The 144,179-nt window shown below is 49.0% G+C and overlaps 1 long non-coding RNA gene across 2 annotated transcripts; it reads right to left on the reverse strand.

Annotated features, from left to right (window-relative positions):
* Window positions 1-40,749: 40,749 nt before the first annotated feature.
* LOC147109613 (uncharacterized) lies at window positions 40,750-111,083 on the reverse strand. Of its 2 annotated transcripts, none has more exons than XR_015080321.1 (3): window positions 110,762-111,083; window positions 66,603-66,721; window positions 40,750-40,830 (listed from the first exon to the last, which is right to left on the reverse strand). It is a non-coding gene; the product is annotated as an uncharacterized LOC147109613 (long non-coding RNA). The 2 variants fall into 2 exon arrangements; XR_015080320.1 differs by lacking the exon at window positions 110,762-111,083 and adding an exon at window positions 103,179-103,242.
* Between the last annotated feature and the right edge of the window lie 33,096 nt (window positions 111,084-144,179).

Genomic DNA, 144,179 nt, shown 5'->3' on the forward strand with positions numbered 1-144,179 from the left:
TGTCAATACTGACACACTCCCAGTGACCCCCTGTAAATACTGACACACTCCCAGGGGCCCCCTGTAAATACTGACACACTCCCAGTGCCCCCCTGTAAATAATGACACATTCCCAGTGACCCCCTGCAAATAGTGACACACTCCCAGAGGCCCCTGTCAATACTGACACACTCCCAAGAACCCCCTGTAAATATTGACACACTCCCAGGAACCCCCTGTAAATATTGACACACTCCCAGGAACCCCCTGTAAATACTGACAGACTCCCAGGGACTTACTGTAAATACTGACAGACTCCCAGGGACCCCCTGTAAATACTGACAGACTCCCAGGGACTTACTGTAAATACTGACAGACTCCCAGGGACCCCCTGTAAATACTGACAGACTCCCAGGGACTTACTGTAAATACTGGCAAAATTGCAGAGACCCCTCCTGTTATTGATGCACACATGGGGACTCCCTGTACTAAGGGAGGTCTTAGAGTAGGTGGTGGCGGGGTTCATGGAGGGAATTTCGGAGAGAGCAGCCATACGGAAGGCACAGCCGCCAATGTTATGGCGAGGGGAACCAGGGAATCACAGCTGGCTGGAATCAGAGGATGGGAGAAATCCTGGAGGGGTGGGGGGAGGGTTGAAGGGCTGAAGCAGGTTACAGAGATAGGGAGGGGCAAGACCATGGAGGGATTTGAGGCATTGTGGGATCAGGAGCCAATGTCGGCCAGCTAGGACAGGGGTGATGGACGAGCGGGGTTTGATGTGGGATAGGATACGGGCAGCAGAGTTTTGGGCGAGTTGAAAGTTTACAAAGAATGGTGGATGGGATACTGGCCTGGAGTAATTGAGTCTGAAAGCTATGCACTCTTCACAAGAAGCACCTGGCCCTGTGTCCATGGGATGCTACTGACAATGCCTGATTGTATGTGCAGCAATGGCTCCTGGGCACGTGATCCTAAACTTCGCTCCCTATTGTTGTCTGTATTCTGCCTCTTTCGATTATTGATTGTTTGCTCTCAGAAGTCTACCATCAATGTGGTGAAATGATGTGACACCAGCCAGTCGAGCGTTATCCTACAAACAGCAGCGAGACAATCATGCTCTGGTCACAGGTCAAAGGTGAGAGAGGGAAAGGTCACAGTGAACAATGGTGGAGCATCCCGTTTGTGTGGTCCTGTTGCTGAGAGTGCCTCGGAGCAGCCAACCAGCACAAAAGTGCATGTCAGGACACAACTAATTACTACCAAGTAACTTTTGTAGAGGAAAAGAAAAATACCAGAAGGATCTCTTGTGAGGCCGTGTTTGGTGCTAAATCTTTTATGCAAATGAGGGGTTCTAATGGAGCGTGCGCTGTGCTTCCATTGTACTGCGTACGTCACGGTCTGGAGTGAACGTGGGAACTCCAGCTCTGTGCAGTCAGCAGAGGGAAGGTAACGCAGGGATTGTCTACTCAGCGCAGCTTGTGGATCATGGCTGGGTTAAGTCGAGCTTTGACTAACAGGCAGAACAAAGTAGCAGCCGCAAACAAAAGCAATTTATTTACCAACAATAAACGCAGTTCCTTTGCGCCTTCTGTTACCTGTGATACACACTGTATGTTGCTATTACACTTAACCCTGGCTACCTTAGTTGGAGGAGCACAGGTAGTTATGGTATAATGCAAGCCATCCTATCTGGTTCTCCCGTTGGACAGTTCCCCATTTCTCATTCTGGAATTCACTCTGAGGTGCAGCCTACATTCCAGGCCTCTGTGGCGTGTAGGACTGCCAACTCGGGTTGGAAGTATTCCTGGTGGTTTCATCAGATGACCTCCCACCTCCAACCGCCCCGCCCAGTCAAACAGTCTTTTATCCCATCGCCAATATTTTCATAACTAATGAACAAAAGTGTCCAAAGAGAATGAAAAAAACACAATTATTTTTAATGCCCCTAAGATTTTTCTCTTGGGTTACTCACAGCAGTGTTCTGAAACTAATCTTTAATTCCTGACGACTCCAGGACAATCCTGGTGGGTTGGCGCGGCCTACCTCCCAGGCTGTTGTGGCTTGGCCTACTTCCGAGGCCCGAGTTCTCTCACCACCAATATTGTGCGCTGCTGCCAGTTGTTATGGCACATGGAGAGACAGTGAAATGCTACTCTTGCAGCCAGCCCCCTATTGACAACCCCAATTACTGCAGCAACGTTTGCCCTGGAACAATGCCACATGCTCAGAGAGCCACAGTACTTATTTTGAGGTTCAGCACATAACTCTTGCTTCCTGATTCCAGTATGCAGAAATTTTCTTTCTGTGTCTCATAGTTTATGGACAGTCCGGGAAGTGTTTCAATAAATGTTTTTTGACAGGATGTACCAATATTCTTCTCACCTACTTCACCCCAGTCTGGCGGGGGGGGGGTGTGGGGGGGGGCACCATCTTGCTTCAGCCTCCATTTTTAATTTTTTGCTGATATGTCTCAACTTGGCAAAGACACTGTGCAAGTGAACCATACAAGGTAGTGTTACGTCCGTGAATAATTGAGACACGGACAGCAGGAGTGAACAAAATAAGGCCTAGAAATTCGGTTGTGGGTTCGCCAGGGCTTTAGCGCCGGAAATTTAGCGCCGGCGCTAAGTCCCCCTGCGCGCGCCAAAAATTCAGTAGCGCCGCGCCCAAACGGCTGCCGGCGCTACGAGAGGGTGTCAGCGCCTCGAAATGGGCGCTGAGTGCCGCATTGCGGCGCAATTCCGGCGCTGCGGCACCCGATGCGGTGCGGCAGGCTGGGGAAGTGCAGGCCTCCTCCTTCAGTTAAGGAGGAGCTGCCTGCACCCGCCCGCTGGCCGTTCAAATGGTCAGAAAAATGAGCCCGGCACCTCGGACAAGTGCCGGGCTTGCAGGCCAGACGCATCTGTTCCGCGGGGGGGGTTGGAGGAGTCCGGGGAGGGAGGTGCAGGCAGGCGGCTGGCGGGAAAGCGGCCGGCCGCCGCGCGACCTTAATGCGCCGGCGCTAACTCCTGCAAGACTCGGTTGCCAAAGTCTTAGTTGCGGCTGCCACGGGCGAGGCGGCCGCAACTCAATTTCGGCGCTGGGGCCCGTCACCACGGCAACCGGGACGCTGCGCACACCGATGACGTCATCGGTGCCGGCGCAGCGCAACCGGTGTAACGCTGACGGAAGGGCCCCACTGAATTTGCCAACTGGCCATAACTCCGGCGCTAGGCCCTCCAGCGCCCCAAATGGGGCGCTAAGCCTACTGAATTTCTAGGCCTAAGTCTTTACTGGTGGAAGTCAATAGTGAAACTAAAAACACAGAGGCTCACTATCGCCTTTTATACAGGGGTGGTCACTGCCGGTACTGCAGTCTGAGACCAGTTATTCTCTTAAAGGTACATACACAACAATTCCTCCCCTTTTAGATAAACAGTACATAACATTCATTTAACAACTAAATGATAACTAATTACAAAATCACAATTACTGTTGCTAGATACATTGGTTAAGTTTAAGCAATTATAAGTTCAGTCTTTGAGGAGGCTTCCTGATTCTGTCTGGATAACGCCTCTTTGGGGTATCAGGTTCTTCTGGCAATGTTGAGTCGGGATCAATGTTGTTGTTTGGTTCATCTGCTTCCAATATTACCGGTTCTGCGGTAGCTGCAATTGGAACGTCGATTTCATTACCAGGTGTATCAGATCGTGGTGTGGAGTTGACGTTTTCCAGTGACTCTAGAATCTGGTCAGCATGGCGTCTTACAATGCTCTCCCCAACGTCCACGGTATACATGAGAGGTCCTTGTCGTGTACAAATCGTTCCTGGCTGCCATTTCTCAGTGCGGTAGTCCCGGGCCAAAACTGGTTGACCTATCTTAAAACTCCTGGTCGGCCTTTCATTCATACTCTGAAACTGCCTGTTCTCCACATCTCTTCGGACGTTTGGCTTAACCAAATCCAAGCGGCATCGTAGTCTTCGATTGAAGAACATCATGGCTGGAGTTTGGTTGGTAACCGCATGTGTCGCATTCCGGTAGGCAAACAAGAAGTTGTCCACCTTGTGTTGTAGGGGTATATCTTCATTACACATTGCCTTGATAGCCTTCCTGAATGTTTGGACAAACCTCTCGGCCAATCCATTAGTGGCTGGATGATATGGGACAGATGTGTAATGCTTAACACTATTGTTCTTTAAGAACCTCCGGAACTCTTCAGACACAAACTGTGGTCCATTGTCAGAGCAAATCTGTTCAGGCAGCCCATTCCTGGCGAATATGGTTCGTAAAACTGTGATAGTTTTTTCCGTGGTGGTTGAGGACATTTTTATTACCTCTGGCCACTTTGAATGCGCATCCACCGCAATTAAAAACATCGAGTCCATGAAGGGACCAGCAAAATCAATGTGCACCCTTTGCCATGGAGATGAGGGCCACTCCCATGGATGCAGAGGAGATTGTGGTGGGGCGTTTTGGACCTTCTGGCATCCTGCACAGCTCTTGGTCATCTCTTCGATTTCTCTATCGATTCCCGGCCACCACACAAACGCTCTGGCTAAGCTCTTCATTTTTACCCCACCCAGATGACCCTCATGAAGCTCATTGAGCACTCTATCTGTCAACTTAGGTGGAATTACTACTCTGGATCCACACATCAAGGTTCCTCTGCACACTGACAGCTGTTCTCTTCTCGGCGAGAATGCTGGCAGCAGTGGTTCGCCATGTGCTGGCCATCCCTTCACCGTTAAATCATAGACCCGTGATAGTGTCGGGTCATTCCGTGTTTCCTTTTCTATGTTTGCATTCGTCACAGGGAGACATTCGACTATGGTCGACTGGAATAACTCCATTGGATCCACTGCAAGGTCTTCTTCTTCCACCGTCGGCAACGGTAGACGTGACAATCCATCAGCATTTCCATGCTGTTTAGTTCCTTTGTACTCGATGTCATATTGGTGTGCCCCTAGGAAAAGGGACCATCTCTGCAGCCGTTGTGCTGTCATTATCGGTACGCCCTTCTGAGGGTTGAAAATGGAGACAAGAGGTTGATGATCGGTTAGTAGAGTAAATTTTTGACCGTGCAGGTAGTGATTGAACTTCTTCACCCCCCACACTAGGCTGAGGGCCTCTCTGTCAATCTGGGCGTAGTTACGCTCGGCAGAAGTCAGCGAGCGTGACGCAAAAGCTATCGGCCTCTCTAAACCATCAAGGAATTTATGTGACAGTACCGCCCCAATGCCGTAGGGAGACGCATCACACGCCAGCCTGATTGGCAGTGCTGGGTTGTAGTGAGCCAATACTTCCCTTGAAGTGATTAAGTCCTTACTCTTCTGAAAAGCACGCTTACAATCATCGCTCCATTTCCATGCTACCCCCGTTCAGTGGGTGCAGAACTGTCGACAAATTCGGCAAAAACTTATGATAGTAATTCACCAATCCGAGGAATGACCTCAGTTGCGACACATTTTCAGGCACTGGGGCCTTAACAACCGCTTCAATTTTGTCAGGGGAATTATGTAACCCCTCTTCATCAATCACGTGGCCACAATACGATATCTGTTTCTTTAAAAATTCGCACTTGTGGCGGTTGGCTCGCAGCCCATGTTCCCGTAGTCTAGTGAGCACCTGTTCTAGGTTGTTAAGGTGTTCACTGTCATCTTCACCTGTTACAAGTATGTCGTCCAAGTAACACTGAGTCCCCGAAATCCCATGCAGAACTTGTTCCATCGCTCTTTGCCATATCGCCAGAGCCGATGCTACTCCGAATACCAATCGATGATACTGGTAAAGACCTTTGTGAGTGTTTATCGTGAGATACTTCCTGGAGGACTCCTCAACCTCCATCTGCAAATATGCTTGTGCTAGGTCAATTTTTGTAAAACGCTTCCCTCCAGACAGTGAGGCGAAGATGTCTTCTATCCTTGGAAGAGGATATTGTACTGTGTGATGGGCTGGGTTCACCGTCACCTTGAAATCCCCACAGATGCGAATCTTCCTTGGCTCCCCGGACTTATTGCTTAACGTTTTCTTCATGACAGGAACGATGGGTGTCGCCCACTCGCTCCAGTCGACCACAGACAACACGCCCGCCTTCTCCAGATTCTCCAGCTCTGCCTCGACGGCTGGGCGAATTGCATATGGTACCGGTCTTGCTTTGAAAAACTTGGGAACTGCATTCTCTTCTATTTTTATCGAGGCGGTTACGCCTTTAAGCGTGCCCAGTTCTTGTTGAAATACCTCTTTGGCGTTAGCTAAGATTGTTGACAATCGTCCAGGAGTGACATCTTCATCTTTTTTACCGTCCACCGTCATTGCATGAATGGAGTGCCAATCTAAGTTTATCTTCCTGATCCATTCCCGTCCCAATAACAGTGGTCCACCATTTGGCAGTATGTAGAGATACAATTTCCGTATTTTCTTGCCGTTGTATTCGACAGGCACCCTTATTTTTCCTCTGGGGTATACTTTTTGCCCCGTATACGTCGTCAAGACGATGGATGTCTCTCTCAAGGGTATGTGTGAAAATAGCCGCTCGTAGTCTCGTCGATTCATGACGGTTAGCGCTGATCCTGTATCCAATTCCATTTTAACTTGGGACCCTGCTATCGTGAGGGTGACCCAAATGGTTCGGTGATCCTCTTTTGCGATTACATTGTGAAGTTTGAGACAGCTTAGTCTCCTGTTCCCGGATTCACTATCGCTCATCTGGTCTTCGGAACTACTGTCCGTCATCTTTTGTACTTTCTTGTACGGTTCCTTAGTAGCCCTTTTGTTGTCGCTGATCTTCTTCCCAGACCTGCAAACTCGTGCAATGTGTCCCATCTTCCTGCATTGCCTGCATATTTTGTCTTTGGATCAGCAGTCCTTCTGGTCATGGTTAGTTCTGCCGCAGCGATAACATTTTGCAAATCCCCGTGTCATTTCGTGGGTGCCGTATTCCTGTGGTTTTTGTTGAATTTCTGCAGCTCCCCTGGCTGCTGCTTCATACGATACTGCCACGCTAAAAGCCTTATCTAGCGTCAGCTCTTTCTCTGAGAGTAACTTCTTCTGTGTTCCTTCACTCAGGAGTCCACAGACAAATTTGTCCCGTAGGGTATCTGCCAGTCCTGCTCCGAACTGGCAGTGCTTTGATAGCTTGCGTAGTTCCGTAAGATACTCAGCATTGCTCTCATCTTTGTGCTGAGTTCTCCTGTGGAATTTAAATCTTTCTGCTATCAACAGCAGTGCAGGGTTTAAGTGTTCCTGTAGGACAGCAACAATTTCGTTAAAACTCTTCGCCTTCGGTTTGGCTGGAGTAATCAGGTCCCGCAATAGGCCGTACGTTCTAGCGCCCATTAAGTTTAGCAATATCGATGCCTTTTTCCCCTCTGCTATTTCGTTTGCCTCGAAATATACCTCGACTCTTTCCACATACGTGGTCCAGTCCTCTACTGTATTATTAAAAGCAGTGATAGTCAGTCTTCGGCATCTTGCAAATCTAAAATGGCGCCTCCTGCGCTTTGCCTTCTTCCCCGATTTAACAAAATGGCGCCTCCCGTGCTTTGCCTTCTTCCCCGCTGTTGTTAGCGCTGCTTTCCACGGTTTCTTGCGCGTTTAATATTGATTCTTTTTCTTTTATTATTTTCCCGTCGTGGAGCGGACCCTCTGGGACACTTCCCTCCCTCTTCTTAGGTCCGAACGCTGCCTGGATTCGAAGCACCGGCCGCGCCCTGTGTGCTCCACCCTCTCTCGCTCTCTTTGCTTCCCGACTCGCTGCCCGGCCCCGTTGAAAAGCCACCCGATCGAGCTCTAGCCCGCCGCAGCCCAGGAAGGATCAGTGCACTACCTGCCACCAGCCTGATTAGCTGGGAAACCACAGACCGAGGAACCCAGCCTGGCTCTGGACAGTCTCTCCTGCAAGTTTTCAATCCGACGATTTGGAGGGCGGTTGCCCACGGTCGATGCCCGTTTCTCGAGTTTCTTTGGATTTTATTTATTTATTTATTTTTTTCTTCTGGCTTCGACCTTCAATAACGTCATCTGAGGTGCTGCCGAGTTGCAGGTAAGTTCGTTTCTTACTCGTCGCCAGTGTTACATCCGTGAATAATTGAGACACGGACAGCAGGAGTGAACAAAATAAGTCTTTACTGGTGGAAGTCAATAGTGAAACTAAAAACACAGAGGCTCACTAGCGCCTTTTATACAGGGGTGGTCACTGCCGGTACTGCAGTCTGAGACCAGTTATTCTCTTAAAGGTACATACACAACAGGTAGGGCCCAGGAGTGTCGGCCTATTTGTGCTGAATTTGCTGATCTCAGCCTTTAAGGTGGTACACTTAGCCTCAGCATCCCTGGGTTAGGAAAAATCACTTCAGCTAAGGGTTGCTGCTCTTGCTGCCTATCCAGTGACTCCTGGTAGAAAGTGTATACCGGGGCAGGCCCTGCTCTCTGGGACTGCCTCCCTAAACCCCTCTGCCTCCCTGCTTCACTCCCCACTGTCGAAAGCTCCTTAATACCCATCTTTTCACTCATCTCTCCAACCATCGGTTCAGCATCTGTTCCTTTTTATCTCCCCACCCTCCCCCCGCCCCACCCCGTAAAGTGCTTTGAACAATGTTTCTATGCTAAAGGTGCAATATAAAGACAACTTCTTGTTGTGTACACAGGTAAGGAGAGAATCAGGTTCAGCTGTAACGCCCATTCTTGTCAACCCAAAATAGCTACAGATGAGAGGGGCTACCTTAACTCATCCATCCAGAAGAAAAGGCCGATGTTTCCCTTGCACATCTCACTGTCCCTTGAATGATCTTAGGCAAGCTATTCAATCGCACACGAGTCTCACTGTCTGGGCTCACAGGTGACGAACAGTCACTTGGACAAAAGTCGCAGGTTCTGAACTGTTACGGGGCATCATGCATTCCAGTTGCTTCTTGATGAGGACGTGCCAGGAATCAAACTCTACAAGAAGGAGAAAGAGCAGGAGGAAGAGGAGGAGGAGGGTGAGGAGCAGAAGGAGGAGGAAGAAGAGGTAGAGGAGCAGGAGGAGGAAGAGAATGAGAAGGCGGAAGAAGAGGAGGAGGAGGAGAGGGAGGAGCAGGAGGTGGAAGAGCAGGAGGTGGAAGAGCAGGTGGAAGAGAATAAGGAGGAAGAAGAGGAGGAGGAGGAAGAGGTAGAGGAGCAGGAGAAGGAGGAAGAGGAGGAGGAAGAGGCCGAGGCAGAAGACGAGGAGGAGGAAGAGGCGGAGGAGGAAGAGAAGGAGGAAGAAGAGGAGGAGGAAGGAGGAGGAGATGGAGGAAGATAAAGGAGGCGGAGGAAGAGGAGCAGGAGGAGGAAGAGGAGGAGGAAGAGGAGGACGAGGTGGAGGAGGAGCAGGACGAGGAAGAGGAGGAGGAAGAGAAGGAGGAAGAGGAGGCAGAGAAGGAGGAATGGGAAGAGGAGGAGGAAGAGGAGGAGCAGAAAGAGGTGGAGGAAGAGGTGGAGGAGGAAGGAGGAGGGGAGGAGGAGGAGGAAGAGGAGAGCAGGAAGAGGTGGAGGAAGAGGTGGAGGAGGAGGAGGAGGAAGAGGAGAGCAGGAAGAGGTGGAGGAAGAGGAGAAGGAGGAGGGGAGGAGGAGGAGGTGGAGGAAGAGGAGGAGAGCAGGAAGAGGTGGAGGAAGAGGAGGAGGAGGAGGAGGAGGGGGAAGAGGAGGAGGAGGAAGAGGAGAGCAGGAAGAGCTGGAGGAAGAGGAAGAGGAGGAGGAAGGAGGAGGGGAGGTGGAGGAGGAGGAGGAAGAGGAGAGCAGGAAGAGGTGGAGGAAGAGGAGAGCAGGAAGAGGTGGAGGAAGAGGAAGGAGGAGGGGGAGGAGGAGGAAGAGGAGGAGGAAGAAGAGGAGCAGGAGTCGGTGCCCTTTAGGAGGAAGGATGAAAATTGAAGGGAAGTTTGAAATTTTTTGCCTGAAAAGGAACAAAGAGTTGGCCACTGTGTTTGTGAAGCACGGAGTTTGCGATGCTTAAAAAGCAAAAAAGCCTCTTGGATTAAAAATAAGGAAAGTACTCGGACTGTGGCTGGTTTGGCAATCGAGGTCAAAGAGTGTCTGTGTGGTTTCTGGGCCTGTGTGAATACCATTCTGTGATTCATTCCCACTTTGTTTTTGCCCATTAAACGAAGGGATTGTGAACTTTACAAAGCAAACATCTCACACCCAGTCCTCTACCGCAGCTCAGCTGGTACCTATTAAATGCCGCAAATGCGTTATTGGACTCCGTCAACCTTTTTGAGAACACTCTCTGCAGTTCCACAATTTAGCCTTCTCTCTTAGTCAAGCAAAGTCCAAATAAAGAGGCGTGATATCACCTCAGTACTGTGCTGACGTTACCATACCTTCCAATTTTCTCCCCATTACTACTGGGGGGGACATAGAAAAAGGAGAATGCCATTCAGCCCCTCGAGCCTGTTCTGCCATTCAATTAGATCATGGGTGATCTCTATCTTAACTCCATTTACCCGCCTTGGTTCCGTGACCCTTTATACCCTTTTCTAACAAAAATCTATCAACTCAAGTTTTATAAGTTTCAATTGACCCCCAGCCTCAACAGCTTTTTGAGGGAGAGAGTTCCAGATTTCCACTAGCCTTTGTGTGAAGAAGTGCTTCCTGACATCACCCCTGAATGACCTGGCTCTAATTTTAAGGTTGTGCCCCGTTGTTCTGAACTCCCCCACCAGAGGAAATAGTTTCTCTCTATCTACCCTATTAAATCCTTTCATCGTCTTAAAACACCTCAATTAGATCACCCCTGAATCTTCTACACTTAATTTTATGCCAACCTCTTGCTGGGTTATGGTTCAAAGGGCACAGGTCACCCTCCGATATCTTGCCCAAGTGGCCTTTCTTCACGGGTGATGCTGGACAGTGAGTGCCGGCAGGTTGTTCGACTGTGGAAGGGATCACAGCCGAGCCTGACCCTATCCTCGCCCGGCACACTTTCCAGCAGGGGTCTCAGTATTGGGGCGAGAGCCCAGGTTCAATCGCTGCCAGCACCTGTGGAGTGGATCGCCAGCGAGAATCACGCCTTCAGGAAAAGAGGGCAGAAAATTAAAGGAGGAAAAAAAATTCCCATCAAGGTCGTACAAAAATTCACTTGGTCATCTTACTCTGAAGAATCCCTCGCTTCAGAATCTCAGCTGTCTCAACAAAAACTTGCATTTATATAGCACCTTTCACGTAGTAAAACGTCCCAAGGCGCTTCACGTTATCAGACATAATTTGACACCGAGCCACATATTGAGACAGGTGACTAAAAGCTAGGTCAAAGAGGTGGGTTGTAAGGCTCATCTTAAAGGAGGAGAGAGAGAGAGAGAGAGAGAGTGAGTTTTAGGGAGGGAATTCCAGTGCTTAGGGCTTCGGCATCTAGTTTCAAGGAAGGATTGGGGCCCAGTGGATGAATAGTCCGACTGGAGTCAATTAAAGTCATTTGGAAGGATGTAAATGGCCTTTCTGGGCCATATTAGACCGTTCATTACACTAATTGGGATAATGGGCAATTTCAGTCCATTTGAAGCCTGTGAAGCAGAGGGCCCTGTAATCAGCCACTGAAGTAATGTGCCCCATATGGAAAGTTGCTTTCACACAACCCCCTCTTCACATGCTCCATGGATGCTGGAGCTCGAGAGCACTTTCTACCCTTTACATCAGGAAATGGTATAGAACATCTCAGCAGTATCCACACAACACACAATGACAGCTGACACCATCTGGACTGCAACCCTGCTTTAACCAAACTCCTAAATTGTGATTAACAAGCAACAGTCCGAAGTGGGCCTCTGTTCTCTTTACCTCTCCTTCATCCCACTCCTGAAAAGTTCTTCAACTATTTTGCTAACCATTTTCAAAGCTGGGAATTGGATAAATACTTGAAAAGGAAAACATTGCAGGGCTATGGGGAAAGAGTGGGGCAGTGGGACTAATTGGAGAGCTCTTTCAAAGAGCCAGCACAGGCACGATGGGCCGAATGGCCCCTTTCTATGCTGTATGATTCTATGACACACCTTTTTAAACTTTCACTGGTACTCCTGCATCTTAGACCCGGGACCTGCCTTGCTACAGCTGTAAGTTGCATCAAAGCTCTCTCTTATTTTTGTGCTCGCAGGAGGCCCTCAGTGCTGTATTACACTGCCAAGATTGTCAGCTTTCACATTGGTCTTGAATAGCTGGGGGATAAATTTAAATAAAGCTGCTGGAGTTTTTTTTGGAAGAATGGCAGCCCAGACCAGGCTTTATTTTGCTTAAACTGGCCCTTCCCGACTGCTGTTCCATCTTTCTGGGGCCATTCAACATACGACTCTGGAAGCAGCAATGGGTTTCGGTGCTACTGGGCGTGTGCGTACAGGTGAGAGCATTATGGACAGCCTGAGCATGTATGCATGCAGCAAGCTCCAGTGTTTACAGGAAGACCGGCTGCCCATTGGAAAGGCTAATGCGGGAGGGTACGGTAGCTTAGTGGTTATGTCACAGAACTACTAATCCAGAGAATGCAAGTTCAAATCCCACCATGGCGGTTTGAGAAATTGAATTCAGATTTAAAAAAACAAACCTAGAAATAAAAAGCTGGCATCAGTAAAAGTGAAGCAGTTGGATTGTTGTAAAAAAAAAACTTGTTCACTAAGGAAGGAAACCTACCGTCCTTACCCAGTCTGGCCTATATGTGACTCCAGTCCCACACCAACGTGTTTGACGCTTAACTGCCCTCTGAAGTGGTCAAGCAAGCCCCTCGGTTGTATCAAACCATTACCAGTGGTTCACCACCACCTACTCAGGACAATTAGGGATGGGCAATAAATGCTGGCCTTGCCAGCGATGCCCACATCCCCAAAATGATTACAAAAATATTAAGGCAGCTCATGTTCTCTTCAACCAATTAAAGATATTAAAGGACTTAAGCTTTTTATTTCTAGATCAAATTTTTAATCTGAATTCAATTGCTCAAACCGCCATAGTGGGATTTGAACCGACGTTCTCTGGATTACTAGTCCAGTAACATAACCGCAACGAAGCTCTGAGCCTGGGAGGCCGAGCTGACTGCAGCGCTCTCCCGCTGTGCTCCACAGTACAAAAGTGTCGACGTTTTTAGGAGCCGACTGGTGAAGACATGGCCCGTGAGCGAGCTTTTGAGGGTGGGGGGGGGGGGGGGGGGGAACCCAGTTTGGGTGAAGGTGGGGTACCCCTGGTGTTTAAGCTCTATTGGGTGATTGGCTCTCAGTGTTACATAGCATTCGACAATGGAGCAGGAGTGGAAGTGCCGAAGTCCCTCTCGCTGGGGAACAGGAGGCGGGGAAAGCACCTTCAAGGAAAAGCAGCGACGAGACGCCAATCAAATCATCATCGGGTGGGAAAGTTGGGGGAGCGGGGGAAAGCTCGAAGAGGCTGGACACTGGAGGGGGATTCTGTCAACCATTCCTTATCAGGGAGGTCGGGGGGGTCCTCTCAATTCCTTTTGATTTTATGGAATTTTTGTTCTTATTTCTGCGCTCAGGAATACAAAGTGACTTAGAGGTTTTCTTCTGATCCCTGTGCTCTGCTTTTTTTTCCGAACCCATTCTGCTGCTGTGAACTCTTTTGTTCCTGGGAAATCTTTTGGGAAACAGCATGCTGAAACCTGGCCAGCAATTGCCAGTTTCTTGATGTGGAGAAGAAATAAAGAAAGGTGCCTCGAGTTCTTCCCCTCCCCCCACTCCCCGTTCTCTTTCTAATCTCTGCTGCCTCTTGATGAGATGGTGAGGCCTTGCCAGCGACCATTGGGAGTTGTTCAGTGGCAGCGAGTTGTAAAACAAGGACGCGGAGAGAGTGAAAGAAAGGAGGGCAGATCAAAGGCCAACAACTGTTTTCAGTTTCGAAGTGCCGAGACTTTCCCATAGGCTCTCGTCTTCCTGCACCCTGCAGCTTTCTCTTCAGGCAGCCTGCTCCGAGTGGCTAACAGGGAGGTCATTGTTCCCGCTACTTCTGCAGCAGTATGATCCCAGTTCCACTGGTCCCCCACATTCTTCTACACTACTTTACAATGCAGAAAGCTGCATGTCATTCTTCACTGCTTTGACAGGGCTCAGCTTAGTCACAAGTAAGCCTCCCTCTCTCTATCACTTTAAAATTTTTTGGGTAGGCCCCTTTTCCCTTTCAGTCTGACTTCAAGCGGTCTCACAGTGACGGAGTGTCAGCAGATGGCCAGGTACTCCCGCGGCCATCAGAGATCCACGTCCGGTTCAAGCTGGACCCTGCCCCAGTCAGCGGTGGGGATCATTGATCTCCAGCCTCAGTTACAGATGCGGAGACAGCGAGACAAGTGGGCAAATGGAATGTTAGCCTTTATAACTCGAGGGCTCGAACATAAAGGGGAGGGAGTTTTACAACAGCTATACAAAGCCCTGGTTAGACCATATCTGGAGTACGGTGTACAGTTCTGGGCACTGCACCTTACAAAGGATAAATTGGCCTTAGAAGGGGTGCAGCGCAGATTCACCAGAACGTTACCAGGGCTCCATGGATTAAATTATTAGGAGAGATTAGGTATTCCCTGGAATTGATTAGGTTGAGGTTTTTAGGATTTTGAAAGGAATTGATAGGGTAGATAGAGAGAATTTTATTCTGCTGGTGGGGGGAGTCTAAGACAAGGGGACATAACCTTAAAATCAGAGCCAGACCATTCAACAACAACAACAACTTGTATTTCTATAGCGCCTTTAACATAGTAAAACGTCCCAAGGCGCTGCACAGGAGTATTTTAAGACAAAAAATTTGACACCGATCCACATAAGGATAAATTAGGGCAGGTGACCAAAAGCTTGGTCAAAGAGGTAAGTTTTAAGGAGCGTCTTAAAGGAGGAAAGAGAGGTAACGACATTTAGGCAGGGAATTCCAGGGATTCGGGCCTAGGCAACAGACGGCACGGCCACCAATGGTTGAGCGATTATAATCAGGGATGCTTAAGAGGGCAGAATTTGAGGAGCGCAGATATCTCGGGGGGGTGGGGGGGGTGGAGGGGGGGTTGTGGGGCTGTAGGAGATTACAGAGATAGGGAGCGGCGAGGTCATGGAGCGATTTGAAAGCAAGGATGAGAATTTTGAAATCGAGGTGCTGCTTAACCGGGAGCCAATGTAGGTCAGCAAGCACAGGGGTGATGGGCGAACGGGACTTGGTGCGAGTTAGGACACGGGCAGCCGAGTTCTGGATGAGCTCAGGTTTACGTTGGGTGGAATGTGGAGCGAAGTTAGGAAACGCTTCTTCACGCAAAGTGTGGTACAATTGTAAAACTTTCTCCCACAGAAAGCAGTTAGCTCAATTAATAATTTAAAATCTGAGGTTAATAGATTTTTGTTAGGCAAGGGTATTAAGGGATATGGAGCCCAGGCGGGCGGATGGAGTTAGGATACAAACCAACCATGATCTCACTGAATGGCGGAACAGACTTGAGGGGCTGAATGGCCTCCTCCTGTTCCCATGCTGTAAGAGCTGCGGACAGAGGTCACCTGTCTCCATGTGCCATTCCCACGGGCCCGTTTTGTATCTGGGAGAATGGGCGTAAGCCTGAGCTCTTGGGATAGCTTTGAGAATCAGATCTGAATGTCAGGGGTCCTGGTACTGGAGGGGTTAAGGTGTAACACGCCTATGTATAAGTCACTATTCTATTTAACATTTGCTGTTGACTGAAATTGCCTGTAACGAAAAACAACAACTTGCATTTATATAGCACCTTTAACGTAGTAAAATGTTTCAAATGCGCTTCACAGGAGCGTTATCAAATGAAATTCCACACCGAGCCACAAAGGAGACATTAGGACAAGTGATCAAAAGCTTGGTCAAAGAGGTAGGTTTTAAGAAGCGTCTGAAAGGAGGAGAGAGAGGCGGAAAGGTTTAGAGAGCGAATTCCACAGCTTAGGGCCGAGGCAACTGAAGGCACGGCCGCCACTGGTGGAGCGATTAAAATTGGGGACGCGCAAGAGGTCAGAATTGGAGGAGCGCAGACATCTCGTAGGATTGAAGGACTGGAAAAGGTTATAGAGATAGGGAGGGTGAGGCCATGGAGGGATTTGAAAACAAGGATGAGAATATTTAAATCGAGGCTTTGCCGGACCGGGAGCCAATGTAGGTCAGCGAACACAGGGGTGATGGGTGAATGGGACTTGGTGCGAGTTAGGATACGGGCAGCCGAGTTTTGGATGAGCTCAAATTTATGTAGGGTGGAAGATGGGAGGCTGGACAGGAGAGCGTTGCAATGGTACAGGCTAGAGGTAAGAAAGGCATGGATGAGGTTTTTAGCAGCAGATGAGCTGAGGCAAGAGCCACGGGTGCCAACTGGCTTCCAGAGCCTCACCCAAGTGGTTATTCTTCACTTGCAAGCCAAGGTAGTGAGTGTCAGTAAGCTATTCCACCATGGAGAATCTCAGCTAATGCTACAGTTGACCTCAGCACCCTGAACCAGGAAGGAGAGAGCAAGCTGCTGGGATTCACTAGGTAGTAAAGCGTTGTGTGTCTGGACAGTAGATGAGGACAGGATTCGGACTTGGCAGTTATGCCTCCGACAGTCGAATAGCCTACCGACACACATTAAGAGTGGCTGTTCGGGAGAGGTAAGGGTGGGAGGGAGGCAGGGGGTTGTGAAACTGTACCCCAATAAGAGTCGGTTCCTTCAGGAGAGGAGGGGTGAAAACTAGGGGAGTGTTGGGTGAGTACTAACCGTTGGGGCTGTGCAGCGTGAGTTTATGTTCCAAATGAGCTCGTCCCTTTTACGAGTTGTAGCAGTCATTATGCAGTTGGAAAGCTCATGATGTGAGTTCTGGTCTGGATTTTATGGTAATTTCCAGGTGATACCGGATACATTCATGACTCATTTGCCAGAAAATATTATTCTTGGCTAGAGGCTCCTGTGTAACCGGAGTTAATAGGAAGGGGACACTGGAATTTTATACCGGGGATCAAATATGAATTTACTCAGGGTCCATGAGCTGCCAAGTAGTATCCGCCTGTTTTACAAAACAGGAAATGATTGCCCAGTTTTATCCTTCAGATACCTGCCAAGTAAATGTTTTACTAAAATCTCCATGGTGTTCTGGGGGTACAACCCATAATATTGATACAAGGTGTCCACCGTGGCTCAGCGAGTAGCACTCACGCCTCAAAAGGTTGTGGATTCAAGTCCCACACCAGAGACTTGAACACACACAATCATAGAATGGTTACAGCACAGAAGGAGGCCATTCGACCCGTCGAGCCCGTGCTGGCTCTCTGCAAGAGCACTTCAGCTAGTCCCACTCCCCCAGGGCCCTTTCCCCCTGACGCGGGCTGACACTCCAGTACAGTACTTCAAAAGTGCGCCATTGTCTGTGAAGCGCTTTCGGATGTCCTTGGCACTGTTGTAATGTAGAAAACGTGGCAGCCAATTTACGCGCAGCAATATCCCACAAACAGCAATGTGATAATGACCAGATCATCTGTTCTTTTAGTGATGTTGGTTGAGTGATAAATATTGCCTAGGACACCGGGGCGAACTCCCCTGCTCTTCTTTGAAATAGTGCCATGGGATGTTTTGCGTCCACCCGAGAGAGCAGACGGGGCCTCGGATTAACGTTTCATCCGAAAGACGGCATGTTTGACAGTGCAGCACTCCCTCAGCACTGCACTGGAATGTCAGGCTAGATCATGCGCTCAAGACTTGAACCCACGACCTCTGACTCAGAGGTGAGAGTGCGACCCACTGAGCCACAGCCGATACCGTATCAGAGCAAGAGCTGGTGCCCACAGGGTGGAGCGAATACTGGAAGAAATTTGAGGGGTTTTGATAGAGTAAAGAAAGAGAAACTATGGCAGGAGGGTCGGTAACCAGAGGACACAGATTTCAAGTAATTGGCAAAAGAACCGGGGGGGAGGTGAGGAGGCATTTTTTTACGCAGCGAGTTATGATGATCTGGAATGCACTGCCTGAAAGGTGGTGGAAGCAGATTCAATCGTAACTTTAAGGTGAAAAATTCGTAAGGCTGCGGGAAAGTGGGACTAATTGGACAGCTCTTTCAAAGAGCCGGCGCAGGCACGATGGGCCAAATGGCCTCCTTCTGTGGCGTTTCATTCTAGGATTCTATGAAATGAAAAGGAAAACTGGCCTTACTTCAAGGTAACGAGTTAAAAGTTCGTTACTTTGTGGGGTAATTCATTTCTACAGGCTATTATTGTGCGAAGCTGCATTGGTTTATCACAGGTGACACATTGAGAGAGGCCGAATTCCTCTCATCAGCTCTAGCCCGCTCCTCGGTGATCCTGCGGCTAGATTTCCCCAGCTCTGACAGCCCGGTGTGGATGGCGGATTGCTGGCCTCGTCCCTGTCCATGGGCAGCTGTAATCCATCAGTGGGGAACACACACAGTCATCATTCAGGCGCTATACACACAGGCAACCAGCTAAGGATAGTGCTCACATCGAGGAGACATTAGACACAAAATGGGCCGTTTGTCCATAGTTTCAGAGGAGGAGGGGTGGTGGGGAGAAGATTACAGTATATTGAATATTAAAACATTAAAATACCCCCAAAGGCTTGTAGGAGTCGATGAGATTTACAGGGGAAGGGATGCGTTGCTAAGCGATGCTAATTTAAAGCAGGCTTGTGAAACAGTGAGTGTGTATTTAAGGCGACCTACCCAGATATTCATGTCATACTGAGAATCGGTGATGTGAATCGCTCCTTCTGTCCTGCACTGTAAGGCTATTCGGCTACTAGCAATACAAATTCCGATCCTTTAAAAACCTTGCTGTGGCCCAGATGAGCTTTCCAGAGTTCAGCTCAAGTTGACGGTATCTCAGGCTCTGCTTTCCACGGTCAAGCTGGGCTGGAATCTGTCCCATCAAGGTATGGTTCTCTCTGATCTCAAGCGCTTAAAGACAATAAACCACAGCTCTATTTGCCGATTTCTCCCCTCAAGGCCACGGCTCTTGCTGCAGTGCACTTCAAAAGTGCTGGCAGTGCCCCCTATCTGCGGCACCGAGAAGGTGCGTGGCAGCAGGGTATTCAATCGTGAGTGCCATCACAGCCTTCACTCCACGCTCACACATGCACAGGTCTGGTAGGAGTGACTGGGTAGTGATCACGAGTGCCCCGCCCCTGCTAACTGCTCACCCCCTGCCCAGTGTAGCGATGCGGAAGCCAGTTGAGATCACCTAGCTCAGCACAGAGCAGAAAGCAACAACTTTCTGAATGAGAACAGGCCAGACTTTTTCAGGCACGAGCTTCACAAAGTCAGCCAAAGATGTGCGGGTTAGGTTGATTGGCTATGATAAATTGACCCTTAGTGTTAGTGGGGTTACGGGGATAGGGTGGGATATGTGTTGGTGTTGGGGTTACGGTGATCGGGTGGGATATGTGTCGGTGCAGGCTCGATGGGCCGAAATGGCCTCTATCTGCACTGTGGGGTTTCTGTGATTCTGTGAATTCCCCCAGATAGTTTAATTGAAAAAGGCATCTCCTGAGATAGTCACACAGGCCATAAGGGGCACAGATTTGATATCAGATCAGAGCTGAGTTGGCTGATCCCAGCCAGGGCATCAGGAGAGGTTGAAAAATTGTGCTACTGGGTACAGCACGGGCTAGATTCCGAGTCAAATCCCAGCCCCAATGTGGGAAGAGCACCCTCTACTGTAGCAGTGTGACATTTCTGTTTCTCGCTCCAGCTACTCGAACAGGCGGAGTGAGATTGGTGGTTTGGTGCTAACTAGTGCTGGATTATGGGTGTTTTGTACACAAGGAACCGGGGATGAGAAAGCCCCAAATTAATCTCATGTTAGACTCTCACAGCAAGCAGAGAGAAAAATCTTTCATCTCTCAAGGGTTTGAGATCAGGTCTCAGGAGTGAAAAGACTCTGTCCCGACCCACTAGGTCTCGAACTGATCAACTCCCTTCACCATTTTAAAATACTCGCATGAACCCAGCAACTCACATCTTTTATTTTTCAATTTCAACGACTGAACTCTGTCTGCCCACCTTCTTGGTTCATTGTTCATTAGTTCATATTAAAGTGTCAGCGGTGGCTCAGTGGGTAGCACTCTTGCCTCTGAGTCAGAAGGTCATGGGTTCATAGTAACATAGAGTAACATAGAGATAGGAACAGGAGTAGGCCATTCGGCCCTTCGAGCCTGCTCCGCCATTCAATGAGATCATGGCTGATCCTCGTCTGAGATCATAGCTGATCTTACCAGTTCAGTACCCCGTCCCCGCCTTTTCTCCGTAACCCTTAATCCCCTTAGCCTTCAGAAATATATCCAATTCTCTCTTGAAAATATTTATTGAATTAGCCTTCACAGCCCTCTGTGGCAGGGAATTCCACAGGCTCACCACTCTTTGAGTGAAGAAATTCTTCCTCATCTCTGTTTTAAATGATTTGCCCGCTATTTTTAGACTGTGGCCCCTGGTTCTGTGCTCCCTGGCCATTGGAAACATTCTCTCTGAATTCAGCCTGTCCAGGCCTGCCATAATTTTATATGTTTCGATGAGATCCCCTCTCAATCTTCTAAACTCCAGTGAGTACAAGCCCAAACTATTTAATCTCTCTTCGTAGGTCATTCCCGCCATTCCAGGTATCAGCCTGGTGAATCGCCGTTGCACTCTTTCCATGGCAAGAACATCCTTCCGCAGATGGGGCGACCAAAACTGTACACAATACTCCAGATGCGGTCTCACCAGCACCTTGTACAGCTGTAGTAAGCTATCCCTATTCCTATACTCGAACCCCCTTGATATGAAGGCCAACATACCATTTGCCTTCTTAATCGCCTGTTGCACCTGCATGCTCTCCTTCAGTGACTGGTGCACAAGAACACCCAGGTCCCTCTGCACTTCCCCATCTCCCAATCTATTGCCATTTAGATAATAATCTACCCTCCTGTTTTTACCCCCAAAGTGGATAACCTCGCATTTATCCACATTATAGTGCATCTGCCACGTATCCGCCCATTCCCCCAACCTGTCCAAATCGCACTGTAGCCTCCTGACATCCTCATCAGAGCCCACCCCTCCTCCTAGTTTAGTGTCGTCAGCGAATTTGGAAATATTGCATCCAATTCCCTGATCCAGATCATTTATATATATTGTGAACAGCTGGGGTCCCAGGACAGATCCTTGCGGCACCCCGCTGGTCACTGCCTGCCACTCTGAAAACGAGCCGTTTATTCCAACTCTCTGTTTTCTATCCGCCAGCCAGTTCTCTATCCACGTTAATACTTTGCCCCCAATCCCATGAGCCTTAATTTTGCATGACAATCTTTTGTGTGGAACCTTATCGAAGGCTTTCTGGAAGTCAAGGTACACCACATCCACTGGCTCTCCCCCATCTATTTTACCAGTTACTTCCTCAAAAAATTCCAGCAGATTAGTCAAACACGATTTACCCTTTGTAAATCCATGTTGACTCTGTCCGATCCTTTCCCCATTTGTCAAGTGCTCCGCTATTTTATCCTTAATAATGGACTCTAGCATTTTGCCCACAACCGATGTAAGGCTTACTGGTCTATAATTCCCTGCTTTCTCTCTACCCCCCTTTTTAAATATTGGGGTAACATTAGCTACCCTCCAATCCACGGGTACTGTTCCCGAGTCAATGGAGTTCCGGAAGATGATCCTTAGAGCATCTGCTATCTCCAGGGCCACCTCCTTAAGTACCCTAGGATGTAGTTTATCAGGCCCCGGGGATTTGTCGGCCTTCAGTCCCCTCAACTTACCCAACACCATATCCCTAGAGATACTAATTTCTGTCAGCTCCTCCCTCTCATTAGTCCCTATGTTTGCCGATATTCCTGGGAGGTTATTTGTGTCCTCCTTTGTGAATACAGAACCAAAGTATGAGTTTAATTGGTCTGCCATTTCCTTATTCTCCATTATATATTCTCCCGAATCGGACTGCAGGGGACCGACTTGGGATTTTACCAGTCTTTTCCTCCTGATATACCGATAAAAGCTTTTGCAGTCTGTCTTTATTTTTGCTGCAAGTTTACTTTCGTATTCTATTTTCCCCTTCCTGATTAATCCCTTTGTCCTCTTCTGCTGTATCCTGTACTGCCCCCAATCTTCCGGTCTGGTGCTTTTTTTTGCCAGTTGATATGCCCTTTTTTTTGATTTTATGCTGTCCCTAATTTCCCTCGTTATCCACGGTTGAGTCACCTTTTTAGGTTTATGCCAAACCGGTATAAACATGTTCTGGAATTCTTCCATTCTATCAAGCCCCACTCCAGAGACTTGAGCTCAAAATCAAGGCTGGCGCTCCAGTGCAGTACTGAGGGAGTGCTGCACTGTCGGAAATGCCGTCTTTCGGATGAAGTGCCCTCTCAGGTGGATGCAAAAGGTCCCATGGCACTATTCGAAGAAGAGCAGCGAAGTTCTCCCCGGTGTCCTGATCAATATTTATCCCTCAATCAATGTCACTAAAACACATTACCTGGTCATTATCACACTGCTGTTTGTGGGAGCTTGCTGTGCGCAAATTGGCTGCTGCATTTCCTACATTACAAAAGTTTCAGCAGTGCCTGAGGTTGTGAAAGGCGCTATATAAATACAAGTTCTTGCTTTCTGACAATCAAGGCGCCCTGGTTGATTATTACCGCCCCTCCCGAACATTGCAGGGACATTGCAGCCACATCTGTGATCACCCAGGCCAGGAGCATCGGTCTTGGGACATCCCTGGCTTCCGTTATCTACCCCACGCTGCATTTACCTACTGAGTCATTGGATGAGGCCATGACTCTCATAGAAGTCTGTTCACTTGACAACGGTATCTGTGAATGGCTTTGGTCAGGATATTCTGAGAGGGATCGTCAATGCTACTCCAAGTCACTAAACAACTGAGCAGATAAATAACATTAAGAATAGTAACGCAATGTAGACTGGCGCCTAAAATAAGAACGAATCTCATTACAAAGAAGGGGAAATCCCTAAATAAAGAGCAACAGGAAGCATATTTGGGTGTGCAAATTAACCAGACATTGAAAGTGTTACCACATTGTGTGGTAGCAAGTGCCAAGGCAAATAATATTCAAAGGCTGTATAAACAGATCCATGAAAGCCCAAGGAGGTGACACTGGCACTCCATAAATCATTGGTGCAGCCATACACGAGTCGTTATGTGCACTCTTGCTTAGTGTAGGTAGAAAACCTGGTGCCCTCTGAACCCCAGCAAGCCACGACCCAGTGGTTCCAGAAGGCAGCCCACCACCACCTTCTCAGGGCAACTAGAGATGGGCAATAAATGCCGGCCTTGCCAGCGACAAGATACTGGAAAAGACTGACAGAGGTTGAACAAGGATGAAACCAGGTCTGAGAGCAAGAAAAAGAAAGACTTGCATTTCTATAGTGCCTTTAACAGCCTCAGGACGTCCCAAAGCGCTTTACAGCCAAGGAAGAACTTTTGATTGGGCTCAGCAGTGATGCAGTCCACAGCTGAACAGCCCGTCACTCTGAAGGGTAATGAGGTACTGGAAGGCGACCGGTTGCCGTGGAGCTACACCTCCTTAGTCAATGCTTTCGAGAGAAGTGGGGCGAAAATGGAAAACGAAGCTTAAAAAAAAACATTTTTTTGTTAACAGAATTCAAAGAAAATATATTGCTGGGCTGGGGGAGGGAGAAGGGGAGGAAGTGCAATATGCTTTGAACATAAGCTAGACTCTGAACTCACATTGGAATGTTTTCCACAAAGGCCGGTTTCGCACTGAAGGCCATGTAAGCAATTGAATTTATGCAGCAGATCGATGGATCTCCATTTACACAGCAGCTGAGAGAATAAAGCAGAGTCTCTCCCAAACATTTCCAGCTGAGCGCAATTACATAAACTCTCCAGCAGCTATTAAACCTCGCTGATAGCCAGTTCTAAAGCTCTTTAATTCCTGTTCTGTTTGCACTGACAATAGGGCTGTTTACTGAGACTGACTGGGGTCTACACTTCATCACAAGCTCAACTTAACTGTGCATCAAGCAAATAACAACCAACGTAACATTCTCACTCCAAGTTGGGTCCAAAGGGGTACGGCGTCTGCTCCCCTCACCCAGACTCCTCCCACCCTCACCCAGACTCCCACCCTCACCCAGACTCCTCCCACCCTCACCCAGACTCCACCCCCCTCACCCAGACTCCTCCCACCCTCACCCAGACTCCCGTCTCACCCAGACTCCCCCCCTCACCCAGACTCCCGCCTCACCCAGACTCCACCCCCCTCACCCAGACTCCTCCTCCCTCACCCAGACTCCTCCCACCCTCACCCAGACTCCCCCCTCACCCAGACTCCTCCCACCCTCACCCAGACTCCCCCCCCTCACCCAGACTCCTCCCACCCTCCCCCAGACTCCCCCTCACCCAGACTCCCCCCCTCACCCAGACTCCTCCCACCCTCACCCAGACTCCCCCCCCTCACCCAGACTCCTCCCACCCTCCCCCAGACTCCCCCTCACCCAGACTCCTCCCACCCTCACCCAGACTACCCCCCCACCCAGACTCCCCCCTACCCAGACTCCCCCCTCACCCAGACTCCTCCCACCCTCACCCAGACTACCCCCCCACCCAGACTCCCCCTACCCAGACTCCCCCCTCACCCAGACTCCTCCCACCCTCACCCAGACTACCCCCCCACCCAGACTCCCCCCTACCCAGACTCCCCCCCTCACCCAGACTCCTCCCACCCTCACCCAGACTCCTCCCACCCTCACCCAGACTCCCCCCCTCACCCAGACTCCTCCCACCCTCACCCAGACTCCCCCCCCTCACCCAGACTCCTCCCACCCTCACCCAGACTCCCCCCTCACCCAGACTCCTCCCACCCTCACCCAGACTCCCCCCCCTCACCCAGACTCCCCTCATCCAGACTGCCCCCCTCACCCAGACTCCTCCCACCCTCACCCAGACCCCCCCTCACTCAGACTCCCCCCCACCCAGACTCCTCCCACCCTCACCCAGCCCCCCCCACCCTCACCCAGACTCCTCCCACCCCCAGACTCCTCCCACCCTCACCCAGACTCCCCCCTCACCCAGACTCCCCCCCTCACCCAGACTCCTCCCACCCTCACCCAGACTCCTCCCACCCTCACCCAGATGACTCCCACCCTCACCCAGATGACTCCCACCCTCACCCAGACCCCCCCACCCTCACCCAGACTCCTCCCACCCTCACCCAGACTCCCCCCTCACCCAGACTCCTCCCACCCTCACCCAGACTCCTCCCACCCTCACCCAGACTACTCCCACACTCACCCAGACTCCCCCCCACCCTCACCCAGACTCCCCCCCTCACCCAGACTCCCCCACCGACCCAGACTCCCCCCCTCACCCAGACTCCACCCCTCACCCAGACTCCCCCCCCTCACCCAGACTCCCCCCCTCACCCAGACTCCCCCCCCTCACCCAGACTCCCCCCCCTCACCCAGACTCCCCCCTCACCCACACCCAGACTCCCCCCACCCGCCTCCACTCACATGGATGGGTGAGGAGAGGGTTATCGGGGCAGAGTGTGAAGAGGTAATTCGAGTGGAGATGAGCAGAGTGCTGAAATGTACAGAAAACCAACGAGGGTTCTGAAGGGCTAAAATAAATAAGTTTATCTTAAAAATAAACACACACAAAGATGAATTGTCAAAAAAAAGAATTGTGTGACTGGGGTTCAGTGCTGAGCAGGACGTATTGCAGTGGTTGTACAGTGCGGCAGAGTGAGCAGGGTTACTGGAGGACAGCCAGGTACAGCGCCTCAGTCCTAAATGCTCTCAGCCTGTGTGTACTTCACTCTGTCCAGTGATCAGCAGGGTCCCTAACTCCGAAAGGGATTGCTGCCCCCTTCTCACTCCACAATAAACGTCACCATTGTCTGCCTCGCTCATTCTGTGCTTCCTCTGTGCGCCTGCTCCTTGCGGCTGTGGAAAAGAACCCGTCCTCCCTCTCTCCCCCTCGCACGCTTCAGCCACCAATCCTGCTACACTTTCCCACCCAGCTCTCTGCTGGGGGCGATGCAGGGGGGAAAGAGGTCATGTGATGCCGCTACCCTGTCCTCCCTTCTCACGGCACCTGTGGCCTCCTCGATGGTCTTCCCCCAGGAGGTAGATGTGCTCTGGCCCCCGTGGTTTGGCATTCCCATGCTTTGTTGCCCCCAGCACCCTGGGATTAAATTGATCAATACAGCAATCGTGTGAGAGCCAAAGAGGCAACATGTGCCCGCCTTAAAGCGTGAATGCCCACACTCAGTTGTCAGCTAGGCCCTGACAGTGAATAGAAATACCTGCACAATGGTACAGGGCCCATTCTGAAGAGAAAGAGTAGAAGGAGAGAGAGAGAGAAAGAGAGCACTACAGGAAATGGAAGCATTTGAATCGAGGGCCTCGCGTCTACCTGCTTATCCTTAACCTCCTTGAACTATTGGAGGGGCTGAGAATTAGAAGCGCTTAAGGAACAAACAAAGGACTCATTACTTTGACTGCAGTTGAGGGACACTCCTACAAGTGCTGTTGATTAAAAGAGCTTGAGTGCAGGCCTCTGAATGGTCTCTATGGAAATCTAATTGGCAATTAGGTCAGCGAAGACAGGCCGAGGGCGATTTCCCTATGAAAGGGGGTCTCGTCTTACTGCCCTGCACCACCCCCAACCCAACCACCACCACAACCACCCCCCCCGCCTTGACCTTTTGTTCATGCATGGCTTTCTGTGATGTATTGTCACGCTCCTTCAGCACAGTGAGGGCAGGGATATAACAAGGAGGTCGGAGGGGGGGTGGGGGGGTGGCAGTAGCTGCTGCTCCCTGAGCTTCCCAACGCTGACTAATCTCCCTGTTGTCTGGCCTCTCAATGCAGAATGCACTCTTCCCCCTCTGTGGCATTTACTCTGTGCAAATCTCCGAGATCCAGGGACTGGGGGGAGGATCTTCAAGATACGGAGCGGTCTCGGCTTTGTGACTTAGCGCCAGACTCCCAGACCTGTTCTAAGGACAGATGCAGTTTGTGGGGGTGTGGCCCTATTCTGCCAGCTGTGGCTACCTTGGCGACCAGTGGTAGCCCCAGCATCTGGACGGCCTGCCTTCAACTGAAGCAAGATGAAACAACACAGAAAATGCATATGCGGAGGAGATGGGCATTGACATTTCAGGCGTGGACCCTTTATCGCAACTGACTGAAGTGATACCGGGCTGTTTCTGACCACCCGTATCAGGGGAATTACATACTTTCAGTTCCTCTCTCCCTATGTTTTGGGTAGGGAGAGCAAGTGAGCTACACTTGCCCTTCCGCCCTGAAGGTGCTGACTCCTCACTGGCCTGCAGTTTCGCTGATGCATTCCAGCAGCAGCCATTCTTCATGTATTCAGACCGTGAGTGATCTTATGCTATTCGACCATAGAGTGCATCAAGCCCACACTGCATCCTGATTCTGGCGCAATGTCCACACGGGCACTTCTCAGTAGCGGGAACCCTGGCTAATTCTTCTCCCCAACCTCCACCAGCACTGAAGCCAAGTGCAGCATCTCCAACTGCTGTCCCAGCAGAGATCGGCTAACTCAGTACATGGCGGGGATTGAAACCTGGCACTTTCCCAGTCTGTACGGCTCAGGACTGCACGAGGTGGTGCCTTAATCCACTGGGGCAGTTCTGAAAGCTTGGCTGGACTGACTCTGCTTCCTTTGTGCCAGTAAGGTGTCAGCAGTGGCTCAGTGGGTAGCTCTCTCGCCTCTGAGTCAGAAGGTTGTGGGTTCACATCCCACTCCAGAGGCTGGAGCACAAAATCCAGGCTGACACTCCAGTGCAGTACTTAGGGAGTGCTGCGCTGTCGGAGGAGCCGTCTTTCGGATCAGACGTTAACCCGAAGACCCGTCCGCCCTCTCAGGTGGATGTGAAAAATACCGTGGCACTATTTCGAAAAGCAGGGGCGTTCTCCCCGGTGACCTGTCCAATATTTATCCCTCAAACAACGACGTTTATATCGGGCCTTTAACGTAGTAAAACTTCCCAAGGCACTTCGCAGGAGCGTTATCAAATAGGAACGACTTAAAGGAGGAAAGAGAGGTAGAGAGGCGGAGAGGGATTTCCAGAGCTTAGGCCCTCGTCAGCTGAAGGCACAGCTGCCAATGGCGCAGCGATTAAAATCGGGGATGCGCAAGAGGTCAGTGTTATAAATCTCATCATTCAACAAGAAACTACTCACGAAATAACGCTGGATGGCCAGCTGGTGGCACCGTCCAAGGAGTATAAATACTCAGGCGTCGGCCCCAGCTTTCCAGGGACATTTTGTAAGACAAGGAACTAGTGAAGTACAACTAGACCTCCATGTTCTGAAACAAGTTGATTAAAGCCTTGCTTTATGCTCAAACCAAGTGCGTAGTGAGTTTTATTACGTCAGCCAGAATTGCAGAAGCGCAGATATCTCAAGGGGGGCGGGGGGGGGGGGGGTTGTGGGGCCGGAGGAGATTACAGAGATAGGGAGGGGGTGAGGCCATGGAGGGATTTGAAAAGAAGGATGAGAATTTTAAAATCGAGGCGCTTTGGGACGTCCTGAGGTCGTGAAAGGCGCTATATAAATGCAAGACTTCCTTTTACTTCGTCACTTGCTGAGTGCCTCTCACATTCTTGCAGTCACCTGAGCTGGAAGGATCAGATCAGATCAGGCGTTCTGATTTTGAGGTGGGTCTCACAACACTGCTGGAGTGGGAATGACAGGATCAGGAACAACATGGACCTTCAATGCAGATCCTGTGCGAGAAGGATGAGATGGTTGACAGGGACACATTGTGTGGGGACGATTTCAGACAGAAACGTACTATTGGGCGCGACAGACTGCAGTTTCAAAGGTCGGCGTTCTGTCCCTTTAAAAACAACCAATGCAGTGTTTCCTCTGCATGCTCCTTTTCCCTGCGAGTGCACTTGGCTGAATGGGGTAAAGGAAAGCCGCTAGCAATGGCTCTGTGACCAAAAGCAAGCTCCTGGCTTCTGTGCTCAGTGAAGCGTAAGAAGCAGAAGTCTCTCACGCCCAGGGTTATTCTGTCCCACCTTTCTCTCCTGTCACCCCTGCCGGCCTGCTCAATACACGGCACTGACAGGGGGTGTTCATCTGTGTCATTAAGCCTGTAAAATGGTTGGTTTGGCGCACAGTGATCAAAAAGGGCGTCCGCTAGCTGACGAAGCTCAGGAGCGCTCCTCACACTTTAAACTCTTCAGGAGAGGCCGTCTCGAATCAGATCTCAGCATTAACAGCAGCCTCTTTTGTTGCTGAACAGCGGCTGTATTTTAAACTGATCAGGGCTATTAAACCTCCTGTTTACAAAGACTGACCGTGCTCTAACGTTGGGGTACTGTGAGTGAATTTGGACCGGGGATCACTGAAAGGCCACAGCCAACAGCTGCTGCCTTTGTTTGCGAGGCAGAAAACAATAAGAGAGAGAGTGACCGCCACAACCACCCAAACAACAAGGCTCATAAATCGCAACAGCATCTTAACCCTTGTCATACCACATTCCATTGCCATCGGGACCAATTACTAGATAAAGGTCGAGGTGCATGTCTTAAACTAGGGTACAGCAGTCCTAATGGGGCTGTATTGAGTTTAAGGGCTGTAGTTGTGTGGAGGACTGTAGCCAAGCTGAAAACTGTAGTTGGGATGGATAAAGAAAGAAAGACTTGCATTTATACAGCGCTTTTCATGACCACCAGACATCCCAAAGTGCTTTACAGACAATGAAGTACATTTTGAAGAGTAGTGACTGTTGTGATGTAGGATAAGTAACTAATGTGAACAGTGTAGGTAGTGTGGATGACTGTAACTAATGGAAACATTCGCGGATGTGGAAGAGTGCAACTAATATGAAAACTGTAGCAAATATGTAAAAATGCTGTTGGTGTGGGGTACTGTGTAAATGGGAGACTGTAGTTAGTACAGGGTATTGTGGTAAATGGGAGACTGTAGTTAGTACAGGGTATTGCAGTAAATGGGAGACTGTAGTTAGTACGGGGTATTGTAGTAAATGGGAGACTGTAGTTAGTACAGGGTATTGTGGTAAATGGGAGACTGTAGTGAGTACAGGGTATTGTAGTAAATGGGAGACTGTAGTTAGTACAGGGTATTGTGGTAAATCAGGGACTGGTTACTACAAGCATTATTTTAAAGTGGTTTTGAAGTCAATGGAAATAACATTTTGGTTGGAAGAATGAGGAGAGGCAATATAAACTAAAGGGTACAATTCTAAAGGGGGTGCATGAACAGAGAGACCTGGGGGTATATGCGCACAAATCGCTGAAGGTGGCAGGGCAGTTTGAGAAAGCAGTTAAAAAAGCAAACAGGATTCTGGGCTTCATAAATAGAGGCATAGAGTACAAAAGCAAGGAAGTTATGATGAAACTTTATAAAACACTGGTTCGCCTCAACTGGAGTATTGTGTCCAATTCTGGGCACTGCACTTTAGGAAAGATGTGAAGGTCTTAGAGAGGGTGCAGAAAAGATTTCCGAGAATGATTCCATGGATGAGGGACTTCAGTTACGTGGATAGACTGGAGAAGCTGGGGTTGTTCTAATAGAGCAGAGAAAGTTGAGAGGAGATTTGATAGAGGTGTTCAAAATCATGAGGGGTCTAGACAGAGTAGATAAGAGAGAAACTGTTCCCATTGGTGGAAGGGTCAAGAACCAGAGGACACAGATTTAAGGCATAAGAACCAAAGGCGACATGAGGGGAAACTTTTTTCTGTAGCGAGTGGTTATGATCTGGAATGCACTGCCTGAAAGGGCGGTGGAGGCCGACTCAATTACGGCTTTCAAAAGGGAATTGGATAAGTACCTGAAGGAAAAAAAATTGCAGGGCTACGGGGAAAGGGCGGGGGAGTGAGACTAGCTGAAGTGCTCTTGCAGAGAGCCGGCACGGGCTCGACGGGCCGAATGGCCTCCTTCTGTGCTGTAACCATTCTATGATTCAATAACAATGGGGAGAGATGTGAATCGCGCTGCCGACTCGCTATTACCTGTTTTACACTATCGCACAAAGTCAAGGTCTATCCCTGTGTGCCACAGCACTGGAGACCAACTCGTTTTCTCCATTAAGCCTGCACCACTGCCTCAGCTGCAATGTTTCCCAGTGGTTTTCTCCCCAGAGTCTTGCTGGAGTAGAGTTCCACCACCACCAGCAGGATCCTATCAGTACAGTGCCCGAGTGACATCAGCAAGATGTTCGGCCATGGAGGCCATCACAGTCGAACCCAAGCACGTTCTCTCCTTAAGTCCATATGCACACGTTCCAGTGGGAGTGGGAGTGACTGGATGGTGATCAGGAGCATGAACAACAATAACAACTTATATTTATATAGCGCCTTTAACATAATAAAGCGTCCCAAGGTGCTTCACAGTAGTGTTATCAAAAAAATTTTTGACACCGAGCTATATAAGGAGATGTTAGGGCAGGTGACCAAAAGCTTGGTCGAAGAAGCAGGTTTTAAGGAGAGTCTTAAAGAGGAAAGTGCAGTGGAAAGGTGGAGAGATTTAGGGAGAGTTTAGGACCTAGGCAGCTGAAGGCACGCCCGCCAATGGTGGATCATTTAAAATCAGGGATGTTCAAAAGGCCAGAATAGGCGGAGCGCAGGGGCCTCGGGAGATTATAAGGCTGGAGGTGATTAGAGAGATGATGAGAGGCGAGGCCATGGAGGGATTTGAAAACACGGATGAGAATTTTAAAATTGAGGCATTGCTTAACTGGGAGCCAATGCAGGTCAGCGAGCACTACAACAACAACAACAACTTGCATTTATAAAGCACCTTTAACATAGTAGAATGTCCCAAGAGGACGCAGGAGTGATTATCAAAGAGTTTGACACAGAGCCACATAGGAAATATTAGGACAGGTGACCAAAAGCTTGGTCAAAGAGGTAGGTGTCATAAATCGCCACTTCTACAAGAAGTAACTCAGGAAGTACTACTGAACGGCCAGCTGAGGGCGCCGTCCGAGGAGTATAAATACTCGGGCGTGGGCCCACCTTGGGCAGAGACAATCTGGAAACAGGAAGCTAGTGACTACTAACTAGACCTCCATGTTTTGTTACAAGTCGATTAAAGCCTTGCTTTATGTACAACCAAGTGCGTAGTGAGTCTTTATTACGTCAGTAGGTTTGAAGCAGCATCTTAAGGGAGGAGAGAGAGATAGAGAGCAATGTTCCCGTTAAGCTGCACAGCGATCTGCAGCTCCCGCGCAGGCCACTCAACGGCGTTCTAATAGCAAAAACCGCGCATGCGCAGTAATTTGAATGGGCTCCGTGGCCCCTTTAAGGGACCATGCACCCAAAATAAAATTAGCGGGAACATTGGTAGATAGGCGGAGAGGTTTAGGGAGGGAATTCCAGACCTTAGGGCAAGAATGCACAAGAGGCCAGAATTGGAGGAGCGCAGAGATCTCGGAGAGTTGTGGGGTTGAAGAAGATTACAGAGATAGGGAGGGGTGAGGCCATGGAGGGATTTGAAAACAAGAATGAGAATTTTAAAATCGAGGTGTTGCTCAACCGGGAGCCAGCTACAGGGGTGATGTGTGAATGGGACTTGGTGCAACATAGGATAGGCGCAGCCGAGTTTTGGATGAGTTTAAGTATATGGAGGGTGGAAGATGGGAGGCCAGCCAGGAGTGCCTTGGAATAGTCAAGTCTGGAGGTAACAAAGGCTTGGATGTGGGTTTCAGCAGCAGATGAGCTGAAGCAGAGGCAGAGACGAGCGATGGTACGGAGGTGACAGTAGGTTGTCTTGGTAAAGGAATGGATATGTGGTCGGAGTCTCATCTCGGGGTCAAGTACGACACCAAGGTTGTGAACAGTGTGGTTCAGCCTCAGACAGATGTTAGGGTGAGGGATGGAGTCGGTGGCTAGCGAACGGAGTTTGTGGTGGGGACCAATGACAATGGCTTTCCAATATTCAAGGACTTTGGAGAGGAAAGGCAGGTTGGAGATGGGGTGGTAGTTTGTAAGGACAGAGGGGTCAAGGGTGGGTTTTTTGAAGAAAAGCAGGGGAGTTGTCCCCGGTGTTCTGGACAATATTTATCCCTCAATCAACATCACTGAAACAGATTATCTGGTCACTATCACATTCCTGTTTGTGGGAGCTTGCTGGGCACAAATTAGCCGCCGTGTTTCCTACATTAGAACAGTAACTACACTTCAAAAGTACTTTGTTGGCTGTAAAGCACTTTAGGACGTCCTGAGGTGTTATAGAAATGCAAGATCATCCTTTCTTTTTACTAAGAAAAACCCTAGACTGACGACGAGAGCTCTGAACATCCACGGTGACGAGGGGTAAATGGAGAAATGTTGGAAATCTGAAATAAAAACAGAAACATGCAGCAAATACAGAGCAGGTCAGTCAGGTTAATGTTCTGGGTGCAAACCCTTCAAGCTCTAACCAAAAGGTCTCGACTCAGAAGGTTGAAGGTTAACCTGCTGCGTCTTTTGAATCCAAAGCACTAAAGCCCTGTAAATGGCGGCTGAATGAAAGGCCGATCAGCTCCTGTTTCCTCACAGCATCCATCAAGGTGAGGAACAGAGAGTCGCTCATTATCCATTGTTTACCCCACATTTCAAATGAAAGGGAAATGCTCCAGTTTAAACGGAAAGAGCAATCAGAGAGGGATCTGCATCAAATCGCTCCCGATGGGCTGTTTACAGTTTATCTCGACAAAACTCTTTCAAACGAAAACAAAATAAAGGCGGGTGAAATCAGAAATGCTGCTCGCTTAACCAGCAGTTTGGGCTCTGCACTGACTGGGGTGGCTTTACTGTATGGTGCTGAGCTGCACACACACACACACACACACGCGAGAAGGCCCCAGGTTCAATCCCTCGTCAGTGCGGAGTTAGCTGATCTCAGCAGTAGCCCGCTACAGCTGGCCTCACTCTCCCTAAGCGAAGGGCCAGCACGTCAGCTAGGGGCTCCTGCTTCCCGCCTACTGACTCCTGCCAGAAAGTGGGAGCGGGTGGGCGTCGAAGTGAAGCCAGATTTGGGCGCAGCTGCAAATGCCCCACAAGGTAGAACGCCTGACCGACACTCATTTCTCTAAGCTCGCACGTGAAGACTAGAGTTGCCAACCCTCCAGGATTGTCCTGGAGTCTCCAGGAATTAAGGATAACTCTCCCGGACACTGCTGGGAGAAACCCGGGAGAAAAATCACAGGGGCATTAAAAAAGTTGTGTGTTTAATCTCATATTCTTTGAAGACTTTTATTTATTTAGTTATAAAAATATCGCAGATGCGAAAAAGAGGCTGTTCGACTGGGCGGGAGGTCCTGTGATGAAAGCTCCAGGAATACATCCAACCAGAGTTGGCAACCCTAGTGAACACTGGGCACTTGTGGGGAGGCCTGCTATCATCTATGGAACTGTGCGTCAGAAGAGTTATTGAGCCAGAATTTTCTGTGGCATGGCATCTAACGGGGTCTGTCATTAGTCCTTGAACGTTTAAGTTTTTCATTTTTTTGCGTGGCAAGTTGCTGAAAGTGCGAGCTGATAATGTCACAGCGAGGGAAACAGGGCATCTGGGACCTGAGTGAACAGAGCAAGCAACAGGGTATCTCCTTAACCAATCAGGTTGGAGGGTTGTGAAATTAACAGCACAAGGACTGAGGAGGAAGTGTAAGTTAAAGTGGGTGAATTCAATGTCAAATCAGGTACAGAAAGGGAAATGAGAGGGAAAGAAAGATTAGATTAAGAGAGGGAAAAAAAGAGACATGAAGGAAAAGTAATATTTTTTAATTGTCTATTTTTAATATCTCCAACAATTAATACCTGAAGGAATGAGACTCCACACTCATAATAGTTCATTTTCAGTGCCAGAGAAGTTGTTTGTGGCAGTAATTAAACACTTATCACATCATTAAAAGGGTACTTAGACTGAAATGGACAAGACTTAACTTTCTGTAGCAGGTTTAGTCCATATCTACCACACAAATACAGCAACTTCACTCCATTCAATGTATTTCAATGGCAAGATGGCCTTTTTGAGAAGCTAATGGCGAGCGATGCAACTTGGACAGTAACCTCTGGATATCCGCATTTAACCGCACACCTGCCCTTCGCCTGAAGTTGCTGTGCCATTTACGCACAAATAACAGCGAGCGCCATTATGCGAATTATGGCCCAATGCCTTTAGGAGTCGAGGGGAGGGAAAGAGCTGGTGCAACAGAGCATGCTGAATGTGGATAGTCCTGGCTGTCACCCACTGTAATCGCCGATACCATCCTTCGCTGGAGGGGCACAGATTGCTACCAGAATCGCCCCCAGCTGCACAAACCACAAAGAGTCAAAGAGAACAGTGCTGCAAAAATGTCAGGCCCAGGGAGTGTATGTTAAAACCTCCTAATAAAAAGAAAGGCTTTCATTGATATAACGCCTTTCAAGGCTTCAGGGGGACATCCCAAAGGACTTTACGGTCAATGAACCACTTTTGAAGTGTTGTCACTGTTGTAATGTAGGAAACACGGCAGCCAATATGCGCACAGCAAGCTCCCACAAACAGCTATATGATAATGACCAGATAATCTGTTTTTAAAGTGATGTTGGTTGAGGGATAAATATTGGCCAGGACACCGGGGAGAACTCCCCTGCTCTTCTTCGAAATAAACCTTACATTTCTTCCAAGTTCAGCGCTCTCGAACTCTATGGAGCTCCATTATCCCTACAGTTTGATGTCCGACACCAGGCTGAGCCCTGCAGTGCGGCCAGGGATCGCGGGAGCGGAGGCTGCCACGATTGGGGTTTCACAGCGTGCTGAGAAGCCCCATCTGTACTTCCTTCTAATCAAAAAAAGCATCTGTGAGAATCCTGTATCCCATGGAGCAAGACCTGTTCTTTCTTGCCCTACCTCCTTCATCGGGCTCTGATGGGCCGTGCAAATTCATTCATCTCTTTGCCAAGTCCCATTGCTGTTGCAGAGTGACAGCAAGGCATCTTTCCCACTGACACTGCCAGCTTTTGCTGTCATTTCCTGTGGTGAATTTGGCACACTGAATTCAGACTTGCCATGGCACAGTTCTGCTTACACGTTGCGTATTCCTTCTAACTTTTTCTCTTATTTTTAATGTCTTTCGGATGAGATGTTAATCTGAGGCCCCACCTGCTCTCTCAGGCAGACGTAAAAGATCCCATGGCACTATTTTGAAGAAGAGCAGGGGAGTTCTCCCCAGTGTCCTGGGCAATGTTTATCCCTCAACCAACATGACTGAAACAGATTATCTGCTCATTATCACATTGCTATTCGTGGGATCTTGCTGTGCGCAAATTGGCTGTTGCGTTTCCTATATTATCACAGGGACTACACTTCAAAAGTGCTTCGTTGGCTGTAAAGCACTTTGGGATGTCCTGAGGTCGTGAAAGGTGCTATAGAAATGCAAGTTCTTTCTTTACTCTACCTTTTGCTCCTTCTCTCCCTAAGGCAGGAGCTGTCACTGTCCACAGCAGCACTCTGGCACCTCACCTGAGTGTCCATTTACAGCTAAGCCCAATGTTGTCCTCAACTGAAGTTTACATGTACAGACTATCTAGCAGGGGTCACTGTCTGGTGATCAGGAGTGGGTTGATTTTTCAGTTTCCCAACCCAGAATTATGGAGGCAGAGGCCACCTTTGAGCAATCGAATCTGGGACCTTCCTGGTCAGGTTGGCTCAGTCCCATCCTGAGCACTGCATTGATCCACTCAACAATCGTGGGAGATGGGGGGCGCCGGCAGCCCTTTCCTTCCAACTTCAATTCAAATCACAATACTCTGTTCTGGTAGGGCTGGTTTCCCCCAATAAGATTCAGGTAAGGCCATCCCAGCCCAGCGAGCCTCGCATTCATAACCTGCTTGAATCTCAATGTTGAAACTTTTAACAACCACAACTTGCATTTATATAGCGTCTTTAATGTAGTAAAACGTCCCAAGGTGCTTCACATGAGTGTTATCGAACAACATTTGGCACCAAGCCACATAAGGAGACATTAGGACAGCTAACCAAACGCTTGATCAAAGAGGGAGGGTTTAAGGAGTGTCTTAAAGGCAGAGAAGTTCAGGGAGGGTATTCCGGAGTTTCGGGCCCGGTCATGGCCGCTAATGGTGGAGCAATGAAAATTGGAGATGCAGTCTGCTCACATACTGGCAACTGTTATTATATATGGCAACTGGTTGTATGTCTACTGTCACCTGCATACAGTGAATATTCCTGAATGTCCTACAGAAGCCACATTGCACCTGTGTAGCAGAGTGTCCGAGAAGGACTATCCACAAAAAGAACCAGTGGACAATTCCTTTTGTGTTACTGGTAGAAAAACTGTAAACGAGTTTCTGAACAGGGGGTTCTTCCAAATCTCCAGCAGAGGGCTGTAAAAGTATCGCCACGGTCAGATTCATAGTGACGGTCATGCTTAACCAACCTTATGAATTCTTTGAAGTAACAGAAAGGGTAGATATGGGTAATGCAGTAGATGTAATATATTTGGATTTCCAAAAAGCCTTTGATAGTAGACTCATGGCTAAAGTCAGAATGTGTGTAGTAGCAGAATGGATAGCAAGCTGGCTACAAAACAGAAAAGAGAGAGTCGGGGTTAAAGGTAGTTACTTGGATTGGTAAATGGTAGAAAGTGGTGCTCCACAAGGATCGGTGCTGGGACCATTGTTCACCATTTACATAAACAATTTGGACTCAGGAATTGAAAGTACAATTTCAAAATTTGCAGATGACACCAAATTGGAGGCTGCAGTTAATACAGAGGTGGACTGCGACAAAATTCAGTAAGCTATTAATAAGCTTGCACAATGGTTGTGTAATTGGCCAATAAACTTCAATGTAGGTAAGTGCGAGGCAATACATTTTGGTAGGAAGAATAAGGAGGCCACATAACCCTTGGAAAATAAGTGTCTAAATGGGGTAGAGGATCAGAGGGATCTGGGGGAACAGATATACAGATCACTAAAAGTAGCGACGCAGGCTAATAAAGCCATAAAAACGCAAACAAAGCACTGGGGTTCATTTCTAGAGGAATAGAATTGAAAAGCAGAGAAGTTATGTTAAACGTGTATAGAACCTTGGTTAGACCACACCAGAACTGAGAGGTTATACCTATCAGGAAACATTGAACAGGCTGGGGCTCTTTTCTCGAGAAAAGGGAAGACTGAGGGGTGACCTGAGGGCTTCAAGATTATAAAAGGGGTTGATAGGGTAGACATAGAGAAAATATTTCCACTTGTGGGTGAGACCAGCACTAGGGACCATAAATATAAGATAGTCACTAATAAATCCAATAGCGAATTCAGGAGAAACTTCCTTTACCCAGAGAGTGGTTGAATGTGGAACTCGTTACCACAGGGAGTGGTTGAGGCGAATAGTATAGATGCATTTAAGGGGAAGTGAGATAAGCACATGAGGGAGAAAGGAACAGAAGGATATCTTGATGGGGTTAGATAAAGTAGGGTGGGAGGAGGCTCCTGTGGTCCTGTTGGGTCAAATGGCCTGTTTCTGTGCTGTAAATACTTATAATTCGGCCTAAAAGATCCCACCAACGCCTCCTGCTATGATGCTGACGATACCAGATTTTAACGGGTCAGGAAAAAGGATATTTGAGCCTTCCGTAATAGGCCCAGAACAAGGAGCATTACATGGACACACACTCAAGGAGCCATTTTCTATTCACCCAGACTAATCTAAACCAACATTGTAATAAGCATAATCTAAAAAAATTCTGAATGGTCCATGGAACACTTACTAGTACTTGCCATAACACACAAACTAGTGTAACTACAATTACAAAAGTCTCTCATCATCTAGTAATTCCGCAAGTGTAACTGCAGTCCATATACGCTGAGTATATTACCCCTTTACTGCTGATAACATTGCCCTTGTACAGTATAAAATAAGGAGTATATTACCCATTACTGCTGATAACACTACCCTTGTACAGTATAGAATAAGGAGTATATTAGCCTTTACTGCTAATAACACTACCCTTGTACAGTATAGAATAAGGAGTATATTACCCTTTACTGCTGATAACACTGCCCCTGTACAGTATAGAATAAGTATATTACCCTTTACTGTATAACACTGCCCCTGTACAGTATAGAATAAGGAGTATATTTCCCTTTACTGCTGATAACATTGCCCCTGTACAGTATAGAATAAGGAGTATATTACCCTTTACTGCTGATAACACTGCCCCTGTAGTGTAGAATAATGAGTATATTACCCCTTTACTGCTGATAACACCGCCCCTGTACAGTATAGAATAAGGAGTATATTATCCTTTACTGCTGATAACACCGCCCCTGTACAGTATAGAATAAGGAGTATATTACCCCTTTACTGCTGAAAACGCTGCTCCTGTACAGTATAGAATAAGGAGTATATTACCCTTTACTGTGCTAACACTGCCTCTGTACAGTATAGAATAAGGAGTATATTACCCCTTTACGGCTGATAACACTGCCCCTGTACAGTATAGAATAAGGAGTATATTACCCCTTTACTGCTGAAAACACTGCTCCTGTACAGTATAGAATAAGGAGTATATTACCCTTTACTGCTGATAACACTGCCCCTGTACAGTATAGAATAAGGAGTATATTACCCTTTACTGCTGATAACACTGCCCCTGTGCAGTATAGAATAAGGAGTATATTACCCTTTACTGCTGATAACACTGCCGCTGTACAGTATAGAATAAGGAGTATATTACCCTTTACTGTGATAACACTGCCCCTGTACAGTATAGAATAAGGAGTATATTACCCCTTTACTGCTGAAAACACTGCTCCTGTACAGTATAGAATAAGGAGTATATTACCCTTTACTGTGATAACACTGCCTCTGTACAGTATAGAATAAGGAGTATATTACCCCTTTACGGCTGATAACACTGCCCCTGTACAGTATAGAATAAGGAGTATATTACCCTTTACTGCTGATAACACTGCCCCTGTACAGTACAGAATAAGGAGTATATTACCCCTTTACTGTGATAACACTGCCCCTGTACAGTATAGAATAAGGAGTATATTACCCTTTACTGCTGATAACACTGCCCCTGTACAGTATAGAATAAGGAGTACATTACTCCTTTACTGTGATAACACTGCCCCTGTACAGTATAGAATAAGGAGTATATTACCCCTTTACTGTGATAACACTGCCCCTGTACAGTATAGAATAAGGAGTATATTACCCCTTTACTGTGATAACACTGCCCCTGTACAGTATAGAATAAGGAGTATATTACCCCTTTACTGCTGATAACACTGCCCCTGTACAGTATAGAATAAGGAGTATATTACCCTTTACTGCTGATAACACTGCCCCTGTACAGTATAGAATAAGGAGTATATTACCCCTTTACTGCTGAAAACACTGCCCCTGTACAGTATAGAATAAGGAGTATATTACCCTTTATGCTGATAACACTGCCCCTGTACAGTATAGAATAAGGAGTATATTACCCTTTACTGCTGATAACACTGCCCCTGTACAGTATAGAATAAGGCGTATATTACCCCTTTACTGCTGATAACACTGTCCCTGTACAGTATAGAATAAGGAGTATATTACCCTTTACTGCTGATAACACTGCCCCTGTACAGTACAGAATAAGTATATTACCCTTTACTGCTGATAACACCGCCCCTGTACAGTATAGAATAAGGAGTATATTACCCTTTACTGCTGATAACACTGCCCCTGTACAGTACAGAATAAGGAGTATATTACCCTTTACTGCTGATAACACTGCCCAGATATTTTTACAATTAATTATGAAAGTATGCTTTTCCATTTCAAATCTCGTGCCTTTCTAGCTCAAGAGTTTTAAATTGTCAAAAGTTTCCTACCTTGAAGAACAAGACCTGAATTCTGGATGGTGAAAATAAACACAGCAAACGGAGCGAGCGGAGACTTTGCAATGATCATCTGCAACAAAACAGCGTAGAAGAGATACTGAGTTAGGGGTAACAGAGTGAGGAATCTTCAGCAACATGTATTTGCAGGAAGCATGTTTGCAATGGCTGCCTCTCGCACCATCTCTGCCTGCTTTCAAGCAATATTGAAAATTCTAATCCGCACTGTTCTGCAGCCCAGAGTAAATACAATATTGTCGACTGTCATCTAGCTGCCACGGAGAGTGTTGGGACTAACTGTCGAAGCAATCCCATCAGAATGCTTCAGAGGTTAGGGCCTGGATGGCTGAAAGCATTGGCACCAATCCACAGCACAGGGGTAGAATCAAACTCCCTCTACATTGCCCCATTATACACATCCCAGGCCAAGTATGGAAATAGGTTAGTAATGAAATAAAACTGCCTCTCCCAGGTGCAAAGTAAAGTTCATGCCATTCTGCACCTTAACCCAACCCCACAAGAGCATCACCTACTTCAGAATGTGACATGTTCACTTCTCACATCAGCCATCCTTCCGGTCTCAGTGAATTTACTAAATTGTGTGTTTCTTTGTCCTTGGCGACACATCTAGCCAGAGCATCTTCACCAAAGGCCCATCCACACACTGCACCTTTGGAACCTCCAAGGATCCATACTTGGTCCTTCGTCTTCCTCAACTACATGCTGCCCCTTGACGACATCATCCGTTAACGTGGGGCCAACTTCCACAAGAACGCCGACGACACCCAGCTCTACCTCTCGACCACTGTTCTCGACCCCTTCACTGCCTCTATGTCAACAGATCTCCACATTGCTCCAATTCTGGCTTCTTACGTATCCCCGATTTTCATTGCTCCACCATTGGCTGCTGTGCCTTCAGCTGCCTAAGCCCCAAGCTCTGGAATTCCCTCCCTAAACCTCTCTTCTTCTCTGCCTCTCTCTCCTCCTTTAAGATCCTTAAAACCTACCTAATATTTCCTACTTTACAACAGTGACTACACTTCAAAAGTACTTAATTGGCTGTAAAGCACTTTGGGACGTCCTGAGCATCGTGAAAGGCGCTATAGAAATGCTAGACTTTCTTTTCTTTTTAATATCTCCTCCTTTGGCTCGGTGAAGACTTTTGTCTGATTCCGCTCCTGTAAAGCACCTTGAGAAGTTTTATTACGTTAAACGTGCTATATAAATACAAGCTATTATTAAGTATGGATAATATTTGATAAAGTGCATCAACTGGATGCTAATAAACAATACCGACCAGCAAAGTTCCAGCTTTGATACCTGGTTCATGCTTGTGGCACAAGTGTGGAAAACAGATTTTTTTGCCCGTCAGGAATTTTTAAATTTATAATATTTCTGCCATGCTAGATTCAGCATATAAAGGGTTAATTGCTCAGGTTGCACACAATATCGTTTTCTTAACAGTAAACCAGCAGCACATAACTGGGTCTGGTTACAATAGTGACCTGAATTGTTAGTCATACTTATACTAGTTAGGCATTATGTACAATGTCAAACATCTCATTCTGTTGTCAGAAGGTGGCTCCTGGGACACCGAAGGGTCTAAGGTGCCATTCTATTCCATTCACACAAGGGTAGTAACTTTGCTTGACAGCTCTTTGGGCCAAACCCACATCTCCGAGGTACTGGGGGTCGAGGGCAATCTCTCTCTGAGTCACAGAGTCTCTGTTAATTTGGCAGAATGCAGGAAAAGACCATCTGTATCTTTAAAGTCAAAGGGTTAGGATAGAGAAAATTATCTTACAGGTCTTCAAGCCCATATTTAGAGAGATAATAAGTTGCTGTTTTGTCATTAACCAGAGTAGAGCAAAACATATTGATTGCTGTTAGTTCACGTGTTTTATTTAAATAAACCAGTTATTGGTCCGAAGTCTGTTTCTTGTCTCGGTCCAGTGTTTACTCAGTCCACATTCTGTAGAGCTAATTCAGGTGGTGACACGTGTTATATTTCAGTAGAGGGCGTAGAGTAAGGGCTCTCTGTTACAATCCCCGGGTTATGCTATTGTTTATCTCGGTATTGGGTGGTAAAGGTACACTCCGGATCGTAGGGGACACAAGGACCGCTTTTGTGAGTAACTGGTGACACTGAACCTGAGAGAATACTTCATGCAGACCTGAAAACTGTGACAGTGTCGCTAACAGATCTCAGCTGCGGTATGAGTTCTACAATTTACTTCCACATTCCTGGACTAGGAAAATGTTTTTTTTTTTAAATCAGCCCTGGGCTTCCTCCCCGATCACTATCCAGTGATGCCTATAGGAGTGTGTGTGTGTGTGTGTGTGTGTGTGTGTGTGAGAGAGAGAACGTGCATGGGAGAGGGAGAACAGGACTGTGCTTAGCTGATACCCTCAATATTGACATTCATTATCTAGGTCCACTTACATATAATGGGAAGGGCAGTAGAACTATAACCTCCACAAGTCACCACTTGCAGGAGGCAATTCAAAATAAAAGAAGGAATGATTTTGTGTGTTTCATTTCTTCTTTGATTGAGAGATTACCTATTTTTAACAAACAGTTTCTCCTCTAACCCATGTTGTGTGCTGTGGCTGAGAAGACACAGGCAAAGATCAGAAGCTGAGCTTGGATATTCTTGATGTGTATGGCTCAGTATTACACCAAGCAGTGCAGTTACATAAGAACATAAGAAATAGGAGCAGGAGTAGGCCAATCGGCCCGTCGAGCCTGCTCCACCATTCAATAAGATCATGGCTGATCTGATCCTAACCTCAATCTTCTATCACTGCGCATCCACCCGAACCCATGTGATCTCCCGGGAGAGGCGAAAAACCAGATAAAGTCCCAATGGCCAATTTGGGAGAAAAAAATCTGGGAAATTCCTCTCCGACCCATCTAGGCGATCGAAATTCTTCCAGGAGATCACTCTGTCCCTATATTTTCTACAGTACTTACCTTCTGTAAAGGCGATCTCCACCCCAGCCAGGAACAGGAATAAAACCATCTCCTGAAATCTAACACAGAATTAGAACACAGTAGGAGCAGAACCAGGCTACACGGCCCCTGGGCCCACTCCACTACCCACAGGGCTATGACCATTCCGAACCTAGACTCATGTCCAATTTCCTGCCCGCTCCCCGTAACCCTTAATTCCCTTTACTTCTAGGAAATTATCTATTTCTGTTTTAAATTTATTTAATGATGTAGCTTCCACAGCTTTCTGGGGCAGCAAATTCCACAAACCTACCACCCTCTGAGTGAAGAAGTTTCTCCTCATCTCAGTTTTGAAAGAGCAGCCCCTTATTTTAAGATTATGCCCCCTAGTTCTAGTTTCACCCATCATTGGGAACATCCTCACCGCATCCACCTGATCAAGCCCCTTCACAATCTTATATGTTTCAATAAGATCGCCTCTCATTCTTCTGAACTCCAATGAGTAGAGTCCCAATCTATTCAACCTCTCCTCATATGACCACCCCCTCATCCCCGGGATTAACCGAGTGAACCTTCTTTGTACTGACTCGAGAGCAAGTATGTCTTTTCTTAAGTATGGACACCAAAACTGTATGCAGTATTCCAGGTGTGGTCTCACCAATACCTTGTACAACTGCAGCAATACCTCCCTGTTTTTATATTCCATCCCCCTAGCAATAAAAGCCAACATTCCATTGGCCTTCTTGATCACTTGCTGCACCTGCATACTAACTTTTTGAGTTTCGTGCACCAGGACCCCCAGATCCCTTTGTACTACAGTACTTTCCAGTTTCTTGCCATTAAGATAATAACTTGCTCTATGATTTTTCCTGCCAAAGTGCATAACCTCACACTTTCCAGTATTGTATTCCATCTGCCAAATCTCTGCCCACTTACTTAGCCTGTCTATGTCCCTTTGCAGGTTTTTTATGTCCTCCTCACTCACTACTTTCCGTCCATCTTTGTATCATCTGCAAACTTTGATATGTTACACTCGGTCCCCTCCTCCAAATCGTTAATATAGATTGTAAAGAGTTGGGGACCCAGCACTGACCCCTGCGGAACACCACTAGTTACTGGTTGCCAATCTGAGAACTAACCATTTACTCACTAGCTTGTTTATTATACAATTGTTAAGTACTTTTTCCACATCTCTCCTGAAAAGACTGACTCATACGTTTCCATGTACATCGGTTTCCCCTCCCCCCGAACATAGGAGCAGGAGAAGGCCATTCAACTCCTCAAGCCTGCTCCGCCATTCAATCAGATCATAGCTGATTTGTACCTTAACTCCACCTATCCGCCTTGGTTCCCTAACTGGTAATACGCTTGCCTAACAAAAATCTCCGTTTTGACATTTTCAATTGAGCCCCAGCCTCAACAGCTTTTTGGGGGAGAGAGTTTCAGATTTCCACAACCCTTTGTGTGAAGAAGTGCTTCCTGACATCACCCCTGAACGGCCTGGCTCTAATTTTAAGGTTGTGCCCCCTTGTTCTGGACGCCCCTCACCAGAGGAAATAGTTTCTCTCTATCTCCCCTATCAAATCCTTCAATCATCTTAAACACCTCAATTTGATCACCCCTTAATCTTTTATACTCGAGGGAATAGAAGCCTACACCTCACCCAAATGGTCGTTGTTCATGTGTGAGCCTCACAGGTGACTGTCAGCAGGGTATTTGGCGAGCACCACAAGTAATCACCACCAACAGTGTGGGTTAACAAACTATTAAACCAGGACTGGGCAACACGGAACATAATCCTAATCCTACACTCAATGGCCAGATACACACACCCACGACAGTGATCGAGAGTGGGCACTTTGACTGATTTTGCCCTCTGTGACCCAGGGGTGCTGATAGATCACAAGCCTTCGGGTAACACACTTCCTTTGCCAACTGAGCCATGGGGGATGGGGGTGGGGGGGCACCCACCAGCTTCTTAATATTGCACTGTCATTCCGAATTCTAATCTAAATGTAGAGTAAATGTGGCTAAGATCACGGTGTTGATGAGACTTTGTTTTGTTCTTTCGCTCTTTCTCTCTCTAAATAAGGGGTTGAGTGCCGAGTGCTGCCCATCTGTCAGTGAGGCGCATTTCCAGGCCTTTTAGTGTTGTTTGTGGGGGAAGGTCATGGCGACAACCAGTTCCCACATATACAACAGAGGAAGGATTAACTGCTTGACTTGCTGTGCTTAAAATACACACATCGTTGCAGGTACAAAGCCATTTATACTTTAGATGGTAAAAAAAAACCTTGGAGAAAGTCTGTTTCCTTTGGGGTTTAACAGCTCCCATCGCATTAATAAGGTTAAGTCAGATTGCTGCGTCTCACAAGCTAGAGATGCCTTCTCATTAATGGGTGAGCACAGCAGGTAAGTACTAAACAGTGGAGAGATATCTTGACTCTCACTCTCAGTTCTCTGTTGTTCCAGTGAGCTTTTTCTTTTAGCCCCCATCCCCTTTCTCCTAAAGGTGTTGGCTCTTGCTGGGTTCTATTCTGCAAAGCTCTCTGATACTCAAAGTGGCAATTCGTCACGTGTAAGCCAAGACATTGAGTATCGGCACACTATTCAACTACAGAGACCTGTTCTCAATGAACAACTGTGTGTGTGTGCATGTGTGTGTACATATTATACACACTCTCTCTCCAGTACAGAACCTCTCTTTGGCAGCACCTCCCATACCCGCACACTCCGCCACTTAGAAGGGCGGCAGGTGCATGGAAACATCACCACCTCCAAGTCACACACCGTCCTGACTTGGACACATATCGCCATTCCTTTATCGTCACTGGGTCAAAATCCTGGAACTCCCTACCCAACAGCACTGTGGGAGTAGCACCTTAGCACATGGACTGCAGCGGTTCAAGGCGGCGGCTCACCACCACCTTCTCAAGGGCAACTAGGGATGGGCAATAAATGCTGGCCTTGCCAGCGATGTCCATATCACAAGAATTTTTTTTTTTTAAAGTAGCAGTCACTAGATAGTTATTGGGAGTGGGATCCCTGGCTGCATTTTTCTCATCTCTAGCCCAAGCCATGGAGGTCACTTGTGGCATCGCAAGTACTGCCATCCTTACTAACATCAGCTAGCTCAGCACAGTCAGGAGTCGAACCTGGGGCCTTCTGGGTCTGTACAGCTCAGCACTATACTGGGTGATGCATGAACCACTGGGTCATCAGTGGAGCTTCTATACAGTACATACTGAGCTTGTGGTGATAGTTTATTCCTTCATTAAAGCACCAGAACACTCCTGTGTTTCTCGCTTCACATAGAGGACCCACCAGTGCCAACTCTTCACCCTGGCCATCCTTTACTTGTTAGTGCTTTGTGTTCACTTTAAGTTAGCGATCCCCCACAGAAAAACAAGAAAACGAATCAGAAATCTTTTCCTCCCGTACAGTCCAGGATAATCTCTGCTCCAAGGCTGAGTTACCTGATCTTAGTTGGGGTACTACGGTTGACCTCAATGGCTCTGGGTTCCTGGGCACTATCAAGTGACTTCGCTGGCAAGTGTGTGGATTTTGGGCGAGGAAATGGTCAGGCCCAGTTATGGACCCCTTTCCACAGTCGGATAGCCTGCTAGCATTTATCGTCGGAGCTGAAGCGTGAGGAATGATCACTCGATCGATGCTCTGGAGGGGACCCATGCGCTGGAGGTCTGCCAGTGCCAGTTGGGGCTTTGGCTTGCAGCGTAATATCTGGAGCTGGGTGGGACAAATCCCAGCGTCCAGTGATAAGTCTACCCTGCCAGCCCCCAGCAGAGGATTGATTCGGTTCCAGACTTTGAGGCATCTCTGCCCTAAATAAACACCAGAAAAGAAAAAACTTGCATTGCTATAGCGCCTTTCACATCCTCATGATGTCCCATAGAAACATAGAAGATAGGAGCAGGAGTAGGCCATTCGGCCCCTCGAGCCTGCTCCGCCATTCAATGCGATCATGGCTGATCATCCAATTTCAGTACCCGGTACCTGCTTTCTCCCCATACCCCTTGATCACTTTAGCCCAAAGTGTTTACAACCAATTAAATACTTCTGAAGTGTAGTCACTGTTGTAATGTAGGAAACGCGGCAGCCAATTTACGCACAGCAAGGTCCCACAAACAGCAATGTGATAATGACCAAATAATCTGTTTTTTAGTGAGGGATAAATATTGGCTGGGACACCGGGGAGAACCTCCCTGCTCTTTGAATTGTACCATGGGATCTTTTACGTCCACCTGAGAAGGCAGGTAGGGCCTCGGTTTAACGTCTCATTTGAAAGATGTTAAAAGTAAGAGAAAAAGTTGGAAGGAATGCACAATATCTAAGCAGAACTGTGACATGGCGAGTCTGAATTCAGGATGTCAAACTTACTGCAGGGGGTGACACCCGAGAGGGCAGATGGGGCCACGAAAGTGCAGCACTCCCTCAGAACCGCACTGAAGTGTCCATCTGGATTATGTAAAAATTGCCTAATGAAAATAATGGTTTCAAAAAGCCCTTCCTTGAGATCATTTTTGCACTGAAATCTATCTCCCAGATAGCGACATGTGCAGGCACCTGAAAGAATTTGGAAGCACACAGTGTGCAGTTCCTATTAGTGCGTAACTATTAGGGTCAGTGCTTGGTATGAGTGACAAAGTGCAGAGCTACATACACAGGTTCAAGTCTGCTCAGAGATGTTATGCTTGGATTGGGATCTGTATGTGGTTGGAGTGAACCAGCCCTGAGACACAGGAATGCTACACTGAGATGAAGAATGCCTTTATCAGGACTGTCATTTCTGGAATGCTGTAGCGTTATCTCAAGCAACTAGCCAGCAACGCAGCTAAGAAGCTGGGCCAAGGTCCTGTTGGGACTCCTACTGATTCTAATTTAAAGAATGTCCATAGCGCCTTTCATGACCTCAGGACGTCCCAAAGCGCTTTACAGCCAATGAAGTACTTTTGAAGTGTAGTCACTCTTGTGATGTAGGAAACGCTGTGGCCAATTTGCGCACAGCAAGCTCCCACAAACAGCAATGTGATAATGACCAGATAATCTGGTTCAGTGATGTTGTTGACGAATAAATATTGGCCAGGACACTGTAGAAAACTCATCTGCTCTCCTTCGAAATCGTGCCAAGGGATCTTTTACATCCACCTGAGGCGGCAGACGGGGCCTCGATTTAACGTCTCATGCAAAAGATGGCACCTCCCACAGTGCAGCACTCCCTCCTTTTGAAGTGTAATCACTGTTGTACAGTAGGAAATGCGGCAGCAAATTTGTGCACAGCACGCTCCCACAAACAGCAATGTGATAATGACCAGATAATTTATATCAATGACTTGGATTCCGTAACTCAATGCAAACCACAAATTCACAGACAGTACTAAATTAGAGGGTAGGAGAGGGGAGGGTGGGGAGCAGTGTTCCCTATAAGCTGCGCGGCAATCCAGGGAGCCCACGCAGCCGGTTTGCTGGCTTTTCAATACAAAAACGGCGCATGCGCGGTATTTTGAATAGCCCTCAAAGGGGCCGCAGACAGCCAAACAGCACTGTTGCCTCACAGCGCCAGGGACCCGGGTTCGAATCCGGCCTCGGGCGACTGTCTGTGTGGAGTTTGCACATTCTCCCCGTGTTTGCGTGGGTTTCCTCCGGGTGCTCCGGTTTCCTCCCACAGTCCAAAGATGTGCGGGTTAGGTTGATTGGCTATGATAAATTGACCCTTAGTGTTAGGGGGATTAAATACGTGGGGTTACGGGGATAGGGTGGGATATGTGTTGGTGTAGGGGTTACGGGGATCGGGTGGGATATGTGTCGGTGCAGGCTCGACGGGCCGAAATGGCCTCTATCTGCACTGTGGGGTTTCTGTGATTTCTGTGAAAATTAGGAGGAACATTGGTGGGGAGCTCACTTAGAGGACGCAGGCAAGAGTCTACAGCCTGAGTTAGATCATTTCTGTAATTGGCCAGATGAAATTCAATGCAGATTAGTGCAAGGTACTGCACGTCAGAAGGGGAAAATGGAAGACGTACTTTATGAAGAAGCGAAGGGTGAAATCCAAAAATCTAGGGGTGACTCGCAGTGAATGCAGGACTGCTCGCATGCCTGTTCATAAACATCAGAGGAAATGACACACTGGGTGGATGGTTAAACATGTCAGTCACATCACTACTGTAAAGTAGTTTTGGGTTACTTTCACCAAACCTAAATAGTATTACAAAGTATTTACAGCAAAGAAACAGGCCATTTGACCGATTTAGTCTATGCCAGTGTTTATGCTCCACACGAGCCTCCTCCCACCACTCTACATCAAAGCCCATCAACATATCCTTCGATTCCTTTCTCCCTCATATGCTTATCTAGCTTCCCCTTAAATGCATCTATGCTATTCGCCTCAATGACTCCCTGTGGTAGCGAGTTCCACATATGAACCACTCTCTGGGTAAAGAAGTTTCTCCTGAATTCCCTATTGGATTTATTAGTAACTAGCTGGAGTGCCCGGCGGTGCCGAGGCTTTTTCGAGGGCATGTTGTTGTTGGAAGAGAGAGAGAGAACGCGCGACTGGGGGGGAAGAGAGAGCGCGACTGGGGGGAAGAGAGAGAGCGACTGGGGGGAAGAGAGACAGCGACTGGGGGGAAGGGGGGGAGGGGGAGGGAGGAGGGGGGAGGGGAGGGGAGAGGAGGAGGGGGAGGAAGGGGGAGGGGGACGGGGGAGGAAGGGGAGGGGGAGGGGGGGAGGAGGAAGGGGAGGAGGGGGAGGGGAGGGGGAGAGGGGGAGTCCCCGAGCCCCGCCCCCGATCTCCCGCCCCCCGATGTCCCGCCCCCGATCTCCCGATGTCCCGCCCCCCGATGTCCCGCCCCGCGATCTCCCGATGTGCCGCCCCCGATCTCCCGTCCCCCGATGTCCCGCCCCCCGATCTCCCGCCCCTGTGATCTCCCGATGTCCCCGCCCGAGCCGGCTTCAAGACCAGAGAGACGCCGCCGCGCAACCTACCGCGTGAGGCCCGGCCGGACTCAAGTCGCGCTCTGGGCAGAAGATGACGCGGACGCTAACTCCCGCCCCGCCTGCCTTTACTAAGATGGCGGCGGTGGCGACGCTCGGCTCAGGCCCGCCCCCTCCAGCCTTCACAAAGATGGCGGCGATCGCTGGCCTTTTGTCGATCGCAACGGGAGGCGCCTAGCTCGGGCGTGGCTGGTCAACAGACGCCCAGGCTTTGAGGCCTGGAAAAACGGTGAAAGGTAGGAAAATTATAGAGGTTAGACAAAAGATTTACAAATTAATTAACTTTTTTAAAAAACAATGGGCTGGATTTTGCTACGGGGGCGGGTTGGAGGTGGGAAACCCACATTCGGGCTTGTTGTCCCGCCTCCATGGAGATGTGGCCAACCCACTGGATTTTCCTCTGATTGACCTTGTTGAGCCCGCCCTGTGGGCTCAGCAGGCCAATTAAGGGCCACCCGGCAACAGGTGACGTCAGAGATTGACATTTCATCTGTCAAAAGCTTTTGGCACATGAAATATCAGTGTTTTACAGCTGTTTGAAGCACTGAAAAACTGCTAATTCAGCCTCAGTCCTTTCTCAGGATAACTTTAAAATCATTTTGCTGTAGAAACAAAGAAGCTGATTTTTTTTTAAAAATCGGAGCTTCTGTGGTTCTTGCAGCCGACTCCCGACACCGGAATGCAGGACTCCTGTAAAGGTAAGTAAAAGTAAGTTAAACTTATTTAAACACTTGCAAAACACTTACCTTTGCACTCCTGCACCCCTCACTCACCTGAACACTGGGCATCTCGACCCCTCCAAGACCTCAGACCCACGTCCCGCCTCGAAAACTTTTCGTGGTTTGGAGCTGTCGGGAAGCCCACAAACCTGCAATAAAAATCGCGAATAGGCAAAAAACTACCTGTTAACTACCTGTTAACAGGCAGTTTAATTGCCTTTAATCCCTTCCCGCCTCTGGGAGTCGGGTTCCAGCACTTGTCGGGAACCCGACTCCTATGAAATTGACATGGAGGCGGGTTGGAGGCGGGATGGGGTCGGGACCCCCGGATCTCCGATTTTTAATCGCCCGCACACCTCCAACCTGACTCCAGGGGCTTAGGAAAATCCAGCCCAATTTGTCTTTTAAAAGCAACTTTTTTTTTGCTGGAAATGTAGATTTGAAAAGAAACACGCAGAAAGCGGGAAAAAGAAAGGAAAAGTTTAGAATCAAGATGGCGGCGACTCACCTCGGTTCAGAACGATAAGGCCCGCCCACACACGCACCGATTGGTGGACCGTCAGGTCACCGAAGCGTAGGATTGGTCAATCGTCCCGTCACTCGACCGTAGGAGGGCCCGGCCGCACGCGCCAGGAACCCGCCGTACGATTGGTCGACCTCGACGTCACTCGATGCTAATGAGCGGATAATGAGCGGAATGTTGAACGGTTTTTGGATACCGCGGGCGCAATCTTTGTCCGGCCGAAACGTAAATACGCTTAGGACGGTTCTGGAATCGTCAGCTTTCTTTCGACGTAATGCACGTGTAGGTACGCTCTATAACTTTCGAGTTGATTCAAGACAGACAGAATGACAGACAGAAGTATCCTTTTATTCCTTTTATATATATAGATTATCTTACATTTATGGCCCCTAGTTCTGGTCTCCCCGAAACATCGTCTCTACGTCTACCCTATCAAATCCTTTCATAATCTTAAAGACCTCAATCAGGTCACCCCTAAGTCTTCTCCTTTCTAGAGAAAACAGCCCCAGCCTGTTCAATCTTTCCTGATATGTATAACCTCCCAGTTCTAGTGTCAGCTGTGGCTCAGTGGGTAGCACTCTCGCCTCTGAGTCAGAAGGTTGTGGGTCCCACTCCAGGGACTTGAGCACATAAAACCAGGCTGACACTCCAGTGAGTGCTGCACTGTCAGAGGTGCCGTCTTTCGGATGAGATGTTAAACCGAGGCCCCGTCTCCTTTCTCTCAGGTGGACGTAAAAGATCCCATGGCACTATTTCGAAGAAGAGCAGGGGATTTATCCCCGGTGTCCTGGCCAATATTTATCCCTCAATCCATATAACAAAAGCAGATTATCTGGTCATTATCACATTGCTGTTTGTGGGAGTTTGCTGTGCGCAAGTTGGCTGCTGCGTTTCCCTCATTACAACAGTGACTACATTTCAAATAGTACTTCATTAGCTGTAAAGCGCTTTGGGGCATCCGGTGGTCATGAAAGGCGCTATATAAATGCAAGTCTTTCTTTCCTCCTCGTAAATCTTTTTTGTACCTTCTCCAGTGCCCCTATATCTCTTTTATAATATGGAGATCAGAACTGTTCACAGTACTCCAAGTGTGGTCTAACCAAGGTTCTATACAAGTTTAACATCGCTTCTCTGCTTTTTAATTCTATCCCTCTAGAAATGAACCTCAGTGCATTGTTTGCTTTTTTTAATGGCTTTATTAACCTGCATTGCTACTTTTAGTGATTTGAGTATCTGTACCCCTAGATCCCTTTGCTCCTCTACCCTATTTAGACACTTATTTTCCAAGGAGTATGTGGCTTCCTTATTCTTCCTACCAAAATGTACCATCTCACACTTGTCTATATTGAAGTTCATTTGCCAATTGCACACCCATTCTGCAAGTTTATTAATGGCTTCCTGTATCTTGTTGCAGTCCTCCTCTGTATTAACTATACCCCCCAATTGGTGTTGTCTGCAAATTTTGAAATTGTAATTCCAATTCCCGAGTCCAAATCATTTATGTAAATGCTGAACAATAGTGGTCCCAGCACCGATCCATGTGTAACACTCCTTCCCACCTATTGTCAGCTTGATATCTACTCTGCTACTTGTCTCCTGACTCCATATGTTCTGACCTTAGTCATGAGTCTACTATGCGGTATTTTATCAAAGGTCTTTTGAAAATCCAAATATATTACATCTACTACATTACCCTGGTCTAGCCTTTCTGTTACTTCTTCAAAGAATTCAGTAACACTGGTCAAACATGACCTTCTCTTTTAAAATCTGTTTTTAGTTTCCAAATGATTTTCTAAAATGATTTTTTCAGAGGCTGGAGAAGATATCATTCATAAAAAAAATCCTGAAGACAAGATCACCCATATCTGGATGGAGAGTAAACTTAGCATCTGCAAATTCCATTGTTCTCTTAGCTGCAGATTAGGTCATGTGGCATTAAAGACAACTCCGTCAACCATAATCCGGGGATCACAAGGCCCCTTTCAAATGACGCAATCGAGGTGCTCTCGTGGTTGCATTAACCGCTTAGTGGGTTAAACCAGAATCAACAGACTGTGAGTTAGCCCATAACACCCATTGAACTTTCTTGTACGTTAAGAGGCCTAATAGCAGGGTGGGCCAGAGGCAACTGTACGAAGTAAAAACTGTATCCTTCTGATTGATGGCCTTAACTGGCCAGATTTATTTTCCTTGAGAATTGCTTTGGAAGCCTGGCATTACCACAAAATAAACGTGCCTTTACAGAGCCTGTGCTGGGGTGTGTGTCACTAGACAATCCCGACATCTATGGCCCAAAGCATGCTACAGTAACCCCAGTTCAACAAATGATGGTTAGCCTAGCATGTAAACCTTTGGGGGGAGAAATTCGGTATTGCCCCATTTGGGGCGCAATTATCGGCTGGGCGCAAAGTTTAGCACCTGGCGCTAATTATCGCCTCCGACTGCAACTTGGCTTCTATCGCCCCTGGAGGTGATTGGAGCGCTAAATCAGGCGCTACACACCTCTCTTAAGGCGCTAACTCCGAGGAGCAAGGCGCTACCTCAGAGCGCTGGCGAAGCTGATGTGATGTCAGTTAGCAATGGAACACAGATACACTGGAGCCGGCCAGTTCTCAAAGGGGAGGGTCGATCTTGCTCTCCATCCACACCCTGCTCATTGCAGTCTTGAATCTCGGCCTGGAGAGACAGGTACATCAATTCTGCTGGAAAGAACAATGAAGAGGCCCAGGGAAAGAGCTCAGAGTGCAGCCCCACAGTCTCTTCTAAATCGATGCAAGGAAGGTCAAATCAAAATGAACCTGCAAAGTGCTGCTCAGTACCCAAAGCTCCTTCACACAGCATTGGATCTCTCCAGAAGTCTCTCTCTCTCGCTCTCAGAATGCGTGGTGCAAAAATGTCGCCGACAAAAAAAGGCAGGAAGCGTCCGCCTTTAAATAGCGCTCCCCAAGCCCCTTCCTGACTGCATAAAGTTCCCTTCTACCAGTCGTTGCTAGCGGTAGGCGGAAAGGCAGGGGGGCGCCACTCAATATCCAGTCCGGGGCGTTGCACACTCGACTGAAGTCACGATCTGTGGGCCCTCTTAGGGCGCTAATGTGGGGCGCAAAGCAACCAAATTTCCCCCCCTTTCATTCAAAGCAACAACAACTTGCATTTATATAGCACCGTTAATATTGTAAAACGTCCCGAGGTGTTTCACAGAAACGTCAACAAACAAAATTTGACACCGAGCAACATAAGGACAGATGACCAAAAGCTTGGTCAAAGAGGTAGGTTTTAAGGAGCGTCTTCGAGGAGAGAGGGGTGGAGAGGCGGAGAAGTTTAGGGTGGGAATTCCAGAGCTTAGGGCTTAGACAGCTGAAGGCCAATGGTGGAGCGAAGGAAGTGAGGGCTGCACAAGAGGCCAGGATTGGAGAAGCGCCGGGATCTCAGTGGATTGTAGGGCTGGAGGAGGTTACAGAGATAGGGAGGGGCGAGGCCGTGGTCGGATTCGAACACAAGCATGAGAATTTTAAACAATGCTGTTTGAGGGAGAGGATGCATGATCACGTTCAATATGGATTTTTTCAATTACAGAATCCTGAGGTGCATCTGCTCTGTGTTGCCGGCGTGGACATGGAGACCAGACTCGAGCACTAGCTATTTCTGGTACTGCTCTGCCCATCAGTTTCACCCCCATGCTATGCAAAGATAATTGAACTGATCATCAGGAGTAAACTTGAAGTGTATTTGTATAATGTATATCAGAAACAGGTAATTTGGCCCAACTGGTGTTTACGCATCTATGCTATTCACCTCAACTACTCCAATGTGGTAGCGAGTTCCACATTCTAATCACTTTCTGGGTAAAGAAGCTTCTTCTGAATTCTTTATTGGATTTATTAGTGACTATCTTATATTTATGACCCTTTTGGTGCAGACTCGATGGGCCGAATGGCCTCCTTCTGTGCTGTACTATTCGACAGTTTTGGCTCTACGTCTTTCCGATCAAACCTCTTCATCATTTTAAAGACCTCTATTAGGTCACCCCACAGTCTTCTCTTTTCTAGAGAAAAGTGTGGTACACAGTACTCTGTATGGTACACGATACTCTAAGTGTAGTACACGGCACTCTGTGTAGTACGCTGTACTCTACGTGTAGTACACGGTACTCTAAGTGTGGTACACGGTACTCCAAGTGTGGTACACAGTACTCTAAGTGTGGTACACAGCAATGTTCCTCCTAAGGTGCGCGGCCATGCATCAATCGCAAGGTCCCATGCAGGCCGCTCACCAGTTGCTGCTGCTGGAAGAGATACCGCGCATGCGCGGCCTCACACCAAATTTAAAGGGCCCGCGCAGGAAAAAAAGAGAGGGAATATTGGTACACAGTACTACAAGTGTGGTACATACTCCTGGTTCTTTCCTACCCTTCAGCCAAAAACTCATCAAATCCCAGGGTTTATGTTGAATCCTCACAATTTTAGTTTGACTAATAGTCTTTGATCTGAGACTTTGTCAAATGCCTTTGGAACTTTAGGAATGGCATGTCATAGGGCTGTTGTGGGGTGGAGAGAGGGGAAGTACAGAGTGGGGTTCCCTAGGGCTCACTCGTTCTCATTTACATAAATGACCTTAATGCAAAGTGATCAAATATGCAACTGGGAGAAGGCAGTGGATGGAGCCAGAGGTTCTGAAATTAGAGTAAATTGGACAAAATAATGACATGGGCACATCAATAGTTGATGAAACTTCATGCAGACAACTGCAAAGTTCTACGTGACATACGCACTCCATAAGTGGTGTTGAGGCAGGGACCATTGCATTTTTAAAGGGAAGAATGAATAAATATTTGAAGAAGAGGAAGACAAGACCAGATTTCTGATTGGTCCCCTTGGAGGACAAGACACACCCAGCAGTTTATCTGGAATGTGTAATTTGATCCTGCCTGCTGGAGAGTAGTCAAGATCTCTGCAATGTGTAATTTGATCCAGTCGTTTTCACAGGCAGGCTCCAGAGCTCTCAGCGCTAACACTACTGCTTTCAGAGAACAGGCAGGGCGCACCCTCCCGGGTTAAGAGCACTCACGCTGCCGAGTTCAGATAGGAAGGGGTGAGGCTATGGAGGGATTTTAACATGAGGATGAGAAATTTAAAATCAAGGTGTTGGTGGTCAATGTTACCCCTAATTTTTTTTTGGGTGCGTTGTCCCTTTAACGGGCTGCGTGCCCATTTAAAATTTCGCGCATGCACTAAATCTCCCGTTCAAGAGCCGGTAAGCGGCCTCCGCGGGACCTCCAGACAGCTGCGTGGCCACGCAGCTTAGGGGAACATTGTTGGTGGCCCATGAGCCAATGTAGGTCAACAAGCACAGGGGTGATGGGTGAATGGGACTTGCTGCGTGTTAGGATATGTGCAGTAGAGTTTTGGATGAGCTCAAGTTCATTGAGGGTGGAAAATGGAAGGCTGGCCAGGAGAACATTGGAATGGTCCAGTCTGGCAAATAACACATAAATGTAGTCAGGCATGTTGGCAGGACCAACACAGAACCGGCTCTCATTTTTAAAAATGTATTTATTTATTGCCCATCCCTCGTTGCCCTTGAGAGGGTGGTCATGACCTGTCTTCTTGAATCGCTGCAGTCTCGGGGGAAGAAGACAAAGAACGTGGTGCAGGTGTAAAGGGACTGGGGGTGGAAGAACATGATCCAGGCCTAACAGAGGGCTGGAGAACGAGATTTATCTTCCCATCTGGATCGCGTTCTTGCTCTCTCCCCACTGTTCTCACCATGCTCCCCCACCAACAAGTTCCTGACCTTCTCTCCCCACCCCCCTCTCCAAGCTCCTCTCCCCCCTGCGACCGGATTGAGTGCGCATACACAGTACCAAACGAGAGTGCATGCGCAGGGGGACTCAAAACACTGTGGAAATAATCACAGTGAAGATGTTCCTTTCCCAAGTTTAAAATGGAGGGCCCGGGCCAGTCAATCCACAAGACTGAGCGGATTCTCGTTGATCGAGGATTAGTTGAAGACAAAAGGTTTCTTTGATGGAGACGGTGTGTTTAAGATGTTAATAGATGTATTATGACCAGTAATGTGTTTTACAACTGGTCTGACAGGTCAATCTGGCCTCTCTAAACAAAGCCCATTGTTTTATGACTTCCTGCGATTCAGGCAGCTATACATCAACTCTTCAGCTAATTGCCTTATTGTGAGTGGCCTGTAAGCCCGGCAAAGTTGGTTGTTAAGCAGAATCCTCGGAGAAACTGCTTTTTCCAAAAGGAGTTAAAGGAATAAAACCCAAGTGTCCAGAGGCTCAGCTCCAGTGCCGATATTGTATCGGGTGAATCGGACTCTGTAAGCAAGCTTACAAGAAACTGTCATTTCAAGAGTTTACAGGAACAGGAAGAGGCCATTCAGCCCCTCGAGACTGTTCCGCCAATCAATTAGATCATGGCTGTTCTGTATCTTAACACCAAATACCCACCTAGGTTCTGTAACCTTAAATACCCTTGTGTAACAAAAATCTATCAATCACAGTTTTGAAATTTTCAATTGATTCCCAGCTTCAACAACTTTTTCGGGGGAGAGTTCCGGATTTCCACCAGCCTTTGTGTGAAGAAGTGCTTCCTGACATCACCCCTGAACGGAGGGGCGGAGGACTGAAGGAGCAGGAATAACAAGGAGTCCTTTAAGCATTCTAATTGTACACACTGTAAATTACTACGTGGGTTATATGGCATCTCTCAATACTTCTGCTGGAACAAATCATCTAATTATAAATAAAAGCGATCGGTAGTTTTAGTCTGTATGAAATGGGTTTTGAGTTTGATATTTTCTGCTTTCCTGATTGACAGGAAATGTGATTAGAATCTTCTGTAAATTGCAGTATTGCTTCTACATAGATGGGGAGTGTCGACAGGCCATTCAACAGTGGGGTCATTACAGTTATGATCATTCTTGTCCTCAGCTGACATTCACATGAACCTGGATTTTGTGCTCCTTAACTCAGAGGCACGATGACCAATTGAAGCTAGCTCGCCAGAGACCAGAAATTGAACTTGCAGCCTTTTGATTTCCACGAGCTTTGACACAATTAGCAGTTCAAATATTAGTCTATAGTTATCGAGGCATCCCTTGACTCCCTTATCAATAGGGATGATGTTTGCTACTTTCCACTGAATGGGACATTGATTGACAGGGTCAGTTCAAACAAATGCGCCCAAAAAGCAGCTACATCTGCAAGAATGGACTTCCATCTAGGGTGGTTTAAGAAAGAAGGACAAAAGATTTCGCCTTTCACGACCTCAGGGCGTCCCAAAGCACTTTCGAATAAAGTACTTTTGAAGTGTAGTCACTGTTGTAATGTAGGAAAGTCAGCCAATTTGCGCACAGCAAGCTCCCACAAACAGCAATGTGATAATGAGCAGATAATCTATTTTAGTGATGTTGGTTGAGGGATAAATATCGCCAGGACACTGGAGAGAACTCCCCTGTTCTTTCTCCAATAGTGCCATGAGATCTTATACATCCACCCGAGTGGGCAGACGGGGCCTCGGTTTAACGTCTCATCTGAAAGACAGCACCACTGACAGTGCAGCACTCCCTCAGTACTGCACTGGAGTGTCAGCCTGGACTAGGTGTTCAAGTCTCTGGAGTGGGAGTTTATTTATTTTTTATTTACTAGGGACTCACCCATAAGACGATGTTGCTGCTACCAGCTTCTTCCAACTTTTGCTCTCACTTGTGCCTCATCAGAAGTGAGACCCATGCTGTTATGAAGCATTTTTATGTTGCCACCTTGTTCTGGGTCTACCTCGGAGGCCTCTTCTATCTTGGTGGTGAATATTTGGGCAGGGTCAGACCTCGGGCAGCGCATGAGGTGTCCACACAACAACAACTCGCATTTATACAGCGCCTTTGATATTTTAATATTTAATATTTTAATATAGTAAAATGTCCCAAGATGGAGTTGGTAACAATCAACCAACAGGGTAGAGGAGGCAAAAAACCTTGGAGTCATTTAAAAAAAAACTGGATGCCATATTGGGTGAACTGTAAGTTTTTTTCTGGATCATATCTAGTTGTGAACATCTTTAAGAACCCAAGCACTTAAGCAACAGCTGCTTTTCCTGGATCAAGATTGGGACGGAACTATTTTGCTTCCTAGAGTGTGGCTGATTATGTTCCGGCACTTTGTGGGAACTTTTGGCAGCTGACCTTGAACTTCGGGTGATTTTTCAGCTCAACAGCCTGCCCATATCCAGAGGTGAGATACAAGACTGTGTTGTTCTCTTGGGGAGGAAAGGCAGAGAAGAATAGGTATTTCAAAGTGTTCCACCTTCTGTTTTTGTTGGGGAGCTTTTACATTACAGTTTTACTGTGGGCATCAAGAGAGGGTAAGGATCTGGGCGAGATATCATGCACACTGTGGTTGAAGAGCCTGCCAAGACTCACTATTTATAAACAATGGGCACTTGGATGAGGGTTAACAGAAGAACCATACTACAGCAAGTGTCAAACACCTTTAGGACAAGAGGAAAGTTAAGAAGAAAAGAAAGAGGTACATGTGAGTGCGTTTGGATACAGGGACATGTAGGCGCAGGTTATATGTGTTACTATGGGTAGAGGCCCATGTGTATATAAAACTGGTGGATACATGTGTATGTACAGATGTGTCTATGTGCACAGGTAGATGGCCATACGTGTGTGAGTGTGTGTGTACACGCACGTAGAGAGACAGTGTCATACTTGTGACCTCTCCTCAGGTCTATTTTTAAAAATTCATTCTCGGGCTGTGGGCATCACTGGCGAGGCTGGCTCTGAGTAGGTGGTGGAGGGCCGTCTTCTTGAACCGCTGGTATCGGTTTGATACAACTGAGGGGCTTGCTGGGCAGTTCAGAGGGCAGTTAAGAGTCAACCAGGTCGGTGTGAGACTGGAGTCACCTATAGGCCAGATCGGGTAAGGACAACAGGTTTCCTTCCCTGAAGGACATCAGTGAACCAGTTGTTTTTTTTAAATTAAACAACAAATCGATAGCTTCACTTTTACTGATGCCACCTTTTGAGTTCCAGATTTAAAAAAAACTGAATTCAAATTCTCAAACTGCCATGGGGCGGTATTTGAACTCACGCTCTCTGGATTATTAGTCCAGTAACAGTAGCTGGTGTCCAGCAGCGAAGTGGCTATGCTGCAGGACTAGTAATCCAGTGGCCTGTCCCATACCAAATGTTCCCTTTCAGATGCCGTCAAACCTGCTGTTCATTTTCAGCAGGATCCGTTTTATTCCAGATTTGCAGCATTTGTGCTTTTTCTTTCCTGCGTCTCTGCGTGAGTTTCTGTTCCCTGGAGTTAAGTGATATCTTGGTATGGCTCAGACTACAGTTTGCATTCTTTAGCAGATTATAGTGCAACTTGCTCCTTGCCCGGGATCTTTCCCCAAGGGCACTGTGGTATAAAATTACATCGATTAGAATTCATTTCCAGTGGCATTGCTCACAGACAAAAACTTAAAAAACAAAACACTTTGCGGTACATTATATTGTCTGCGAATCAGAAAAAGCCCCAAGTATAAAATTACATCTATTAAATGCACTTACCAGCCATGTGGGCTAATTACTAAGCTCTGCTACACAAACACAGAGATCACAACCAGAGACCACTTTCTGTAATTGCAGTAAATCACTAAAGAGTACTCCCGAGTCAATTTTTCTTTTGGAAAATTTCCCTCTGCCCATCCTCTCCTTGGCTCTTTGTGTCATCCATGGTCAGTGGGTAGCACGCTCGCCTCAGAGTCAGGTGGTCTTGGGTTCAAGTCCCACTCCAGAGACTTGAGGACATAATCTCGGCTGTCACTCCAGTGCCGTGCTGAGGGAGCGCTGCACTGTCGAGGTCCCATCTTTTGGATGAGATGTTAAATCAAGAGCACGACTGGCCTCTCAGGTGAATGTAAAAGATCCCAAGGCCACTATTTCAAAGAAGAGCAGGGGAGTTCTCCTTGACGTCCTGGCCATTGTTAATCCCTCAACCAACATCACTAAAAACAGATTATCTGGTCATTATCTTATTGCTGTTTGTGGGAGCTTGCTGTGCACCAATTGGCTGCCGCGTTTCCCACATTACAACAGTGTCTACACTTCAAAAGTACTTCAGTGGCTGTAAAGCGCTTTGGGACGTCCTGAGGTCGTGAAAGGCGCTATTGAAATCCAAGTTCTTTCTTTCTTACTGGGGTATGGTTTCACCAGCCAGGGAGTCTTGACAGACGTTGGTCATTCTTCGTAAGTGAGCTCAGACAGGCTATTCCATAATAGAGGGCGTCACAGCACGTGCATTTTCCAGCAAGGTGTGATGCCTGGCTGATTTTTCCCATCCCTTTCCCAGTGGTGCTGAGGCCAATTGTGGCATCCCCAGCTGAGAACAGCAAAATAAACACAGACCGGGTATCAATCCTGGGGCCTTCTGTCCTTTATGGGTTTGACCTATTCTACAGTATCTTTGTCCAGTGGCTCGTCAAAACAGCTTGGGCAATTAATGCCAACTCCCCATGTCTGAGACCACATCCCATTCACATCCATTTCACATCCAGGATGCATTTGTTTGTGGTGAGTATTCAACAGGCTATAAAGTGCTTCAGTGAAGGTTAAGTGGGTAAATGCACTGCCTATTGAAATACATTATTGTGATCAAGAGAAAGAACAGTGTCTTGCTGAGATGTGCTAAGTTACTGGACCTTCTGGTCCGTGTGGCTTCACATGATGCCGGGCAGTGGCATCACCCACTGTTAAAGAGCTGTTAAGCAAAGGTGAAATAACTTCAAAAAGGAGAGCAGACAGTGCAAGCGGCTGTTGTCACTGGGTCTGTTAGTGTGGGCGTTACATGGGGCACTGTGCAAAGTGGCTTCAGAAATATTTCAAGGGCTGATAATTCGGTCCCCAAGTGTGGGTGTACAGACACCACACCATCCACACACCCTACTGTAACCAAAGTAACTTCCTCAGGACATTGCTACTAATTAATACGAAAGTCAGTGGAAAGCAACCAGCCAGGGTTAGAGAATGGAGCTACGAGGATGGACAAATAAGCTGTGGTTCTGATTCAACAACAACAACAACTTGCATTTAAATAGTGCCTTTAACTGAGTAAAACATCCCAAGGTGCTTCAGAGGAGCGTTATCAAACAAAATTTGACGCCGAGCCACATATGGAGATATGAGAACAAAAGCAAAATACTGTGGATGCTGGAAATCTGAAATAAAAACAGAAAGTGTTGGAAATACTCAGCAGGTCAGGCTGAGGAGAGAGAAACAGAGTCAACGTTTCAGGTCGATGACCTTTTGCCAGAACTGGAAGGAGTTAGAGATTCTGATGTGTAGGATTCGCAAAATTTCCACATTTCCCCAAGGTTATTAATAAAAGGGACCCTATGGACAATTTAAAAGGGGTACCCAAAGATGGCGTCCGCACCTCGTGACCAAAAGCCTGTAAGATTTTAAAAGCTTGGACTCTGCAGCTCAGAACAAGCAGCTTTGGGAAATCGAAACTTAAAATGCATTTCTGTGAAAAGGACTTTTGTGTTTGAAGGGCCAGACAGCTAAGCAAACATTTGAATATGCATTTTCGTCAAATTGGGACAGATCAACCCAGTTAGGCCTAAGCATGAGGCCATTAGCTTGTCCGCATAAATAATCGGAAACAGTTTAAGGAAGCCATCAAGGCTGGATAGGTCGATCAAAATGCATTAATGACAATACAGCCCGGACATCAGGCCATTAGGTGCGATAAACAGCCATCTAAAACCAGTTATTTTAGATTGGTACAATCATTTAACACAGCCCGCCAAAAGTGAAACAATGGACTGACCTGATTTGGCGCGCAGATAAGGGCCATCGAAAGGAGTATAACTGTAGGCCCTTAGTAGCAATCTTGCTCTCTGCTCGCGTGGGCTGCTGCCACCCGCACTCGTGCCCTGGCCTCGTGGCGGGTTCTCTTCTCGCTCCCGTATTGTGCAAACAACCAAGGACACCCATACCAATTGCGGGTGGGGGACGAGACCCGAATCCAAAGTCACCCAGGACACCCGGGCCACGAGAGAGGGCAGAGGAAACGAGGCGAGACGAAGAGTAAGGTAGACCCGACAAAGAGCAGAGAAGGGCAGCAGAAGACGCATTAATTAATACCGAGCGGCGAGTTATAAGTTGACGCTTGGGGAAGAAAATATCTGAGGACAGTGAGACTAAGTTGGCTAGTTGAACACTGTGAATGAACTGGCGTTAAACGCAGGTGTCCACGCCATAACGAATATGCTGGCGTTCTAAGAATGGGTAGGAAAATCTAAGCAGTGAAAACTGCCAATCGTCTCGCTGACGCAACGTTACCGCCGACGACCACCCGAGGGAGAAGAAGAGAACCCATCGCGACGAGACGATGACGGCAACTGAGGAGAAGAAAGGTGTGTCGCAGCAGCAGCTCCAGCACCGCGCCCTGAGACCACGTGGCGACGGAGTACCCCAAAGGACAGCAGCCCAGACCTCAAAACTCGCGATTGCTAAAACAACAGGTTTTGCTTTGGATTGGTGAGCATGAATTCCTGGCCCCTCATAGCTTAATCTAGTTAGGTATAGGGGTGGGATAAGGATAAGGGGATTGTTAAAGTAGTTGTTTTTCCCTCGATGTGCCATGTGTTCCCCATTCCCTGTATAAGTATATAAGTTATAGTGTTATATGCCTGTAATTGTTCTCTACCAGTAATTTTCTCATAAGACTTTGTTTTCATTTCTGTTTTAATAAAATCTTGGTTTTCTTACACCGAACCACCTGTTTACTCGAGTTTTTCTGTATTGCCGCCTGTACCTAAGTCTGGTGTCTAGAACCCTGGGGCGTGGGAGCGATTCGAACCGCTCGCAGGCAGTCAGGGGCATAACTGACTGGGCGCACGCGCCACCCGCCACCCCCTACAGATGAAAGGACATCGACCAATAAACAGATGCTGCCTGACCTGCTGAGTATTTCCAACATTTTCTGTTTTTATTTAAGGAGATATTAGGACCCGTGTTTCAAAGCTTGGTCAAAGAGGTAAGTTTTAAGGAGCATCTTAAAGGAGAGAGAGGTAGAGAGGCGGAGAGAACTACAGAGTTTAGGACCTGGACAGCTCAAGGCACGGCCGCCAATGGTGGAGCAAGGGAAGAGGGGTACGCGCAAGAGGCCAGAATTGGAGGAACACAGAGCTTGCGGGTTGTAGGAGGTTACAGAGATAGGGTCTCTGTGGACCTGGGACTCATTATACAGAAATATCCCTCGTGAGATTAAATCATTTGGGTAAAGACCAACATAGGGTAGGCTGTACTTGTTCTGCAGCTGGAAAAACGACTTCCATTCCTTTTTTTTTAAATCAGGTTTTCAATTGTTGTCATAAAAACAGAAAATGCTGGAAATACTCAGCATGTCAGGCGGCATCTGTGGAGAGAGAAACGTTTCCTGATGAAAGGTCATTGACCTGAAGCGTTCACTCTGTTTCTCTCTCCACAGATGCTGCCTGACCTGCTGAGCATTTCCAGCATTTTCGGTTTTTATTTCCGATTTCAAACATTCACAGTGATTTTGCTCATTTCTTTTGTTGTCATTTTCTGTGGCGAAAAAGTCTAAATTCTTCCCCAGGGGAGAACTGCCCTGCTCTTCTTCGAAATAGTGCCATGGGATCTTTTACGTCCACCTGAGAGAGAGCAGGCGGAGCCTCGGTTTAACGTCTCATCCGAAAGACGGCACCTCCGACAGTGCAGCACTCCCTCAGCACTGCACTGGAGTGTCAGCCGAGATGATGTGCTCAAGTCTCCGGGGCGGGACTGGAGCCCACAACGCAACTTTCTGACTCAGAGGCGAGAGGGCTACAAACTGAGCCACGGCTGACAAATGACATTTAAGGGGATAGGAGGTAAACACTGGAATAAAAATATTAAAGGATGCAGGGAAATGGGATATCACTGCAGCCAAGTTCTCTTAATTCAAAATCACTTCATTCTAATGGTCTGATGATTCAATTACATTTTTTTTTAATGAACGACTATGAAATACCAGGAGCAGACTAAAAAAATAAATAAAGATTTACATTTAAATAACACCTTCCATGACCTCTGACAGTGCAGTACTCTCTTAGTACTGCACTGGAGTGTCAGCCTGGATTCGGTGCTCAATTCTCTGGGGTAGGACTTGAACCCACGGCCTTGTGACTCAGAGGTGAGAGTGCTACCGCTGGAGCTAGCGCAGGCATGGTAGGCCAAGACTCTCCTTCTGCCCTGAAATTTATACAATTGTAGTTCTGAGATCAAGCATGTACAGTTTGTGTTATTATGGGATATAGCGCCTTTAAGAAAGGGCAGAGAAATGTTGCTCAGGGGCCCGTAACACTTACTTACACCTGATTAATGTGGTGTTGAGTCACAAAAAAAATCAGTGGATAAACAGGAACCCAGTCTGATTAAAAAGCAGCTAGCACATCCTTACAGCTTATCGCAATCTTTTCTCCGCTCTGACTCGTGGCAGCTCTCAGTGCTGTGCCCGCCTATCTCCCCCTGTGGTTGAGTTCTTGAACCCCGTGTGGCAACCCACAATGATAAGAAGCTTCGCTTCCTCCGCCTCCGCCCCAGCTCTCAGCCCCTGCGAACCTCACCTGCCTGCTGTGGTAGTCCAGATACTGCACGATGAGCCTGGTGTTGACGCTGTGGCTCCACGTGTTCCCCAGGGCTGCTGTCGCATAGCCCGTCTCCCCATCAGGGCTTACCCCGCAATCTGCAAACAAGGCCAAAGCACAGAAAGCAATTCAACAGAAGCTGAGCGAGCACACTTTCTTACTTATACATATTTTAATTCCATTATTTCTTCTTTTATTTTGTGTTGGAAGATTGAGACATTTTCCATATCAGGTACCCAGTGTCAACATCTATCACTTCCCTCGTCAGGTGTAGAATAGGTTAGATGCATAGTAAAGAAAATCTTGCATTTCTATAGCACCTTTCACAACCACAGGATGTCCCAAAGCACATTATAGCCAATGAAGAACTTTTGGAGTGTAGTCACTGTTGTAATGTAGGAAACGTGGCAGCCAATTTGCACACAGCAAGGTCCCACAAACAGCAATGTGATAATGACCAGATAATCTGTTTTTTTAGGCGTTGATTGGGGGATAAATATTGGCCAGGACTCCCCTGCTCTTCATCGAATAGTGCCATGCATTCTTTTACATTCAACCTGAGAGGGCAGACAAGGTCTTGGCTTAACATCTCAACTGAAAGACAGCACCTCTGACACTGCAGCACTCCCTCAGTACTGCACTGAATTGTCAGTATAGATTTCGTGCTCAAATCACTGTATTGGGGCTTGAACCTGTAGCCACCGAATCAAAGGCGAGAATGCTACCACTGAGCCACAGCTAATATAACGCTCCCTATACGCTGCCTCAGTGCAATTCAATATATCCTCCAGTTGCCCTTCATTCTATTCTTTGTAAACAAGATATAGACTGAGGTGCAGTGGGTTAGCACACTGCCCTTTCACCTCTGGGACTTGGGATAATGATCCAGTGCCGATGCATTGCATGGATGTCCTCTCTGTCAGGAGACTGTAACGGTCCGAACTGGAATCAGGCTAAATCCCATTCCGAGCCCATTCAAAACTGCCCTGCGTGTGACATAAATTGATAATCTCACTCATTAAGAAAAGTTTCAGCTTTTTTATGCAACATAATGCAGTCCTCCTACCTGAAAAAACACCCCATCTCCTGCCTGTACCTACACTGTGTGCCCCCCACCGCCTGTACCTACACTGTGTGGCCCCCCCACCTGTACCTACACTGTGCGCCCGCCCCACCCGCCTGTGCCTACACTGTGTGTCCCCCCACCGCCTGTACCTACACTGTGTGCCCCCCACCGCCTGTACCTACACTGTGTGGCCCCCCCACCTGTACCTACACTGTGCGCCCGCCCCACCCGCCTGTACCTACACTGTGTGTCCCCCCACCGCCTGTACCTACACTGTGCGCCCGCCCCCGCCTGTACCTACACTGTGCGCCCGCCCCACCCGCCTGTACCTACACTGTGTGCCCCCCACCGCCTGTACCTACACTGTGTGACCCCCACCGCCTGTACCTACACTGTGCGCCGGCCCCCGCCTGTACCTACACTGTGCGCCCGCCCCCACCCCCCGCCTGTACCTAACCCGTGCGTCCACCCAACTGTACTTAAACCGTGTGCCTCTGTCCTCCATGTACCTAACCCTTACGTCCCTCCCCCTGCCTATACTTACAGCGTGTGCCCCTCCCCACCCGTCCTGCCTGCACTCACACAGTTGGGAACGGTAGCGTAGTGGTAATGTCACTGGGCTATTAACCCAGAGGGCTGAACTAATGATCCAGAAACGCGAGTTCAAGTCCCACCACAGCAGCTGGGGAATTTAAATTCAGTTAATTAAATAAATCTGGAATAAAAAGCTAGTATCAGTAATAGTAACCATGAAACTATCGGATTGTCGTAAAAACCCATCTGGTTCACTAATGTCCTTTAGGGAAGGAAATCTGCCATCCTTACCCGGTCTGGCCTATATGTGACTCCAGACCCATAGCAATGTGGTTGACTCTTAACTGCCCTCTGAAATGGCCTAGCAAGCCACGCCGTAGTAACTAACTGCTACAGAACATCATAAGAATGAAACCGGACGGATCACCCGGCATTGACCTCGGCACCAGCTACGGACATGGCAACGGCACACCCAACCCAGTCAACCCTGCAAAGTCCCCCTCACCAAAATCTGGGGACTTGTGCCAAAATTGGGAGAGCTGTCTCACAGACTAGTCAAGCAACAGCTTGACATAGTCATACTCACAGAATCATACCTTTCAGCCAATGTCCCGAACTCCTCCATCACCATCCCTGGGTATGTCCTGTCTCACCGGGCTGGGGGCACAGTGGTATACAGTCGGGAAGGAGTGGCCCTGGGAGTCCTCAACATTGACTCCGGACCCCATGAAGTCTCATGGCTTCAGGTCAAGCACGGGCAAGGAAACCTACTGCTGATTACCACCTATTGCCCTCCCTCAGCTGATGAATCAGTACTCCTCCATGTTGAACACCACTTGGAAGAAGCACTGAGAGTAGCAAGGGCACAGAATGTACTCTGGGCGGGGGACTTCAATGTCCATCACCACTACTGAATGAGCTGGCCGAGTCCTGAAGGACATAACTGCCAGTCTGGGCGTGCGGCAGGTGATGAGAGAACCAACATGAGGGAAAAACCTACTTGACCTCGTCCTCACCAATCTACCTGTCACAGATGCATCTGTCCATGACATATTGGTAGCAGTGACCACCGCACAGTCATTGTGGAGACGAAGTCCCGTCTTCACACTGAGGACACCCTCCATCGTGTTGTGTGGCACTACCACCGTGCTAAATGGGATAGATTCAGAACAGATCTAGCAGCTCAAAACTAGGCATCCATGAGGCGCTGTGGGCCATCAGCAGCAGTAGAATTGTATTCCACCACAATCTGTAACCTCATGGCCCAGCATATCCCTCACTCTACCATTACGAACAAGCCAGGAGACCAATGCTGGTTCAATAAGGAATGTAGAAGAGTATGCCAGGAGCAGCACCAGGCATACCTAAAAATGAGGTGATAACCTGGGGAAGCTGCAACACAGAACTACATGCATGCTAAAAAGCGGTAGCAGCATGCTATAGACAGGGCTAAGCAATCCCACAATCAACGGATCAGATCAAAGCTCTGCAGTCCTGTCACATCCAGTCGTGAATGGTGGTGGACCATTAAACAACTAATGGGAGGAGGAGGCTCCATGAACATCCCCATCCTCAATGATGGTGGAGCCCAGCACGTGAGTGCAGAAGACAAGGCTGAAGCGTTTGCAACCATCTTCAGCCAGAAGAGCCAAGTGGATGATCCATATCGGCCTCCTCCCAAGGTCCCCACCACCGCAGAAGCCAGTCTTCAGCCAATTCAATTTACTCCACGTGATGTCAAGAAACGGCTGAGCGCACTGGATACAGCAAAGGCCATGGGCCCCGCAACATCCCGGCTATCGTGCTGAAGACTTGTACTCCAGAACTAGCTGCGCCTCTAGCCAAGCTGTTCCAGTACGGCTACAACACTGGCATCTATCCGACAATGTGGAAAACTGTCCAGGTATGTCCTATCCACAAAAAGCAGGACAAATCCAATCCGGCCAATTACCGCCCCATCAGTCTACTCTCAATCATCAGCAAAATGATGGAAGGTGTTATCGACAGTGCTATCAAGCGGCACTTACTCACCAAAAATCTGCTCACTGCTGCCCAGTTTGGGTTCCGCCAAGACCACTCAGCTCACGACCTCATTACAGCCTTGGTCCAAACAGGGACCAAAGGTGCTGAATTCCAGAGGTGAGGTGAGAGTGACTGCCCTTGACATCAAGGCAGCATTTGACCGAGTGTGGCATCAAGGAGCCCTAGTAAAACTGAAGTCAATGGGAATCGGGAGGAAAACGCTGGAGTCATACCTAGCACAATGGTTGTGGTGGTTGAAGGTCAATCATCACAGCCACACACCATTCACCCTCCTCCTGCCTGTACTGACACCATACACCCCTCCTCCTGCTTGCACTGACACCGTACACCCCTCTTCCTGCCTGTACTGACACCATACACCCCTCCTCCTGCTTGCACTGACACCGTACACCCCTCTTCCTGCCTGTACTGACACCATACACCCCTCCTCCTGCTTGTACTGACACCGTACACCCCTCCTCCTGCCTGTACTGACACCGTACACCCCCCTCCTGCCTGTACTGACACCGTACACCCCCTCCTTCTGCCTGTACTGACACCGTATACCCCTCCTTCTGCCTGTACTGACACTGTAAACCCCTCCTCCCGCCTGTACTGACACCGTACACCCCTCCTCCTGCCTGTACTGACACCGTACACCCCTCCTCCTGCCTGTACTGACACCGTACACCCCTCCTCCCGCCTGTACTGACACCGTACACCCCTCCTCCTGCCTGTACTGACACCGTACACCCCTCCTCCTGCCTGTACTGACACCGTACACCCCTCCTCCCGCCTGTACTGACACCGTACACCCCTCCTCCTGCCTGTACTGACACCGTACACCCCTCCTCCTGCCTGTACTGACACCGTACACCCCTCCTCCCGCCTGTACTGACACCGTACACCCCTCCTCCTGCCTGTACTGACACCGTACACCCCTCCTCCCGCCTGTACTGACACCGTACACCCCTCCTCCCGCCTGTACTGACACCGTACACCCCTCCTCCTGCTTGTACTGACACCGTACACCCCTCCTCCCGCCTGTACTGACACCGTACACCCCTCCTCCTGCCTGTACTGACACCGTACACCCCTCCTCCCGCCTGTACTGACACCGTACACCCCTCCTCCTGCCTGTACTGACACCGTACACCCCTCCTCCCGCCTATACTGACACCGTACACCCCTCCTCCTGCCTGTACTGACACCGTACACCCCTCCTCCTGCCTGTACTGACACCGTACACCCCTCCTCCCGCCTGTACTGACACCGTACACCCCTCCTCCTGCTTGTACTGACACCGTACACCCCTCCTCCCGCCTATACTGACACCGTACACCCCTCCTCCCGCCTGTACTGACACCGTACACCCCTCCTCCTGCCTGTACTTAACCTGTACACCCCTCCTCCCGTCTGGAAATACACCCAGTATTAATTATACCATATAGTCACCCTGCCTCGAAACACACCCGACAATCACCCTGCCTATAATTGCAATCTACACTCATTCTGCTACCACTAATTATACTGTGCGTGTAACCACACTGTACACTATTGTGCCTGTAACTAAAATATTGGTAGCACACTCGCCTCTGAGTCAGAAGGTTGTGAGTTCAAGTCCCACTCCAGGGACTTAAGCACATAAAGCTAGGCTGACACTCCAGTGCAGTGCTGAGGGAGTGCTGCACTGTCAGAGGTGCCGTCTTTCAGATGAGACGTTAAACCGAGGTCCCGTCTGCTCTCTCAGGTGGACGTAAAAGATCCCATGGCACTATTTCGAAGAAGAGCAGGGGAGTTATCCCCAGTGTCCTGGCCAATATTTCTCCCTCAACCAACCTAACAAAAAAACAGTGGTCATTATCACATTGCTGTTTCTAGGACCTTGCTGTGCACAAATTGGCTGCCGCGTTTCCCACATTACAACAGTGACTCCACTTCAAAAGTACTTCATTGGCTGTAAAGCGCTTTGAGACGTCCGGTGGTCATGAAAGGCGCTACATAAATGCAAGTCTTTCCTTCTTTCTAATTATATATTTAGATGGAATGACGTAGAACAGGCCATTCGACCCAACTGGTTTGTGCTCCACATGAGCCTCCTCCCACCCGACTTCATCTCACCCTATCAGCATCTCCTTCTATTCCCTTCTCTCTCATGTACTTATCTAGCTTCACCTTAAATGTATCTACGCTATCCGCCTCAAGTACTCCCTGTGGTAGCAAGTTCCAGTTCACCCAACTTTAGTGGTGGAGCAAAACAGATTCAACACACATGGACATTGGAGTTCACAGCCTTTATGCTGCCTTACCTGACTGACTGACTTCTAGGCTTCGATTTTAACTTCACGCCACCACCACGCGCCCCCTCCTTTGGCAGCGGGAATGGTGCGTGGCAAGGGCGTGGGCTAAAATTTCAAATACTCTACCTCCCGGCTCCAACCAGGCTGTTTAAATTATTACAAAACCAAATCAGGCCATCAACAAGGCTCCCGCAGAAGGCAGGTGGGGGCCTCGTTAACGTTCAAAAGTCGCGGCCCAACGACCATCGGTGCCAGGATTAGAATTACCTGACCGTCAGGAGGAGTCCCACACTGTCGGCTTCCCGGCAACAGATCCAAGGCGTGAGGCGCCGACTGACCAAGGTAAGTATTAAAGATCTGCTCCTTTTCGAACTCATTGTGGGCCAAGAGGGGCAGGAGAGCCCCCCCCAGACCCCTCATGGAGTCCTTGGGCCTTCCCTAGCCCCAGCCTTGCCACCCCCAATCTCCTGCAAAGCCCTCCTTCCACTGTCTGCTGGGGGCCGTTCCCACAGGCCCCCGACTACAGCCTTTTGCTGCTAAATTCCTACTCCCGGCCGCCGGCCAGGTAGTGAATGTAGCCAGGTGTCGGGCAGGGGTCAGTGACGATTTAGTTTCATGAGGCCCCGTCGGTAAGGTCAGCAGGGGGCCTCCACGTCCCTGACCTTGCCGGGTCTGTCGCCTGCTACCGGGCTCCACCGCACCCTCCCCGCCCTCTCGTTAAATGGAGACCCTAGTGTCTATGTTACTTATTAAAAAGCCCCCCAACCCGTCAAAGATTGGCAGATGTCAAAAGACTTCGTCAACACCAAGGTGCTATATGTCTTCTGAATGGCCAGGCATTGGGGCATTATTCATGATCTATGCAGAAGAACTGCCCTTCCCGCATTTGAATGACCTCTCGCCTGCCTGTGGATGGCCATCCCAGCTTGGGGCTGTCTGGGGAAACCCTCACAAAACACACATTAAGGCCGGGTCCTAATCATGAGAAAACTATGGCGAGATCCCAAACGGTGACCAACTCCCACACATGTGCTCGTGTGCCACTGTCCGGCCACCATGGGTGCATGGCGAGAGCTGTAGGAAGTTCCACGATTGCTGCCCGTGTGAATTTCCGGCAGGAAGTAGCCATCGGGTGCGGCCTGCTGCGCTGTGTCAGTGTTTCCGGATGACATAACAACTATTGAAACTTTCCGTTGGGTGCAGACTGAGCTTGTATCAAACACTTCCACTCGCGGATCATGCCATGGTCACCCTGCTCGGCCCAGTACTTTGTAACCTGCCCTCAGCCTACAGTAACCAGATCCTTACTACATTTAGCTCTGGTGTCTTCACCGAGTGCTTACACTACCAGCTTTCAAGCTCCTGCAGTTTCCAATAACTAACCTGACCCTGCTTCTACAATTGACTAAGAGAGAGCTATAATAATATTTCCACACAGGGTTATTGAGCACAGCGCTCTCTTTAGAATGTGGTCTAAACATCCTTTTCCTTCGACTGATCTCATTTGATTCTCCAATCAGCAGCAGTCGCAGCACAGACTACAGTCAGTTGCTGAGTGTGCTGCTCAGTGTAGAGGTGAGCCATGCAGGCCAGTTAAGATCCCAGCTTCAATTCCCAGGCCTGTGGTTCAGTCACGGGGCAGTAGGCTAATGCTGGCTCAATTCATCTGGGTTGAGAGTGGTAATACCACCTGGGAAATATCATTCCCGACTGCTGTCCTGCTGGGTCCATGTCGGGCGACGACATGGCAGTATCCGGCTCAACTGCGAATTCCTCCACAGTGAGGAGAGCCCGCCGGCACTCACTATCTAGGCTGCAGACATGATGATGGACCACCCAAGCAATGCACTGGAGTGCAGATGGTTCCTGTGGAACCAGAGCCCAGCATGAGTCAGTGCCTTCAGAGAGGCGAGGGCAAATTGCAGACAGGAACAAAAAAAATAAGATCGACGCAATCTTAGTCCAATATGTGCAAAGGATTATCAATAAACTGAAAATACCAGTTTTAAAGATATCAAGTTGGAAGGTTCTGTACTTCTCCCCAATCCCACTTTCATTTTATGTCCTCGCTCTGTACCTCTCTATTCCCAATTCAATTCTATGTCCTCGCTCTGTACCTCTCTATTCCCAATTCCATTCTATGTCCTCGCTCTGTACCTCTCTATTCCCAATTCAATTCTATGTCCTCGCTCTGTACCTCTCTATTCCCAATTCCATTCTATGTCCTTGGTCTGTACCTCGCTATTCCCACTTTCATTCTATGTCCTCGCTCTGTACCTCCCCAATCCCACTTTCATTCTATGCCCTCGCTCTGTACCTCTCTAATCCCACTTTCATTCTATGTCCTCGCTCTGTATCTCTCTATTCCCACTTTCATTCTGTGTCCTCGCTCTGTACCTCTCTATTCCCACTTTCATTCTATGTCCTCGCTCTGTACCTCTCTATTCCCACTTTCATTCTATGTCCTCGCTCTGTACCTCTCTATTCCCACTTTCATTCTATGTCCTCGCTCTGTACCTCTCTATTCCCACTTTCATTCTATGTCCTCGCTCTGTACCTCTCTATTCCCACTTTCATTCTATGTCCTCGCTCTGTACCTCTCTATTCCCACTTTCATTCTATGCCCTCGCTCTGTATCTCTCTATTCCCACTTTCATTCTGTGTCCTCGCTCTGTACCTCTCTATTCCCACTTTCATTCTATGTCCTCGCTCTGTACCTCTCTATTCCCACTTTCATTCTATGCCCTCGCTCTGTATCTCTCTATTCCCACTTTCATTCTGTGTCCTCGCTCTGTACCTCTCTATTCCCACTTTCATTCTATGTCCTCGCTCTGTACCTCTCTATTCCCACTTTCATTCTATGTCCTCGCTCTGGACCTCTCTATTCCCACTTTCATTCTATGTCCTCGCTCTGTACCTCTCTATTCCCACTTTCATTCTATGTCCTCGCTCTGTATCTCTCTATTCCCACTTTCATTCTATGTTCTCGCTCTGTACCTCTCTATTCCCACTTTCATTCTATGTCCTAGCTCTGTACCTCTCTATTCCCACTTTCATTCTATGTCCTCGCTCTGTACCTCTCTATTCCAACTTTCATTCTATGTCCTCGTTCTGTACCTCTCTATTCCAACTTTCATTCTATGTCCTAGCTCTGTACCTCTCTATTCCCACTTTCATGCTATGTCCTCGCTCTGTACCTCTCTATTCCAACTTTCATTCTCTGTCCTCGCTCTGTACCTCTCTATTCCCACTTTCATTCTGTGTCCTCGCTCTGTACCTCTCTATTCCCACTTTCATTCTATGTCCTCGCTCTGTACCTCTCTATTCCCACTTTCATTCTATGTCCTCGCTCTGTATCTCTCTATTCCCACTTTCATTCTATGTCCTCGCTCTGTACCTCTCTATTCCCACTTTCATTCTATGTCCTAGCTCTGTACCTCTCTATTCCCACTTTCATGCTATGTCCTCGCTCTGTATCTCTCTATTCTCACTTTCATTCTATGTCCTCGCTCTGTACCTCTCTATTCCAACTTTCATTCTCTGTCCTCGCTCTGTATCTCTCTATTCCCACTTTCATTCTATGTCCTCGCTCTGTACCTCTCTATTCTCACTTTCATTCTATGTCCTCGCTCTGTACCTCTCTATTCCCACTTTCATTTTATGTCCTCGCTCTGTACCTCTCTATTCCCACTTTCATTCTATGTCCTCGCTCTGTATCTCTCTATTCCCACTTTCATTCTATGTCCTCGCTCTGTACCTCTCTATTCCGACTTTCATTCTATGTCCTAGCTCTGTACCTCTCTATTCCCACATTCATTCTATGTCCTCGCTCTGTACCTCTCTATTCCCACTTTCATTCTATGTCCTAGCTCTGTACCTCTCTATTCCAACTTTCATTCTATGTCCTCGTTCTGTACCTCTCTATTCCAACTTTCATTCTATGTCCTAGCTCTGTACCTCTCTATTCCCACTTTCATGCTATGTCCTCGCTCTGTACCTCTCTATTCCAACTTTCATTCTCTGTCCTCGCTCTGTATCTCTCTATTCCCACTTTCATTCTATGTCCTAGCTCTGTACCTCTCTATTCCCACTTTCATTCTATGTCCTCGCTCTGTATCTCTCTATTCCCACTTTCATTCTATGTCCTCGCTCTGTACCTCTCTATTCCCACTTTCATGCTATGTCCTCGCTCTGTACCTCTCTATTCCAACTTTCATTCTCTGTCCTCGCTCTGTACCTCTCTATTCCCACTTTCATTCCATGTCCTCGCTCTGTACCTCTCTATTCCTACTTTAATTCTATGTCCTCGCTCTGTACGTCTCTATTCCCACTTTAATTCTATGTCCTCGCTCTGTACCTCTCTATTCCCACTTTCATTCTATGTCCTCGCTCTGTATCTCTCTATTCCCACTTTCATTCTATGTCCTAGCTCTGTACCTCTCTATTCCCACTTTCATTCTATGTCCTCGCTCTGTACCTCTCTATTCCCACTTTCATTCTATGTCCTCGCTCTGTACCTCTCTATTCCCACTTTCATTCTATGTCCTCGCTCTGTACCTCTCTATTCCCACTTTCATTCTATGTCCTCGCTCTGTACCTCTCTATTCCCACTTTCATTCTATGTCCTCGTTCTGTACCTCTCTATTCCAACTTTCATTCTATGTCCTCGCTCTGTACCTCTCTATTCCCACTTTCATTCTATGTCCTCGCTCTGTACCTCTCTATTCCCACTTTCATTCTATGTCCTCGCTCTGTACCTCTCTATTCCCACTTTCATTCTCTGTCCTCGCTCTGTACCTCTCTATTCCCACTTTCATTCTCTGTCCTCGCTCTGTACCTCTCTATTCCCACTTTCATTCTCTGTCCTCGCTCTGTACCTCTCTATTCCCACTTTCATTCTATGTCCTAGCTCTGTACCTCTCTATTCCCACTTTCATTCTATGTCCTCGCTCTGTACCTCTCTATTCCCACTTTCATTCTATGTCCTCGCTCTGTACCTCTCTATTCCCACTTTCATTCTGTGTCCTCGCTCTGTATCTCTCTATTCCCACTTTCATTCTATGTCCTCGCTCTGTACCTCTCTATTCCCACTTTCATTCTATGTCCTCGCTCTGTCCCTCTCTATTCCCACTTTCATTTTTTGTCCTCGCTCTGTATCTCTCTATTCCCACTTTCATCCTATGCCCTCGCTCTGTATCTCTCTATTCCCACTTTCATTCTGTGTCCTCGCTCTGTACCTCTCTATTCCCACATTCATTCTGTGTCCTTGCTCTGTACCTCTCTATTCCCTTTCATTCTATGCCCTCGCTCTGTATCTCTCTATTCCCACTTTCATTCTCTGTCCTCACTCTGTACCTCTCTATTTCCACTTTCATTCTATGTCCTCGCTCTGTACCTCTCTATTCCCTTTCATTCTATGTCCTCGCTCTGTACCTCTCTATTCCCACATTCATTCTGTGTCCTTGCTCTGTACCTCTCTATTCCCATTTTCATTCTGTGTCCTCGCTCTGTACCTCTCTATTCCCACTTTCATTCTATGTCCTCGCTCTGTACCTCTCTATTCCCATTTTCATTCTGTGTCCTCGCTCTGTACCTCTCTATTTCCACTTTCATTCTATGTCCTCGCTCTGTACCTCTCTATTCCCACTTTCATTCTATGTCCTCGCTCTGTACCTCTCTATTCCCACTTTCATTCTATGTCCTCGCTCTGTATCTCTCTATTCCCTTTCATTCTATGTCCTCGCTCTGTATCTCTCTCTTCCCTTTCATTCTATGTCCTCGCTCTGTATCTCTCTATTCCCTTTCATTCTATGTCCTCGCTCTGTACCTCTCTATTCCCACTTTCATTCTATGTCCTCGCTCTGTACCTCTCTATTCCCACTTTCATTCTATGTCCTCGCTCTGTATCTCTCTATTCCCTTTCATTCTATGTCCTCGCTCTGTACCTCTCTATTCACACTTTCATTCTATGTCCTCGCTCTGTATCTCTCTATTCCCACTTTCATTCTATGTCCTCACTCTGTATCTCTCCATTCCCACTTTCATTCTATGTCCTAGCTCTGTACCTCTCTATTCCCACTTTCATTCTCTGTCCTCGCTCTGTACCTCTCTATTCCCACTTTCATTCTATGTCCTCGCTCTGTATCTCTCTATTCCCACTTTCATTCTATGTCCTCACTCTGTATCTCTCTATTCCCACTTTCATTCTATGTCCTCGCTCTGTACCTCTCTATTCCCACTTTCATTCTCTGTCCTCGCTCTGTACCTCTCTATTCCCACTTTCATTCTCCGTCCTCGCTCTGTACCTCTCTATTCCCACTTTCATTCTATGCCCTCGCTCTGTACCTCTCTATTCCCACTTTCATTCTATGTCCTCGCTCTGTACCTCTCTATTCCCACTTTCATTCTATGTCCTCGCTCTGTACCTCTCTATTCCCACTTTCATTCTGTGTCCTCGCTCTGTACCTCTCTATTCCCACTTTCATTCTATGTCCTCGTTCTGTACCTCTCTATTCCAACTTTCATTCTATGTCCTCGCTCTGTACCTCTCTATTCCCACTTTCATTCTATGTCCTCGCTCTGTACCTCTCTATTCCCACTTTCATTCTATGTCCTCGCTCTGTACCTCTCTATTCCCACTTTCATTCTCTGTCCTCGCTCTGTACCTCTCTATTCCCACTTTCATTCTCTGTCCTCGCTCTGTACCTCTCTATTCCCACTTTCATTCTCTGTCCTCGCTCTGTACCTCTCTATTCCCACTTTCATTCTATGTCCTAGCTCTGTACCTCTCTATTCCCACTTTCATTCTATGTCCTCGCTCTGTACCTCTCTATTCCCACTTTCATTCTATGTCCTCGCTCTGTACCTCTCTATTCCCACTTTCATTCTGTGTCCTCGCTCTGTATCTCTCTATTCCCACTTTCATTCTATGTCCTCGCTCTGTACCTCTCTATTCCCACTTTCATTCTATGTCCTCGCTCTGTCCCTCTCTATTCCCACTTTCATTTTTTGTCCTCGCTCTGTATCTCTCTATTCCCACTTTCATCCTATGCCCTCGCTCTGTATCTCTCTATTCCCACTTTCATTCTGTGTCCTCGCTCTGTACCTCTCTATTCCCACATTCATTCTGTGTCCTTGCTCTGTACCTCTCTATTCCCTTTCATTCGATGCCCTCGCTCTGTATCTCTCTATTCCCACTTTCATTCTCTGTCCTCACTCTGTACCTCTCTATTTCCACTTTCATTCTATGTCCTCGCTCTGTACCTCTCTATTCCCTTTCATTCTATGTCCTCGCTCTGTACCTCTCTATTCCCACATTCATTCTGTGTCCTTGCTCTGTACCTCTCTATTCCCATTTTCATTCTGTGTCCTCGCTCTGTACCTCTCTATTCCCACTTTCATTCTATGTCCTCGCTCTGTACCTCTCTATTCCCATTTTCATTCTGTGTCCTCGCTCTGTACCTCTCTATTTCCACTTTCATTCTATGTCCTCGCTCTGTACCTCTCTATTCCCACTTTCATTCTATGTCCTCGCTCTGTACCTCTCTATTCCCACTTTCATTCTATGTCCTCGCTCTGTATCTCTCTATTCCCTTTCATTCTATGTCCTCGCTCTGTATCTCTCTCTTCCCTTTCATTCTATGTCCTCGCTCTGTATCTCTCTATTCCCTTTCATTCTATGTCCTCGCTCTGTACCTCTCTATTCCCACTTTCATTCTATGTCCTCGCTCTGTACCTCTCTATTCCCACTTTCATTCTATGTCCTCGCTCTGTATCTCTCTATTCCCTTTCATTCTATGTCCTCGCTCTGTACCTCTCTATTCACACTTTCATTCTATGTCCTCGCTCTGTATCTCTCTATTCCCACTTTCATTCTATGTCCTCACTCTGTATCTCTCCATTCCCACTTTCATTCTATGTCCTAGCTCTGTACCTCTCTATTCCCACTTTCATTCTCTGTCCTCGCTCTGTACCTCTCTATTCCCACTTTCATTCTATGTCCTCGCTCTGTATCTCTCTATTCCCACTTTCATTCTATGTCCTCACTCTGTATCTCTCTATTCCCACTTTCATTCTATGTCCTCGCTCTGTACCTCTCTATTCCCACTTTCATTCTCTGTCCTCGCTCTGTACCTCTCTATTCCCACTTTCATTCTATGTCCTCGCTCTGTACCTCTCTATTCCCACTTTCATTCTATGTCCTCGCTCTGTACCTCTCTATTCCCACTTTCATTCTATGTCCTCACTCTGTATCTCTCTATTCCCACTTTCATTCTATGTCCTCGCTCTGTACCTCTCTATTCCCACTTTCATTCTCTGTCCTTGCTCTGTACCTCTCTATTCCCACTTTCATTCTATGTCCTCACTCTGTACCTCTCTATTCCCACTTTCATTCTATGTCCTCGCTCTGTACCTCTCTATTCCCACTTTCATACTATGTCCTCGCTCTGTACCTCTCTATTCCCACTTTCATTCTATGTCCTCGCTCTGTATCTCTCTATTCCCACTTTCATTCTATGTCCTCGCTCTGTATCTCTCTATTCCCACTTTCATTCTATGTCCTCGCTCTGTACCTCTCTATTCCCACTTTCATTCTATGTCCTCGCTCTGTACCTCTCTATTCCCACTTTCATTCTATGTCCTCGCTCTGTACCTCTCTATTCCCACTTTCATTCTCCGTCCTCGCTCTGTACCTCTCTATTCCCACTTTCATTCTCCGTCCTCGCTCTGTACCTCTCTATTCCCACTTTCATTCTATGCCCTCGCTCTGTACCTCTCTATTCCCACTTTCATTCTATGTCCTCGCTCTGTACCTCTCTATTCCCACTTTCATTCTATGTCCTCGCTCTGTACCTCTCTATTCCCACTTTCATTCTGTGTCCTCGCTCTGTACCTCTCTATTCCCACTTTCATTCTATGTCCTCGCTCTGTATCTCTCTATTCCCACTTTCATTCTATGTCCTCGCTCTGTACCTCTCCATTCCCACTTTCATTCTCTGTCCTCACTCTGTACCTCTCTATTCCCACTTTCATTCTATGTCCTCGCTCTGTCCCTCTCTATTCCCACTTTCATTTTTTGTCCTCGCTCTGTATCTCTCTATTCCCACTTTCATCCTATGCCCTCGCTCTGTACCTCTCTATTCCCACTTTCATTCTCTGTCCTCACTCTGTACCTCTCTATTCCCACTTTCATTCTATGTCCTCGCTCTGTCCCTCTCTATTCCCACTTTCATTTTTTGTCCTCGCTCTGTATCTCTCTATTCTCACTTTCATTCTATGACCTCGCTCTGTATCACTCTATTCCCACTTTCATTCTATGTCCTAGCTCTGTACCTCTCTTTTCCCACTTTCATTCTGTGACCTCGCTCTGTATCTCTCTATTCCCACTTTCATTCTATGCCCTCGCTCTGTATCTCTCTATTCCCACTTTCATTCTATGTCCTCACTCTGTACCTCTCTATTCCCACTTTCATTCTGTGTCCTCGCTCTGTATCTCTGTATTTCCACTTTCATTCCATGTCCTCGCTCTGTACCTCTCTATTCCCTTTCCTTCTATGTCCTCGCTCTGTACCTCTTTATTCCCACTTTCATTCTATGTCCTCGCTCTGTACCTCTCTATTCCCACTTTCATTCTGTGTCCTCGCTCTGTACCTCTCTATTCCCACTTTCATTCTGTGTCCTCGCTCTGTACCTCTCTATTCCCACTTTCATTCTATGTCCTCGCTCTGTACCTCTCTATTCCCACTTTCATTCTCTGTACTTGCTCTGTCCCTCTCTATTCGTACTTTTATTCTCTGTCCTCGCTCTGTACCTCTCTATTCCCACTTTCATTCTATGTCCTAGCTCTGACCCTCTCTATTCCCACTTTCATTCTGTGTCCTAGCTCTGTACCTCTCTATTCCCACTTTCATTCTGTGTCCTAGCTCTGTACCTCTCTATTCCCACTTTCATTCTATGTCCTCGCTCTGTACCTCTCTATTCCCACTTTCATTCTGTGTCCTCGCTCTGTACCTCTCTATTCCCACTTTCATTCTGTGTCCTCGCTCTGTACCTCTCTATTCCCATTTTCATTCTATGTCCTCACTCTGTACCTCTCTATTCCCACTTTCATTCTATGTCCTCGCTCTGTACCTCTCTATTCCCACTTTCATTCTATGTCCTCGCTCTGTACCTCTCTATTCCCACTTTCATTCTGTGTCCTCGCTCTGTATCTCTCTATTCCCACTTTCATTCTATGTCCTAGCTCTGTACCTCTCTATTCCCACTTTCATTCTATGTCCTCGCTCTGTACCTCTCTATTCCCACTTTCATTCTATGTCCTCGCTCTGTACCTCTCTATTCCCACTTTCATTCTGTGTCCTAGCTCTGTATCTCTCCCAAATCCCACTTTCATTCTATGTCCTCGCTGAATGACAGGACATGTTATCACCAAAATGCTTGTCCACAGCAAGTTCTCAAGGGAAGCATCAAATAAGTGAATGTAGTTACCCAGAGGAAGGGTAGGAATAGACCTTTTAAGTACTCGGAAAGGTTTGCCCATCTCTATTCATATTTTGTACAAATTCTAAGCTGCAGAGCTCCATCATGCAAAATTTCTGTATTATATCCTTTTCAGGCTGACTTAAAAGATCCCACAGCACTATTCGAAGAGCAGCACGGGAGTACTTCTGGTGTCCTGGCTAATATTTATCCTTCAGCAAACACTTAAAAAACAGATAATCTGGTCACTTATTTCCATTGTTGTTTGTGGGAGCTTGCTGTGCACATATTGGCTGCTGCGTTTCCTACATTACAACAATGACTACACTTCACAAAAGTATGGTATTGGTTGTGAAGCACTTTGGGACATCCTGAGGTCATGAAAGGTGCTTTCTATTGCAAAAGATGGAGACTTAAACATAGTCCCAAACAGACAGCTTCCATATGTTTCCATCTAAACCACGTTATAAATCTCATCATTCATCAAGAAAGTACTTGTGAAATAACGCTGGACGGCCAGCTGGTGGCGCCGTCCAAGGAGTATAAATACGCGGGCGTCGGCCCCAGCTTGCTAGGGGCATTTTGTAAGACAAGGAACTAGTGAAATACAACTAGACCTCCATGTTCTGAAACAAATTGATTAAAGCCTTGCTTTATGCTCAAACCAAGTGCGTAGTGAGTTTTATTACGTCACCACACAAAGGCAAAGCAAACTCCGAATGGACACAGGTTGAACCACGACCCAAAGCCTGTGTATCTAGGCATTATACTGGACTGTACCTTGACTTTCAAGGAACATATTAACGAGACCTCGCTGAAAATGAAGACAAGCAACAACTTGATCACCAAACTAGCTGGTTCAGCCTGGGGAGCCAAGGCGCCAGACACTGAGGCTGGAATTTTGCTGGCGCTCAGAGTGCAGGTTTGGAGACGGGTCCGCTGTCAAAATTGCAAAGATTGACAGTGGGTAGGAAACCCGCTGTCAACCCGCCTCCACGTGAGTCTCCCAGGTGTCGGGTCTGTCAGCACAGAACTGACCTGACACCAAACGGCAGGGGAGACAATTCTGGTACTTAAATGGCTTGTTAAGAGCCAATTTAAGAGTTTTTTGAGGCTTACTTGTAATTGTACCTTCTCCCCCACTGGTTACCCGCTGTCCGGAGAACACACCAGCTCACCCTGGCGTGTTGAGAGTCTGGTCTGATGTTTGTGAAAAGATGACAGCTGCAGAAGTGGTGTCAAGGATGCCATGTTGCACAGTTTCAGAGCACAGAAAATGGTGGTTACTGCATTTTTAATACATATACAGATTCCTATCGCTTACAAGTTTTTAAATCCAACTGTATGTCCGGTGCTACCTCATTGGGAGAACTTCTCTCACCAGTGACAGATCGCTTCTGTCATCTCACTTGCAACTGCCATCTATTCCAGCAACATCGGAGCCAATGAAACAATCAGACCTTGGTCCTCCGAATCCTTCCACAATCATCCCCAACACCAACATCACCAACCTTCGCCGCCGTCACCTGATGCTGCACTGGACACAGGGCATCAGCCTCTGACAAAATTGCTGTCCGGGAGGCCAGCAATGGCATCACCATGGTCAGACTTTCTTCACTTGATGCTGTTAATCCTGGCTGCTACATGATACGCCAGGTTGACACCATCCCACACCAGCACCGTGAAGCATCCCTTTAATGTCCAAGCCATTCCATGCCCTCACATCACTATAGAAACATAGAAAAATAGGAGCAGGAGTAGGCTATTCGGCCCTTCGCGCCTGCTCCGCCATTCAGTATGATCATGACTGATCCTCTATCTCAATACCATATTCCCGCTCTCTCCCGATACCCCTTGATGCCTTGTGTCCAGAAATCTATCTATCTCCTTCTTAAATATATTCAGTGACTTGGCCTTCACAGCCTTCTATGGTAGAGAATTCCACAGGTTCACCACCCTCTGAGTGAAGAAATTTCTCCTCATCTCAGTCCTAAATGTCCTATCCCGTATCCTGAGACTGTGGCCCCTCGTTCTAGACCCCCCCAGCCAGGGGAAACATCCTCCCTGCATCCAGTCTGTCTAGCCCGGTCAGAATTTTATACGTTTCAATGAGATCCCCTCTCATTCTTCTAAACTCCAGTGAATACAGGCCAAGTCGACCCAATCTCTCCTCATACGACAGTCCTGCCATCCCAGGAATCAGTCTGGTGAACCTTCGCTGCACTCATTCTATGGCAAGTATATCCTGTGGTGTATGTGCCTTTAAGAGCAATTATGGTGTATGTGCCTTTAAGAGCCCCAGGTGTGCGTAATGCCGGTAATTGCCACTTGGCTATATAAGCCTGTGTATTGTGTATATCCTTTAGAAAACCCCCCCCAGACTTGCTTAGTAAATACCTATGAACCAACTCCTGTCTTCAGTGTCTTTATCTACACACGGACACTACAGTGGCGACGAAGTGGAAACGGACTTACCTGCAATTCGGCAGCACCTCAAGGACATCGATTCCTCCAGCGTCCAGAAGACTCAAGGAAGTAAGAGAAACTGTGGTTTCACCAGCTGGCCAAGCTGGTGACAGGTACTGCGCTAATCCTTCCTGGGCGTCAGGCTAGAGCTCCAGCGGCGGGCTCTACAGCTAAGACAGGCAGCGAAATCGGAGGCAAGCAATAACGGACTGGGAGGGTGCACTCGAGAGACGGCCGGCGCGGCAAGCAGGTCAGCGTTTAGACCTCCGTCGGGAACGAGTCTCCAACAGTGAATAAACGGAAACCACAGTAAAACAGCGTTGTTATCGGTAGCAGCGGCGGGAAAGCGCGGGAAGCGCCATATCGTTGCTACAGAGAAAAAAAAAAGCGCGGGAAGCGCCATATCTTTTCTGAAATGCCTAAATCTGGTAATATTGAGGCTTTTGATGGCGAAATAGAAGATTGGACCACATACGTGGAAAGAGTAGAGGTTTATTGCACTGCAAATGGAATAACAGATGAAAAAAAAGCTTCAGTACTTCTGAACTTAATGGGCGCGAAGACATACGGGCTGTTACGAAATTTAATCACTCCAGCCAAACCAAAGGACAAGACTTTTAAAGAAATTGTTGATACCCTGCAGGAGCATTTAAACCCAACACCGCTGCTGATAGCAGAACGATTCAAGTTCTTCAAGAGAAATCAACACAAGAATGAAAGTAACGCTGATTACCTAACCGAATTAAGAAAGCTATCAAAGTACTGCCAATTCGGAGCAGGACTATCGGATTATCTTCGAGACAAATTTGTTTGCGGTCTCTTAAGTGAAGGAACACAAAAAAGACTGCTTTCTGAAAAAGATTTAACATTGGACAAAGCTTTCAGTATGGCTGTATCATACGAAGCAGCAGCAAAAGGAGCTGCAGAGATACAACAAGAGACACAGGACTTCAGCACCCATAAAATGACACAGGAGTTCGGAAGATGTTATCGCTGCGGCAGATCCACCCATAACCAGAGGGACTGCTGGTTCAAGGGCAAAGCATGCAGGCAATGTGGTAAGATTGGACACATTGCACGGGTATGCCAATCTGGACAAAATAAATCCACTGACAGACAAGAAATCAATAAAGAAAAGTACAGGAAGGTACAAATGATGACGGACAATAGCGCCGAAGACCAGAATAGCGATAGCGACTCCGGAAACAAGAGACTAAGCTGTCTCAAATTACATAATGTACTTGCCAAAGAGGATTACCAAACCATTTGGGTTACCCTCACAATAGCAGGGTCCCCAGTTAAATTGGAGCTAGATACAGGATCAGCTCTAACCGTAATAAATCGACGAGATTACGAGAGGCTATTTTCGCATATACCTCTAAAAGACACATCCGTTATCTTAAAAACATATACGGGGCAGAAAGTCTACCCCAAAGGAAAAATAAGGGTGCCTGTGGTATACAACGGCAAAGAAATACAAAAGTTGTATTTATACATTCTACAAGATGGTGGTCCACCGTTGTTGGGACGTGAATGGATAAGGAAGATACGTTTAAACTGGCACTCCATTCAGGCACTGACGGTGACCAGTAAGGAAAAAAACAATGATGACATCATACCTGAACGATTAAAAGACATCTTGGCCAACGCCAAAGAAGTGTTTCAAGAGAAACTAGGAACCTTGAAAGGCATCACCGCCTCAATAAAAGTGGAAGATACAGCAATTCCTAAATTTTTTAAGGCAAGACCGGTGCCATACGCAATACGTCCAGCAGTCGAGGCAGAGCTGAAGAATTTGGAAAAGGCAGGCGTATTATCCAAAATAGATTGGAGCGAATGGGCAACACCCATCGTTCCAGTCATGAAAAAAACATTGAAAAATAACTCTGAGGAACAGGAAAAAATTCGCATCTGTGGGGACTTTAAGGTGACTGTAAACCCGGTCTTTCACACGGTACAGTATCCTCTTCCGAGGATAGAAGATATTTTCGCCTCACTATCCGGAGGGAAACGTTTCACAAAAATTGACTTGGCACAGGCATATCTGCAGATGGAGGTTGAGGAGACCTCTAAAAAGTATCTCACAATAAACACACACAAAGGCCTGTACCAGTACAATCGACTGGTTTTTGGAATAGCATCAGCTCCAGCTATCTGGCAAAGAGCTATGGAGCAAGTCCTGCAAGGGATTCCGGGGACTCAATGCTACCTAGACGACATCCTTATAACAGTAGAAAACGACAACGAGCACCTTGCCAATTTGGAGCACGTGCTCACTAGGCTGAAAGAACGGGGCCTACGAGCAAATCGCCCCAAGTGCGAATTTTTCCAAAATCAGATATCATATTGTGGCCACATAATTAATAAGGAAGGGTTACATAAGTCACCTGAAAAAATTGAAGCAGTTATAAAAGCCCCAGCACCTGAAAATGTTTCACAATTAAGGTCATTCCTGGGATTAATAAATTACTATCATAAATTTTTACCGAACTTATCAACTATTCTACACCCTCTTAATGATCTTCTACAGACAGGAGTGATTTGGAAATGGAACGAAGACTGTAAACGTGCCTTCCATAAATGTAAAGACTTAATCACATCCGAGAAAATTTTGGCTCATTACAACCCATCACTACCAATCAGACTGGCGTGCGATGCATCCCCTTACGGCATAGGAGCGGTATTGTCCCATAGATTCCCTGATGGCTCGGAACGGCCTATAGCTTTTGCGTCACGCTCATTGAACTCAGCTGAGCGTAACTATGCCCAGATAGACAGGGAAGCACTCAGCCTGGTATGGGGAGTGAAGAAATTCAACCATTACCTACACGGACAAAAATTTACCTTGCTGACTGACCATCAACCCCTCATCTCCATATTCAACCCTAAAAAAGGTGTCCCCATTATGACGGCACAAAGACTACAGAGGTGGTCCCTTTTTCTAGGGGCACACCAATACAACATTGAATACAAAGGGTCAAAACAGCATGGGAATGCTGACGGTTTATCACGCCTACCGTTGCCAACGATAGAAGAGGCACCTACAGTAGACCCAGTAGAGATATTCCACTCTACCATAGTGGAATGTCTACCGGTGACAAATTCTGCCATTGAAAGGGAGACAAGAAATGACCCTACTCTCTCACGGGTCTACGATTTAACAGTGAAGGGATGGCCAGCACATGGCGAACCACTGTTGCCAGCATTCTCGCAAAGAAGAGAACAGCTGTCAGTGTGCCGAGGAACCTTGATGTGTGGATCCAGAGTGGTGATTCCACCCAAACTCCAGGATAAAGTGCTAAAGGAGCTTCACGAGGGGCATCTGGGTGGAGTGAAAATGAAGAACCTAGCTAGGGCGTTTGTATGGTGGCCAGGTATCGATGGAGACATCGAAGACATGACCAAGAGCTGCCTAGGATGCCAGAAGGTCCAAAATGCTCCGCCACAGGCCCCTCTACATCCATGGGAGTGGCCCTCATCTCCCTGGCAAAGGGTGCACATCGACTTTGCTGGTCCATTTATGGACTCAATGTTCTTAATCGCAGTTGATGCACACTCCAAGTGGCCGGAGGTAATAAAGATGTCCTCCACCACCACGGAAAAAACCATCACAGTATTAAGGACCATATTTGCCAGGAATGGGCTGCCGGAGCAGATATGTTCTGATAATGGACCGCAATTTGTGTCCGAAGAATTCAGAAAGTTCTTAAAGAACAATGGGGTAAAGCACTACACGTCCGCCCCATACCATCCCGCCACCAATGGATTGGCTGAAAGGTTTGTCCAGACCTTCAAGAAGGCCATCAAGGCCATGGGTAATGAAGACATAAAACTTCAGCACAAGGTGGATAACTTCTTATCTGCATATAGGAATGCAACGCATATGGTTACTAACCAAACTCCCGCCATGATGTTCTACAATAGAAACCTAAGATGCCGGCTGGATTTGGTCAAGCCCAACATCCGAAGGGACGTGGAGAACCGGCAGTTTCAGGGCATGAATGAAAGGCCAACTAGGGCCTTCCAGATAGGCCAACCGGTTTTGGCCCGGGACTACCGTACCGAGAAATGGCAGCCTGGAACTATCTGCACACGATTAGGACCACTGATGTATACCGTGGACATCGGAGACAGCATAATAAGGCGCCACGCTGACCAAATCATCAAGTCATCCGAAAAGGGACAACCTACACCACCACCCTATACATCTAACGATGAAGTAGAGATACCCATATCTACCTCCGATCCGGTGATACTGGAGCCCGATGAACCCGACACTGGCCTTCAAGCCGAATCAGCCTTGCCAGAAGAACCTACTACACCACCAGAAACTACTACACCCCCGAGGCGTTATCCGGACCGAGTCAGGATGCCTCCTGAGAGACTAACTTATAATTAATTAATACAGCAATGTATATTATTTTGCATATAACATGTAATTAATAATTACTTAAAATATGATGTACTAGTTAGCTAGAAGGGGAGGAATTGTGGTGTATGTGCCTTTAAGAGCAATTATGGTGTATGTGCCTTTAAGAGCCCCAGGTGTGCGTAATGCCGGTAATTGCCACTTGGGCTATATAAGCCTGTGTATTGTGTATATCCTTTAGAAACCCCCCCCCCCCCAGACTTGCTTAGTAAATACCTATGAACCAACGCCTGTCTTCAGTGTCTTTATCTACACACGGACACTACATATCCTTTTTTAGGTAATGAGACCAAAACTGCACATAGTACTCAGGTGTGGTCTCACCAAGGCCTTGTATAACTGTAGTAAGACATCCTTGCTCCTGTACTCAAATCCTCTTGCAATGAAGGCCAACATACCATTTGCCTTCCTAACTGCTTGCTGCACCTGCATGTTTGCTTTCAGTGACTGGTGTACAAGGACACCCAGGTCCCTCTGTACATCAACATTTCCCAATCTATCACCATTTAAATAATACTCTGCCTTTCTGTTTTTCCTACCGAAGTGGATAACTTCACATTTATCCACGTTATACTGCATCTGCCATGTATTTGCCCACTCACTCAACGTGTCGAAATCGCCTTGAAGCCTCTTTGCATCCTCCTCACAACTCACAATCCCACCAAGCAAACTTGGAAATATTACATTTGGTTCCCTCATCCAAATCATTAATATATATTGTGAATAGCTAGGGCCCAAGCACTGATCCTTGCGGTACCCCACTAGTCACCGCCTGCCACCCCGAAGAAGACCCATTTATTTCTACTCTCTGTTTCCTGTCTCTTAACCAATTTTCAATCCATGCCAGTATATTACCCCCAATCCCATGTGCTTTAATTTTGCACACTAACCTCTTATGTGGGACTTTATCAAAGGCCTTCTGACAATCCAAAAACACCACATCCACTGGTTCTCCCTTATCTATTCTACCAATTACATCCTCAAAAAACTCCAGTAGGTTTGTCAAACACGATTTCCCTTCCATAAATCCATGTTGACTTTGTCTAATCCCACTGATATTTTTTTTTAAGTGTCCTGTTATCACGGGGCGGGGCGAGTTACGACTGAACAATCACTGGAACTCAGTAAGACACTTCTCAATGTGCGCTCAGATCTGTCCAATAAGGGGCACTTTTGAAAAAGCGATTTCACTATATGACAACACATTACCAGAAACTTCACATGGACATTGGCTGAACCTCTCAAGTGCCCACCCTTGTGTGTTGTTAGTTGGTATGCTTGCAGTAGAATGAGGGTGAGTGTGAGGGGTGGCCAGTGAGATGGGGAAGTGGTAAAGTAGATAGAGAGGGTTGGGTGGAGGTTCAAGGTGAGTTGGTGTCCTGGGGAGGTCTCTTCCGCCCATGGAAAGGAAGAGAACCTCCCTGCGTGCTGTGACTCCCTCCAGAAGCATATGGAGGGAGTCATTGGAGAGCCTGGGTGCAAGAGTTCACCTTTGTGCAGTGCTTGTCAGTGTTTTCAGCACCTCAATGCTGTCAAACACTGAAAAATCAACTGTCAAAATAAAATTGTGCATGGTCCCTTTAAGGAAACCGGCAGATGACGCATCATCAAATGACGTCATCAGACCCGCTTTCTGTTAATTGGCCAGAAAGCCCGGGCTTAACAAGGCCAATCAAGGGAAAATCACGTCTGCAGAGCAGAGGCAGCTGGGGGCGGGACTGGAATCCGGAAACCAGCTGACCCGCCCCCATCCCGACACTGCTGAGAAAATCGCGGCCTAAAAAACTCTGGGCATGCCTCATGTTATTCTGACCTACATTGGCTCCTGGTGCGGCAATGCCTCGATTTTAAAATTCACATCCTTGTTTTCAAATCTCTCCATGGCTTTGCCCCTCCCTATCTCTGTAACCTCCTCCAGCCCCACAACCCGTCGAGATCTCTGCGCTCCTCCAATTCTGGCCTCCCACGCATTCCCGATTTTCATTGCACCACCATTGGCGGCCGTGCCTTCAACTGCCTCGGTTGTAAGTTCTGGAATTCCCTCCCTAAACCTCTTCAGCTCTCTCTCCCCCTTCAAGATGCTCATTAAAACCTACCTCTTTGACTAAGCTTTTGGTCACCTGTCATATCTCCTTATGTGGCTTGGTGTCAAATTTTGTTTGGTAACGCTCCTGTGAAGCGTCTTGGGACGTTTTTCTATATTTCAGGCACTACATAAATGCAAGTTTCTGTCGTAGCAGTGTATTTCTCCCCACTGAGGCTATGCTCTTTACACGCAGGTCTAGTAGACACACAGCTGAATAAAACCATGCGTGTAATAACAAGTACTATGGGACCAACCAACCTGGCCTGGCTGATGGCCCTGTCCAACATCGCCCCTCCTGACATCAGGTGACAGGTTGCCTAGCAGAAACTGCCCTTTAAGGTGCAAGACCTGCCACATCTATCCTTGTTTAAAGATGCGTTTCATCCACTACCTTAACTCAAGCCACCAAGCTTGGACAAGTTGGCCAATGAAGGTAGACGTCACCTCCAGATGGCGGACGAGGTGGCAAGAACAAGGTTCAAACATAGCCAATGCATGTTTAGTGATAGATCCATCAGTTCAGCCCCATGGTTTTGACCTTCCACACCATCTGTGGGTAAAGCTCAATATATTCACATGTGGAATGACCAGATGCAAGTGATGATAATGCAGCTTTCATGACACTCCCCTTTGCTGCTGTGGCCAGGTAGATGATGTAGGCAACATAATTGCAGGCTACACCCATCGGCCTGGTTCCTAATGAGCTTGCACAAAGTCCTTCACCCTGCTATTGAATGGTATGGGGTTTTTATAGAGTAAACAGGGAGACACTGTTTCCACTGGCAGGAGGGTCAGTAAGCAAAATGCCCAGATTGAAGATAATTGGCAAAAAGAACGGTGGGGGAGGGGGCAGAGATGAGAAGAACTTTCTTCATGCCGTGAGCTATGATCTGGAATGCGCTGCCTGAAAGGGTGGTGGAAGCAGATACAATAGTAACTTTCAAAAGGGAATTGGAAAAATACTTGAAGGGGAAAAATATGTAAGGCTATGGGGAAAGAGTGGGAATAATTGGATAGCTTTCAAAGAGCCAGCACAAGCACAGTGGGCAGAATGGCCTCCTTCTGTGCTGTATGATTCTATGAAGTGCATGTGAGCATGAAGGATTCTATAATTCTAAGAGCTCAGTTGAAAGAATCAGAAGAGGACACTAGGATTTGGATTTGATATTTTTTGGAACAGTTTCAAGTATTATAGAATTCAAATGTTGTACTGCTGGTGACTTGCTCTCTTAGCTTCTGTGTAATCACATTGCTTGTAAATAAATTTGACTTTTTGTGCTAGCTGGAACACTCCAGTCCAGAAGTGTGGTGATTTCCACCGATCGGAATGGATATGAACGTGTGGTGGATAACCTGTGCAAACACTATTATCATGGTAATTGTAAATCCTGCAGCTTGCCATCCATTAGAACTTTTTGTTTAATAATCGCTGCGGTGAAGCGCCTTGGGACGTTTTACCATGTTAAAGGCGCTATATGAAGGCAAGTTGTTGCTGAAGGGGGGGAAATTCGTAGGGAAAATAGGGTAAATTTCAGCCTCGAGGTAAAGAAGCTCTGGGGGTATTATTTCTTTCCGCGGCCAAGTATGGATGACTGGAGATTTGGTACAGGGCAGATAATGGAAGAATACACACGCAGCAGCAAAGGAAAGTACTGGGGGGCAGAAAGTGACACTCTGGTAGAAAATAGAACGTGTCCAAGCATACCCATGGGGAAATGTGGGCTCACTACGTGCTGTGCTATTAAAAACGACACCGGACCAGAATAGTATTTTGGAAATAAAAAAAGCATTTGCAGGACGCTATGTTTGGACATCACTTTGAAGTGAATGAGGTCCTTTGGGCCCCTGTGGGTTCCTGTCCTGTGACTGTTTCCATTGAGATCACCAACCCAAGCAGGAAGTGGTGGGCCTAATTATAGAGAGTAGTTTACTGCTTCGACTCAAGTCTCAGTGAGCAGTGCAAACATATTGTCTGGGCCTAGGGGTGTAGAAATCACACACCACCTATACCACAGCACCATTTTAAACACGGGAGCTCTTTTCTCTCCAGTTTCTGTCCCCGATTTCCTCCCCGTCCCCACAATGCCCCACCTCTCAAAGGTTTGATGGGGTATCATTCAATGGGTGGAGGACATTTAGTGTTGGGAAACAACAACTTGCATTTCTATAACACCTTTAGTCTCGTAAAACGTCTCAAGGTGCTTCACAGGAGCATAATCAGACAAAAATCTATACCAAGCCAAAGGAGGAGATATTATTTATATAGCGCCTTTCACGATGCTCAGGACATGCCAAAGTGTTTTACAGCCAATGAAGTACTTTTGAAGTGTAGTCACTGTTGTAATGTAGGAAATATTAGGACAGGTGACCAAAAGCTTGGAAAAAGAGGCAGGTTTTAAGGAGCATCTTAAAGGAGGAAAGGGAGGTGGAGAGGTTTTGGGAAATCATTCCAGAGCTCAGGGCCTAGGCAGCTGAAGGCACGACTGCCAATTGTGGAGCAATGAAAATTGGGGCTGCTCAACAGGCCAGAATTGGATGAAATGCAGAGATCTGGCGACACAGAAGCAGTAAAGGGGTCGAGAGAGGTGGCGAAGAGGTAGAGCTGTGTGTCGTCAGCGAACATGACCCCACATCGGCAGATGATGTTGTCAAGGGGCAGCATGTAGTTGAGGAAGAGGAGGGGCCACAAATGGATCCTTGGAGGATTTCAAAGGTGACGGTGTGTGGATGGGAAGGGAGGCCTTTGGTGAAGATGCTCTGGCTAGATGTGTCTTCAAGGACAAAGCAGCACACAATTTAGTAAATTCACTGAGACCGGAAGGATGGCTGATGTGAGACGTGAACATGTCACATTCTGAAGTAGGTGATGCTCTTCGGAGGTTGGGTTAAGGTGCAGAATGGCATGAACTTTACTTTGTACCGAGCCCAGGCTGCAGCTGGCCTGGGAGAGGCAGTTCTATTTCATCACTAACCTATTGCCATACTTGGTTAGCTGTGGTTCAGTGGGTAGTATTCTCACCACTGAGTCAGAAGGTTGTGGGTTCAAGTCCCACTCCAGAGACTAGAGCACAAAAAAATCTGGGCTGACACTCTAGTGCAGTACTGAGGGAATTCTGCACTGTCGGAGGTGACGTCTTTCGGATGAGATGTTAAACCGAGGCCCCATCTGCCCTCTCAGGTGGACGTAAAAAATTCCATGGCACTATTTTGAAGAAGAGTAGGGGAGTTATCCCTGGTGTCCTGGCCAATATTTTACCCTCCATCAACATAAAAAAAAACAGATTTTGTGGGAGTTTGCTGTGCTCAATTTGGTTGCCACGTTTCCAACATTACAACAGTGACTACACTTCAAAAAGTACTAATTTGGCTGTAAAGCGCTTTAGGACGTCCCGAGGTCGCGAAAGGCGCTACAGAAATGCAAGTCCTGTTTTTTTTGGCCTGGTGTGTGTGTGTACAATGGGGCAATGTAGAGGGAGCTTCATTCTACCCCTGTGCTGTGCATTGGCGGACATGCCTTCAGTCATCTATCAAACAAAATCTGACACCGAGCCACATAAGGAGATATTAGGACAGGTGACCAAAGGCTTGGTCAAAGTGGTAGGTTTTAAGGAGCGTCTTAAAGGAGGAGAGAGGTAGAGAGGTGCAGATGTTTAGTGAGGGAATTCCAGAGCTTAGGGCCTAGGCAGCTATAGGCATGGCCGTCAATGGTGGAGCAATGAAAATCGGGGATGCGCAAGTGGCCAGAATTGGAGGAGCGCAGGGTTCTCGGAGGGTTGTAGGGCTGGAGGAGGTTATAGAGATAGGGAGGGGTGATGCCATGGAGGAATTTAAAAATAAGGATAAGAATTTTAAAATCGAGGCGTTGATACAGTCCGCACTGGGAACTATCTAATCAGTAACTAGGTAAATTTTAACGGGGAAAATACTAATGCACTAGGGGAGAGTCGATTCTATGTCGCCTCCGAACAGCGGGACCTTTCACTTAATCAGTCAAAATAACAGGGCAGCAGGTAAGGCTGATGGATCTGAAACGCTAGGTACTTTCTGAAAGGAGGGCACAGGCAGAAGCAGATTTAAAAGGGGAGCAGCTAAGAAATTAAGGGGGCAGTGGAGAGGAACGAAGGTGAAAGAGAACACACGGGTGAAGCAGATAAGAAAAGGGACCGCCCAAAATAAGTCAAATTAAATAATACCCGAGGGAAGTAAAAAGGGGATGCGGTGGGGGAGTGGGATACTGAGTGGGGTGTCTCGGAGCTTAGTCCGGGACCATTACTGTTTCTAATGTACACCAGGGACCCAGATCCAGAAACTCAGTGCAAAGTGGTCAAATTCGAAGGTGACACCAAACTAGGAGGGTCAGCGGAATTGGAAGAGTCAGCTCAGAATCCACAGAATGAGTTGGACAAATTACACAAGGGGACAGAACAATGGTGGATGGAATCGAATGCAGTCAAATGTGGAGTGCAATACATAGGAAGTAAAAATAGACAACACTCGTACTTCATGAGTGGAGCTCAGGAAGAAATTGAAAAGGCCTGGAAGTCTTAATAGACTCAACACTAAACTTTTACAACCAGAGCAGCAATCAGCAAAGCCAATCGGATGTTGACCACATGGTCGAAGCAGTAGGATACAATTAAGAGGAGGTTCTGATCAAACTGTACACTGCTCCAGTCAGACCACGCCTTCAACACTGTGGCCATTCTGGTCACCAGGAAACAGGAGAGACATTCAGGCAGGGCAGAGAAGAGCCATGAGGCACATCCCTAATGTCAGGGGTCAGAGTTAGAAAGAAAGACTGGAGAAACTTGGGATTTTCCAACTGGGAAGGAGGTGTCCCAAAAGTGGTCTCATAAAATTACATAGAATATACAGCACAGAAAAGGTCATTTGCCCAAACAGTCCATGCCGGCGTTTATGCTCCACTCGAGCCTCCTCCCTCATATGCTTGTCCAGCCTCCCCTTAAATGCATCCATACTATTCACCTCAACCACTCCCTGCGGTAGCGAATTCCACATTCTCACCACTCTCTGGGTAAAGAAGTTTCTTCTGAATTCCCTATTTGATTTCTTGGTGACTATCTTATATTGATGGCTTCTAGTTTTGCTCTTCCCCACAAGTGGAAACTCTCTCTGTGTCGACTCTATCAAAAACTTTCATAATTTTATAGATCTCTATTAGGTCACCCCTCAGCCTTCTCTTTTCAAGAGAAAAGAGACCCAACCTGTTCATCTTTTCCTGATAGTTATAACCTCGCATTTCTGGTATCATCCTTGTAAAAAGCCTCAAAACAGCCTTTGATCTTCCTCCTCTCCGGTTAGCAGCACGCTCAGTGCTGGAATGCAGCAACTCCACTCTCCAGGCTGAAGCAGGCCCCGAACTCGAGTCAGGCCCCCGATTTCCAACCCCCAGTTAGGCCTCAGCTCTATTTTACCAGGTAGACCCCAACCTCACCCTCCAGAAGCATCACCAAACCAAGCAATAACTTCACTGGGCACCACTTCCAAATCTATATATATAAAACGGTATGTCTCTCTGTCTGTCTTTCTGTCTCTCTCTTCTCTGTCGGCCTATACAATCAAACGGTCCCGACAGCAAGTTAGCGCCTACACGTGTGTTACATCAAAAGAAAGCTTACGATTCCAGAACGGTCGTAAGCGTATTTACATTTCGGTGAGACAAAAATTGTGCCCGCGGTATCCAAAAAACGTTCAAAATTCCGCTCATTATCTGCTCATTAGCATTGAGTGACGTCGAGGTCGACCAATCGTATGGTCGAGCGACCCGACAGTCGACCAATCGCTGCGTGGCGGGGGCGGGTTCCTGGCGCGTGCGGGCGGGCCCTCCTAGAGTCGAGTGACGGGACGATTGACCAATCCTACGCTTCGGTGACCTGACGGTCGACCAATCGGTGCATGTGTGGGCGGGCCTTATCGTTCTGAACCGAGGTGAGTCGCCGCCATCTTGATTCCAAACTTATCATTTCTTTTTCCCGCTTTCTGCGTCTTTAAAAAAAAAGTTGCTTTTAAAACACATAGGCCTAGAAATTCACTATGGCCCCGCCAGCTGGCTAGCGCCCAAAAGTTAGCGCTGGGCGCGGAGCCAGTTGCGACCGTCAGATATTCAGTTTTTGCGCCCCAAGTCGGAACCGGGCGCTATTCCAGGGTGTGCCCGCCCCCGCTTGGGGCGCTGGCTGAAACTGAATTTCAGCGCTCTAGGTGCCGCTGCGACACCCGATGCGGTGCGGCAGGCTGCGGTACTGCAGGCCTCCTCCTTCTCTTAAGGTGGAGGTGCCTGCAACGGGGAGATCGCCGCAGGATTGTGCCGGCAAATGAGCCCGGCACCACGGAGAAGTGCCGGGCTCGCGGAAAGCAGCCGGCAATGCCGCGGGGGGGGGGGGGGGTGGTGGAGGAGGCCGGGGAAGGAGGTGCGGGCATGCGGCCGCCGAAAAAGCGGCCGGCCGCACCTCCACCTTTATGCGCCTCACTAAGGCTGCAGTAAGGCCCTGGTCTCCGGATGTTAGTAGCGGCCGCCACGGAGGAGGCGGCGGCAACTGAATATGGGCGTCGGGCCGGAAACGGGGCACTGCGCACAACCGATGACGTCATCGGTGGCGGCGCAGCGCGACCGGCTACCGCCGCCATTACCGCCGAGCTCAATATCAGCGCAACCTCCTCTATTGGCGCAGAAGCCCTCTTTGGGCAGTAACTGGCCGCAAAGCTGGCAGCGCCTTACTGAATTTCTAGGCCATATTGTTTTTTAAAAAAGTTAATTACTTTCTAAATCTTTTATCTAATGTCATTAATTTTCCTACCTTTCCCCGTTTTTGCAGGTAGGCCTCGAAGCCTGGGTGTCTGTTGCTAGCCATGCTGGACCCTAGGCAATTGTTTTGTGGCAAGCTCCTCCCACCCCTCACCCCCCACCCTCCCCCCGCTGGGCCCGATTCCGAACCAGCGGTCAGCCATCTTGGTAAAGGCTGGCTGGGCTCACTGCAAGCTCCTCGCGCTCGCGCCGCATGGCGCACGCGCACCTCCACACAGAGCGCGGCCAGAGGGAAGCGAGCAGGTTAGCCGGGGGGGGGGGGGGGGGGGGGGGCGGGGCTCGGGAGGGGAGGGGGAGCGGAGAGGGTTACCCCGGCAACCGGGCTCGCCAGCCGCAATCGGCCGTCTCAAGCCGCTCAGGCCTAGGCCCGGTCCCGGAGATCGGGAGGCGAAGAGGGGAGGAGGGTTACCAAGGCAACCGGGCCCGGCCAGCCGCAATCAGCCGTCTCAAGCCGCCTCAGGCCCGGCCTCGGGAGGGCGGGGCTCGGGCTGACCGGGGCGCTGTGCTCGGCATGTCAGTGCGTGGGGCGGCACGGAGCTCAGCGGAGCCATCGCCGGCAGAGGGGAGAGGGTCTGCTGGCTCCCCCCTCCCTTTCTACCCCCCCCTCCTTCCCCCACCTCCCCCACCCTCCTCCTCTCCCCCCCTCCCTCCCCTCCCCCCTTCCTCCCCCTCCCCTCCCTTCCTCCCCCCTCCCCTTCCCTCCCCCTCCCCCTCTTCCTCCCCCTCCCCCTCCCGTCCCTCCCCCCCCTTCCTCCCACTCCCCCCTCCCTTCCCTCCCTCCTTCCTCCCACTCCCCCTCCCCTTCCCCCCCTCCCATCCCCCCTCCCCCCCTCCCATCCCCCCTCCCCTTTCCCCCCTCCCCCTCCCACCACCCCCCCTCCCCTCCCCCTCCCACCCCTCCCCCCTCCTCCTCCCCTCCCCCCTCCCCCTCTCCTCCCCTTCCCCCCCTCCCCCCCCTTTCCTTTCCCCCCCTTTCCCCTCCCCTCCCCCCTCCCCTCTTCCCCCCCACTCCCCTCTTCCCCCCCTTTCCCTCCCCCCTTTCCCCCCACCTCCCCTCCCTTTCCCTCCCCTCTTCCCCCCCACTCCCCTCCTCCCCTCTTCCCCCCTCCCCTCTTCCCCCCTCCCCTCTTCCCCCCCTTTCCCCCTCACTTTCCCCCACCTCCCCTCTTCCCCCCTTTCCCTCCCCCCTTTCCCCCCACCTCCCCCCCACTTTCCCCCACCTCCCCTCTTCCCCCCCCACTTTTCCCCCCCACCACCTTCCCCCCTTCCCCCCAGTCGCGCTCTCTCTTCCCCCCAGTCGCGCTCTCTCTTCCCCCCAGTCGCGCGCTCTCTTCCCCCCAGTCGCGCTCTCTCTTCCCCCCAGTCACGCTCTCTCTTCCCCCCAGTCGCTCTCTCTCTCTCTTCCAACAACAACATGCCCTCAAAAATCCCTCGGCACCGCCGGGCACTTCAGCTAGTATGGAATATTGGGATTGTGCCGACACAAACTCCACTGGTTTAAAGGAACTGTATCCTCTAGCGAGCTACTTGCACTGCATATCATTACAAAGCAGAAAGCCTTACAAAACAATTCCAGATAATAATTGCCATTTCCAACAGAATTCAGCACAACCAATGATGGAATAATGTTTAAATTCCCTGACATTCCCCAAAGAAACGTTCAGTCCACAAGCAGTTAATAAAGAATCAATCCTGGCAGACAGCTCAAAGCATAAGGGTAGTCTGCCCTCAGGCCTCCTCAACCAGTTGATGTTCAGCCTGTGCTGACTTGCCTGAACACCAATTCTATCCATTCCATTTAAAGTGCAGGCAAAGAGCCACACACATACACGCACGCACACAGAGGGCTTAATCGAGGAGATTGTTAAATGCTGTGTGTCAGGGTCTGATATACAACAGCGGCAACAGACCATCAACAGTCACATTTCATCTGAGAGGAAGGAGCACGCCAACCCACTGTGGTTCACCCTCTCCCTTAGAAGAGTTTGCTTTTCAGTCCGTTATTTGGTACATTTTCTGGCATTTTGGAGCTGACTAACTGTAATTCTTCCTTAAATAAAAACAGAAAATGCTGGAAATACTCAGCAGGTCAGGCAGCATCTGTGGAGAGAGGAACAGAGTGAACGTTTCAGGTTGATAACCTTTCATCTCAACCTGAAACGTTAACACTGACCTGACCTGCTGAGTATTACCAGCATTTTCTGTTTTTATTTCAGATTTCCAGCATCTGCAGTATTTTCCTTTTCTAGCCAAAATCATTTCCCATGGAAGGCAACAGATAAAGAAAGAATTGCATTTACATAGCGCCTTTCACGACCTCAGGGTGTCCCAAAGTGGTTTTCAGCCAATGAAGTACTTCTGAAGTGTCGGCACCTCCCTCACACACTGTTCCTTGCTCCTACTGCCAGTCCAGGGCATTGAACACAGCTGGAAACTGGACAGGAATTCCCGATCTCACAAAAACTTTTATGAGTGTTCCCACCTGCAGCATCAATCCCCTTGAGCAGATTGGGAGCAGCGCTGAGGGGCAAAGCAAGGCACAGTGCTATAGAGACATGGACGTTTACAGCACAGAAAGAGGCCATTCGGCCTCTCGTGTTTGTACCGACTCTTTGCTAGAGGAATCCAAAACAGCAATTAGATAATTGAGCAATTCATCTGTATTAGTGATGTTGATTGAGGGATAAAATGCTGGCCAGGATATCGGGAGAACTCCCCTGCTCTTTGAGTATATTACCCTTTACTGCTGGTAACACTGGCCCTGTACAGGAGTACATTACCACTTTACTCCTGATAACACATAGGTTAAAAAGCTGTTTCTTGTTGTGATGCTGGTGATATGAACAATTCAATGTGAACACCGTCCAGTGTGGACAGCAGTGACGGAATGTGCGAGTTCATTTCACAAAAAGAAACCATGCCTAAACTAGTGATTTACTGAAAACTGAGCTCTCAGTATTAGGGTAGTGTTATTGCTTTGCATTTTTGGCAGAGGCTTATTGATGAGCGATTCTGTGTCAAACACCCTACTGACATCTCTGTTCTGTTACAATGTGTTCCTGCCGCCCACTCTCCCGTTTCGCACCACTTCATCTCCCTCTCCCACTATCACTCTCTGTATTTGGACTCCGACATTGTCCTAACCCAGCTCAATGCTGAGCTTAGGAACAGTTTCTTCCCCCTGCTCCTCGGCACTCTGCAGCCCCAGGCCTGAGCAGTGACCTCTCGAACCTCACACCTCAGCTCAGGCTGTCTCCCTGCTTTTCCCTGCCACTGTCTCCCGTTCACGGTTCACTGCACTGCTTTCTGTTCTGGGGCTGGTTTTCTCTATCGAATGCCTTTCCACAGCCTGACTTTGTTTTTCGTTCCACACCTCCTGTCCTTCCAGCATTTTAAATCTGCTCTCAGGCTATAAAGCCCATTATCTTCCTCTTTGTGAAGTAGTCCAGCAACACCTCGATTTTAAAATTCTCATCCTCGTTTTCAAATCCCTCCATGGCCTCGCCCCGCCCTAGCTCTGTAACCTCCTCCAGCCCTACAACCCTCCGAGATCTCCGCGCTCCTCCAACTCTGGCCTCTTGTCCATCCCCCACTTTCATCACCCCACCATTGGTGGCCGTGCCTTCAGCTGCCGAAGCCCTAAACTCTGAAATTCCTTCCCTAAACCTCTCCGCCTCTTTCTTCTTCTTTAAGCCGCTCCTTAAAACCTACCTCTTTGTCCAAGCGCTCAACTGCTGTAAACATAGCATGGTATTTAAACAGTGTCACCTCTATTTTTTTAAATTTACTATGGTCAGTCCTCCTCTAAACTCTCCTCGCTACCTTAGGTGTCAGCCACAGCTCAGCGGGTAGCACTCTCGCTTTTGAATCAGAAGGTCGTGGGTTCAACTCCCACCCCAGCAACTTGGGCACAAAATCTAGGCTGACTGAGGGAGTGCTGCACCGTCAGAAGTGCTGTCTTTCGGATGAGACGTTAAAATCGAGGACCCATCTGCTCTCTCAGGTGAATGTAAAAGATCCCATGGGATTATTTCGAAGAGTGGGGGAGATCTCCCTGGTGTCCTGGGCAATATTTAATCCCTCAAACACCTAACAGAGATTATCTGGTCATTTATCTCATTGCTGTTTGTGGGACGGTGCTGTGCGCAATTTGGCTGCCGCGTTTCCTAGATTACAACAGTGACTACACTCCAAAAATGACTGTAAAGAGCTTTGGGACGTTCTGAGATTGTGAACAACGCTACATAAATGCTAGTTCGTTCTTTCTTACTTTAGATCTAGCTCTGTGTCCCAGCGCTTTGAAAGTTAAGTTTGATCAAGCAGTTTGTGAAATTTTAATAAAACGCTCACCTGCACACAGGAAGCTTTCAAAAATAACCTACTCCTCCTCAGTGTTTCAAAAAAGACTTCGAAAAACCCGACATGCATGAATCCCCCACCCCCCCTCGCCAAACGTCACTCTGGCTGACAATACACCCTCTGTCTCCTCTCTGCCCAAACATGCATATCGACCACAACTTTCTTTAGCTTGATGTGACCTTCACACTCAGCCCACATACTGGAATTCCCCCCCCTCCCCTATCGTAGAGCTGCACAAAGGCTCCCACTCAACACAACGTCAAATATATTCGGGCACTACCCACTCGACGATGCACTGGCCTTATTAGCCATTGCAAAATGAGGGCTGCCCCCGGATAGCTTAGCTGTCTAGGCCTATGAGAGGACAGACGGGTCCTCGATTTAATGTCTCATCCGAAAGAAGCCACCTCCGACAGTGCAGCACTTCAACCTGGAGTGGGACTGGAACCCATAGCCTTCAGACTCCGAGGCGAGAGTGCTACCCACTGAGCCACGGCTGACACTTATATAGCGCGAGTGTGGATGCCCCTCACTGCTGAGTTGGATGATCTCAGCCGGCGCAGTGGTAGCAGGCGCTACAATGAGGCTCGGCATCAATGCATGAGCTATGGCAGAGAGTGTTGGCAAGCTATTCCACACCTGAAGGGTAATGTTACTCCTTGCACGTAAACTTCCATGTGCAAGGAATAACCTACCAAGCAACTGCACTGCATTGCCCTCGGCATTCTGTACGGACTTCCTGGCGAAGATACAGAATGCTGGAGTACAGCTGTAGCAACTCTTGTGTTCCAGGATTAAAAGTGGAGATCTGGCTTAAGCACTGACATCAATGTGCTGCTGCTCAGAGAGTGGGGACAAAGGGAATGTTCTCCGATTGACGGATTGTGACAAGCGGTGTGACAGGGTAGGATAAAGAAAAAAAAGGAGGCGTATGACAAATACCGAGGGCTAAATACTCCAGAATCTTTGGAAGCGTACAGAAAGTGCAGGGGTGCAATTAAAAAGGGTATTAGGAAAGCAAAGAGAAAGCATGAAAAATTATTGGCAAGTAAAATCAAGGAAAACCCAAAGATGTTTTATAAATATATTAAGAGTAAGAGGATAACTAAAGAAAGGGTAGGGCCTATTAGAGATCATGAGGGTAATCTGTGTGTGGAGGCGGGAGACGTCGGTAGGGTTCTTAATGAATACTTTGCGTCTGTTTTCACAAAGGAGAGGGGCGAAGCAGTGTGAAATATTAGATGAAATAAACATAGTGAGAGGGGAAGTATTAAGGGGTCTAGCAGCTTTAAAAGAGGATAAATCCCCAGGCCCGGATGAAATGTATCCCAGGCTGTTAAGCGAAGCAAAAGAGGAAATAGCAGAGGCCCTGAACATCATTTTCCAATCCTCTCTGGCTTCAGGTGTGGTGTCGGAGGACTGGAGGACTGCAAATGTGATACCCTTGTTTAAAAAGGGAGAAAAGGATAGACCGAGTAATTACAGACCAGTCAACCTAACCTCGGTGGTGGGAAAATTATTGGAAGGAATTCTGAAGGACAGGATAAATCTTCATTTAGAAAGGCACGGATTAATCAAGGATAGTCAGCACGGAAGGTCGTGTCTGACAAACTTGATTGAACTTTTTGAGGAGGTAACAAGGAGGGCAGATGAGGGTAGTGCGTTTGATGTAGTGTATATGGACTTTAGCAAGGCTTTTTGATAAGGTTCCACATGGCAGGCTGGTCACGAAGTTAAAAGCCCATGGGATCCAGGGCAAAGTGTCAAGTTGGATTCAAAACTGGCTCGGAGACAGGAAGCAGAGGGTAATGGTTGATGGGTGTTTTTGTGACTGGAAGGCTGTTTCCAGTGGGGTTCCGCAGGGCTCAGTGCTAGGTCCCATGCTTTTTGTGGTATATATCAATGATCTAGACTTGAATATAGGGGATATGATTAAGAAGTTTGCAGATGATACTAAAATCGGCTGTGTGGTTGGTACTGAAGAAGGAGGCTAGAGACTGCAGGAAGATATCAATAAATTGGTCAGGTGAGCAGAACAGTGGCAACTGGAATTCAATCCGGAGAAGTGTGTGGTAATGCATTTGGGGAGGGCTAACAAGGAAAGGGAATACACATTAAATGGTAGGACACTGAGTAGTGTAGAGGAACAAAGGGTCCTTGGAGTGCATGTCCACAGATCCCTGAAGGTAGCAGGCCAAGTGGTTAAGAAGGCATACGGAATGCTTGCCTTTATTAGCCGTGGCATAGAATACAAGAACAGGAAGGGGTTATGCTTCAACTGTATAAAACACTAGTTAGGCCTCAGCTAGAGTACTGCGTGCAGTTCTGGTCACCACATTACAGGAAAGATGTGATTGCACTAGAGAGGGTACAGAGGAGATTTACAAGGATGTTGCCGGGGGTAGAGAAACTTAGCTATGAGGAAAGACTGGATAGGCTGGGTTTGTTTTCCTTGGAACAGAGGAGGTTGAGGAGAGATCTTATTGAGGTATATAAAATTATGAGGAGCCTAGATAAAGTCGATAGAAAGGGCCTATTTCCCTTAGCAGAGGGGTCAAAAACCAGGGGGCACACATTTAAAGTAATTGGTGGAAGGTTTAGAGGGGATTTGAGGGGAAATTTCTTCACCCGAGGATTGTGGTGGTCTGGAACTCGCAGCCTGAAAGGGTGGTAGAGGCAGGAACCCTAACCACATTTAAAAAGTACTTGGATGTGCACTTGGGTTGCTCTAACCTGCAGGGCTACAGGCCAGGAGCTGGGAAGTGGGATTAGGCTGGATAGCTCTTTGTTGACCGGCGCGGACACGATGGGCTGAAATGGCCTCCTTCCGTGCTGTAACTTTCTATTATTCTATGTGTTCCCCAGGGATCGGGACTGGGGCCTCAGCGTTTCACCATATGTATCAATGACTTGAATGAAGGAATAGAGAGTTGTACATCCAAGTCTGCAGATGATACTAAGTTAGGAGGAACAGTAAGTTGTCTAGATGGGAGCAGGAAGTTACAATGGGACATTGATAGATTAAGTGAGTGAGCAAAACTGTGGCAAATGGAGCTCATGTGGGGAAGTATGTGGTCATCCACTTTGGGTCAGAGAAAGACAAATCGGAATGTCTTCTTAATGGTGAGAAACTAGGAATGTGGAGGAGAAAAGGGAATTGGGATCCAGGTACACACATCACTTAAAGCCAGACCTCAGGTACAAAAACAAATGAAAAGGGCTAATGGAATATTGGCTTTGATCTCAAGGCGGTTGGAACACAAAAGTGAGGAAGTGATGGTTCAGTTGTACAGAGCCTTAGTCAGACCAATGTTCCCGTTGCGGCCACGCAGCTGCCCGAAGGTCCCGAGCAGGTCACTTGCCAGTTTCTCAATGCGCGGAAGTTTGAATGGGCTGCGCACCCAAAAAAAATTACAAAGAACATTGAGTCATACCCTATCTGGAGCACTGCATTCAGTTCTGGGCACCAAACCTCAGGAAGGATATATTGGCCTTGGTGGGGGTGCCGCGCAAATTTACCAAAATGATAACCGTGCTTAAAGAGCTAAATTATGAGGACAGGTTGCATAAACCTGGCTTGTATTCCCATGAGTTTAGAAAGTTGAGGGGTGATCTAATCAAAGTCTTTAAAATGCTAAAAGGATTCGATAGGGTAGATAGAGAGAAACTTTTTTCTCTGGTGGGGGAATCCAGAACAAGGCAGGATAATATTAAAATTAGAGCGAGGCCATTTAGACTTTGAAATTTGACTGAAATCGATAGATTTTTGATTGGTAAGGGTATCAATGGATATGAAGCACTGAAATCGATAGATTTTTGATCAGTAAGGGTATCAATGGATATGAATCAAAGGCAGATAAATGAAGTTGAGGTACAGATCAGCCATTATGTAATAGGGCTGAATGGCCTACTCCTCTATTCTTGTGTCTCTGCAATGTTGTCGAGGGTTGAATGTGTATACAATACATCATCCTCATCAATGCCACAGGTCTGTGTGGCTTTCTAAGGCAGTCCAGGAACAAGAGATGGGTTTTCTCTGAGCAGCTGAAATTTCAAATTCAAAAGTACAGCATCAAATCGCAATTAAAGAGAAAGGAGCAAAGCAAATGAAAGGAAAACAAGCCCATAAGCATGCACAAGGGAAAACGCGTCAACATTTTCTTGAGGTAATTTTCATTTAAAACAATGTATATTCAAGGGGCTTTTCATTAGCAAAACTTTAAACAACGGCAATTTTAAAGTGGAGTCTTAGGGGGAAAAATTGGGTTGCTTTGCGCCTCCCATTAGCACGTGGCGCTGTTGCATGTAGCGGCGCGATACTGAATGGTAGCACCCCAGGAGGGAAGGGGGTGCACTTCCAGTAGCGCCCCGCCTCCTGTTTGGGGCGCCACCACTCAATTTACGCGACCGAATTTTTCCCCTTTAATATTTTATTACTAGTAAATCTCCCATGGCATTGCTCAGAGAGTTGGAAGATCTCTTCTGGCATTGCTCATAGTGAGTTGGAAGCTCTCCAGTGGCATTGCTCATGGTGAGTTGGAAGATCTCCCCTGGCATTGCTCACGGGTGAGTTGGAAGATCTCCCTAACCCCACCTTAAAACCCACCTCTTTGACTAAACTTTTGGTCACCCCGCCTAATATCCCCTCCTTCTGTCGTTTACCCCTCTGTGAAGTGCCTTGGGCCTTTTTTCTACATTAACAACTTGAATTTATATAGCGCCTTTAATGCACTAACAATGTCCTCTTGGAGATCTCTGTGCTCCTCCAATTCTGGCCTGTTACACATCCCCCACTTCTCTCCCTCCACCACTGGCAGCCATGCCTTCAGCTGCCAAGGCCCTAAGCACTGGAATTCCCTCCCTGCACCTTTCCGCCTCTATAACTTTGTCTCCTCCTTTAAGACGCTCCTTAAAACTTACCTCTTTGACCAAGCACCGATCCTAATGTCTCCTTATGTGGCAAAATTCTGTCTGATTATGCTCCTGTGAAGCGCCTTGGGACATTTTACTACGTTAATGGCGCCATATACATGTAAGTTGTTGTTGGTGTAAATCATTCGAGCTTGGAGAGAGGTATCTCCTAACTCACAACCTCAAAGGACACTTGCTAGGTTTAAGCATGCCACCAATAGTTCAGTACACATACTCCAAGCCAAATAGAGCTGGGGACAAGACACCTAATTCTCAATACATCTTACAATCACCCACTGTGACCCAGGATCATCTGCACCCACCCTGATCCCTGATGTTGCCTCCTGCCTGCACTCCTCCATTGCCCCGTCTGGAGCAGTGCTGATGGTTAGTTTCAGGAGTCAAGAGCCAGCACAGGTCATTGGAGATTGCCCGGGAGACTTGGAAAATAGATCACAACACTCCAGATTCTTTTGCAGAGGAAGGTGTGCCAGAGAGATTACAAATTCCTCATGGAAACTTCAGAGGCCTTTATATTCCATCTTATTTCATAGGAGGGTTTCTTGTCCAAGGGTAACACTCGAATGGCCCGAGTGGAATAAATGGATCTAAGAAAGCAAAACAAACAGACACACAGACGTGCGAACACACTCTTACAGGCACTCATGCCAACACACACATACTAAACATAAGCGTGTACGCATGCACACATACATGCATGAATGCTCTGGCAGGCCCCACATACAGACGCACACGCGTGAATGCTATTAGACATAAACAAACGTTCTCACACACACACAGCCAAACACACACACACAAATGCACTCACAGGCCCCACATATAGCCACACACACGTGAATGTTATTACAGACATAGAGACACAGGCTCACACACACACTCAAGACATAGAAACACACGTGATGCTCTCTCACACACACATGAATGCTCTCACAGCCAACGTGCATCAAAACACAATCTAGAAGCAGCAAGCCTGTAACAACAGATGTTATTTCCCTAGCCAAGTATTCTGCTCTCTGGCAGCGACTGCAGGCAGCCAAGGAGCAACTTCTGTTCCCAGCAACTCACTGCGGACAGCTAGACGGGGATCTGCCGGAAAAATAAAGTGCAGAAAAGAAGGGCTGGCAGCCAGCTCTGGAATACCCTCCCTAAACCTCTCCGCCTCCCCACCTAACTGTCCTCCTTTAAGATGCTCCTTAAAATCTACTTCTTTCATCTGTCCTAATATCTCATGTGACTCGGTGTCAAATTTTGTTTGATAACGCTCCTGTGAAGCGCCTTGTGACGCTTTACTACGTTAAAGGCACGATATAAATACAAGTAGTTGTTGTTGCAAAAGGAGAAAGGCTGCGTTGTGTTTTTTCCCTTTTCAAGATGACCCATGTAGGCCAAGTCCATAAAATCTGCAGTTTTCAGCTGTATCCTGATAGATTTGAGTTCAGTAAACAACAAGCCCGCTCACCCCCCCCCCCACGCATATCTTCTGAGGACATTCTCAATATAAAAATCTCACTCAGTATCTTATGCTCAACCCAGACCATCTGCAAACCATCTAAAGACTCTTTGATGAGGCCTTTATCTCCCGTTACAAAAAGAGCGGAAATGATTTAATGCACATGGAAGTCGTAACTTAATTTTCCATTTGACAGCTAAGTCCTGCAGAGCCAAAATAATCTCCACCTAAATATAAGCCACATCTATGGTCCCCCCGGTGGCTCAGTAGTTAACTGTGGTGCCTGGGGTGGTACGAAGTCATGCCACCCTGGTTCCATTGCTGAGTGAGCTGATCTCGGGCAGGACATCAGCAGGGGCACTGCAGTGCAGTGGGTCTGGGGGTGGGGGCCGGGGTGGTGGAAGAGGAACCAGCGAGGGGTGTGTGGGCGAATGGCTCGCTATACCCACCAAGAACCAGCACCTTCAGGAGAGGGACATCACCAAAATAATTTGCACCTAAATACGACCCTCAATTTCCCCACCATGTGATGGGGAGCTGAGAAACAGACCAGCAAGGACCCAACTTCCATCCCCAGGCTGTGCCAACTTAGCCAATCTCAGTCAGGACAGCAGTAGAATTGGCTTTCGTGCCCTCCAGTGACTGTAGCTGGGAAGTGTGCATATGTGGGAGCTTGTGTATATATGTCGGGGGAGAGGAGAGGATTGGGCTGTTACACACGTAGAGGAGAGAAGGAAAGACAGACAAACATTTATATAACGCCTTTTATGACCTCAGGACGTCCCAAAGCGCTTTACAGCCAATGAAGTGTAGTCACTGTTGTAATGTAGGAAACACGACAGCCAATTTGCGCACAGCAAGATCCCACAAACAGCAATGTTTTTTGTGCTGTTGGTTGAGGGATAAATATTGGCCAGGACACCAGGGAGAACTCCCCTGCTCTTCTTCAAAATAGTGCCGTGGGATCTTTCACATCCACCTAGGATGAAAATGGGAAAAGAAAATTCCAACAGAAATAGTGGAGGTGGATGCCCGGGCCCAGAACCCAACGGCCCAGGGTCAGAAATTACCCTTATTATAGGGCGGGAGGGGTGAACAGAATTAATTAAATATGGGATTCAATGGAAATACAGCAAAATCACTGCACAGAAACAAGGGTTAACAATTAGCGAAGGAAATCTGCCGTACTTACCTGGTCTAGCCTATCTGGGACTCCAGGCCCAAAGCAATGTGGTTGACGGACCACCCGGCATCGACCTCGGCACCGACTTCGGACACAACAACGGCACACCCAGCCCAGCGTCCTCCTCACTACCATCTGGGGACTTGTGTCAAAATTGGGAGAGCTGTCACACAGACCAGTCAAGCAACATAGTCATACTCACAGTATCATATCTTTCAGCCAATGTCCCAGACTCCTCCATCACCTACTCTGGGTGGGGGACTTCAATGTCCATCACCAAGAGTGGCTCGGTAGCACCACTACTGACCGAGCTGGCCGAGTCCTGAAGGACATAGCTGCCAGACTGGGCCTGCAGCAAGTGGTGAGAGAACCAACACGAGGGAATAGCCTACTTTACCTCGTCCTCACCAATCTACAGATGTTGCAGATGCATCTGTCCATGACAGCATTGGTAGCAGTGAACACCGCACAGTCATTGTGGAGACGAAGTCCCGTCTTCACACTGAGGACACCCTCCATCGTGTTGTGTGGCACGACCACTGTGCTAAATGGGATAGATTCAGAACAGATCTAGCAGCTCAAAACTGGGCATCCATGAGGCACTGTGTGTCATCAGCAGCAGCAGAATTGTATTCCACCACAATCTGTAACCTCATGGCCAGGCATATCCCTCACTCCATTACCATCAAGCTAGGGGACCAACCCTGGTTCAATGAGGAGCGCAGAAGAACATGCCAGAAGCAGCACCAGGAGTACCTCAAAATGAGGTGCTAACCTGGGGAAACTGCAACACAGGACTACATGCATGCTAAACAGCGAAAGCAGCATGCTATAAACAGAGCTAAGTGATCCCACAATCAGATAAAAGCTCTGCAGTCCTGCCACATCCAGTCGTGAATGGTGGTGGACAATTAAACAAATAACGGGAGGAGGAGGCGCCATGAACATTCCCATCCTCAATGATGGCGGAGTTAAGCACGTGAGTGCAAAAGGAAAGGCTGATGCCTTTGCAATCATCTTCAGCCAGAAGTGCCGAGTGGATGATCCATATCGGCCTCCTCCAACGTCCCCACCATCGCAGGAGCCAGCCTTCAGCCAATTCGATTCATTCCACGTGATATCAAGAAACGGCTGAGCGCACTGGATACAGCAACGGCTATGGGCCCCGACAACATCCCGGCTATCATGCTGAAGACATGTGCTCCAGAACTAACTGCACCTCTAGCCAAGCTGTTCCAGTACAGCTACAACACTGGCATCTATCCGACAATGTGGAAAACTGCCCAGGTATGTCCTGTCCAGAAAAAGCAGGACAAATCCAATCCGGCCAATTACCGCCTCATCAGTCTACTCTCAATCAGTTTTACCACTTCCCTTAGAGCGCTAAAGGGACTAAGGGGGTGGTATCGGCAGAGTGCTGAGCAATGTTCGGGGCAGCTCTGCTGGTTTTACAGGCTCCTTCCCTCCCTTAAAGGGAAGGGCTAATGCTGTGTTGAATGAATCTTCAGGCTGTGTCTGTTGGGCGACGGCACCTGCGCAAGGTGCATAGCAGCCCCAAGCACTCTAAGAGAGTGCAGGGCTAAGCAATCGCGGGGCAAAAGAAAGCAGGTGGCACCAGAAAGGGGATATAAATAAATTTTGCCGTACCTGACCACCACTGCCTTTAAATAGCGTTCCTCAAGCAGCCAGCCGAGGTGACAACGCCTCTTGCAGCTGCCGTTGTTGACGCCCGGCGATGCTGCAGGGAGTGGGAGCGCATATCACTTCCAGGGCGCAAGAGAGCGAGGCGGCTAGAGCAAATCCACCAGGGAAGTTCGCGGGCGTCGGTGAATTTGCTGCTCCCGGTCGGTAGCCCCTTAGCGCCCCGTTACCGGTCGCCGCAGACGCTAATGGGAGACGCAAACCAGGGGAATTTCTCCCCCTTTAATCGCTTCACGCTGCATCAGTGCCGGTGGTGCCCGGCACCTTGGTCTCCTGCAGCCAGCAGCAACACCAAAGGATCTGCTAAGGAAGACCCAGTTCAACACTGGCCTGCTTGTCAAAATTTTGTGCACCTCAAGATGAGGGACGTTAGTGCTGGGAAGCAAAACTCTTCCCATTTCATATATTTTTTTAAAATCTTCATTCTTCGAATCTGGGCTTCACTTGCACGGCCAGCATTAATTGCCCATCTGTGGTGGGCCTACTTCTTGAACCGCTGCAGTCCGTGTGGTGAAGGTGCCCCCAAAGTGCTGTTAGGGAGGGAGTTACAGGATTGTGACCCAGCGACTATTCAGCCCCCAGTGTCAACAGCAAACACGCCCAGGTCAAGGATAGCACGGGTTAGATACAGAATAAAGCCCCCGGTACTCAGCCGCCACCTCACTCGATCATCCCCTAATACACCAGTAGAGGGATCCGAGAGGGTTGCAGGGCTGGAGGAGGTTACAGAGATCGGGAGGAGCGAGGCCATGGAGAGATGTGAACCCAAGGAGGAGAATTTTACAACTGTGGAGTTGCCAGACTGAGAGCTAATGTAGGTCAGCGCGCACAGGCGTGATGGGCAAATGGGGCGGTGCACGTTAGGATAGGCGCAGCAGAGTTTTGGATAAGCTCAAGTTTATGGAGGGTGGAAGATGGGAGGCTGGCCAGGAGAGCGTTGGAATAGTCGAGTCTGGAGGTGACAAAAGCATGGATGAGGGTTTGAGTGGATGTTGTGGTGGAGCTTGCTGTGCAATTTGTGCAGTGAAACACAGTGCATCTTGCAGGCTCGGATTGATTCGTTTGAATCTGACTCCCTCCCCTGCCCACTGTGCTGCACAAGCTTCTCTTACTCACTGTCCTTTATTGACAAGTGCTTTGCCTGGTTTTCCATGTTACTGTGTAATATCCGAGGTGTTTGCTACCACATGGAAGGCAGCAGGCCGAGACTGCCTGACAGAACCTGCACCACTGGCATTGCACAGCAGCCTGGCATCCTCAACGCAGCTTTTACGAGACCCCAGCAACCCTCTAACTGGGCTGTAAATTCTACTGATATGATCAGAGGACTTACTATCTGAGGATGGTCAGCACTGGCAACGCAGTTCAAGAGACCTTACAGGAAAGGGTGACAGTCACCACTCATCAAAGAATGTGTAGATATCTGGTTGGAGATTACAGAGACAGGTACAGGCTGGGACTGGAGATTACAGAGACAGGTACAGGCTGGGACTGGAGATTACAGAGACAGGTACAGGCTGGGACTGGAGATTACAGAGACAGGTACAGGTTGGGACTGGAGATTAGAGACAGGTACAGGCTGGGACTGGAGATTACCTAGACAGGTACAGTCTGGGAATGGAGATTACAGAGACAGGTACAGGCTGGGACTGGAGATTACAGAGACAGGTACAGGCTGGGACTGGAGATTACAGAGACAGGTACAGGCTGGGACTGGAGATTACAGAGACAGGTACAGGCTGGGACTGGAGATTACAGAGACAGGTACAGGCTGGGACTGGAGATTACAGAGACAGGTACAGGCTGAGACTGGAGATTACAGAGACAGGTACAGGCTGGGACTGGGGATTACAGAGACAGGTTCAGGCTGGGACTGGAGATTACAGAGACAGGTACAGGCTGGGACTGGAGATTAGAGAGACAGGTACAGGCTGGGACTGGAGATTACAGAGACAGGTACAGGCCGGGACTGGAGATTACAGAGACAGGTACAGGCTGGGACTGGAGATTACACAGACAGGTACAGGCTGGGACTGGAGATTACAGAGACAGGTACAGGCTGGGACTGGGGATTAGAGACAGGTACAGGCTGGGACTGGAGATTAGAGACAGGTACAGGCTGGGACTGGAGATTACAGACAGGTACAGGCTGGGACTGGAGATTACAGAGACAGGTACAGGCTGGGACTGGGGATTAGAGACAGGTACAGGTCGGGACTGGAGATTAGAGACAGGTACAGGCCGGGACTGGAGATTAGAGACAGGTACAGGCTGGGACTGGAGATTACAGAGACAGGTACAGGCCGGGACTGGAGATTACGGAGACAGGTACAGGCTGGGACTGGAGATTAGAGACAGGTACAGGCTGGGACTGGAGATTAGAGACAGGGACAGGCCGGGACTGGAGATTACAGAGACAGGTACAGGCTGGGACTGGAGATTACAGAGACAGGTACAGGCTGGGACTGGAGATTACAGAGACAGGTACAGGCTGGGACTGGAGATTACAGAGACAGGTACAGGCTGGGACTGGAGATTACAGAGACATGTACAGGCTGGGACTGGAGATTAGAGACAGGTACAGGCTGGGACTGGAGATTACAGAGACAGGTACAGGCTGGGACTGGAGATTAGAGACAGTTACAGGCTGGGACTGCAGATTACAGAGACAGGTACAGGCTGGGACTGGAGATTACAGAGACAGGTACAGGCTGGGACTGGAGATTACAGAGACAGGTACAGGCTGGGACTGGAGATTACAGAGACAGGTACAGGCTGAGACTGGAGATTACAGAGACAGGTACAGGCTGGGACTGGGGATTAGAGACAGGTACAGGCCGGGACTGGAGATTAGAGACAGGTACAGGCCGGGACAGGAGATTAGAGACAGGTACAGGCTGGGACTGGAGATTACAGAGACAGGTACAAACAGGGACTGGAGGTTACAGAGACAGGTACAGGCTGGGGCTGGAGATTAGAGACAGGTACAGGCTGGGACTGGAGATTACAGAGACAGGTACAGGCTGGGACTGGAGATTACAGAGACAGGTACAGGCTGGGACTGGAGATTACAGAGACAGGTACAGGCTGGGACTGGAGATTAGAGACAGGTACAGGCTGGGACTGGAGATTACACAGACAGGTACAGGCTGGGACTGGAGATGACAGAGACAGGTACAGGCTGGGACTGGGGATTAGAGACAGGTACAGGCCGGAACTGGAGATGAGAGACAGGTACAGGCCGGGACTGGAGATTAGAGACAGGTACAGGCTGGGACTGGAGATTACAGAGACAGGTACAGGCTGGGACTGGAGATTACAGAGACAGGTACAGGCTGGGAGTGGAGATTAGAGACAGGTACAGGCCGGGACTGGAGATTACGGAGACAGGTACAGGCTGGGACTGGAGATTAGAGACAGGTACAGGCTGGGACTGGAGATTACAGAGACAGGTACAGGCTGGGACTGGAGATTACAGAGACAGGTACAGGCTGGGACTGGGGATTAGAGACAGGTACAGGCCGGGACTGGAGATTAGAGACAGGTACAGGCCGGGACTGGAGATTAGAGACAGGTACAGGCTGGGACTGGAGATTACAGAGACAGGTACAGGCTGGGACTGGAGGTTAGAGACAGGTACAGGCTGGGACTGGAGATTACAGAGACAGGTACAGGCTGGGACTGGAGATCAGAGACAGGTACAGGCTGGGACTGGAGATTACAGAGACAGGTACAGGCTGAGACTGGAGATTACAGAGAGAGGTAGAGGCTGGGACTGGAGATTAGAGACAGGTACAGGCTGGGACTGGAGATTACAGAGACAGGTACAGGCTGGGACTGGATATTACAGAGACAGGTACAGGCTGGGACTGGAGATTACAGAGACAGGTACAGGCTGGGACTGGAGATTACACAGACAGGTACAGAGACAGGTACAGGCTGAGACTGGAGATTACAGAGACAGGTACAGGCTGGGACTGGAGATTAGAGACAGGTACAGGCTGGGACTGGAGATTACAGAGACAGGTACAGCCTCGGACTGGAGATTACAGAGACAGGTACAGGCTGGGACTGGAGATTACAGAGACAGGTACAGGCTGGGACTGGAGATTACAGAGACAGGTACAGGCTGGGACTGGAGATTACAGAGACAGGTCCAGGCTGGGACTGGAGGTTACAGAGACAGGTACAGGCTGAGACTGGAGATTAGAGACAGGTACAGGCTGGGAATGGAGAGCACAGAGACAGGTACAGGCTGGGACTGGAGATTAGAGACAGGTACAGGCTGGGACTGGAGATTAAAGAGACAGGTACAGGCTGGGACTGGAGATTAGAGACAGGTACAGGCTGGGACTGGAGATCACAGAGACAGGTACAGGCTGGGACTGGAGATTAGAGACAGGTACAGGCTGGGACTGGAGATTACAGAGACAGGTACAGGCTGAGACTGGAGATTACAGAGACAGGTACAGGCTGGGACTGGAGATTAGAGACAGGTACAGGCCGGGACTAGAGATTACAGAGACAGGTACAGGCTGGGACTGGAGATTACAGAGACAGGTACAGGCTGGGACTGGAGATTACATAGACAGGTACAGGCCGGGACTGGAGATTAGAGACAGGTACAGGCTGGGACTGGAGATGACAGAGACAGGTACAGGCCGGGACTGGAGATTAGAGACAGGTACAGGACAGGTACAGGCTGGGACTGGAGATTACAGAGACAGGTACAAACAGGGACTGGAGGTTACAGAGACAGGTACAGGCTGGGGCTGGAGATTAGAGACAGGTACAGGCTGGGACTGGAGATTACAGAGACAGGTAGAGGCTGGGACTGGAGATTACAGAGACAGGTACAGGCTGGGACTGGAGATTACAGAGACAGGTACAGGCTGGGACTGGAGATTAGAGACAGGTACAGGCTGGGACTGGAGATTACACAGACAGGTACAGGCTGGGACTGGAGATGACAGAGACAGGTACAGGCTGGGACTGGGGATTAGAGACAGGTACAGGCCGGAACTGGAGATGAGAGACAGGTACAGGCCGGGACTGGAGATTAGAGACAGGTACAGGCTGGGACTGGAGATTACAGAGACAGGTACAGGCTGGGACTGGAGATTACAGAGACAGGTACAGGCTGGGAGTGGAGATTAGAGACAGGTACAGGCCGGGACTGGAGATTACGGAGACAGGTACAGGCTGGGACTGGAGATTAGAGACAGGTACAGGCTGGGACTGGAGATTACAGAGACAGGTACAGGCTGGGACTGGAGATTACAGAGACAGGTACAGGCTGGGACTGGGGATTAGAGACAGGTACAGGCCGGGACTGGAGATTAGAGACAGGTACAGGCCGGGACTGGAGATTAGAGACAGGTACAGGCTGGGACTGGAGATTACAGAGACAGGTACAGGCTGGGACTGGAGGTTAGAGACAGGTACAGGCTGGGACTGGAGATTACAGAGACAGGTACAGGCTGGGACTGGAGATCAGAGACAGGTACAGGCTGGGACTGGAGATTACAGAGACAGGTACAGGCTGAGACTGGAGATTACAGAGAGAGGTAGAGGCTGGGACTGGAGATTAGAGACAGGTACAGGCTGGGACTGGAGATTACAGAGACAGGTACAGGCTGGGACTGGAGATTACAGAGACAGGTACAGGCTGGGACTGGAGATTACAGAGACAGGTACAGGCTGGGACTGGAGATTACACAGACAGGTACAGAGACAGGTACAGGCTGAGACTGGAGATTACAGAGACAGGTACAGGCTGGGACTGGAGATTAGAGACAGGTACAGGCTGGGACTGGAGATTACAGAGACAGGTACAGCCTCGGACTGGAGATTACAGAGACAGGTACAGGCTGGGACTGGAGATTACAGAGACAGGTACAGGCTGGGACTGGAGATTACAGAGACAGGTACAGGCTGGGACTGGAGATTACAGAGACAGGTCCAGGCTGGGACTGGAGGTTACAGAGACAGGTACAGGCTGAGACTGGAGATTAGAGACAGGTACAGGCTGGGAATGGAGAGCACAGAGACAGGTACAGGCTGGGACTGGAGATTAGAGACAGGTACAGGCTGGGACTGGAGATTAAAGAGACAGGTACAGGCTGGGACTGGAGATTAGAGACAGGTACAGGCTGGGACTGGAGATCACAGAGACAGGTACAGGCTGGGACTGGAGATTAGAGACAGGTACAGGCTGGGACTGGAGATTACAGAGACAGGTACAGGCTGAGACTGGAGATTACAGAGACAGGTACAGGCTGGGACTGGAGATTAGAGACAGGTACAGGCCGGGACTAGAGATTACAGAGACAGGTACAGGCTGGGACTGGAGATTACAGAGACAGGTACAGGCTGGGACTGGAGATTACATAGACAGGTACAGGCCGGGACTGGAGATTAGAGACAGGTACAGGCTGGGACTGGAGATGACAGAGACAGGTACAGGCCGGGACTGGAGATTAGAGACAGGTACAGGCTGGCACTGGAGATTACAGAGACAGGTACAGGCTGGGACTGGAGATTACAGAGACAGGTACAGGCTGGGACTGGAGATTACAGAGACAGGTACAGGCTGGGACTGGAGATTACAGAGACAGGCACAGGCTGGGACTGGAGATTACAGAGACAGGAACAGGCTGGGACTGGAGATTACAGAGACAGGTACAGGCTGGGACTGGAGATTACAGAGACAGGTACAGGCTGGGACTGGAGATTAGAGACAGGTACAGGCTGGGACTGGAGATTAGAGAAAAGTACAGGCTGGGACTGGAGATTAGAGACAGGTACAGGCTGGGACTGGAGATTAGAGACAGGTACAGGCCGGGACTGGAGATTACAGAGACAGGTACAGGCTGCGACTAGAGATTAGAGACATGTACAGGCTGGGACTGGAGATTACAGAGACAGGTACAGGCTGGGACTGGAGATTACAGAGACAGGTACAGGCTGGGACTGGAGATTAGAGACAGGTACAGGCCGGGACTAGAGATTACAGAGACAGGTACAGGCTGGGACTGGAGATTACAGAGACAGGTACAGGCTGGGACTGGAGATTACAGAGACAGGTACAGGCTGGGACTGGAGATTAGAGACAGGTACAGGCTGGGACTGGAGATGACAGAGACAGGTACAGGCTGGGACTGGAGATTACAGAGACAGGTACAGGCTGAGACTGGAGATTAGAGACAGGTACAGGCTGGGACTGGAGATTACAGAGACAGGTACAGGCTCGGACTGGAGATTACAGAGACAGGTACAGGCTGGGACTGGAGATTACAGGGACAGATACAGGCTGGGACTGGAGATTACAGAGACAGGTAAAGGCTGGGACTGGAGATTACAGAGACAGGTGCAGGCTGAGACTGGAGATTACAGAGACAGGCACAGGCTGGGACTGGAGATTAGAGACAGGTACAGGCTGGGACTGGAGATTACAGAGACAGGTACAGGCTGGGACTGGAGATTAGAGACAGGTACAGGCTGGGACTGGAGATTACAGAGACAGGTACAGGCTGAGACTGGAGATTACAGAGACAGGTACAGGCTGGGACTGGAGATTACAGAGACAGGTACAGGCTGGGACTGGAGATTACAGAGACAGGTACAGGCTGGGACTGGAGATTACAGAGACAGGTACAGGCTGGGACTGGAGATTACAGAGACAGGTACAGGCTGGGACTGGAGATTAGAGACAGGTACAGGCTGGGACTGGAGATTACAGAGACAGGTACAGCCTCGGACTGGAGATTACAGAGACAGGTACAGGCTGGGACTGGAGATTACAGAGACAGGTACAGGCTGGGACTGGAGATTACAGAGACAGGTACAGGCTGGGACTGGAGATTACAGAGACAGGTCCAGGCTGGGACTGGAGGTTACAGAGACAGGTACAGGCTGAGACTGGAGATTAGAGACAGGTACAGGCTGGGAATGGAGAGCACAGAGACAGGTACAGGCTGGGACTGGAGATTAGAGACAGGTACAGGCTGGGACTGGAGATTAAAGAGACAGGTACAGGCTGGGACTGGAGATTAGAGACAGGTACAGGCTGGGACTGGAGATCACAGAGACAGGTACAGGCTGGGACTGGAGATTAGAGACAGGTACAGGCTGGGACTGGAGATTACAGAGACAGGTACAGGCTGAGACTGGAGATTACAGAGACAGGTACAGGCTGGGACTGGAGATTAGAGACAGGTACAGGCCGGGACTAGAGATTACAGAGACAGGTACAGGCTGGGACTGGAGATTACAGAGACAGGTACAGGCTGGGACTGGAGATTACATAGACAGGTACAGGCCGGGACTGGAGATTAGAGACAGGTACAGGCTGGGACTGGAGATGACAGAGACAGGTACAGGCCGGGACTGGAGATTAGAGACAGGTACAGGCTGGCACTGGAGATTACAGAGACAGGTACAGGCTGGGACTGGAGATTACAGAGACAGGTACAGGCTGGGACTGGAGATTACAGAGACAGGTACAGGCTGGGACTGGAGATTACAGAGACAGGCACAGGCTGGGACTGGAGATTACAGAGACAGGAACAGGCTGGGACTGGAGATTACAGAGACAGGTACAGGCTGGGACTGGAGATTACAGAGACAGGTACAGGCTGGGACTGGAGATTAGAGACAGGTACAGGCTGGGACTGGAGATTAGAGAAAAGTACAGGCTGGGACTGGAGATTAGAGACAGGTACAGGCTGGGACTGGAGATTAGAGACAGGTACAGGCCGGGACTGGAGATTACAGAGACAGGTACAGGCTGCGACTAGAGATTAGAGACATGTACAGGCTGGGACTGGAGATTACAGAGACAGGTACAGGCTGGGACTGGAGATTACAGAGACAGGTACAGGCTGGGACTGGAGATTAGAGACAGGTACAGGCCGGGACTAGAGATTACAGAGACAGGTACAGGCTGGGACTGGAGATTACAGAGACAGGTACAGGCTGGGACTGGAGATTACAGAGACAGGTACAGGCTGGGACTGGAGATTAGAGACAGGTACAGGCTGGGACTGGAGATGACAGAGACAGGTACAGGCTGGGACTGGAGATTACAGAGACAGGTACAGGCTGAGACTGGAGATTAGAGACAGGTACAGGCTGGGACTGGAGATTACAGAGACAGGTACAGGCTCGGACTGGAGATTACAGAGACAGGTACAGGCTGGGACTGGAGATTACAGGGACAGATACAGGCTGGGACTGGAGATTACAGAGACAGGTAAAGGCTGGGACTGGAGATTACAGAGACAGGTGCAGGCTGAGACTGGAGATTACAGAGACAGGCACAGGCTGGGACTGGAGATTAGAGACAGGTACAGGCTGGGACTGGAGATTAGAGACAGGTACAGGCTGGGACTGGAGATTACAGAGACAGGTACAGGCTGAGACTGGAGATTACAGAGACAGGTACAGGCTGGGACTGGAGATTACAGAGACAGGTACAGGCTGGGACTGGAGATTAGAGTCAGGTACAGGCTGGGAGTGGAGATTAGAGACAGGTACAGGCTGGGACTGGAGATTACAGAGACAGGTACAGGCTGGGACTGGAGATTAGAGAGAGGTACAGGCTGGGGCTGGAGATTACAGAGACAGGTACAGGCTGGGACTGGAGATTAGAGACAGGTACAGGCTGGGACTGGAGATTACAGAGACAGGTGCAGGCTGGGACTGGAGATTAGAGACAGGTACAGGCTGGGACTGGAGATTAGAGACAGGTACAGGCTGGGACTGGAGGTTACAGAGACAGGTACAGGCTGGGACTGGAGATTACAGAGACAGGGACAGGATGGGACTGGAGATTACAGAGACAGGTACAGGCTGGGACTGGAGATTACAGAGACAGGTACAGGCTGGGACTGGAGATTACAGAGATAGGTACAGGCTCGGACTGGAGATTACAGAGACAGGTACAGGCCGGGACTAGAGATTACAGAGGCAGGTACAGGCTGGGACTGGAGATTACAGAGACAGGTACAGGCTGGGACTGGAGATTACAGAGACAGGTACAGGCTGGGACTGGAGATTACAGAGACAGGTACAGGCTGGGACTGGAGATTAGAGACAGGTACAGGCTGGGACTGGAGATAACAGAGACAGGTACAGGCTGGGACTGGAGATTAGAGACAGGTACAGGCTGGGACTGGAGATGACAGAGACAGGTGCAGGCTGGGACTGGAGATTAGAGACAGGTACAGGCTGGGACTGGAGATTACAGAGACAGGTGCAGGCTCGGACTGCAGATTACAGAGACAGGTACAGGCTGGGATTGGAGATTACAGAGACAGGGACAGGCTGGGACTGGAGATTAGAGACAGGTACAGGCTGGGACTGGAGATTACAGAGACAGGTACAGGCTGGGACTGGAGGTTAGAGACAGGTACAGGCTGGGACTGGAGGTTAGAGACAGGTACAGGCTCGGACTGCAGATTACAGAGACAGGTACAGGCTGGGACTGGAGATTACAGGGACAGGTACAGGCTGGGACTGGAGATTACAGAGACAGGTACAGGCTGGGACTGGAGATTACAGAGACAGGTACAGGCTGAGACTGGAGATTACAGAGACCGGTACAGGCTGGGATTGGAGATTACAGAGACAGGGACAGGCTGGGACTGGAGATTAGAGACAGGTACAGGCTGGGACTGGAGATTACAGAGACAGGCACAGGCTGGGACTGGAGGTTAGAGACAGGTACAGGCCGGGACTAGAGATTACAGAGACAGGTACAGGCTGGGACTGGAGATTACAGAGACAGGTACAGGCTGGGACTGGAGATTACAGAGACAGGTACAGGCTGGGACTGGAGATTAGAGACAGGTACAGGCTGGGACTGGAGATTAGAGACAGGTACAGGCTGGGACTGTGTGGTAAACCACTGTTGTTAGTATTGTTGTTCACTGTTAGTACTGTTGTTCACTCTTGCATATTGTTGTACTTGTCTGTGCATGCCTCAGCTGACTCCGCCCCTGGCTCCACCCTCATGGCTGGGTATAAAGGTCGCTGCTCAGAAGCCTCCGGCCCTTTTGGATACCAGGCAACCACAAGAGGCATGCTCTGTTCTTTGGTAATAAAAGCCTGTTTATTACTTTCTCAATCTCCAGTCTTTTGTAGCAATTGATAGTGCATCAATTTTATTACCAAAGTTAAATGTTGGCTGCGGATGCTGATCAACCGATGGCGCAAAACGCTGAGCAGCAGGCGCTGCTGCGAGCCCTCAGACCAACATGCCTGGACCTAGACCCCCAAGAAGCGGGTTCGTCGACTAAATTCGCACAATGGCTGCGTTGCTTTGAGGCGTATCTGGAAGCCTCGACCGTGACTCTTGATGAAAATAAACTGAAAATCCTGGCCTCGAAGGTGAGCCACCAAGTCTATACTTTAATCCAAGATGCGACGACCTACGCGGCGGCTATCGACCTACTGAAAGGGCAGTATGCACGCCCGGTTAACACGGTCTATGCCAGGCACCTTTTAAGATCTCGCAGACAGCAGCCCGGGGAATCGGTGGAAGCCTTCCTACGGGCACTGCGGGTACTCGGACGCGGCTGCGACTGCAAGGAAGTATCGGCCGCGGCACATGCGGAGGGACTGATACGAGACGCTTTCGTTGCGGGTCTAAGGTCCGACTACTCCCGGCAGAGGCTGCTGGAGAAGGGTGAAATAGACCTGACAAAGGCAGTGTCCCTCGCGCTCTCGCTCGACGCGGCCCACAGAAATATGGACGCTTTTTCCCCTCATCGCCCCGCGCCGTGGACGCCGCAATCTTGGGCCATGGGACCGCCACCTCCGACTGCTGCAGCGATGTCCAAGGCACAAAAATGCTATTTTTGTGGCCAAGCTAAACACCCTAGAGCACGCTGTCCCGCGAAGAATGCTACCTGCTCCGGCTGCGGGAAGAAAGGTCACTACGTTAGCGCCTGCAAAGGGAAGACCGCTAACGCCAGCAGCGCTGCGTGCGAACCGTGGGCGCAGCCATCTTGTCCGCCATCTTGGGCTCCCCCAGCCGCGTGGGGATTGGGACCGTGGGCGCCGCCATTTTGTCCGCCATCTTGGACGCCTCCGACTTCAACCACGGGGGACCCGGACTCAACCACCGCCTCATCTGACGACCACATCGACTCGCTCGACCATACGCTGGCCTCCGTGACGCTGGACCAATCTCTCCCTCATCAACTGTCCAGGTCCATGATGGATATTACGGTAAACGGCCGCGCCACTACCTGCCTTTTTGACAGCGGGAGCACGGAGAGCTTTATCCACCCCGACACGGTGCGCAGTTACTCTCTCCCGGTCCTGCCGACGCGCCATCGGATCTCTTTGGCTTCCAAAGCCCAGTCAGCGGACGTCGGTGGCTACTGTGTAGTGACCCTTTCAGTAAGGGGCACAGAATACAAAAATTTTAAACTTCTGGTCCTGCCCCATCTCTGCGCTGCCGTTCTACTGGGGTTGGATTTTCAGTGCCACCTTAAGAGTGTCACATTAGCGTATGACGGACCCCTCCCCCCACTCACAGTCTGCAGCCAGCAGCTTTTAAATCGCCCGCCGTGCACCATTTGCAGCCTCTCCACCCTTAAAGTCCCCCCCCCCTCCTTGTTCGCTAACCTCACCCGCGACTGTAAGCCCATCGCTACCAAAAGCAGGCGTTACAGTGTTGGGGATAGGAGCTTCATTAAATCTGAGGTAGCGAGACTCCTGAAGGAAGGGATTATTGAAAGTAGCACCAGCCCATGGCGAGCACAAGTGGTGGTAGTGAAGACTGGCGAAAAACAGCGCCTAGTTATTGACTACAGCCAGACGATCAATCGCTACACCCAACTAGATGCATACCCACTCCCCCGCATATCTGACATGGTCAATCAGATAGCACAATACCGGGTGTTCTCGACGATTGATCTGAAGTCGGCATACCACCAGCTCCCCATCAGGGCTGAGGACCGCCAGTACACAGCTTTTGAAGCTGACGGTCGGCTCTATCACTTTCTCAGAGTTCCCTTCGGCGTCACCAACGGAGTTTCTGTCTTCCAACGGGAGATGGACCGGATGGTTGACCAGAACGCGCTCCAGGCCACTTTCCCATATCTAGACAACGTCACCATCTGCGGCCACGACCAGCAGGACCACGACGTTAATCTAGAGAAATTCCTCCGGACGGCCCAGCGGCTGAATCTCACATACAACAAAGACAAATGTATGTTTCGTACTACGCGCCTTGCTATTCTTGGCTGCGTAGTGGAGAACGGAGTCATCGGCCCAGACCCCGATAGAATGCGCCCCCTTATGGAGCTCCCCCTCCCCCACTGCCAGAAAGCACTGAAGAGATGCCTGGGGTTTTTCTCTTACTATGCTCAGTGGGTGCCCAACTATGCGGATAAAGCCCGACCCCTCATCAAGTCCGCCTCCTTCCCCCTGACAGCAGAGGCCTGTGCAGCCTTCACTCTCATAAAAGGAGACATTGCGAAGGCCACAATGCACGCTGTGGATGAGTCCCTTCCTTTTCAAGTGGAGAGCGACGCATCCGACTTTGCCCTAGCTGCAACCCTTAACCAGGCGGGGAGACCCGTGGCCTTTTTCTCAAGGACCCTCCAGGGCCCCGAGATTCGACACTCCTCTGTCGAAAAGGAGGCCCAGGCCATTGTGGAAGCCGTGCGACATTGGCGGCATTACCTGGCCGGAAAACGATTTACCCTGCTCACTGACCAGCGTTCAGTGGCTTTTATGTTTCATAATAAGCAGCGGGGCAAAATCAAGAATGACAAGATCTTAAGGTGGAGAATCGAACTCTCCACCTACAATTACGATATCTTGTACCGGCCCGGGAAACTCAATGAGCCCCCAGATGCCCTATCACGTGGTACGTGCGCCAACGCGCAGGTTGATAGGCTACAGACCCTCCACAATGACCTCTGCCACCCGGGGGTCACCAGGTTCTTCCATTTTATCAAATCCCGTAACCTGCCCTACTCCATCGAGGAGGTCAGGACCATGACCAGGAACTGCCAGATCTGTGCCGAGTGCAAGCCGCATTTTTATAGGCCAGACAGAGCGAGCCTGATCAAAGCCACGCGCCCCTTCGAGCGGCTGAGCATCGATTTTAAAGGGCCCCTCCCCTCCTCTGACCGCAATGTGTACTTCCTCAATATAATTGATGAGTACTCCCGTTTCCCGTTTGCCATCCCTTGCTCGGACATGACCAGTACCACGGTCATTAAATGTCTGAATGACCTCTTCGCCTTGTTCGGTTTCCCTAGCTATATCCATAGCGACAGGGGCTCATCTTTTATGAGCGACGAACTTCGGCAGTACCTGCTCGCGAGAGGCATTGCTACAAGCAGGACCACCAGCTACAACCCCCGGGGTAACGGCCAGGTGGAAAGGGAGAATGCGACAGTCTGGAAGGCAGTCCTTTTAAACTTAAAATCTAAGGGCCTTCCGACCTCCCGCTGGCAGGAGGTCCTCCCTGCGGCGCTCCATTCCATTCGGTCGCTGCTCTGTACACCCACCAATGCCACTCCTCACGAGAGAATGTTCTCCTTCCCCAGGAAGTCCACGTCGGGGATTTCGCTACCAACATGGCTGACTTCTCCAGGTCCCGTCCTACTGCGGAAGCACGTGAGGACCCATAAGGCGGACCCCCTGGTCGAGAGGGTGAGCCTCCTCCACGCCAACCCGCAGTATGCTTACGTGGTGTACCCGGACGGGCGGGAGGACACAGTCTCCATTCGAGACCTCGCACCTGCAGGTGCTCCTGAAACACCCTCTTCGCCACCCACCGCTACTCCTGCCTACCCCCAGGACACAGTCCCCGCACGAGACCTCGCACCTTCGGGTGCCTCTGAGAGACCACCATCGCTACCTCCCATTACCCATGCTCTGACCCCTGTAGACGGCATGCAGCAGCCCCAGGGTCCGCCACCTGCTACACCTCCTCTGAACGAGACACCGGGTTCACCGTTGGATGCTGCACCATCACCGCCGCTGCTGCGACGCTCAGGACGGCTTACAAGGCCTCCTGATAGACTTCAGTACACGAATTTTTAGTGCACTTCACCCCGCCGGACTCAATTCTAAACAAGGGGTGAATGTGGTAAACCACTGTTGTTAGTATTATTGTTCACTGTTAGTACTGTTGTTCACTCTTGCATATTGTTGTACTTGTCTGTGCATGCCTCAGCTGACTCCGCCCCTGGCTCCACCCTCATGGCTGGGTATAAAGGTCGCTGCTCAGAAGCCTCCGGCCCTTTTGGATACCAGGCAACCACAAGAGGCATGCTCTGTTCTTTGGTAATAAAAGCCTGTTTATTACTTTCTCAATCTCCAGTCTTTTGTAGCAATTGATAGTGCATCAGACTGGAGATAACAGAGACAGGTACAGGCTGGGACTGGAGATTAGAGACAGGTACAGGCTGGGACTGGAGATTACAGAGACAGGTACAGGCTGGGATTGGAGATTACAGAGACAGGTACAGGCTGGGACTGGAGATTAGAGACAGGTACAGGCTGGGACTGGAGATTACAGAGACAGGTACAGGCTGGGACTGGAGGTTAGAGACAGGTACAGGCTGGGACTGGAAATTACAGAGACAGGTACAGGCTGGGACTGGAGATTACAGAGACAGGTACAGGCTGGGACTGGAGATTACAGAGACAGGTACAGGCTGGGACTGGAGATTAGAGACAGGTACAGGCTGGGACTGGAGATTAGAGAAAAGTACAGGCTGGGACTGGAGATTAGAGACAGGTACAGGCTGGGACTACAGATTACAGAGACAGGTACAGGCTGGGACTGGAGATTAGAGACAGGTACAGGCTGGGACTGGAGATTACAGAGACAGGTACAGGCTGGGACTGGAGATTACAGAGACAGGTACAGGCTGGGACTGGAGATTACAGACAGGTACAGGCTGGGACAGGAGATTACAGACAGGTGCAGGCTGGGACTGGAGATTACAGAGACAGGTACAGGCTGGGACTGGAGATTAGAGACAGGTACAGGCTGGGACTGGAGATTAGAGACAGGTACAGGCTGGGACTGGAGGTTACAGAGACAGGTACAGGCTGGGACTGGAGATTACAGAGACAGGTACAGGATGGGACTGGAGATTACAGAGACAGGTACAGGCTGGGACTGGAGATTACAGAGACAGGTACAGGCTGGGACTGGAGATTACAGAGACAGGTACAGGCTCGGACTGGAGATTACAGAGACAGGTACAGGCCGGGACGAGAGATTACAGAGGCAGGTACAGGCTGGGACTGGAGATTACAGAGACAGGTACAGGCTGGGACTGGAGATTACAGAGACAGGTACAGGCTGGGACTGGAGATTACAGAGACAGGTACAGGCTGGGACTGGAGATTAGAGACAGGTACAGGCTGGGACTGGAGATAACAGAGACAGGTACAGGCTGGGACTGGAGATTAGAGACAGGTACAGGCTGGGCCTGGAGATGACAGAGACAGGTACAGGCTGGGACTGGAGATTAGAGACAGGTACAGGCTGGGACTGGAGATTACAGAGACAGGTACAGGCTCGGACTGCAGATTACAGAGACAGGTACAGGCTGGGACTGGAGATTACAGAGACAGGTACAGGCTGGGACTGGAGATTACAGAGACAGGTACAGGCTGAGACTGGAGATTACAGAGACCGGTACAGGCTGGGATTGGAGATTACAGAGACAGGGACAGGCTGGGACTGGAGATTAGAGACAGGTACAGGCTGGGACTGGAGATTACAGAGACAGGTACAGGCTGGGACTGGAGGTTAGAGACAGGTACAGGCTGGGACTGGAGATTACAGAGACAGGTACAGGCTGGGACTGGAGATTACAGAGACAGGTACAGGCTGGGACTGGAGATTACAGAGACAGGTACAGGCTGGGACTGGAGATGAGATACAGGTACAGGCTGGGACTGGAGATTAGAGACAGTTACAGGCTGGGACTGGAGATTAGAGACAGGTACAGGCTGGGACTGGAGATTAGGGACAGGTACAGGCCGGGACTGGAGATTAGAGACAGGTACAGGCTGGGACTGGAGATTAGAGAAAAGTACAGGCTGGGACTGGAGATTAGAGACAGGTACAGGCTGGGACTGGAGATTAGATACAGGTACAGGCCGGGACTGGAGATTACAGAGACAGGTACAGGCTGGGACTGGAGATTAGAGACAGGTACAGGCTGCGACTGGAGATTACAGAGACAGGTCCAGGCTGGGACTGGAGATTACAGAGACAGGTACAGGCTGGGACTGGAGATTAGAGACAGGTACAGGCTGGGACTAGAGATTACAGAGACAGGTACAGGCTGGGACTGGAGATTAGAGACAGGTACAGGCTGGGGCTGGAGATTAGAGACAGGTACAGGCTGGGACTGGAGATTACAGAGACAGGTACAGGCTGGGACTGGAGATTACAGAGACAGGTACAGGCTGGGACTGGAGATTACAGAGAGAGGTACAGGCTGGGACTGGAGATTACATAGACAGGTACAGGCCGGGACTCGAGATTAGAGACAGGTACAGGCTGGGACTGGAGATTAGAGACAGGTACAGGCTGGGACTGGAGATTACAGAGACAGGTACAGGCTGGGACTGGAGATTACAGGGACAGGTACAGGCAGGGGCTGGAGATTACAGAGACAGGTACAGGATGGGACTGGAGATTACAGAGACAGGTACAGGCTGGGACTTTAGAGACAGGTACAGGCTGGGACTGGAGATTACAGAGACAGGTACAGGCTGGGACTCGAGATTAGAGACAGGTACAGGCTGGGACTGGAGATTACAGAGACAGGTACAGGCTGGGACTGGAGATTAGAGACAGGTAGAGGCTGGGACTGGAGATTACAGAGACAGGTACAGGCTGAGACTGGAGATTACAGAGACAGGTACAGGCTGGGACTGGAGGTTACAGAGACAGGTACAGGCTGGGACTGGAGATTAGAGTCAGGTACAGGCTGGGACTGGAGATTAGAGACAGGTACAGGCTGGGACTGGAGATTACAGAGAGAGGTACAGGCTGGGACTGGAGATTCGAGACAAGTACAGGCTGGGGCTGGAGATTACAGAGACAGGTACAGGCTGGGACTGGAGATTAGAGACAGGTACAGGCTGGGACTGGAGATTACAGAGACAGGTACAGGCTGGGACAGGAGATTACAGAGACAGGTACAGGCTGGAACTGGAGATTACAGAGACAGGTACAGGCTGGGACTGGAGATTACAGAGACAGGTACAGGCTGGGACTGGAGATTAGAGAGAGGTACAGGCTGGGACTAGAGATTACAGAGACAGGTACAGGCTGGGACTGGAGATTAGAGACAGGTACAGGCTGGGACTGGAGATGACAGAGACAGGTACAGGCTGGGACTGGAGATTAGAGTCAGGTACAGGCTGGGACTGGAGATTAGAGACAGGTACAGGCTGGGACTGGAGATTACAGAGACAGGTACAGGCTGGGACTGGAGATTAGAGACAGGTACAGGCTGCGGCTGGAGATTACAGAGACAGGTGCAGGCTGGGACTGGAGATTAGAGACAGGTACAGGCTGGGACTGGAGATTACAGAGTCAGGTACAGGCTGGGACAGGAGATTACAGAGACAGGTACAGGCTGGGACTGGAGATTACAGAGACAGGTACAGGCTGGGACTGGAGATTACAGAGACAGGTACAGGCTGGGACTGGAGATTAGAGACAGGTACAGGCTGGGACTGGAGATTACAGAGACAGGTACAGGCTGGGACTGGAGATTAGAGACGGGTACAGGCTGGGAGTAGAGATTACAGAGACAGGTACAGGCTGGGACTGGAGATTAGAGACAGGTCCAGGCTGGGACTGGAGATTACAGAGACAGGTGCAGGCTGGGACTGGAGATTAGAGAGAGGTACAGGCTGGGACTGGAGATTAGAGACAGGTACAGGCTGGGACTGGAGATTACAAAGACAGGTACAGGCTGAGACTGGAGATTAGAGACAGGTACAGGCTGGGCCTGGAGATTAGAGAGAGGTACAGGCTGGGACTGGAGATTACAGAGACAGGTACAGGGCGGGATTGGAGATTAGAGACAGGTCGAGGCTGGGACTGGAGATGACAGAGACAGGTACAGGCTGGGACTGGAGATTCGAGACAGGTACAGGCTGGGACTGGAGATTAGAGACAGGTACAGGCTGGGACTGGAGATTACAGAGACAGGTACAGGGCGGGATTGGAGATTAGAGACAGGTACAGGCTGGGACTGGAGATGACAGAGACAGGTACCGGTTGGGACTGGAGATTAGAGACAGGTACAGGCTGGGACTGGAGATTACAGAGACAGGTACAGGCTGGGACTGGAGATTAGAGACAGGTACAGGCTGGGACTGGAGATTACAGAGACAGGTACAGGCCAGGACTGGAGATTACAGAGACAGGTACAGGCTGGGACTGGAGATTCGAGACAGGTACAGGCTGGGACTGGACATTAGAGACAGGTACAGGCTGGGACTGGAGATTAGAGACAGGTACAGGCTGGGACTGGAGATTAGAGACATGTACAGGCTGGGACTGGAGATTACAGAGACAGGTACAGGCTGGGACTGGAGATTACAGAGACAGTCACAGGCCGGGACTGGAGGTTAGAGACAGGTACAGGCTGAGACTGGAGATTACAGAGACAGGTACAGGCTGGGACTGGAGATTAGAGACAGGTACAGGCTGGGACTGGAGATTAGAGACATGTACAGGCTGGGACTGGAGATTACAGAGACAGGTGCAGGCTGGGACTGGAGATTACAGAGACAGGTACAGGCTGGGACTGGAGATTACAGAGACAGTCACAGGCCGGGACTGGAGGTTAGAGACAGGTACAGGCTGAGACTGGAGATTACAGAGACAGGTACAGGCTGGGACTGGAGATTAGAGACAGGTACAGGCTGGGACTGGAGATTACAGAGAAAGGTGCAGGCTGGGACTGGAGATTAGAGACAGGTACAGGCTGAGACTGGAGACTACAGAGACAGGTACAGGCTGGGACTGGAGATTACAGAGACAGGTGCAGGCTGGGACTGGAGATTAGAGACAGGTACAGGCTGGGACTAGAGATTACAGAGACAGGTAGAGGCTGGGACTGGAGATTAGAGACAGGTCCAGGCTGGGAGTGGAGATTACAGAGACAGGTACAGGCTGGGACTGGAGATTAGAGACAGGTACAGGCTGGGACTGGAGATTATGGAGACAGGTACAGGCTGGGACTGGAGATTAGAGACAGGTACAGGCTGGGACTGGAGATTAGAGACAGGTACAGGCTGGGACTGGAGATTACAAAGACAGGTACAGGCTGAGACTGGAGATTAGAGACAGGTACAGGCTGGGACTGGAGATTAGAGAGAGGTACAGGCCGGGACTGGAGATGACAGAGACAGGTACAGGCTGGGACTGGAGATTAGAGACAGGTACAGGCTGGGACTGGAGATTAGAGACAGGTACAGGCTGGGACTGGAGATTACAGAGACAGGTACAGGGCGGGATTGGAGATTAGAGACAGGTACAGGCTGGGACTGGAGATGACAGAGACAGGTACCGGTTGGGACTGGAGATTCGAGACAGGTACAGGCTGGGACTGGAGATTACAGAGACAGGTACAGGCTGGGACTGGAGATTAGAGACAGGTACAGGCTGGGACTGGACATTAGAGACAGGTACAGGCTGGGACTGGACATTAGAGACAGGTACAGGCTGGGACTGGAGATTAGAGACAGGTACAGGCTGGGACTGGAGATTAGAGACATGTACAGGCTGGGACTGGAGATTACAGAGACAGGTACAGGCTGGGACTGGAGATTACAGAGACAGGTACAGGCTGGGACTGGAGATTACAGAGACAGGTACAGGCTGGGACTGGAGATTACAGAGACAGTCACAGGCCGGGACTGGAGATTAGAGACAGGTACAGGCTGGGACTGGAGATTAGAGACAGGTACAGGCTGGGACTGGAGATTAGAGACAGGTACAGGCTGAGACTGGAGATTACAGAGACAGGTACAGGCTGGGACTGGAGATTAGAGACAGGTACAGGCTGGGACTGGAGATTACAGAGACAGGTGCAGGCTGGGACTGGAGATTAGAGACAGGTACAGGCTGGGACTGGAGATTAGAGACAGGTACAGGCTGGGACTGGAGATTAGAGACAGGTACAGGCTGGGACTGGAGATTATGGAGACAGGTACAGGCTGGGACTGGAGATTACAGAGACAGGTACAGGCTGGGACTGGAGATTAGAGACAGGTACAGGCTGCGGCTGGAGATTACAGAGACAGGTGCAGGCTGGGACTGGAGATTAGAGACAGGTACAGGCTGGGACTGGAGATTACAGAGTCAGGTACAGGCTGGGACAGGAGATTACAGAGACAGGTACAGGCTGGGACTGGAGATTACAGAGACAGGTACAGGCTGGGACTGGAGATTACAGAGACAGGTACAGGCTGGGACTGGAGATTAGAGACAGGTACAGGCTGGGACTGGAGATTACAGAGACAGGTACAGGCTGGGACTGGAGATTAGAGACAGGTACAGGCTGGGACTGGAGATTAGAGACAGGTACAGGCTGGGACTGGAGATTATGGAGACAGGTACAGGCTGGGACTGGAGATTACAGAGACAGGTACAGGCTGGGACAGGAGATTACAGAGACAGGTACAGGCTGGAACTGGAGATTACAGAGACAGGTACAGGCTGGGACTGGAGATTACAGAGACAGGTACAGGCTGGGACTGGAGATTAGAGAGAGGTACAGGCTGGGACTAGAGATTACAGAGACAGGTACAGGCTGGGACTGGAGATTAGAGACAGGTACAGGCTGGGACTGGAGATGACAGAGACAGGTACAGGCTGGGACTGGAGATTAGAGTCAGGTACAGGCTGGGACTGGAGATTAGAGACAGGTACAGGCTGGGACTGGAGATTACAGAGACAGGTACAGGCTGGGACTGGAGATTAGAGACAGGTACAGGCTGCGGCTGGAGATTACAGAGACAGGTGCAGGCTGGGACTGGAGATTAGAGACAGGTACAGGCTGGGACTGGAGATTACAGAGTCAGGTACAGGCTGGGACTGGAGATTACAGAGACAGGTACAGGCTGGGACTGGAGATTACAGAGACAGGTACAGGCTGGGACTGGAGATTAGAGACAGGTACAGGCTGGGACTGGAGATTACAGAGACAGGTACAGGCTGGGACTGGAGATTAGAGACGGGTACAGGCTGGGAGTAGAGATTACAGAGACAGGTACAGGCTGGGACTGGAGATTAGAGACAGGTCCAGGCTGGGACTGGAGATTACAGAGACAGGTGCAGGCTGGGACTGGAGATTAGAGAGAGGTACAGGCTGGGACTGGAGATTAGAGACAGGTACAGGCTGGGACTGGAGATTACAAAGACAGGTACAGGCTGAGACTGGAGATTAGAGACAGGTACAGGCTGGGCCTGGAGATTAGAGAGAGGTACAGGCTGGGACTGGAGATTACAGAGACAGGTACAGGGCGGGATTGGAGATTAGAGACAGGTCGAGGCTGGGACTGGAGATGACAGAGACAGGTACAGGCTGGGACTGGAGATTCGAGACAGGTACAGGCTGGGATTGGAGATTAGAGACAGGTACAGGCTGGGACTGGAGATGACAGAGACAGGTACCGGTTGGGACTGGAGATTAGAGACAGGTACAGGCTGGGACTGGAGATTACAGAGACAGGTACAGGCTGGGACTGGAGATTAGAGACAGGTACAGGCTGGGACTGGAGATTACAGAGACAGGTACAGGCCAGGACTGGAGATTACAGAGACAGGTACAGGCTGGGACTGGAGATTCGAGACAGGTACAGGCTGGGACTGGACATTAGAGACAGGTACAGGCTGGGACTGGAGATTAGAGACAGGTACAGGCTGGGACTGGAGATTAGAGACATGTACAGGCTGGGACTGGAGATTACAGAGACAGGTACAGGCTGGGACTGGAGATTACAGAGACAGTCACAGGCCGGGACTGGAGGTTAGAGACAGGTACAGGCTGAGACTGGAGATTACAGAGACAGGTACAGGCTGGGACTGGAGATTAGAGACAGGTACAGGCTGGGACTGGAGATTAGAGACATGTACAGGCTGGGACTGGAGATTACAGAGACAGGTGCAGGCTGGGACTGGAGATTACAGAGACAGGTACAGGCTGGGACTGGAGATTACAGAGACAGTCACAGGCCGGGACTGGAGGTTAGAGACAGGTACAGGCTGAGACTGGAGATTACAGAGACAGGTACAGGCTGGGACTGGAGATTAGAGACAGGTACAGGCTGGGACTGGAGATTACAGAGAAAGGTGCAGGCTGGGACTGGAGATTAGAGACAGGTACAGGCTGAGACTGGAGACTACAGAGACAGGTACAGGCTGGGACTGGAGATTACAGAGACAGGTGCAGGCTGGGACTGGAGATTAGAGACAGGTACAGGCTGGGACTAGAGATTACAGAGACAGGTAGAGGCTGGGACTGGAGATTAGAGACAGGTCCAGGCTGGGAGTGGAGATTACAGAGACAGGTACAGGCTGGGACTGGAGATTAGAGACAGGTACAGGCTGGGACTGGAGATTATGGAGACAGGTACAGGCTGGGACTGGAGATTAGAGACAGGTACAGGCTGGGACTGGAGATTAGAGACAGGTACAGGCTGGGACTGGAGATTACAAAGACAGGTACAGGCTGAGACTGGAGATTAGAGACAGGTACAGGCTGGGACTGGAGATTAGAGAGAGGTACAGGCCGGGACTGGAGATGACAGAGACAGGTACAGGCTGGGACTGGAGATTAGAGACAGGTACAGGCTGGGACTGGAGATTAGAGACAGGTACAGGCTGGGACTGGAGATTACAGAGACAGGTACAGGGCGGGATTGGAGATTAGAGACAGGTACAGGCTGGGACTGGAGATGACAGAGACAGGTACCGGTTGGGACTGGAGATTCGAGACAGGTACAGGCTGGGACTGGAGATTACAGAGACAGGTACAGGCTGGGACTGGAGATTAGAGACAGGTACAGGCTGGGACTGGACATTAGAGACAGGTACAGGCTGGGACTGGACATTAGAGACAGGTACAGGCTGGGACTGGAGATTAGAGACAGGTACAGGCTGGGACTGGAGATTAGAGACATGTACAGGCTGGGACTGGAGATTACAGAGACAGGTACAGGCTGGGACTGGAGATTACAGAGACAGGTACAGGCTGGGACTGGAGATTACAGAGACAGGTACAGGCTGGGACTGGAGATTACAGAGACAGTCACAGGCCGGGACTGGAGATTAGAGACAGGTACAGGCTGGGACTGGAGATTAGAGACAGGTACAGGCTGAGACTGGAGATTACAGAGACAGGTACAGGCTGGGACTGGAGATTAGAGACAGGTACAGGCTGGGACTGGAGATTACAGAGACAGGTGCAGGCTGGGACTGGAGATTAGAGACAGGTACAGGCTGGGACTGGAGATTAGAGACAGGTACAGGCTGGGACTGGAGATTAGAGACAGGTACAGGCTGGGACTGGAGATTATGGAGACAGGTACAGGCTGGGACTGGAGATTAGAGACAGGTACAGGCTGGGACTGGAGATTAGAGACAGGTACAGGCTGGGACTGGAGATTACAAAGACAGGTACAGGCTGAGACTGGAGATTAGAGACAGGTACAGGCTGGGACTGGAGATTAGAGAGAGGTACAGGCCGGGACTGGAGATGACAGAGACAGGTACAGGCTGGGACTGGAGATTAAAGACAGGTACAGGCTGGGACTGGAGATTAGAGACAGGTACAGGCTGGGACTGGAGATTACAGAGACAGGTACAGGGCGGGATTGGAGATTAGAGACAGGTACAGGCTGGGACTGGAGATGACAGAGACAGGTACCGGTTGGGACTGGAGATTCGAGACAGGTACAGGCTGGGACTGGAGATTACAGAGACAGGTACAGGCTGGGACTGGAGATTAGAGACAGGTACAGGCTGGGACTGGACATTAGAGACAGGTACAGGCTGGGACTGGACATTAGAGACAGGTACAGGCTGGGACTGGAGATTAGAGACAGGTACAGGCTGGGACTGGAGATTAGAGACATGTACAGGCTGGGACTGGAGATTACAGAGACAGGTACAGGCTGGGACTGGAGATTACAGAGACAGGTACAGGCTGGGACTGGAGATTACAGAGACAGTCACAGGCCGGGACTGGAGATTAGAGACAGGTACAGGCTGGGACTGGAGATTAGAGACAGGTACAGGCTGAGACTGGAGATTACAGAGACAGGTACAGGCTGGGACTGGAGATTAGAGACAGGTACAGGCTGGGACTGGAGATTACAGAGACAGGTGCAGGCTGGGACTGGAGATTAGAGACAGGTACAGGCTGAGACTGGAGACTACAGAGACAGGTACAGGCTGGGACAGGAGATTACAGAGACAGGTACAGGCTGGGGCTGGAGATTTTCGAGACAGGTACAGGCTGGGACTGGAGATTACAGAGACAGGTACAGGCTGGGACTGGAGATTAGAGAGAGGTACAGGCTGGGACTGGAGATTAGAGACTGGTACAGGCTGGGACTGGAGATTACAGAGACAGGTACAGGCTGGGACTGGAGATTAGAGAGACAGTTACAGGTTGGGACTGGAGATTACAGAGACAGGTACAGGCTGGGACTGGAGATTACAGAGACAGGTACAGGCTGGGACTGGAGATTACAGAGACAGGTACAGGCTGGGACTGGAGATTACAGAGACAGGTAGAGGCTGGGACTGGAGATTACAGAGACAGGTACAGGCTGAGACTGGAGATTACAGTGACAGGTACAGGCTGGGACTGGAGATTACAGAGACAGGTACAGGCTGGGACTGGAGATTACAGAGACAGGTACAGGCTGGGACTGGAGATTACAGAGACAGGTAGAGGCTGGGACTGGAGATTAGAGACAGGTACAGGCTGGGACTGGAGATTACAGAGACAGGTACAGGCTGGGACTGGAGATTACAGAGACAGGTACAGGCTGGGACTGGAGATTAGAGACAGGTACAGGCTGGGACTGGAGATTACAGAGACAGGTACAGGCCGGGACTGGAGATTACAGAGACAGGTACAGGCCGGGACTGGAGATTACAGAGACAGGTACAGGCTGGGACTGGAGATTACAGAGACAGGTACAGGCTGGGACTGGAGATTACAGAGACAGGTACAGGCTGGGACTGGAGATTACAGAGACAGGTACAGGCTGGGACTGGAGATTAGAGACAGGTACAGGCTGGGACTGGAGATTACATCTGCCTTTTGATGGGACGAGGGGCTGTCTGAGATACCCAGAGTGATCGGACAGGGGGGTGTCTAAAGTATCTTAGTTATCAAGGTAGGCTAAAAGAGTTGGGACTCTATACCTTAGAGAAGCATAGACTTAGCGGCGATCTGATTGAGGTTTATAAGATAATGAAGGGAATTGCTTGTGTTCCAGCTGACAGTTTATTTCAATTGAACAGGACAGGGAGGACCAGGGGGTTACAAATTAATTTGTATAAGGCTAGATCTAGGTTAGATGTCGGGAGATGGATCTTTTCCTAGAGAATAGTGGACCTCTGGAACAGGCTGCCGTCTTGTGTGGTGGACCTGGACTCGCTTGATTCGTACAACGAGAGCTGGATTTGTTTCTGGGTGGGGCGGAGATCACCTCTTACAGAAGAGAGGTAGTGCAGGGAATTCAGGGCCAGAATGATCTCCTGGAGTAGTTTCGATCGCCTCGATGGGTCGGAGAGGAATTTCCCAGATTTCCCCCCCCCAAAAGGGTCTGTGTTTTTTATCTGTATCTTTCCCTCTCCCAGGAGATCATCTTGTTTCAGGTGGGGTGGAGTGTATATGTTGTGATACACAAGGTATCGCAATTGTGAGAGACAGGCTCGATGGGACGGGAGTGTATCTGAGATACCCCACAGTGATGGGACGGGGGTGTATCTGAGATACCCCAGAGTGATTGGACGGCGGTGTCTGAGATACCCAGAGCGATGGGACGGGGTGTATCTGAGATACCCCAGAGAGATGGGACGGTGTGTCTGAGATACCCCAGAGAGATTGGACGGGGATGTATCTGAGATACCCCAGAGTGATGGGATGGGGGTGTATCTGAGATACCCCAGAGTGATGGGACGGGGGTGTATCTGAGATACCCCAGAGTGATGGGACAGGGGTGTATCTGAGATACCCCAGAGTGATTGGACGGGGATGTATCTGAGATACCCCAGAGTGATTGGACGGCGGTGTCTGAGATACCCAGAGTGATGGGACGGGGGTGTATCTGAGATACCCCAGAGCGATGGGACGGGGTGTCTGAGATACATAGATACATAGAAGATAGGAGCAGGAGTAGGCCATTCGGCCCTTCGAGCCTGCTCCGCCATTCAATGAGATCATGGCTGATCATCCAAATTCAGTACCCGGTCCCTGCCTTCTCCCCATATCCCTTGATCCCTTTAGCCTTAAGAAATATATCCAACTCTTTCTTGAATATACTTAATGAACTGGCCTCCACCTCCCTCTGTGGCAGAGAATTCCACAGGTTCACCACTCTCTGGGTGAAGAAATTCCTCCTCATTTCAGTCCTAAATGGCTTACCCCTTATCCTTAGACTATGACCCCTGGTTCTGGACTCCCCGGCCATCAGAAACATCCTTCCTGCATCTAGTCTGTCCAGGCCTGACAGAATTTTATAGGTTTCGATGAGATCCCCTCTCAATCTTCTAAACTCCAGTGAGTATAAGCCCAATCGACACAATCTCTCCTCATACATCATTCCTGCCATCCCAGGTAGCAGCCTGGTGAATCTTCGCTGCACTCCTTCCATGGCAAGAACGTCCTTCCTCAGGTAAGGCGACCAAAACTGCACACAATACTCAAGGTGTGGTCTCACCAAGGCCCTGTACAACTGCAGCAAGACATCCTTGTTCTTGTACTCGAACCCTCTTGCTACGAAGGCCAACATACCATTTGCCTTCTTAACCGCCTGCTGCACCTGCATGCTTACCTTCAGCGACTGGTGTACAAGAACACCCAGGTCTCTTTGCACTTCCCCTTCTCCCAATCTATTACCATTCAAATAATAATCTGCCTTCCTGTTTTTGCCACCAAAGTGGATAACCTCACATTTATCCACATTATAGTGCATTTGCCATGTTCTGCCCAATCACCCAACCTGTCCAAATCGTGCTGGAGTTTCACGACACCCTCCCCACAGCATATCCTCCCCCCCAGCTTTGTGTCGTCTGCAAATTTGGAGATATTACATCCAATTCCCTCGTCCAGATCATTAATATATATTGTGAACAGCTGGGGTCCTAGGACCGATCCTTGCGATACCCCACTAGTCACTGCCTGCCACTCAGAAAATGACCCGTTTATTCCAACTCTTTGCTTTCTGTCTGCCAACCAGTTCTCTATCCAAGTCAATACCTTGCCCCCAATCCCATGTGCCTTAATTACGCATGCTAATCTCTGATGCGGGACCTTATCGAAAGCCTTCTGAAAGTCCAAATACACCACATCCACTGGTTCTCCCTTATCTATTTTACCAGTTACATCCTCAAAAAATTCCAGTAGATTAGTCAAGCATGATTTACCTTTTGTAAATCCATGTTGACTTTGTCCGATCCAGTCACTGCTTTCCAAGTGCTCTGCTATTACATCTTTTATAATGGACTCTAGCATTTTCCCCACTACCGATGTCAAGCTTACCGGTCTATAATTCCCCGCCTTTTCTCTACCACCTTTTTTGAATAGTGGGGTAACATTAGCTACCCGCCAATCCATGGGTACCGTTCCAGAGTCCATCGAGTTCTGGAAGATGACCAGCAATGCATCTACTATTTCTAGGGCCACTTCCTTAAGTACCCTGGGATGTAGATTATCAGGCCCTGGGGATTTAGATTATCAGGCCCTGGGGATTTATCGGCCTTCAGTCCCATCAATTTTCCTAACACCATTTCCCTACAAACACTGATTTCTTTCAGTTCCACCCTTTCATCAGACCCGATGTTCCCCGGCTTCTCTGGGAGGTTATTTGTGTCCTCCTTTGTGAAGACAGAACCAAAATATGTATTTAGTTGGTCTGCCATTTCTTTGTTCCCCATTATAAATTCCCCCGATTCTGACTGCAAGGGACCTACGCTTGACTTCACCAATCTTTTTCTCTTCACATATCTATAAAAGCTTTTACAGTCAGTTTTTATGTTCTCTGCAAGCTTACTCTCATATTCTATTTTCTCTTTCTTAATTAATCCCTTTGTCCTCCTTTGTTGAATCCTAAACTGCTCCCAATCCTCAGGATTATTGCTTTTTCAGGCCAATTTATATGCCCTCTCCTTGGACCTTATGCTATCCCTAATTTCCCTTGTTAGCCACGGTTGGGTCACCTTTTTTGTTTTATTTTTATGCCAAACTGGGATGAACAAATTCTGTAGTTCATCCATTCGGTCTTTGAATGTTTGCCATTGCCTATCCACCGTCAACCCTTTGAGTGCCATTCCCCAATCAATCCTACCCAACTCGCTCCTCAGACCATCATAGTTTCCTTTATTTAAATTGAGGATCCTAGTCTCCGAGTCAACTACTTCATTCTCCATCTAATGAAGAATTCGATCATATTATGATCGCTCCGACCCACGGGGCCTCTTACAACAAGATTGCTAATTAATCCTTTCTCGTTACATAATACCCAGTCTAAGATGGCCTGATCTCTAGTTGGTTCCTCGACATATTGGTCCAGGAAACCATCCCGTAAACACTCCAGGAATTCCTCCTCCACAGTATTGTTACTCATTTGGTTGGCCCAATCTAAATGTAGATTAAAGTCACCCATGATGACTGCTGTGCCCTTATTGCACGCTTCTTTAATTTCTCTTTTAATGCCATCCCCAACCTCCGCCTTACTGTTTGGAGGTCTATAAACCACTCCCACTAACGTTTTCTTCCCCTTAGTATTTCTCAATTCTACCCATACAGATTCCACCTCATCAGAGCTAATATCCTTCATTACAATTGTGTTAATCCCTTCTTTAACCAGCAATGCTACCCCACCTCCCTTTCTTTTTTGCCTATCTTTCCTGAATATCGAATACCCCTGGATGTTGAGTTCACAGTCCTGGCCTTCCTTGAGCCACGTTTCCGTAATCCCAACCAAATCGTATTTGTTTACTTCTATTTGTGCAGCCAATTCATCCACCTGATTACAAATGCTCCTTGCATTAAGACACAAACCCTTCAGGCTTGTTTTTTTTATGCTCTTAGACCTATTAGAATTATTATTTACTGTGGCCATGTTTGATTTAAACCGTTGATTTCTCTGACTGCCACTTTTGTTTTTGATACCCCAGAGTGATGGGACGGGGGTGTCTGAGATACCCCAGAGTGATGGGACGGGGGTATCTGAGATACCCCAGAGTGATGGGACGGGGGTGTATCTGAGATACCCCAGAGTGATGGGACGGGGTGTATCTGAGATACCCCAGAGAGATGGGACGGGGGTGTATCTGAGATACCCCAGAGTGATGGGACGGGGTTGTATCTCAGATTCCCCAGAGTGATGGGATGGGGGTGTATCTGAGATACCCCAGAGAGATGGGACAGGGGTGTATCTGAGATACCCCACTGTGCTGGGACGGGGTGTATCTCAGATTCCCCAGAGTGATGGGACGGGAGTGTATCTGAGATACCCCAGAGTGATGGGACGGGGGTGTATCTGTGATACCCCAGAGTGATGGGACAGGGGTGTTTCTGAGATACCCCAGAGTGATGGGACGGGGGTGTATCTGAGATACCCCAGAGTGATGGGACGGGGTGTATCTGAGATACCCCAGAGTGATGGGACTGGGTGTATCTGAGATACCCCAGAGTGATGGGACGGGGTTGTATCTGAGATACCCCAGAGTGATGGGACTGGGTGTATCTGAGATACCCCAGAGTGATGGGATGGGGTAGTATCTCAGATACCCCAGAGTGATGGGACGGGGGTGTATCTGAGATACCCAGAGTGATGGGACTGGGTGTATCTGAGATACCCCAGAGTGATGGGACGGGGGTGTATCTGAGATACCCCAGAGTGATGGGACGGGGGTGTATCTGTGATACCCCAGAGTGATGGGACGGGGGTGTATCTGAGATACCCAGAGTGATGGGACTGGGTGTATCTGAGATACCCCAGAGTGATGGGACTGGGTGTATCTGAGATACCCCAGAGTGATGGGACGGGGGTATATCTGAGATACCCAGAGTGATGGGACGGGGGTGTATCTGAGATACCCCAGAGTGATGTGACGGGGGTGTATCTGAGATACCCCAAATGATGGGACGGGGTGTCTGAGATACCCCAGAGTGATGGGACGGGGGTATATCTGAGATACCCAGAGTGATGAGACGGGGGTGTCTGAGATACCCCAGGGTGATGGGATGGGGGTGTATCTGAGATACCCCAGAGTGATGGGACGGGGGTGTATCTGAGATACCCCAGAGTGATGGGACGGGGGTGTATCTGAGATACCCCAGAGTGATGGGACGGGGGTGTCTGAGATACCCCAGAGTGATGGGACGGGAGTGTATCTGAGATACCCCAGAGTGATGGGACGGGGGGTGTATCTGAGATACCCAGAGTGATGGGACGG

Source organism: Somniosus microcephalus, chromosome 12 (genome assembly GCF_052327205.1).
Source record: "Somniosus microcephalus isolate GS21.2 chromosome 12, FLI_Smic_1.0, whole genome shotgun sequence".
NCBI classification, from domain to species: domain Eukaryota; kingdom Metazoa; phylum Chordata; class Chondrichthyes; order Squaliformes; family Somniosidae; genus Somniosus; species Somniosus microcephalus.